We start from the raw sequence: 110,535 nt of genomic DNA, 5'->3' as shown, positions 1-110,535 counted from the left end.
AACAATGAAGTACAAGTTTAAGAAAACACCAAATTTTGTTTTAATTATAAAATTTTAAAATTTAGATGCTCAAAATTCAACCAACCAAACATATATATGAGATCTAACTTTCCACATCATATATCACATAATAAGCGCCCGGGCGGGTTATTCATGAAAATATGAAAAACTATACATTATTAAGAAAAAAAAATTAACGAATAAAATCTATATTTAATTAAATAAAATGAGATTATAATGTTTTAAGACCTCACTACACTATTATACTTCTTTTAGTTTTTTTCCTTGTCCTAAGTTTAAATTTTTTTACTTTTATCCATTTAAAAAATTTGTGGATGAAAAGAGCCCGATGCATCTATCCGCATAGAAATGTCAACTGGGTGGAGATTCATCAGGGGATATATTTCTCGGCTCCGGTCTCGAAAATTATACTCTCATCCCCAAATCCGACACAAAACTTGAATACGGGGATTTTTTTCCGTTCTCATCTCCGCGGAGATTTTTTAGGTTTCGAGGATTCCCGGGCCCCAATTAATAAATTAAAATATTATTATTATTTAATATAAAATTTATAAAATATTTGATAAAAATACCATAAAAATTTTTAAAATTTGAAAAACTCATTTACAAATATGACCTAACACAAAATACCAACATACACAATTACTAATAAATTATTTGTAAAATTTAAAAAAAAAATTAAAAAATACAATATAGTTAATATAAGTTTAGAATTTTATTTAATTTTTAGACTAATGCTCGATTTAAGTATTAATAATTTGCTAATTAAATAAATAAATAAATTGGTTTTTTCAATTTTTATTTAGATATTTATAACATAAAATATATATATATATATATATAATATTTAAATTAAATATTTAATATTTCGACCAGGGCCCGGTCCCGACTGTAGAAAAAATTCCCCTACCCCAGGCCTGACGAGGCTGGGAATTGGATTCCCCACTGGGGTTAAGGCCATTGATATCACTACATCTTCTTCGATCCATCCCAAACCTTAACCAAATGCCCTCCCTCCCTCCCCTCCTCCCCACCCACCCACCCAAAGGCCCCTTCCATCACCGCCGCCCACCAGAACCCCGTGCCCGACCCCGCCATACCATCTTCTGCCGACCATGCTATGACTACCGTTGTCCACTAACAGAGATGCAAGGATTTCACCGAGAAGGTTGGGTTGATCCTCAATCAGAGGGTTCGGAACAAACATGGTGACTAGTAGGACTTCAATAAATACGATGGGCATAGATATTGCTTTCGTTTTTGTTCTCAATTTTGTGATCGATTTCTTCTTTGTTGTTTCGTCACACCTGGTGTGTGTTTGGATGATGTAGGTTTTTGGTGGCTTATCTCTCTATTCCGCTGCTCAATTAGGGGCGATAGCTGCACCGATTTAGTTTGAGCAAACTTCGGTGTGATGCTCTTCTCCAACAACCAAAACCCAATCACAAAGAAACAAACACCACAACTGCAGGCTTATAGATCCAGTGTCACACCCACCCCTTCTACCGAGGTAAATGTGGCACCCATCAGTTAAAAACTCATTTTAACTGGAAAACTAACACACCTGAAATACCAAATCAGACTTACAAGACACGATTTATAACTTTACACAACTATAGGTTCAAACACATGAACACAACAAACATAATTAATCTAACTTGCGTGGTACAACTGCTACAAGATCATGACACCATCACATAGAAAGAAAAGGAATCCACTGTAACCCTGCACTCAACCCTGACTGGCTCTATACTCGCACTATGCAATCTAGTGGGGTCCTGCTCCTGCAACTGTAACACATTTTCGTTAGTCGATAGTGACTCAGTAATTTCAAATAAGTAAATATAGCGTGTATCAAGTATATAAAGATCAATTTCTCAAATAATTTCCAAACTTTCCCAAATACTAGAATTTTTGGCAAAATACAACTCTAAAGAACTTTTCAAAACATAAATTCATCATCAAATCAATTTTCCTAGAAAATACAAATTTTGTGAGAGATTGCCCTCCTTAGAGCGACAGTTGGGCTTCACCCCCTCATCACAATCTAAAATAACATGTTAACACAACTGAACTGTAAAACCAATCTCAAATCACTAGCTTAAAAACACTCACCGATTTAGTCGTCATCACGACTAGGTTGAGAACCATCAACGTATTCATAACCATGACGTTGGCCATTGAGATCCCCGTGTGGTGACCCCGGGTTTCTTACATAAAAGAACCCCCTGTTAATGGCTCCGTGCGCCTCTTAACAAGGGTAAACTCAGGGTTAACCACTCCGCCTCCCATCAGGCCGGACCATGGAACCCCATAATGCAGTGTCGGACTAAAGTCCGTAGACACCATAAAAATCCAATGCAACAATGGAATTCTTTCCAATTTCCAACTCGAGGAAATCATCACACACATGTCCAAATCCAAGACACCATAGTTATACCAGGAATGCAAGCCAAATCCACAAGCATTGACAGTAAGAACATTTTAATATGCACACATGATTTCACAAATCATCTCAAAATCAAGGTACACATAACCATTAAAATAAATACCTGAAAATAATAATTAAAACATATACATGTGCTTTTCACAGTTGAAACAACATATAATTGTACGAAACCCGATGTAACAATATGATCGTCATGACACAACAACGACAAATAAATATAAGTACATAAATTATCATACATAATATGATGAAATAATTAAACAATTATTTCCAAAATGCTTGTTGTTAAATAATTATTCCAAAATAGTAACAATTAACCAATTATCTAAAATAATAGCCACTGCCAACTCACCTGGTCTCCCCTGGGTTTCTTGCTAGACCTAGAACTCTCTCTCAAGCCTAAACAACACCTAATAGGAGAATGAAAAATAAATAAACAAAATGCAAGTTGGCGAATAAAATTGAACCCAAAAGAAAATACAAGAAACAAATAATTGACTCTTTAATTGGGCCAACTCCCTCCAATCGGTTCAAACCCGATGTTGCATAATCAAACTATTCTCCAATTACACTTAAACCAACTCAATTTGGGCTAAACCCTCCTGAACCAACCTGAACCAACCTCAATTTCACTGAACCAAGTTTAATTGTTATACAAAATCTCTTAAACCAGCTTGGTTCAATTGAACCCAATTCTCTTTGAATTGGTTCACCAAGAAATCATTATCCCAAAATCTGAACCAAGCCCTAAATCAACCTCAACCAACTTAACCTAGCCAAAACAGTTTAAGCCCAACCACAACTCATCTTGATTTGATCAAACCTAGACCAAATCAATTCAATTGAACCCAACCACAACAACTCTCATTCAAACCCAACTCCATTAAATAAACTTGACTAATTCAAATCAAGCCCACTTCACTTGAGTTGATTAAGCTCATCTCAACCAAATCAATTAAACTCAACCAACTCACTCTTACTTGCTTTGATCTAACCAAACATCTCATCTCAATTAGGCTAAACTCAACCAACTCTATTTCAACTATCATCATCATCACCATCTTAACCATCATCATCAACTTAATCATCATCAAAACAAACCCTAATCCCAGTTGCTACAGTAATCTGCATTAAACCCGAAAATTCATCCTACATTCCAAGCAAAAGCCACTCAAATACAAAGATTTTTCCACACAAAATCATCTCATAACAACCCATTCATCCTCTCCATCAACAAGTCTTCAAATCTCATCTTCTTCTTCATCAAACCAACCACACATACACACACATACATCCAAGTATATGAATACATAAACCACCAAAATCATTACTAAAGAAAGCTTCATCTCATCCTCCCCTCCATCAAGCATCAAGCTTCTTCTTCTCTCAAAACCTCTAAATTTCTTCTTCTTTCTTCTTTTTTTTATCTTCTCTTTCTTTTCTTTTTTTTCACCGGTTAGAAGCCCTTGATGAAGATAAAGAAGAAATCTTATCCAAAACTTTCTTATCTCTTTAACTTAAATTTTTGCCAAAATTCACTGTCGGTCCAAAAAAAAAAATTCCTTACAAAAGGTCTATGAAAAGTCACCAATGGTCCCTGAATCATGAAATTAAATAGTATTTCTAAAAGGCCCCTACAAACTTACCTTTCAGTCCTTGGTTTCTGAAAACACTTCAAATCAGACCTTTTTATTGCTTATAAACCCAAAATCTTTTAGAAACTTTCACACTTAAGTCTTTGTTCTTTCCACGGTTTCTCAACAAAATTGCTTTGTAGGAAAATCTTACTGCAACTTTAATAATACCATGAATATAATTTCTTACAAGTATCCAAAGGTTCAGAGTATTACATCTAGACCCCCGACGGGTAACCCCATTCGCTGTTTCGACCGATCGGGGATAAAATATAATTTGGGAAACAGTGCTGGGGAATCCCGGCCCCATCTAGTCCCAAAATATATAATTTTAATATTATATACATATATAACATTAGACAATTATTTACATTAAATAAAAATATGTATTACTAAAGGTAATATATTTGATATATTTATAATAGATGTCAAAAAATCAGGAATAGGGAATCCTCGAACCCGAGTTTGGGGAGGGGGTTAGGGATGGGTTTGGCAAATCAAGGTCGGGGCGGGGAATAAATTCCCGGTGAATCCCCACCCCGATGACATCCCTATTCAGGTTGGACTTAATCAAGTTTTGTCTATGTAGCTCAAGATTGAGTTGATATATAGATTGAGCCACTCAAGCTCACTTGATTAAGGTTAATAAATACTAATAAACTTGATTTAACCCTAGATACTTTTATGTTTGAGCTCAACTTGACCCCAATTGAGTCAAAGTAGTATTTTTCTTCATTTTCATCAATATATAAAAATATTAAATATATATATATATAACTACAACTACACTATTAATTAGGGTTTATGAGCACTCAAGTCAAATATTAAGATATTTCGACTTAGCTCACTCAACTAATCTAGCTACTTCCCACTCGGCTTGACAAGTTCCCGAGGTTAAGGCAAGCTTACACTTGGCTCATTAAGACCAATGGTGAGCTCACCCTGACTGAAAAAGCTCGTGTGAGGCTGAGGTAAAGTCGTGTGGGCAAGTGAATTCATCTTACCATGCACGCATGAGATCACCATGCACAGAGCTAGAAATCGCAAATAAAGGGTCAAATAAAACTCAGTAAAATATATCCAAAATTATATATTAACACAACCAGTTTTTAAAAAAAGTGTTTTACATAAACAAGTAGTATAAAAAATCAATAAAAACAAATTCATAATCAATCTCTACAAGTTTTCATATGTTAAAAGCAACGAATAATTGTTAGTTCCGGAGGTGTAGATGTGTGATAATTTTTCCCCCAAGTAATATTTACACACAATCAATCATCCAAGAGAAAGGAGACACACAACCTTGCCTACATCTGGTGGGGGGGACCCAGAGAAAACAATCCACTAAAAGAGGAAAAAAAAAAAAGTTACAACACTCACTCTCTCTCACACACAATAAAGAATAACCATCTCTAGATTGCCCGATGCCCACTCTCCTTAACCCACGCACATGGGTTTCTCATTCGTGGCTCATCCTAAATCTCAAAAGCATGGTATCTTATATGGGACGTCCCCTACACCCTAACAAAGCTCTCTCTTTTAGATCTCCGCGGCTTCCTAACTTAGATACCTTCCAAAGTTAGACATTGCAACTCTTGTTATAACCGAGCTTGCAACTCGGGCCACCTACTGATCTTGACTGAGTTCCAGCTCCGGTTGCAACACGACCTATGACACATCCAACCATCCCGGTTAATCTAGTTCACGTTGATGCAGCCCACTTCTCCAGAGCTCTTGCCACCAACAACTAGTCTCCTTCCTTACGTCATATTAGCAAGTCCCTCTCCCGAGGGTCGCACCCACCAAGGCGCAAATCCAACTCACCAAAGATGGTCTCTAAAGATCTCCCTGATATTTTTTCCAAACTTGGTCCAAGTTTGGTCTTCATAAAATCATCAAAATTGTTCTTCATTCATCCAAGTTAATTTGGTCTTTAATATATTGTTACTAAACTTGATCTCCTCTCATCCAAGTTTAGCTCCTCAATATCTTCCAAGCACGATCTTCATTTATCCAAGTTTGGCTTTTCAATCTTCTTCCAAACCTATGCACTTGGCAAAGATGTCTTGTGTCCTTAAATAGATTATGTCTTCAAAATAGCCCACCTCATGATTAGCTTTGGATTTTTCCTTCAAATTGCTTTGCTAGTTATGGTCTTGAGAATCATGTTGGCTTGTCGTCGCCTTAGTTTGTGCCTTCAAATAGCTTCACACCAAACTAAACTCCATGCAATCCTTGATGATTTTTTATACTTGCCAACAATAGATCATTCCTTTTAGAAATAAACCTCTCATGTGAAAAGAGTTTACTAATGATAGATTTTATCATCTTGGATCTTACCGAAGATATATAGATTAAATCATATCTAAGATAAACTTGCTTTTCAAGAGAGATTCTTTCACCTTGATGCTCTTTTCAAAAATAGATTTTCTCCATATTGAGAGAAAGCCTTCAACATAAGCTCCTAGCATGATCTTAATTTATTGTCTCTTCATATATGCCACATCATCATTCTTGTCACTTTGTTTACCAAGTCTTTTCATTTGCCATGTCACCATTGCTTGTGTCATGTCATCTCTTTACTTATCATATAATGTCAACTTAAACTTCCAACCCTAACAATAATTATTTCATTATGTACACAATCAAATATATCTTTTTTAACATTTGTTATTAAACAATCAGCTAAGAATGAATCACCAATTCTATTGCATAGTTGCCTCTTCACAATCTACATGGTAAAAAACCCTCTCTAGAGTTGCAACTGAAATTTATAAAATTAAAGCTCATGATATAAGCTTATACACCAACAAGTACAAAATATTTCTTATTGTTCTTTTTCAAAAAAGTGAATTTTGTATAAATAACATTTTGATCCTTTAATTTTTTTACCATTATGAGTAATAGTCAATGAAAGAAATGCCTTCTCTCCATTATGAAAAGATGGCATAATTATATTTATCACAATTACTATTTGACATCGATCTGGCTTTTGATATTTTTATTTTTAAATTATTGAATATCTATAGAAATTTCACTCAACATATATAATGCATGTTACAATCTGTGGCACTCCCTAAAATTTCTGTGGTCTTCAGAATTTCTCAAGGAAAAAATATGAGTTATAAATGAGAAAAATTATAGACAAATATTGGAAACTCATGAAAAAATTTAATTTCATTATCATTGCAGTGCTTAAAACCATTATTAGCCTCTAAAATTTTTATCATTGTCGTCCGTTTGGATATATATATATATATATATGATTTTAATTTGTTTTTGCCCCTGAATTATATATATAAATATATTTATTTTGATTTTTTTGATTATACCAGTCTATTCGTTTTAGATTATTTATCCAACATAACAAGCGATGTTACATGACCGGCAAGATAAACAAAATTATGTAATTCAAAAATTAAAATAAATTATTTTTATTCTCAATCATCCAATTATATAATTAGAAAAGGACAAGGACTTGGAGGCCCTTTGGAAAATTAAAAAAAAACTCCGAGTCCTTGAAAATATTTTAATATCTCATGAGTCCTTTTTTTTAAAGAAAATATACCCCAAGCACATCTAGGTCAAACTCTCTAATGTATACAAAATTATCATTTTGACCATTTTTATTTTATGTTCATTTTTCTTTCATTTTTCATGATGAGCTCACTAGAACTTGCTTAGCAATTGCATCCAAGTTAAAACAAGCTTGCCCGGTGTTGTAAGCTCTTCGAGAGATAAAGTGAGCTCACATTTAGCTCACCCTACTTGAAGAACTATGGTGGGGTCAAGGTGAGTTAGCATGTCATGTAGCCAATTAGTGAATTCATCCCATGAAGTTGGGGTGAGTTAGCATGTCAATTGGGGTGAGTTAGCATGTCATGCGAGTCATGCGACCAAGTGAATTCATCTCGTGGGGTCGGGATGAGTTAGCATATCATGTGTTTGAGTGTTTCTTGTTCCTAGTCAAAGATGAGTTTGGTAGTGAGAGAGAAGGCATGGAAGAGAAGAGTAAAAGCACGGAAAAAATAATACATTTATAATAACATAAATTAAATTTAAATAAATTGAATGAAAAAGAAACTTATTAAAAAAAAAGAAATAATATAGAATATATATATATCAGCGAGAAACTTCAAGGTTCCAAGTTTCCAACCATCATCAATTGATTTTCTAGAATTAGGCTTGTCTTCAAACTTGGTGGGTGCCGTGTTCCAAATGGCGGCCATATAGTCTAGCAACATCCTTTTCCTTCACTACATATATATATATATATATATATATATATATAAGACAAGGGAGCAAATGGTGAATGACCAAAAAGCAAACGAAATAATAGAGATCTCATAAGATCATGAGCAACGAAAAGCATGAACAATGCAAACCACCTTCTTCTCCTCCTAATTCTCTTTGTTCTAACCCTTATTTCCCAAGGCCATGCACAGCACCACTGGGGCAAAGAGAAGGTCACAAACCTCCACTTCTACTACCAAGAAAAACTCACCGGAGACAACGCTACTATAGTTCTGTCTGGCAGGCCTAATGACAACGCCTCTGCTAATTTTTTAACATTTGGAGCAGTGTCTGTCATTGATGCACACCTCACTGAAGGAGAAGACCCAAACTCACCGCTTATAGGACATGCACAAGGACTTTCAGTGTCTGCAGGGCAGGAGCAGCTCATGCTTGTCTTTGTAGCGGACTTTGGGTTCACTGCCGGTGAGTTCAATGGTAGTTCTATCAGTATATTATCAAGAAACCCTTTATTGGAAACAGATAGAGAACTTGCTGTTGTTGGTGGCCGTGGAATGTTTAGGATGGCTCGTGGGTTTGCTTTTCTACATGCAGTGAATGTAACTGCTGATATTACTAAAATTGAGTATAATGTTACTGTGTTTCATTATGAGTAAATATTAATCATGAGTGTGATGATCATGATGTATACCTACCTATAAATAAGTTTCATGATGATGTATTTCTTGTTACCTTGAATAATTTCAATGCTTTTAAGCTAGATGATGATATGTTGCTTGTTACCTTGAATAAATTCAATGCTTTAATGTCATTTGTCTTTCATTATGATCAACTCGTTGTTTGATTTATGCTTCTTCTTCTTCTTCGTCTTCCGACTACTTCTACTATAATAATAATAATAATAATAATAAAATTTATAATTAAAAAATATAATCGCCAATAGTCCTTTTTTGACGGTATTAATCTCACTATAAAAAAAATATGATTTACGAGATGCTTATTATTTAGGTGCAAAATGAGCCAGATACAATAGTACCAAGAGTTCCTAGTTATACATAAAGTGCTAGTCTATATAACTCATTCCTTATGTCGGTCGGACGAGGACACAAGGGTCTCATTGTGCACATACACCCCTCATTATATATGTGCTTATTGCATTTCGGAAAAAAAACTACAATTTTGAGTTTAACTATAAAAAAATTTATATATATATATATATATATTATATCTTAATTACATGTTTGGTAGAGTTGCTTGGGAATTAAGTAGGATGGGAAGATTGAAAAGTAAACTTATTGGATGATTAAAGCAGGTTTGGTGTTGCAGTACATAAAAGTCTTTGGTTATATTAAAAGTTGTAAATATTCTACCGTTTAAGTTCATGAGTCAAGTCAACAATAGCCACAAAAATAGAAAATGCATGGCAGAAGAAAGGGTCATTTTGGAATTACATGTGTGATAATTCTATGTCTTAAAGCTCATCTCATTTAATTAAATATTAATTTATTTATGTTTTTTTTATAGTGTGTTGTTCCTCTAAATAAATAATTGGTAACTGATTAATAAACTATCGTAAATAATACATTTTTTAAAAGACCGATGCTTGCTATTTTTGTTAGAGGGTCAAATGTCATCAAAACTTTCACAGTATATTATAAAAAAAACTATAATTCATCTTAAATTTCAAATTGGTTTATTGTTAATCAATTGTATGTTGATTTGGCCCTATAAGTTTAAAAACTTTTTTTATCATGTAATGTTTTTAAGATTCTTTAGCTAGATGGAACCAAACTAGGATTTTTTTTTATTATTATTTTTTTTATTTTTGGAGAAAGAACTGCATCAAATTTCATGACATAAGTGTGTCAAAGATTCACTATATATCCTTAAAAGATACAGTCATTTATGTCAAAAAAATAACTCTCAATCAAATCAATGAATGAAAAATCTTTTGAATAATACTACAAATATGTCAAAAAAGCATTCAAATCAAACCTTTCCATAATACTCAAACAAATTAAACAACCTCAAAATTCCAACAATATAAAAAGAATTCACACCCAATAAACATCAGCAATTGACAACCAAAATGGATTCAAAATCAAACCTCCTTTTTGCTCTCACATTCATCTTCATATCATCACACATTTCAACCACCCAAGTTGATGCACAAAGCCTCCTCCTAGGCAAAGAAAAGGTCACATATCTCCATTTTTTCCTTCATGACATCATAAGCGGGTCTAACCCAACCGCAGTGTTAGTAGCCAAACCCTAACAATACAAATGTCGGTTCCGGCAATCCTACTCCCTTCGGTTCGGTGTTTGCCATCGATGATCCTTTAACCGATGGACCAGAACTTAGCTCCTCTAATGTGATTGGAAATGCTCAAGGGCTTTATGTATCTTCTGGCCAAGACAAGCTCACACTGGTGTTGGCCGTAGATTTTGAATTTATAACTAGAGAATTTAATGGTAGTTCAATTAGCGTATTTTCAAGAAATCCAGTGTTAGAAAATGATCGAGAGCTCGCAATTGTTGGTGGCCGAGGAAAGTTTAGACTTGCTCGTGGCTTTGCTAAGCTTCACACTTATTCGTTGAATGGTACCAATGGTGATGCTATTATTGAGTATAATGTTACTGTTTTTCATTATGAGTGAGTTGTAATATGGTTTTAATTAATAATTCAATGTTTTTATTATGTTATGTATGTTTGTGTTTATGTTATTTGGTTCTTGTGGCATGGTTTTAATCAGTAATTTTTATATAAATCGAAAATACACATATTCATAGACATGGCAAGATAAATATGTTTATTGTTCTAATTAAAAAACTTCAGAATATAGCAAAAGTAAGATTAATTCCTAACGTGGGTCTTACTTTGTCTAATATATGTATATATATATATATTTTTTAAATCTAATATCTTATGTACTTATACCTTTATTTTGATATGAGATTTATGTAGGTGTTTATTATTTTGTTATCATTATATATATATATATATATAGAGTAGAGAGAGTGAGGGGACGTTCACAAATAGATTGATGAACAGTGCTTATAACAGTGAAAATTACTGTTTTTTTTGCCGAACGGATTGGTATATTATTCCGTCGGTTGGGTCTTGGTTTAATTTGATCTTCCACTGTAGGTCTAGTAGAAACGAGTTAAACAAGATAAATGTTTAAATTTCTAAATATACAGCCAATCATAAGGTGACACTTGATAGGAATATTTGAATTTTTTTCATCTCCAATAATTATTTATATTCTTAAAATTTGTTCATAATATTAAAAATAATTAAAAATTTTCAGTTTGATAATTTTTTATTTAGAAAAAAAAGGCTATAAAAATTCAAAATGAAGCCACCAAAAAAAATCCCAAAGAAAAAAAAAAGAAAAAGAAAAAGAAAAAGAAAAAAGGGCCATTTTATTCACATTTGGGCAATTGCCTTGAAGCCATCGCTGGCGATGAATCCAGTTCATGACAACCGTCCGATCCTCTGACTGGTACGATCTCGTCCGTCCATTAGCACGCTATCCTCGACTTATTATAGAGTTCAAGTCCTATTCAAGAAAAAGGATTTGAAGATTGAGAAAGAGAGAGAGAGAGAGAGAGACAGAGATCCGCGAAGAGATTTAGGGTTTTCGATCGCTGGTGAGTTGAATCCTTTCTTTTTTATTTCAATTTCAACATTCTATATTTGTAGTCTTTTTAATCATAGCATGAAGTTTTTCTAGATCGATTTTGAAGTATTTTTTTGGTCTTTTTTTGTTGTAATTTTGGAAATATTAGATGTTTGTTGGGGAATAGGGTTTTGGGATTGTGATTTAGGGCTGTGGTTCTGAATCCATTGATTCTTGATGGAGAAAAAGGTGGATGGGGAGCATATGGTTGGGGAGATGGAGAAGAGAGTGGAAGATGTGAGTTTAGGGTTGGAAGTGAAGGATGATTTGAAGTGTTGTGAGGAAAATGAAGTTTTTGAGGAGGCGATGGATGGTGAGAATTCCTGTGTGCTGAATAATCAGGATTCGGTGAACGGAGATGGAAATGGAGAGGCTGAGGTTGAAGCTTCTGAAGGATTAGCTGATGATGCGTATGGTGGTGGTCGGGATGCTGAAGATGGTGTTCAGATAGATGATGAACTAGGAGATGTTTCTGGACAGAAGATGCAAGGTGTTAATGAGTCTGAGTCTGTTCTTGAAGATGGTGATGATGAAGGAGTTCTGTTTAGTGACTCTAATGGTTATGAGGAAAAGATAGAAACTCTGAAGGAGTCTGTGTATCTTACTGAAGGAGATGAGAAAGATGTTGAGACAAGAAAACTGAACAGTGATCAAAGCGCAGAAAAGCAAGACGTTCATTTTGGGGAGAAGATAGACAGTTTGCATGAATCTGAAGCTAATCACAGTGACAGGGATAGCAAAGAGGCCTCTTTAGCCAAAGGGGATGATGGAAAAGCAGAGGATGCTGTTGGAGAGGTGGTCGAGGCAGCTGTTGTAGATGATGAGAAGGATGATAATGAGATCTCTGAGTCGAAGTCAGTAAATGAGGGCTCTGATGAAAAGGGATGCAGTTGTAAGCCTCAGAATGTTGAGAATGGAGAAGCTCCTGGGTTGAATTCCAATGGGATTGGCCTGGTACATGAGACTGAGTCTAAAAAGCAGAACTCCCATGAGACTGAGGCTGTGCTCCAGCAGATTCAGGATGCTCCAGTTAGCCTCAACCAGCATGCCACCAACATGAAGAGTGCAGATCTTGCTCAAATCGATGGTGAAATTGAAGCCATTTCTCCTCCCTCTGTTGCAGTGGAAGATTTAGATAATTCAGGCTTCAGTGATGATGAAGATAGCAGGATTACCAGTGGGCCTGCACCCAATGTGACTTCAAGCCATCACAGTACGGGTGGCCCTTCATTGCCGTCTCGTCCTGCTGGACTTGGAACTTCTGCTCCTTTGCCAGAACATACTGCTCGTGCTCTTCAGCATCCACGGGTTAATGGCGCTACTCACCAAAATCAACCTCTACCATCTGAAGAAGCCAGTGTGGATGATGTAGAAGAAAGTAAAGAGACTCAAGAAAAGCTCCAGATGATCCGAGTGAAGTTTCTTCGCCTCGCCCATAGGCTTGGGCAGACTCCTCATAATGTAGTTGTTGCACAAGTTCTTTACAGGCTTGGATTAGCCGAACAATTGTGGAGGAACACAAATAGGACTGGTGTATTCAGCTTTGACCAGGCCAGTGTAATGGCTGAACAGCTTGAAGCTGCTGGACAGGAGCCTCTTGATTTTTCTTGCACGATTATGGTTATCGGGAAAAGTGGAGTTGGTAAGAGTGCTACCATTAATTCAATATTTGATGAGGTGAAGTTCTCTACAGATGCCTTCCAGTTGGGAACAAAAAAAGTGCAGGATGTTGTTGGTACTGTTCAGGGAATCAAGGTTAGGGTAATTGATACACCTGGGCTCTCATCCTCTTCTTCCGACCAGCATCAGAATGAGAAAATTCTCCATTCAGTGAAGAGGTTTATTAGTAAAAGTCCACCTGATATTGTTCTTTACTTTGACCGCTTGGATATGCAAAGTAGAGATCATGGGGATGTGCCTCTGCTCCGCTCCATCACCAATATATTTGGGCCTTCCATTTGGTTCAATGCAATTGTTGTTCTAACCCATGCTGCATCTGCTCCACCTGATGGCCCGAACGGTGCTCCTTTGAGTTATGAGATGTTTGTGACTCAGCGGTCCCACGTTGTTCAGCAAGCAATTCGCCAAGCTGCTGGTGATCTGCGGCTTATGAACCCAGTCTCTCTGGTAGAGAACCACACTGCATGCAGAATGAATAGGGCTGGTCAGAGAGTGTTGCCTAATGGCCTGGTTTGGAAAGCCACAGTTGTTATTACTTTCATTCGCTTCAAAAATTTTGGCAGAGGCTAATCTTCTTCTTAAGCTGCAGGATAACCCACCTGGTAAGCCCTTTGGATCTCGTGCAAGAGTTCCTCCTTTACCTTTTCTCTTGTCCTCCCTGCTTCAATCAAGACCCCAACTAAAATTGCCAGAAGAGCAATTTGGTGAGGAGGACTCCCTGGATGATGATTTAGATGATGCATCTGACTCTGGGGATGAGGCAGATTATGATGAATTGCCACCATTCAAGCGGTTGACGAAGGCTCAACTGGCAAACTTGAGTAAAGCACAGAGGAAGGCTTATTTTGAGGAGCTGGAATACAGGGAGAAACTCTTTTTCAAGAAGCAGCTGAAAGAGGAAAGAATGCGCCGTAAACTATTGAAAAAGACAGCAGAGGCTGCTAAAGATATGCCTAGTGAACATAATAATGAGAACTTAGAAGAAGAAAGCAGTGGTCCGGCTTCTGTTCCGGTTCCCATGCCGGATCTTGTGCTACCTACTTCATTTGATTCTGACAACCCTACTCATCGGTATCGTTTTCTGGATTCTTCCAATCCGTGGCTTGTCAGACCTGTTTTGGAGACCCATGGTTGGGATCATGATGTTGGTTATGAGGGTCTAAATGTTGAACGCCTGTTTGTGTTGAAAGACAAGATCCCCATATCTGTTTCTGGTCAGTTTACAAAAGATAAAAAGGAGAGCACAGTTCAGATGGAGCTGAGCACTTCACTGAAGCATGGTGAAAAGAAGGCCACTTCATATGGTCTGGATGTTCAAACTGTGGGCAAAGACATGATGTATACATTACGTACAGAGATGAGATTTAACAATATCAGGCGAAATGATATGGTGGCAGGTCTTACAGTTACTCAACTTGGGGATACTGTGTCAGCTGGTTTGAAGGTGGAAGACAAACTGATTGTTAACAAGAGATTCAAAGTGCTCATGAGTGGAGGTGCTATGACTGGCCGAGGGGATGTAGCTTATGGAGGCAGGTTAGAGGCAACTCTAAAAGATCAGGATTATCCTATTGGGCGGGCGTTGTCTACTCTTGCTCTCTCTGTTGTGGACTGGCATGGGGACCTTGCTGTTGGCTGCAATCTTCAGTCTCAGATTCCAATAGGAAGAGGAACTAATTTGATTGGTCATGCAAACATAAGCAACAGGGGCAGTGGGCAATTGGGCATTCGTTTTAATAGTTCAGAACAACTTCAAATAGCTTTGCTTGCCCTAATTCCTATTTTCAGAAATGTGAAGAAAATGTTGTCTGGCTCTTCCCAATCAATGTAGCACTGTAGCAGGTCAGTTAGTTTGAGTAACAGGGCAAGCTGCCAAAGTATACATGTATGAGACAGCTTATTTTGCAGTCGTACTTTTGGTACCATCTGTGAGTAAAGCTAAGCTCTGAGTATAACTCCTCTAGGTTTCTAAGCATGTGCGTTTCCATTTGAAATTCCATTGTTTGCTAGCATCTTGATTGATGTGGTATGAAATTTTAAGAAGGAATATCTTGATTTTCAACAAATCTGGATGAGAGTTAATTTCTGATTCTGAAAACAGTTTCACTCCCGGGTGAATTAGTAAGTCTTTCTGAGATATACTATCATGAAGATTAGAATTTACTTTAATTTAGGAGGTTTCTGAAATTTGGAACTTTGATTGGCTTGTTATATACTATCTAGGGTTCACTTTATGATGATACATGACACTAGTAGTCCAACACCAAAGGGTCGCTGGTTTGTACAGTACTAACCCATATATGCATGTGATTGGCATCTTAGAGCGGTCTTGCATAAGTAGCAATTTCTGGGTTTGGTGCTCGACTTGTTGATTTCTTTATTGCTTGATGATTTCCTGTCTTCTGATTTTACCTGGGTGTTTTGACTAAATAGAATGCTGTTGTATTGATCAGTAAAAGAATTTAAAGCTTCTTCCTACCCAAATGCTTTTCCCCATCCTTTCTTTCACTGTGAAATTCAATTTATCCTGTGATAGCTGAACAGAAACATGATTATGTTCCATTTAATGGTCCACGGAATCCATTAATTTTGAAGGGAGCCATACTTGTGCTTAGTTCTATGATAACAAAGTAGCGGATTACTGCATGAAAGGAGGACACTACTCATTATGATTTCTCATGGCATGTGTAAATGCAAGATTGTAAGTATTTATCATCTAGATTTAGTTTCTGATGTTTTATCACGGAAGTAACTATAGGGTCTTGTTTTGTTGGAGGGAATGCAATGAAATAACATGGGCATTCTAATGTAAAACACCCATTCCCATGTTTGGTGCCAATTTATAAACATTAGAATGGGAATGGGCATTCTGTTTTATTCCTATCATTCAATTCCTTCTCACCTCATTTCATTCCCTCCTATCAAAGGACACCTAAGAAGAATGGAGGTACCCCCTGAGGGAATGGAATGTATACAGAGAAATTTTAATTGTAAATATCATTCATAGGAATTTGGCTGGCTGAAAGTAGAACATGCCATGCACTTGAAAAATATTTTGTTGGCATTGAAAAGGATGCATGAGTGGTGGTTTTGTAATGAAATGGTGCTAATGGAATTTAAGCAATTGCTGCATTGATGATGGATCTTATTTCCGTATACTGATATCCACTTGTTAACTTCTATAATATTGGGGATTGCCTTAATGTTGCAAGTGTTTAATTTTGCACTAATTGCTTGTAAGAGTAGTCTGTCACATTGATGCTTGTCTTGATTTACCCATATAATATTTGATTTTAAGAGCCCCATATGATGGTTTTGCTCCATAATGGCATACATTTTGATAGTCAATTACTTTGTTGATTTTATTATGCATTTTGACTGTTCATATTGTTGTAATTTAGAAGAATGTTGTGCAGGTTATTACAATGCAAACCAACTTATGACTAGCACTTATATATTTATATGCTAATAATTCAGGGGAATAACATTTTAGGCTTTCAGTCCTTATACATGCACTTGTTTTGTCGCTCATTGGTACACTACCGATTAAGGAATTCTCTATTTGCTTTCTTAAATTTTACATACTGTTTGAACTATTGGCCTTTCATTTGATCTTATTATGAACTGCAAATGTTGCAGGTTCCATCCTGCTTGTTTTTTTTTTTTTAAAGTAATTCTCCTTGCATTTGTTTAATTCATTTATTAGCTCTATATTTATATATGTATAGTGTGATATGTTGAAACACTCAGTTGTAGCTAGCGTTTCACTTTTAATTTCATCTGCTGACATTTTTTTCAGTCATGTTTAGTCCTTGTTTGCATTCAGGATTAAGTTTAGAATTGAAGTGTTGGAATATAATTGTTATTTTTCAACAAAGAATTAGATTAAAACTTGATATTATTGTTTCTATTGCATGTTCTCACAATTAGTTCATTGATAAAAGATTTCTTATGTGATACTTATTTACTAAGTTTTTAATTATTACCCTTGAAAATACCAGTTTTTTTTTTTTATTGGGTAACCCTTTTTTTCAGGTGGTTGCTGGTGAAATTTTAAGGGGAGTGGTAATGTGTCTTCCTAAAAGTAATAATATTGAAATTAATGTACCTTCTTTTTCTCACATTAAAGGATCATAAGTTCTTTGGATATCTTCAATTTTAAATTGATTTATTTTTTTATCTATTTTTTTTAAATAATTCTAATTTTTAAAATTACTACCTGGCTCTATCAATCTATTCAATCCACCTTCACTTTTGAGGGGGGTGGGTTTTGGGCATGTTGAACTTAATAAGTTTTTTTAAAGTGTCTCAAGAACCTTCAAATTATTTTTTTCTTATTAAAAATAATGATAAATATGCTGGCATTCAGATGGTCGTATTAAGAAATCATAGATTTACATCTATATCAAGTTCGGTCACATTTTAATTTGTAGTATTAAACTTGGCTTAATTCAATTTATCAAGGAGAAATTCAAATTCTCAATCTCTTATGTTTTATAGGAGCATTTTTTTACATAATTTCTGTATTTTTTAAATTAAATATATATTATTTATTTTTATAACAAAAAAAATTTTATTCTGATTGATTTTATTTTAAATATGGGTGAATAATTTAACTAATTTATTTGATAAAAAAAAATCTCTCACCTATTTATTATCATTTATTCAAATAATATAATTTTTTTTTCAAATTTTAGTAGAAAATAAAAAAATTACCAATATAATGCATACATTTGTAAATAAATTTCAAAATAATAAATGATAAATATTAATTAAAAAGTAATAATTCGCTAGTAACAACTGACAACTGTTGTAAGATAAAAAACAGGAAGACAGGTGCAATTAAAAATTACCAATTTCTTTGACTCTTTGAGAGATGATGGGAAGTGTTACATAGTATGATCAAATAAATATCATTTAACTCTTAAGTTCAGCTCTTTCAAAGTCACTGTACTTACACCCATGAAACATAAAGCTACCAACAAATTATTTATTACGTCTATATTTTTATTTACTTTGCCGACGGAAACAATTGTTTTGTGAATTGGTTGACAGAAACAATTGTTTTGTGAATTGGTTGTCCGCCGACAGAAACAATGATTTTATAATTGGTTGTAAGACAAAAATATGGCCTGAGAGATAGAAGGAAAATTTTAATTTAATTTGGTCAAATTTTTACTTAATTGATACTATAAAAATTAAACATTCTTAAGATTAAAAATTATTTTTTTATAATAATAATGTTTATTGATATTAAAAATGTTTTAAAAAATAATTATAAAATAATTTTTCTAAAATAATCAACTATTTATATACTCACTTGTTATCCCTAACTAAGCAAAGTGTTAAAGTTGAGATGTTTTATCAAAATAAAAAATTAAGTAAAAGATAAACAGGTGAACAAGATTAGAGAATTAAATAGTTAAATTGGGATATTCTAGAACAACTATCAAACATAGTCTAGATTTTTTTTTTAATCTTTTCCCGTACCAGTGAAAACTCTCATGTAGTCATAAACTTAGTTTAAAATCCTCGAAATTAAGAATTGTCAAAAACAACCACGGATAAATGATCCATTTTAGTAAAAATAAATAATTTTTACTATTTTGTTTTACATATCTTTAAAGTTTAGTCCCATTTTTTTGTGCTTTATTTGCTATCTTTATAATATATTTACTTTGTTGATCCATTTTTCCAAAAGAATAAAAATAAAAATGAAGATAAAAAAAAAGGGTTTATGAGATATGAAAATTACTTTAAAAAAAAAAAAGCCAGAAAATTGATTTTTAATCTCTTCATCTAATCAAGAAATATTTTGTAAGTTTGTTTTTAATGCCGTTCTTTTTCCGTTGAGTTGTGAGTTTGTTGCAAAGAATTAATTAGAAATGGTCACTATCAATCTTGAAGCTCATCTAAAATGAAGAAGTGCAGGTTGATGAGCTGGAGATATTAAAGAACAATTTGGATACTAGTTCTACATTGCATTCTTTCCATTCCCAACCATCTCTCTAATTTTGGTCCATGCCATGAATAACAGCTAATTCAATGTCTATTTATTTTTATCTTATTAAAAAAAAAAAGAATTGATAATTCATAAACTCCATATTTTTATCTCACAATGTAACTATAAATTATATTTTTAAAACAATAAATGCATGTACAATGTTGATTTTCTTTTTTTTTTGCCATACTTTTTACTGATCCTCTGCTTTCTGAACTACCTAAATAAGTCATTTTGATCAGTGAATTTAAAAAGGTCCCATGATTAATTGTTTTTTTTACTTCATGCATTAATATTACAGTTGTTTACTAATTTAGTTTGAAATTGAAATGCAAGACATATAATAATACAGAATTTATGTTAATAAAATACATCAAACATCATCTATCAATCATATAAATGTGGACTCTTTCATGTTAATAAATAGATTGACATATTGAAAACCTCTCTATAATCTGACAGTTTTTATCTGTCAATAAACAAATCACTCTGTTCCTCACACTAAATATTTTATCTGTCATGTTATTTATACAATTTCAAGCATAATTTTTATAGTTTTCAATAAACAAATTAATCAATCCATTTACTATCTAAATCCACCTAAGAACAAGCATGCATAACTATGACTTCAAAAAGAGTAGGATTGGCACCACCAAAAAAGCAGTAATTGGACAGCATTCTGAAATTCTAATTTGAACCTTATCTGTACCAAATGCAGACAGACAATTGGTTTCAGTAATTAAAAAGATCACTACTCACATGAAGAAAGCAAGTTTCTGTGTTTGAAATGGTTGTATTTGGTTATTTGTATCAATCAATGACAAAACTGCAAAACCGGTGGGAAATTGATGCTTGTTTCAGCAATGGGACCTCAGCTCATGTGATCTTCTTCAATGCAGTGTCGGCTGAGAAACAAATCTCTATTTATTCACATATTAGAAACACTCCCTAGCTCACAAGCAAAGCACTTCTTTTTTCTCCGGCTGCTTGTTCGGGTTCCATAATGGGGACTCTTCCCCGCAATGCAGCCCGGCTTTTGTTTATTTGCACGGTATTGATCTGCTTCTTTTCTGCTAATTCTTTCGCTTCGGTGCAATCTCAAGTTTCCGGAGTGATTGAATGCTCGGATTGCAAATTGAAGAAAATCAAGAACGAGCACGCATTTGCAGGTGCATCGGTTTGTTTCTTTTTTTAGTTTAAGCTTTTGAGTTGAATCGAGCTCTGATAAATCTTTAATTCAGGACTTCACGTAGTGATAAAATGCAAGGCAACCGAAGGAAAAGACTACGAAACAAAAACAAGCATCAAACTCGACAAAGAAGGGAAATTCCAAACAAAACTCGAAGAACAAGAACTGCTCAAAGAATGCATTGCACAAATTCATTCAGCAAATAATGTCCCTTGCAATGATCCTTCAAAGATAATCTCAAATGGAAAACACTCAATGACAACTGCCACAAAGCTTCAATTCTCATCAACAACATGTGTTTCAGCCTTCTTTTGGCATCCTATTCCAAGCTGGCCACCTTTACCTCCTCATCCTTGGCATAAACCATTCCCTTTCCCTCCCAAACCTTATCCCCACCCTCCATACTACAGTCCACCTGTCTATCAACCACCTCCAACTCCTGAACCAGTTTACAAACCTCCTCCTTCTCCTACACCAGAATACAAACCTCCCCCGACTCCGGTCCCTGTCTACAAGCCACCACCAACTCCGGTCCCTGTCTATAAGCCACCACCAACTCCGGTCCCTGTCTATAAGCCACCACCAACTCCGGTCCCCGTCTACAAGCCACCACCGGTGCCAGTATACAAACCACCACCAGTGAAGAAACCATGCCCACCACCAGTTCCAGTATACAAACCACCACCAGTGAAGAAGCCATGCCCACCACCAGTTCCAGTTTACAAACCACCTCCAGTTGAGAAGCCATGTCCTCCAGTTTATAACAAACCATTACCTCCTCCAGTGCCAAAGTACCCTCCTGTTTACAACAAACCATTGCCTCCTCCAGTGCCAAAGTACCCTCCTGTTTACAAGAAGCCATTGCCTCCTCCATTTCCAAAGTACCCACCTATTTACAAGAAACCATTGCCACCATTGCCAAAGTACCCTCCCATTTACAAGAAGCCATTGCCTCCATTGCCAAAAGTACCCTCCCATTTACAAGAAGCCATTGCCTCCATTGCCACCATTGCCAAAGTACCCTCCCATTTACAAGAAGCCATTGCCACCATTGCCCAAGTTCCCTCCACATCCCAAGCATAAGAAGTATCCTCCTTCTTATGGTTGGCCTCCATTGCCACCTTTCTCTTATCATCACCCACTGCCTCCACACTCTGGCAACTGAAACTGATGATTCTATAAGACTAGCTACTGCTGGTTTACTGCCTTGGTTAATTATGTCTTCTTTATTATCTTTTAAAGCTTTTTTTTTATATTTTTATGTTTATGGTGCAATAAGGACGTTAATTGTTTAATGTCAGCTGTGTGGAGTGGATCAGGTTTGGCTTGCTTTTGCTGTCATTTGGATATATATTTGTATTCTGAGATTATGATCCATGTAAAGTACTCACAAGTGCTTCTTCAATGGCCTTTACAATAATTCAAGTTTTATTATTTGCTATTCCTTGCAATGTTGCTTTCATTTATGCGTTGTGTTTTTTCTTAAAAAATTACCTTCATGTTGAAGACACATGAAATGGAAGGGTACATACAATGCATGTATAAATTAAAGCCAATGAGTTTTTAGTCTATTAACACCAGATTTTTTAAACAGAGTGTTTGTGTTTTTATAGAAAAGATGAGTTTGAATCTAAATTAACTTAAAGATGAAAATACAGATGCATTGAGGTATTAATTTTATATTTTTGCACGTTATTAACATGGCTTGTACACTTAATTTATATTAAAAAAACTTTCGCTAAAAAACAAAACAACACTTTTGTTTAATTGTTTGATGTATCATGTATATAAGAGATGTTGTTTAATGATAAAACTAATTGAAAAGAGAAGGTGGTATTACAACCACTTATTATAATAAATCTCGAAAACATAAAAATATATTAAATAAATAAACTTAAATATTATAATATTCATGCAATGTTAGCCTCATATTTAAACATATCAAAAATTTTATTAGAAAATTATTTTTAGTTAATAATAAGATCAAATATTGAGTTTTCTAATATACTCAGATACCAACCAAATTTTAATACTAATATAATTTTTTTTTTGGATATATTAAAATATCAAACATAAGGACATGGTAACTGATAACGAGTCTCTGGACACGTAACAAAATGCTTTAGCAAGTTCATTAATGATATTTCATGAAATGTAGTTATATTTCTCTTCTCAATTAATTCATTTGTTGAAATCCACCTTCCCTCAATCAACCTTTTCAAGTCATGGAAATCCCACATTAATAATTCAAAGTAAGTAGTCCAGAAACCTTGTGAAAGCACTTTGTGAACCAACTTTTTAATCTTAATTAATCAACATGAATGCATGCATACTTAGATATTTCTATCTTCTCAGATAAATGTGATTTCATACTCCTATGTAATGAACTGCCTTCTATTTTATAAAATGACTCACTTGAAATATTAAATATAGAAAATAAAATATAGAAGACAAATTTTAAGAAGAAAATGACAAAAAAAAAATTATCCAAGTACATGAACAAGTTAAAAAACTTGGTAGCAAAATCAATTATGTAAAAAAGACTTGAAATAAAAAATAAAAAAAAATCTCATGGTGATATTACATCATTCAACATTTTTAATTTCTCAAATCAGATCATGTATTAAATTGAATTAGGTGTTGACCTGATTTAAATTTGAGATAAATATAACAATTAATCATGCCATTGATGAAGGAGAGAGACATGAGCATAGAATTCTCAAAGGTACATGTCATGACATTGATATTTAGATTAATGTGACTAAATGTGGGCACATAAGAAGTAATTGAGCCGAATAAGTAGACTTCAGGGTATGTTTATACACTTGCAATTGGTTCTTGATTTTTCTGTTTTTTTGGACTTCAAAGAACCAGATAATGTGTACAATAATTAGCTGAAATAGGATATGTGGAAGTTGTATAAGGTAAAAATACCCTTCTAGAATTTTGAATGTAAATAGAAGGTTTCAAGTAAAAATTAAACAAAGTTTCTATTAGACTCTCACTTCTCCTTTCATATTTAATAAGAACCATTTGTGTGGCACTGATGATCTACATTAGACGTTATTAGGATTAAAGCTCTTTTTTTTTTGGCATAAATAGAGATTTAATTCGTTTTGTTGATGGAGTAGAAGATGGTATAAAATATAAATTAGTGCTCGCTTTATTTTTTTTTATGCAAAAATGGATTGCAAATGCTTTAATATATTAAAAAAAATCAATTTTCTAAATTTAAATTTGTTTTTAATTTTTTTAGAATTTAAAACTAATTAGTAACGGAATTAAATTTGTTTCTGAACTTTATAACGGAATTAATTCCGTTGCAAATATTAGAAATAGATGCAATTCCGTTATTAATCCAATTCTGAATTTTGAAATGGTTGAAATAGAAAATTTTTGTTTCTAATTTATTTTTAAAATGAATTAGTAACGGATTAGAAATAAAAAATGTTGTTTGTAAATTATAATTTTTTTTTATAATGAAAATCTTATATAATTAGAATTAAATGTTTAATCCCAAGTCAAATTTAGAGGCCATAGAATATGTTTTTATTATACAAAGATCATATTATATATTTTTATAATAAAAAATAAAATGACAATTCGAAAGGTACAAATAGTACACCCGTTGACATTGACTATATATATACTTTGAAGAGTTGAATGTTTCACTGGGCCTTGGAGAAGTTGTAATGCAAAATAATTTAGAAGACTTTGGGAGCATTAATTGACTTTGTATCTTCTGTGTTAGCTAGATGGGCAATATGCTAGTGAATCACTTAATTTCGAGTTTTAGGAGCAAGCGCGCGCGCACACACACACACACATATATATATATATATATATATATATGTTTTTAAAGTCAATGCATGATTCTTAATTACATCCTTTCTTTGTGGAATAATTTTTTTTATATATATAATCAATAAATCACAATTCATTAAAAAAAATGAAAAACAAAATAGAGAAAAACGAGAAACAACAAATATATAAAAAAAAATTAAAAAAAGATAAAACCCACAAAGTGGTTCGAGGGACAAAAAAACCAAAACTAAAAATAAAAATACACCGTCATTGGAAGTGAAAGAATGAGTAAATAAATACCGGATGACCCCTAAAAGTAGAAGACCACCTAAAAAACAAGAGGTCAATTACAGACGCAAACCACCTTGTGGAATAAATTATTGGCAAACATATAACTTATTAAAAACAATGTTTTGATTATATCAATTTTCATACATACATAAGGAATTCTAGTTTTTCTTTTCGTATTAACTTATCTATGTATGTCTATATATATATTGTTTCATTGTTTATAGTTGATGATAGATAATCATTGAGCGGATTAACTATATATATACCAATTCAAATAAGAGAAATTAACTCTATTGGCAATGTTATTGCTATTAATTTGGTCATCTTCATTAATCTTCTTTTCATTATCATGTGATTGAAACTTTTTAATTTCTAATCATTATAATCTAGGATATTATCATGAACTCATCTCCCTAGTTTTTGGAATCAAGGAATACCTTGGTTCCAGCCTATTAAAACCTGACACGTGTCCCCAATCACAATAGAATATATTGATAATAAAATCATATAATTAACTTATAATTTTAAAAAATTATTAATTGAGATAATGAGCGCATGCATTATCCATGCATGCAAGCAGGACTTCACGTAGCCTGAATCAACAACTGAGACAATTATGAAAATTAAGTAAAATATATATACTTCACATTCCTAATTAACTAATGATAAATTAACCTCATCATCAACCAACTTGATCATGATCTAAATGATGCATCAAAGACTAACAAATCTCTCAAACATCAACGTTCAACATTAACATTAAGCAACATTAATACATATATAAACATACATATGGAAGGAGATCAGTTCCCTTATTATTGATTAAACCACTCACAAACACACACACACACACACACACACACATATATATATATATATATATATATTCACTGAAATAATACCATTTAATTTTATCATTCTGTAGAAGTTTGAGGCAATGCACCCATCCAAGTTGGAGGTATCATCCCTGTCTGTTCATGCACAGTCTTGAACAATGGCGGCAACATTCGATAAACTCCGGCGAGCTCCTGCATTGCTCCTCCCTCACTTTTATTATCACCACCACTATTGGTCCAAACACTAATCTTTGGCTGAAGTCCTTGAATGGCATTGGCATTGATCTTAGCTATGTCTTGGTACATTCCCTGGTTTATCATTAAGTAATCTCTCAAAGCAGTATAGTTTCCACCTAATGCTCCTAGTAATGTACTTAAGTAAGCACCCTGAGCTTCTGCCAATGCTACCAATCCTTCAGCTTCTTTTTTCTTTGCATAAAGTTCACCGTCAGCCGCTTGCCGGCGAGAGAAGAACGCCGCCTCCGCCACCGCTTTCTGGCCGTCAGCCACCTTTTGTTGTTCATAGAGCAATGCTTCCGCTTCCTTTTGCTTCTTGTACAGCTCCCAGTTTGCTTCTTGCACCTGTTCAAATTTGTGTATCAAAGTCAATATTGCATCCTCATTAGTAAATTTTAATTATTTTATTTTATGCTACAACTATATATTATGCCTTTATTTTCTATTTTTTTTTTTTTAAATTCAACTGAGACTAGGACTAAAGTAAATATACATACAACATTCAATTTTCCCCTTCTATTCATATTTATTCAATATATATAAATAGTTTATTTTAAATAAAGACTATAAATAGACAAAATATCTTCTAGAAACTTCCATAAACAAAAAATCTATAGACGTTAACGGCCGACATTAATAAATAATAGCACTATTTCTACTATATATTATCTTGTTTGGATTGGCTTTTGAAAAACTCAGAAGTATTTTTTTATAAGTTAAACATTTCTGCTCAAAAAGTTGTTTAGTATTGAGCTTTGTCAAAGTAGTTCTGTAAAAAAAGCTTTTTTTCATGTGTAATTACGACTGGGCTTATAAAAAAACTTTTTTTAAGTCTTTATTTTTTTACGAACTTTCTACTCGAAAAGTTTATTCCAAAATACTAAAATAAAAAAAGTCTTAACTTACTCGAATCGAAGACTTTACTAAATCGAAAAATATATATATATTTTTTGAGAAGTCTATCCAAATAAAAATAAGCTTCTATTAATTATTGTTTATCAATGTTCGTTGTTGCATCAAAATCCACCCATTAATAATGGACGGTTATAGATGAATCATAAATATATAATTTGTTTACCTTCATCTCATAATCAACAAGGGCTTTACTAAGACACTCGGCCTTGAACTTCTCCGTTTGTGTCAAAGCATTCCTTCGCTCCACCTCCATCTGCAACTCCGCCTCTCTCAGCTTCACCGCCTTCTCCGCCTCCACTTGCGCCACCTCCGCCTTCCTCGCCCACCCAGCCTTCTTCATCGCCAACTCCGCATTCGCCTCCGCTACCTCCGCCTCCCTCTTATTCTCATACACCTTCACCTCCGCCTTCACTTTGATCTCCTCCTTCTTCCCTTCCCCTTGTCTATTCGTCGAATATATCTTCGTCTCCGCATCGATCTTCGCCGCATTCTGCAACGTTTGCCCGTCCCTCGTCTTTGCCCCAATTTCCCCCTTCATCTTCGCCTCCGCCACATCCACCTTCGCCTGATTCGCCGCCTCTTGCTGTGTCTTTTGCCCTAAATAAGAGAAATACTCATGGCCACGAACATCCACAAGCTGCTTCACATTGGCGTTGTAGATCAAAAGCCCGAATTGATTGAGTTCTAATTGAACCTTCTCGAAAACCTCCTCTTTGAAAGATTTGGTACCTTTGAAGATCTCCTCCATAGTCATGGAAGCAGCGAGCACCCGAGTTTCACCTTCGATGACGCCTTGGACGAGTTCTTTGACATGGTTTGAGAGTTTATCGTGGGGGGAGATGAGGCGGGCGTATCTGAGAAGACTGTCCTCGCCGTCGACACGAGGGCCGATGGTGAAGACGGCGGGGAGGACGAAGGGGAGTTTCTCGGCGCTCATGGCTTGAACTTCGAAGGTGTAGTTCACTGGGGAGATGTCGAACACTGTGCATGATTGCCCTGGGAATATCCATGCTTTTTTCGCTAGTTTTATGTCTTTTATTTGGAACCCGGTTATGGCTAAATACTCTGATGCTCTTGCTACTCTGTAAAAGAAAACCATTTTTTTTTTAGTGCTATTTGGTTTGTTGTGGAGGGATGATGAAGGGGATGAAGAGTGTGCGATTGCAGTGTGTACGGTGTGTTTATAGTTGGGGTAAGAGGAGACTTTTTGAAGGACTTGGTGGTTGGTTGAGGAATTGCTTGGGAACCGCCAGAGAAGGTGATGCATGATTTTCATATGAGGACCTGTTCTTCATGATTCCAATGCACCAACAAGGCACACGCCAAGTTCAAGAGTTAAACAAACATGAAAATCTATAAGTAATGATCTTATGCCTCAGCTAGATTAGTATGGGATGTGGCTTTGAGATAATAATGTAAACCTTCGTTTGAAGGGGTCGTTCGGAATGAAAATTATTTATTTGAACAGATAGATAGAGATCATGAATTGAGGAGAAAGTATGCTGCTGGTCAACAAGATGATATTTAGTCGCCTGGCCAAGAAATTATGGAGTAATTGTACATAGGTTACATGTTGAAATTGCAGAAACATAACTTGTGGTATGAAACAAAGTACCAGCCTGATTGCCGGACTTGCCATCATAGCTGCTCTGCTTATTGGAGATGGTCCAAAAAAGCGGGAAATCTGAACATTTGAGAACAAAGCTCACAATCCTATTGCTCAGTCAGCCACAGGTAAGATCAAACACCTAATGACATGTATGTATCATGATATAATCAATGATAAGTTATCGGACCAAAAGTAAGTCACCCGCGCACAATGCCGCCCTCATTCATAATTTTAAGGCCTTTGTTTCTTTCAACTGCTTGGCAAATGTTGCAGCAACCAGCAAAGGAAATGCAATGGTTGCATCACAATGAATCTGAACAAACATAGAAAATGCTCAGAGACAAAATAAATAAATATAAATAAGAGGGGCAAAATGGTAAGCAAAAAAGAAGACAATAAACAATTAGCTGGACTCCTGAACATGAAGAACATCAAGGATTTAACAAACGACTATGCACAAAGAGTGCATTCTAACATAGATTCATATTTATCAAAGTAGTAGTGGTTTTACTTGTGCTTAGTCTTCAGTGAATGTTATCAATAATAGTTTGCTTGTACATAGTCTCTAATAGTAAATTTGATCAATTATTATTGTATACATATATTTCTCTTCAAATATTTTGTAGATCCAACAACCTCAAGCCATGGGGCATCATATCACTTGATTAAACCACATATCAAACTTATTTTTTCATGGAGAAATTACTAATCGTTAATGGAGAAATAAAATAACATAAAGCCTGACGATCTGAAAAAGGATCAAGATGCATACCTTTACAGGTTTAGCAGAACCTCTTATTTTTCCCCAGGAAACAGCCTCATCAGGCTGTGCACCTGAATCACTTCCATCAAATTCTTGAGCTGTGTTGATGTAAACAGCATAGTCCGCACCATTGCGCATCATGTTGGCATTACAGATGTGGTGCTTCGGGAGTCCTCCACCAAGAATTATGACACCTGTTTTTCTAGGGCTTGCATGTACAGCTTCCCCATTAATCGCCCTTATATCTGTGTGATAAAATAGATTCCAATATCAATTAATATACTGAATGCAATTACAAAGATACCATGACTGCAAATGATAAAAATTTACCTTGGACAATATCAATAACTAAACCAGGACCCCGGTATGAATGGAAGTACAGCATGTCCCCAAGCGACCCATCAGTTAATGCTGGGCAGAAGACAGGAATGCCATTCTAACAAAAATTGATCAGTAAAGTATTGAAGTACAAAAACACTAAACAATGAGAAATATTAGTGTTCTTTTAAAATTTCTTCATAAAAAAAGCTAGCAAATGCACCAAAAATAAGGTTCAAAGGCACAAGTATAGATTGTCATTCATCTGCCCAAACATTTAGAAAGGAAAAAGGTAAAATTTAATAAAAGTAATAGAGTATGTGAATCAGTTGAAACTCATGGTCTCTAGTTATTCAGTTACTCTTCCCTGCTTTCCCATATTTTCTTCTTCTAAGCATTGAATGAATCCATAATAAGAATATAAGACAGCCGCAAAACTGCTCTTATCCATGCTCCCTAAAGCAAATTAAAAAAACTTATGGCATCATAAATTAATAGCAAAATATGATTAAATTAACCTTTTGTGCCCAATAAAGGTAAGAGCTTTCATCATTTATTTCCTTCCCAAGACGGGCAATAACTTTTGATGGTGTCCAAATCACATTCTGCAAGAAAAGGACAATTAACTCAGTTAATTAATCAAATTGAAAAAACAACATAATCATGCTATACCAGTTCTTCACAGAAACACAGTTGGGTTAATCATTTGCTCCAAACATCATATTAACCATTTGGTCTTCAACCAAAAAACCTAAAGTTGGCAATAATTCAAAGATAAGCCACATGGCAAGCTGAGCAGGTCCAGTTTAGTGAACAACCTATTGACATTAGGCGGCGAGTAGACTATAGTCACTATGAACTTGCATCAAGCATGTAACAATTAAAATTTATAAAAGCATATACATACCACAAATATATATATATATATATGTGTGTGTGTGTGTGTGTGTGTATAGTACATCTCAGAGTCAGAACCAGTCATCTAAAAACAGAATGCCTATTTAAACTCAGCAATCAGCCAGGGGACGGTTAAGATGAGTGTGAGCAGCCTGCAGGAGTAAATTTTTTAAATAAGAACTTTTCCCAAGGAAGAGCCTACTGTCAACTTGGCCACGATGGCATTATCATAGCATAGAACTCCTATAAAATGACAGTGAAGGTTACCTCAGTTTGCTGTTCTTGTAACATCTTATCGAAAATTGGAATTATCCAATCCTCAAATTTGCAATAATTCTCATTAGGCACCAATAGATTTCCAATTCGATTCAATCCTTTGGATCGCAAAGTAGCACCGGGCAGAGAAAAATCACCTCTGTATGTTGGAGCTAGGCATTTAATAATGTCTTCTTCAATGCCACCAGCAGTTGTCACTAAAACATCAACCTATACGTCAGAAATGTATCCATCACATACCATGTTGCACCAAAGATGACAATATATAAAAGTTATGAGAAGAAAAATCTGAAGGATCTGAGTTTCACAATACAACATGTACAGAACTCATTAAATAATTGAAGACTTGCAGAACTAACTTCTCTAGTTAGTAATATTATTAAAGGAAATTAAATAACATCATCTAAATAACTGAAGTCAGTTTAGCACTAGATATTCTTTTTATTTCATGTCAATCAAGAATTATGTTCACATATGAAGCTAAAGATCCAAAGAAAATTTGATCTTATAAAGGAAAAATGAAGTGAATTTCCAAAAATAATTAATGACACTGTAAAATATCTGTTATGTTAGGAGAAAAAAATACTATAGCGTATGCCCTATCGGTTGAGGAGAAAAAGGTTATTAATCACTGATTTTCAGGAAATATTGATCTGGAATATGGAGCGTTTGATTAAAGTTTTAGCATAATGAACTGATTATAGTCAGAAAGCAAGATGTTTAATCAACAGCTTCAGAATTTCTAGGCGTACAACCTCCAAGTCCAAGAACAACAGGAGAGGACCATTTTAACACATTTCCTAGTTGCTGTTCAAGAGATAACCAAATGACTGTTATCAAAGTTGTCAAAAAGAAGCTGTGACTGTGATAAGTCATAAGAGATACACATTATGCACAAATGTCCATAGCTATAAATAGATGTAATTGCAAAATATATTAGCACTACTTGATAAATCCATATATAATCTAATCAAGTAACTGCATGCATCAAAAGAGAAGGAAACCAAGATTATTGTTTGCTCTAACTAATCTAACAACTGCATAAATCCTCCATCATTTACATTAATATCATCTATATCAATGAAATCTTCAAATTAACACAGCATCTAAGAAATGAAAACCAATATAAAAAATCATAACCATCTACCACCAAGTTTGTGTGCCATTGACATCACCATCATCATTAGTAAAACCATTTCAGAGCAACATAAGATAGAGGATGGTCATTGTTCTAAATTGAAAAGGCTCAAAGAACATAATTTCAACTGAAAATGCCAAGTGAGAAACCAAGCTAATTTGGATCACTGACCATTTTATGCTGAACAAGAAACCGGATTACATCCCTAATGCCAGATGATACCAGGTTCGAAGTGAACCCTAAAAAGATTTTGCATCTTATAGACTCTCTATACGCAGGATCCCGCTCCTCTTCACTGCAATCTTCAGCTATCGCCTCATGAGACAATCTCCAATTTAACTTCATTCAAAAGCAAAAAAAATGATGCAAATCTAAACACATATTCAATTCACAAAAAGACTGTTTTTAATCTAATTAGCGAGCTCACCATCTGGTTCACAACATCGATGGCATCGCCGAGATTGGATGCCTGGAATCCAGTGGACGCCATCGATCCAAGAATTCCCATGAAGTCGACTCCATGATTGAAATCATAACCTTGAATCTTCTGAAACTTCTGCTCATCAAGGACCTCAGATTGCTTGAACACCACCGACCTTAATGTCTGGAGAATCTCGCCATCTCCTTTACCATCAGCATCTCCCATACTGAAGATATCTCTCTGCCTGAAGGACTTCTGATCTCACTATCACCACCACTACTACGACCACCAAAACCCTCAGCACCACCGCGGCTCCGATCAAAGATGTGAGGGATGGAGGAGCTCACCTGAATTCCGAGACAAGCGAGGATATCGGAGAGGCTAGGCTGCCGGAGACTCGATCCGATCAAGCGGTGGTCTCCCACGCCGGAGAGAACTCTAGGGCATTGTGAGAGAAGAGGTGAGAGAGCGCGCCTTTTTCTTTTTTTTTTTTTTTCTTTTTCCGGTTATTAATCGGGCCTGGCCCATTAATCCCTACTGGTGGGCCAAGTCCGCTAGCCAGCTTGCGTGCCAATTTTTTAAAAAAAAGATTCAAATGTGTTTTTTTAAAAAAAATTTTATTATAAACGTAGATAAATCAAAATTTATTAGAAATAAAAACAGTACAAAAGAATAGAAACAGCATAACTATCAACTAAAGAAACAAAAACACAAACAAATTTAGAAACAAAATGAAAAGTACAAAAAAAAGAAAATTCACATGGGTGGATGAGAAAGACTACAAAAATGTATATGTAGGAGAATAAAAGTTAAAACAGGTGGTCAAGGGGGATTACTCTAGGTTCTCGGTAAGACTACAAAGATATATATGTAGAAAAATAAAAATTAAAACAAGTTGAGTTAGAGGATTATTCCAATGATAGGTTCTTCAAGTGTTGTAGTCCATAATCTATGAAAATAAGATTTTGCTTGGTTGTCTATAGAAATTTATTTAATGTGGTTTTTTTAGAGCTGTATTTATTCAAATAATAAGCATATAATTACAATAATGGTAGAATAAAAGGTTAAAGTTTTTTTAAAAAATTTACTTTGGCACAATATTTGTTCTCATTATTTTCATATCAGATTCCAAGAACAATTTGAAGATATATGATGAAAATTGGATACCAAAAAACATATATGAACGTTTATAAAATATTTTAAATAATAAAGAAATATAACGCCATGGACAAAAATGGCCTTACTCTAAATAATAAGCAACAATTTTTTTTATTTTTATTTTTATTTTTATTTTTTTGTAAATTAGCTGATCGATCCCTTTCCATCTAAAAGGGCAATTAAAGATAAGCCATGAAAGCTTTCTCCTTTAAAAAATCATAACTTTTAATTATTTTAAAATATTATGTAAATTCAAATAAAACAATGGAAAGAAAGTAAAATAACATTTGCTCGAAGATTTTTTTTTTTCATGTGACTAGTAGACCAATTTTTATTTGGTAAAAAACTACTTCAAATCTATGATGTCTATCTATATCCATTTTTAATCTTATGCTTTCAAACGCCATTTAGTTTTTTTCATTCATACTTCATAAAATGAAAAGGACATATATACTATATATATATATATAAATATAAATGTGCCTCTATCAACCAGGTATGATTATGCATTAGTTACGGTGAGCTTACGAATCTCTCTGCAATACTAGAAAATAAAACAATTATTTTTTTCTTTTTCAAATAATATTAATAAATAGTATTGAATTTGATAATACATTAATATAAACAGTAAAATATAGCACAACCGAGGAAAGATTCAAATCATTACTCTCCCTTCTAACATTTTTATGTGATACCATTAAGTTATATAATAATTGATTATTAAATATTTTGAAAACATAAAAAAAAATAAAATATAAAGAAAAAATAAAAATAAAAACTCCCCATTTTATTTCCACCGAGACGAACATCAGAAAAAAAAAAAATTCTTCTGTTTTTTTTCCGGGGGTTAATACATAAAATTAAATATGTGAAATTAAGAGGTTTTGTAAGGGTGTAAAAGCAAAAGAGCGGAAGAGGATGAGCAGGAGAATTGTCTGATTAGACCTCCGCGGGGGTCGTTTCTCTTTTTTTCGTCCTTTTTTCAGGAAAGTACACTTAGGATTGAGAACGACGCCTCTTCTTTCTCCACGCCCTCCTCCTCCTCCTACTCCCCCAATCCCTCCTCCGCCTCTTCGATCTTTGCCGACACTGCTTTTTATTCTCTGCTGGTCAGATCTCTTCTTCTTTTTCTTCGTTTTGTTGTTGTTGTTGTTGATGTTGTTGATGTTGTTGTTGTTGTTGATGATGATGATGATGATGTTGAACTATGGTGTGTCGCTACTGTTTGTTTGGTGGAAGGATATCGTACGTGTCCTTGTTTTTCTTAGGGTTACTGTTTAGGTTCTAATTTGGTGGGCGATTCGGAGCACGTCTCTTGGTGTTTGAAGTTTTGGGGAGGATTTTTTTTCCTTTTTTTCTATGTGGTCAGAGTGGAGACTTTGGTGGTTGTTTATTGGGGAGGGTGGGATTTGGGTGTTTGACGATAAGGAGGAGAAAAAAAGGTGGTTTTTGGGGGGGGCTCTTTTTTTATGTACTTATTTTTTTTAAATTTGTTGGTGTGTTTGCCGTTTCTTTGATTTGGATTTTGTATCGGTTTGGTTTGTCAAAGGTGCTTCCTTTGAACTTCTTTGTGTTGTTAGATTGGTTGTTTGTGGGTGGCGTGTCTTAATCTCTTTGGTAATTGTGCTCATGCTACTTTGTATTCTTCTTCGCTTGTTTGGGTTTTTGGTTTTCCTTTTTAATGCTACGGTCCTGCTTTTGGTTGAACGCCTTGGTTTGAGAAAATTTTCATATAGGTAAATTGGGGTCTGTTTGTTGTGGGAATTTCCTGTGTGTTGTGGAATGCATGATTGATTAATCCTATCCTTGAATTGATGAGCTGTTTTGCTTGATTGCAGGGAATTTTTGTGTTTATTTATTTATTTATTTTGGTATTTTTTGTTGAATTTTATTTTATTTGTTAGGTTTGTTTATGTATATCTGAGTTTTTTTCCTTTCTAATGAAAGTTTGAGTTATAGGAGTGCTAAGCACTGGTTTAATTATTTATTGCTTTTAAGCAATCATGGGTCGTTTTGCAACACATCTGATGTAGTTGGAACATTGAATCTATTGCTCTGCAAATTTGGAAATTTGTTGTCCTCTTAAGTCTCATGCAGTCGTTTTGGTAATCTTGTTTAGTTGGTATTTCCATGTTTCTGGAATTGAAATTTTTTTCATTCTGGTTTTTGATGAATGTTGTTCTTTCTCTTTCAGCTTAGGCTTGTTTCAGCACTCTTATTAGTTTTGGGATAATGAGAGGAAAGGGAGTAGCATCTCCAAACTACTTTGTGTTGAATACAGGCGCTAAGATTCCTGCAATAGGACTTGGAACATGGCAAAGTGGGGGAGATATTTGCGTTGAAGCTGTGAGTATGGCTCTTAAAGTTGGATACCGTCATATAGACTGTGCCCATCTTTATGGGAATGAGGCTGAAGTAGGAAAAGCCTTGGGTGAAGCTTTTGATGGTGGACTTAAGAGGGAAGATGTGTTCTTGACTTCAAAACTATACTTTGCTACTAATTCGCACACAAGGGTTGAGAACTCGGTGAGAGATTCCTTGAAGAACCTTGGAGTGTCCTACCTGGATTTATATCTGGTGCACTGTCCTGAAATTTCAGCATTTGGGGATGCGACTGATCCTCCATGGAAATCAGGGACTGAATACCGTCAATTCCTGCAACGGCTAAAACCTACATGGAAGGCCATGGAAGATCTTGTCCAAATGGGTCTTGTTCGGGCAATTGGTGTTAGCAATTTTAATGTCCATCAGATTAGTGAGTTGCTTCAGTTTGCTAACATTGTTCCTGCAGTCAATCAGGTAAAATTTGACTTTGCCATTCTTGTGTTATTTATGATGTTGTTTCTAGGAAGAGAGTTTCTAATTTGTCCTCTATATGTGCCTTGAGGTACAATAAAGAACTTTTTTTCAAAGAAAATGGTTTTTCTTAACTAACACTAATTAGCTATTAACTTTTCTAATTTTCTTTAAATTGACCAGTTTTATAAATTCGATCCATCAAGCATTTTTCTCATTCTTTGTTGCTTGGTGGAGGCATAAAATGCTTGCTAGTACTAGTTGTAAGCTTAACATTTAAATTTTAGCATGTTATTCGTGCTACTTAGGTTTTCAAGCAGCCTCTTCCTGATTGGCAACATTTTGAGGCTAGAACTTTAGTTAAGAATATGAGGGCTGAAGCATTGTAGATCAAGGAGGGTGTCTGTCCTATAGTGCTTTGTTATTGTTTTAATTGAGTCACTTTGATGTTGATAAACTGAATTTGTATCATATGGTCACAAGAGGCTATATCTTTGTTGCCCTCTATTGAGCTATCTGGGTGAATTGAATCTGTTTTCATTTTAGTTTAAAATGATGTTATGGTGTGTATTCCAGGCTTCCATTTTTTCTGTGTGGTTAGTTGGGCATATAGTGAAATTTTGCCTAGCTCTTGGTGATAGATTTCATGGCAAATTAAATTTTGTTTTTTTTGTTGTTGTTGTTGTTGTTGTTGATATTACTATTGTTATTGATATTTTTGCTAGAGTTATTTTTACATATATGACCATATTACATTGACATTCTGTAAACAATTTTATTGTGAAAAAAGGGGATCCATGTGGAAGATATAATAAAATCTTCATATGTTGCTCTTTATTAATGTAAATGGAATAGACAATAAAAATTAGTTTTCATTGTGGTTGCATAAGCATTGCCTACTGGAAGCCTTTTGACCAAAAACTTCCTGTTTTATTGGTTCTGGAATTGTCTCAAATCAAAGAAACTTATTTCTTTTGGTTTAAATCTATGCCTAGTTGCATGTGTTACAGGTTTATATTATAGTATAGATTACTATTAGATTTCACATGAAAGATACAGCTTTCCAGCTGTGCTGGCAGAATCTGCATCATATACTTCTCTAATTTTGCTTAAAAGAACCTCATGTTAGACCAATAATTTCAAAATGTTGTATTTCTATCATGATTTCCAAAAGGAAATCATATGAATGGTATTATTCTATATTCTGAATCTTCAACAATACATTTTTAGTAAAAAGTGTTTGAATTCTGCTAAATGATATGATGTTGAATAGATTTGTTATGGCTGAAAATTCAAGTTCAAGTAGCAATCATGATACTACATTAGAATAAGTATGATCTATAACTGCAGGTTTTTATAGTGTAAAATCATATTTCTTTTGTCAGCATTGCTCAAGCAGACATTAAATTTACTTAAAAATGGCCTAAATAGTTTAGTGATTGTCTGAATGCCAAGTGAAACCTGTGCCGCTGGGTGTCCAGCTAAGCCACCGCCAAGGGGTAAAGACACCATGTAGCTACTTACTGCCCTGCTGATTAGGCTGTCACTGGTAAGTGGTCAATCCTGTTTAGGTGGAGTTGACAACATTAAAGCAAATTGCATTTCTATCTACGTTGCTGTATTGGACAACATTATTTTACTTAAGATCCATGCTCAGTTTGAGGTTTGAATATATCCATATGTGTATATATATACTTGATCTATCACTTGGACACTACTTAAATGCTTTGATATGTGGTGCAAATGTGGACTTTGAAATTGGAAATACTAAAAGTTTTCTAGTTACGATGAAACTCTTGATGCTAATTGATCTGTTACATCAAACATGCAGAGTTAAGCTTCTTTAAATGGGAGTAAACTTTTATATTACTCGAGCATCTTGCAAAAATCCATTATCACTGTTCAGATCATGATATTCTTCAATGATACAGGGGGTATATGTAATGAGCCTGCATTAAGTATTGTCAAATTGTTAATTACTGTATATGATCTATTATTTAGGTGGAGTTGCATCCCTTTTGGAGGCAGGATGAACTTGTAAAGTTTTGCCAAGTGAAAGGCATTCATGTTTCTGCTCATACACCTCTAGGAGTTCCAACTACCAGTATCAGTATGTCAAATAGCAGCCCTGCTTTGTCTGACAGTGGATCAGAGGATGAACCAGGAACTCCTAGGATGTCCTTCAGAAGGTCAAGATCAGTGCATGGGACCACTACTAAAGCTTTCAGTGGTTGGAGATATTGCAGAACATCATGATAAAACACCAGAACAGGTACTTTGTCCAAACATTTTTTATGATGCCAAAATTTGTTTTTCCATGTTTTTCACCATTGTTGTTTTCATCTATTAGCTAATTATCTTAGAAAAGGATAATTAAGCTAGAAAATCAAAGATGTCTGATTTATCATTAAAACCGACCATTCTGCCATGATTGATACCAATCTAATACCCCAACATTGAGAATCTAAATTTACCTGCTTCAAAGGACATTTGGACTACTGGATATGTTTAAGTTATATTTGCCTTATTCACTCCATTGAGAATCTAAACGTGTACTTCTTATGTGTATTGGTCCTCTGATGGTTAAATTTGTATTTGTGCCTATGCCTTTCATTCTTGGACAAGTACTGGGACATGCTACCTAATTTATTTTCACTGTTTCTGTATGTCCTGAGTTATATGTCATCTTCAGGATTCAGTGAATGAAGCGTGAATGTATTGTTAATCTGATGCTTTATTATAATTATTTTTCCTGCAATGACTATTACCAAAGTGGAAAAAATACCATCATTTCAATGATATTTCTGCCATTTTTTAGTTGCTTGGCCACATCTTTCTTTGCACCACCTTATTCATTCAGAGCATCAACTTTTTCCGTCTTGTCTGTTGCTATTGACCTCTGTCTACGTGTCCTGCACATAAAAAATGGTCAATATACAAAATCATCATCCATAAATTTTAAGCTAGAATTATTGTTTCAGGTCATTCTGAGATGGGGACTGCAGAGAGGAACTAGTGTGTTGCCGTGCAGTCTGAGGCCAGAAAGAATCAAGAAGAATTTTGATATTTTCAATTGGTCACTGTCGGATGAAGAGTTGGACAAGCTGAACAAGATTGAACCTCAAGTTTGTCTCTTCGTAAATGGACCCGCACCTTCATCTGAAAGCGGCTTCCTCTCTGGAAGCGGTCCTCTTCAAGCTGTGAATGAAATGGAAGACGACACTGAATGCGATACCTGACCCTTGTTCTTTTCTGTTGAACATTGCATCAATCAAAACATTGTTTTCCACTTTGGCCATATAGTGCACTGCAAATCTAGTTAAGTTGCCTTGGTTTGTCAATAGGGTTTGGTTTTGTTCCAGGATTTCTGCAAATTTGTACATTATGATATAATAGTTTTCAGGAAAAAAAAAAAATCATTCCCATGTGTTTGTTCATTATCTTGCCTTTGTCAATGTTTTTCTGTGTGGAAATGAAAAACCATCAACTTATTGTTTGTGATTGGTGAGATTCAGCTTGATTTGTCAGGGGAATTATCAAAGCTAAATTCATCCAACACCTAAGTTCTTTGGTTTCATTTTTACTTTTTGACAAATGAACATATGAATTACTGGGAATAATATCACTTCTCTCACTTTAGAAAAGTGGCACTTCTTCATTTTCGCCCAGTTCCTCTGAAATCAACGCAACCTCAATGTGACATACAATAAATTGGTGGGACGGATTGCAACTGAAGTTCCCAAATGTGATGATTTTGAAGGCAACGGCGGTCTTTGTGGGGAGTTATTGTGAGAATAGCTCTTGGCTATAATAATATACATATTGTCATTTTGAGGATTCAATATAGGTGACCGGTGGATTGTGTGGAGTTTGGCGATGAAGATGAACACTCGAATTAGCTGAGCATGGATCTCTGCTTGTATTTCAGAACAAGGACACCAACATCAATGCTATTGGATAAAAGGAGCCCAAAGGCTTTTATTGAAAAACTGGGAAATTACAAGCTAACAGGAAACAGGGAAAACCTGAAGGAAACTAAACTGAACAAAATAAACTAAAAACTAGAAAACAAATCCAACTTCATAAAAAGATTTCATGAGTCAATGCGGAAGATCATGCCCAGAATGAAAAAAGAGATAACTGATGAAGACATGAGCCATGTGAAGCAAGCTTAGTTACAACTTTCAACCAAATACGAGGAACAATACATAGATGTGGAGATCCCGCAACAATCAGAAGTCTGTTACATTCATCGATCATAGAACGAAAATGCCAAGAGCAAGCATTGATGGAATTCCTTAACAAGCTCAAAATTTTGGGCTCAGCAATGAAGATTATTTGCATTCTGAGTTGGTGTTGAATAGCTAGCCATAAAGCAGTGACCAAATTACTTAATTCAGCAGTAGTCGGGTTATCAGCAGTGTAAACATGGCTGCCTGCAAAAGAAACAACAAAGTTAGAGGACGGTAAGAAGAAGCCACCCTTGCAAACCTGGTTAGAACAATTCCAAACTGAAGCAGTAAAGAGGAAAGGCCCATCAAGATTGCAAAAGTTGCTAATAATCATCTTCCTGCTCGAGACATTGCCAGCACAATGCATATTATTAGCATAGGAAATAGCTTTGTGAGCAATGAAATGATAATTTGGTTTGACGTCTCTGAAAATGGCATCGCACCTGGCTTTCCAAAGGAACCAGACAGTTAAAGCAATAACATATTTAATTTTAAAGGAGAAATTGGCCTGCACCAGCCAGTTGCCCATGACAAAGCCATTGGGAAAATGAATCTGTTTATGTAGCAAGTTGGAGATAAAGGCCCAAAGACCCTGTGTTTTACAGCAAGTATGAAAAAGATGTTCTGAATTCTCAAATTCAAGATTGCAAAGGATACACATCCTCGGCCCTGGGCACGACCACGCCGGCGGGAGACTAACATCCAAGAACCAAATTCAGAATCCGGTGTGGAATCAACAGAGTTAACAGCGCCTTGAAGATTATTGGCAATAGAATCCATCTCCATTCCCTCGGTCCGAACCGAACTTACCGCCGATCCCCGTGGAAAACGGGGAGGTGGAGAAGTCCGATTCTCCCCGGTTGTTGTTGAATGAGAGCAAGAGTTGGTTCCATGACCAATGATCCCACAAATATAACAGAACATAGGCAGTCTTTCATAGAGAACCACAACGAATACCCGATGAGTATCGTCGCTAAGGGTGTAAATGAGCCAAGCTACTCGTGAGCTACTCGAGATCGGCTCGGTCAATACTCGAATTCGATTCGATTTTTCACGAGCCGAGCCGAGCTCGAGCTTCTCGTTTACGTTATCGAGTCAAGCTCGAGCCCAAACATACTCAGCTCGTGAGGCTCGCGAGCCTAAACGAGCTTATATATATAATATTAAATTATTTATATATTAATTATAAATATATATAATTATATAACTATATTAAATTGCTTACATTATACATATATTATCCTAACTCGAGCTTAAACGAGCCGAGCTCGAGCTACTTGAAATTTTTAGTGAGCCGAGCTCGAGCACAAAAAAAATGGCTCGAACGAGCTCGAGCCGAGCTCGAGCCTTCGAATAATGTATTCGAGCCGAGCTCGAGTCTGGTAATACTCGGCTCGGCTTGGCTCATTTACAGCCCTAATCGTCGCCAACCCAAAAACCACGGCAAAGGGGTTTTGATAGGTCAATATCGATGCAAACCCTAGCAAATTTGGATCTAGTTAATTTCAGAGTAAATTCATCAACTTTCAAAAGATTACCCAAATGAGAAGTAATGTTGTCGAGAGATTAGCCATCCCACAGCTCAACAGGGAGGTTATGTAGCTGAACCCAGACCGCGGCGGTGGAAAGTTTTGCGAAAGTCGGCTCAAAGAATGGCCTCCAGGGAGCAAGCTGTAATGTTAATCCATTGAGAGTCCATGGCCCTTCAGTGAGAAGTTTTTGCATGTCTTCGAAAACGGCACAGCGGATAAGCAAAAACCCATTAGGAAGGTCAGATATTTGAAGATCACGAACCATCACCCATTTGGCCATCAGAAATTTCCTCACTTGGTCAAATGAGGGTGGTTTCTCAAAGAACTTTCCATAAAAAGCATGCTGAAACTTTTGATGAGCTCGGGAAAGAGAGTCGGCATCAAGCTTAACAAAGGAAGTAGAGGAGTTCTTAAGCTTATCAAGCAACTGAGGATTATAAAGAAGTGAAGATTCATAGGATCTGGTCCCAGAGGAAACTACTTGAGCCAAGGATGAAGGTGGAGGGTGAGTGGTAGGGGGGTGGGGAGTTTGTCCCCCACTCGCCATAGCAAGGGGGGAAGAAAGATGAGAAAGCAGCAGAAACGACACTGTAGAAGAGAGAAGAGCTCAATATATCAATACCTCCCTTGGATTGTTGGAAACTTTTTTTTTGGGAAAGAGGAGCGGGGCGAACCCACTAAAGACCCAGGGACGTCGCATGCCTCGTGGAATAAATGGGGATGGGAGCCACGCTCACGTGGGCACTGAACCACCCATACACAACCACTATTCACAACTCCCCAGAAATGTGCCTCAGTAGAATCGAACTCTCACCACTCGGTGAGAGCTCTATCGGCGACCCGTGTACCAATAGACCCAAAGGTCGTTGGTTGGATTGTTGGAAACTTTGAATTGCTATTTTGAAGTCTATTAACAATCTTCAATGAAGCTAATATTATCGGTTTGAGTGGATATGACCTAGTAGCCTTCCGTCTCGTAAGGCAACATTGCGATCAATGTACATTATTCTGAAGTAGGTCAGCTTGAAAGGGAGTTTCATGCCATTCAAGAGCTCAGCACCAGAACATTGTATCACTTTAGGGATATTGCAAGTTTGAGAATGATCAGTTATTGAATTATTCCAACATGGACAACAGGAGCTTTAACAATTGGCTCCATGGAAATCTCAGTGAGTTCTCATCACTGGGACTAGAATACTAGACTTCGAAATATCACAAGGAGCTTGAATTCAAAGTCATTGACATACTTGCATGAATCCTGCCAACCTCTAATGGTTCACTGAAGTATCAAGTCAAGCAACATTCTGCTAGACGAGAATTTCATGCCGCATTTGGCGTATTTCGGACAGATGAAACACACTCATGTGACAGCTAATTTGGTATGAACTTGTGGCGACATTCCCTGGAATACGGCAAGCCTGTATTGCTACATTCAAAGGTTATATATATATGCAATTTCAGAGTAGTTCTTTTGGAGTTGCTTACCCGTCAGAAGCCTGTAGACATCTACAATGATGGCTATTGGCACTGTGTTTATATAAGTTCTGCACATCAAAAACAGTCAATAGGAAAAACCATCATGCTTAACTTCAAAATTAGACTTTATTGTTTCAGGTGATTCTAAGGTGGGGAACTGCAGGAAGGAACTAGTGTGTCGTTCCTCGACATTGTTGTTAAGAACATTGACAGTTGATATAAACTCTTGTCATAGATCTATGGAAATGAAAAACAGATACTAATTTCCTTTACAAAAGCTATAAAAAGCAAGTTCGAAGAAATTAAAAACAGAGCATCACTCATAATTGTCTTTCTATTATGCTTCTTTTGTTCCTTTGGTTCTGGAGTTTTATCGCTTTAACTGTAACAGAGAAAGGGTCATCATCATCATCTTCTCTCAGGTTACCAGGTTGGTATCCAAACCAATGCTGTCAAGCCATATAACTAGTTGCTGAATTGGAGGTCTGAGCTTCGGAGATTCATTTAAGCACAGGCAAGCAATGTCAAGCATCTGCATCAATTGTCTGTATTGGCTTTTGTTGTCACTGATGAAAGGATCGAAGACCTCGGCCTCCCTGTTCTCTTTCTTCATTACAAGCACCCAAGAAACCAAGTTTCTGCATCCTCTTGGCTTACAGATGTCTACAGGTCGCCGACTGGTGAGCAACTCCAAAAGAACTACTCCGAAAACTATATATATCACCTTTGAAAGTAGCAATCGAGGCTTGCCCGTATTCCGGGGGAATATAGCCAAGAGTTCCCACCAGATCAGTGGTCACATGAGTGTCATACGGGCGGAGAACAAGCCTCGCCAGTCCAAAATCGGCCAAATGCGCCTCAAAATTCTCATCGAGCAGAATGTTGCTCGACTTGATGTCTCGATGAAGTATATGAGGCTGGCAGGATAGATGCAGATATGCCAATCCTTTCGCTGCTCCTTGTGCTATTCGAAGTCTTGTATTCCAGTCTAATGATGAGGACCCTTCGAGCTTTTCATGGAGCCAATAATCCAAACTCCCGTTCTCCATGTAAGAGTAGATCAATAGCCGATCATTCTCAAGTCTGCAATACCCTTGAAGCAATACAAGATGTCGGTGTTGAGCTCTTGAGAGTGCTTCTACTTCTGCTTGAAACTCCCTGTCTATCTGACCAATCTCACCGGAAAGCCTTTTGATCGCAACCTTCCGTCCATCCGGCAATGTTGCCTTATAGACGAGGCCAAATCCACCACAACCGATGATATTAGCTTGATCAAAGTTGTTGGTAGACTTCAAAATGGCATTGATGCTCATGTCCTTGAAGTCCTTATTCTGAAATAGAAGCACCAGTCCATGCTCAGCTGATTCCGAGTGTCCATTGTCATCGGCAACCTCCGTCACGCAATCCACCGGTCGGCTGTATCGAGTCCTCGAGACAGCAATATAAATTATAGCGAGAACGATGATCGTCCCGAGACCAATTCCAAGAGCCATTCCCACAATAACTCCCTTGTTTTTCCGGCTTTTCGCAATAGCTTGTGGAGGATCTCTGGATAGGCAAGATGGTATGTTATACCCACAGAGATCAACATTGCCTTCAAAACTAGAGTTGGGGAACGTCGAGAATTGACCTCCAACCGGGATCTGTCCTACTAATTTATTGTATGCCACATTGAAATTTGACAGGAAATTCAGCTTGGTGAGAGATGAAGGAATGATTCCTGAAAGATTGTTGTGCGACAAATCCAAAGTTTCCAAGCTTGACATCTCTGATAAATCCCCAGGGATCGATCCGGACAGTTCGTTCTTGCCCAAATCCAAAACATGGAGGTTCTTAAGCTTCCGGAATCCCAGCAAGACAGGCCCGACGAGCAAATTATTACATAGAATCAAAGATGGAGGAAAATTGCCAATCTGATTATACTGCAACCCCTTCCCAGCTTTATTTTTCTTGACAAAGAAAGGAAAGTCCTGAATTCCCGACCTTTCCACCGATGCATTGCGAGAAATCAAGGCCTTCATGTGGGTCAAGCTTGTCGGAATCTCTCCTCCAATTGAATTGTTTGAAAGATCCATGTAGAACATTGAATCGAAATTCCCAAGCCATGAAGGAATAGTTCCCCCCAATCGATTCCATGACAAATCTAACACCTTCAAACTGCTACAACCAGCCAACCATGCCGGTACAACACCGAAAAGATCACAATTTGCAATCACAAGAACTTCGAGTTTCTTGAAACCATTAATCCCGGACAATGGCAGAGTTTCACCACCAAGGAAATTCATGGTAAGAACCAAAGCAGTAAGGTTTGGGCAATCCTGCAAAACCTCCAATGCCGAAAATACATCCACGAAACTATTGTTCGAAAGCGATACATAAGACAGTGAAACAAGATTTCTAAAACTAGCAGGAATGCTGCCACTGAGATTATTTCTGGCAAGATTCAAGTTCTTGAGTTGTTTGCACAATGAGATATTGTTAGGAATGACACCACTGAACTCATTAGAGCCAAGATCAAGAGTGCTGAGTTTCAGCATCTTTGTGAAATCAAGGTTAATCTCACCAACAAAAGAATTGTTTTTCAAGCTCAACACTTGAACAGAACTTAAATCAGAGAGAGAAGCAGGCAAAGCACCTCCAAAACCATTAGAATGAGCTAAAAAAGACTCTAGTTTGCCAAGTTTATCAAACACATTGGGAATGCTACCAAAGAAACCATTGAAGGAGATATCAAAAAGCACAAGTTGAGAAAGATTACTGATCTTGGGACTAAGCAAGCCAGAGAACTGGTTCTCCTGAAGCTGCAAAACCTTCAAAGATTTCATCTTGAACAAGTCCTCAGGCAAGTTCCCAGACAAAGAGTTCATGTCCAGTGCCAACTCTTCAAGCCGAGAACAGTTGCTAAATCCAACAGGAAACTCACCAGAGAAGAGATTCATTGTAAAATGGAGGACTCTGAGATTAACATTATCACTGCTATTATGACCAGAGCAAACACTGGAGTTAATCCTTCCAGAGAAGAAATTATATCCCACATCAAAAACTTGCAAGTTTGGTGAGGAGGTGAGAACAGGATGAGAACCATTGAAAAGGTTGCCAGAGATGTTGAAGACTGTGAGCAAAGGGAGAGAGATATCCAGTGGGACATGACCAGAGAGAAAGTTCACACTGAGGTTGAGAGAAAGAAGAGAAGGGAGATGAAAAAGAGAAGGAGGAACAGGGCCAGTGAAGGAGTTAGAGGAGAGGTCAAGGGAAGCAAGGTGATGAAGGCCAGCAAAGGAGTCAGTGATGGAGGACTTGAGAGACATGTTGGAGAGGTTGATGGAGGAGACTCTGAACATGGAATTGCAGGAGATGCCAGGCCATGAACAGCAGTGGGAGGTGGAGTTCCACCTTGGGATTTGGGAAAGACAGAGGTTGGAAGAAGGGAAGGAGGGAGTGGTAGTCATCAAGGTGGCAGTGTTGTGCATGGCTGTGGATGGAGATGACAAGGTGGATAGCCAAATGCAGAATAACACTGGATATGGAAACCATCTATATTTTTTTTTATATATATATATATATATATATATTTGGGTTCTTGGATGGGAAAACAGGGGAGATGGGAAAACAGGAAAAACAGGGGAGATGGGAAAACAGGAAAACAGGGGAGAATGGGACCTGGTTCTATCTATCCATCTAATGCCATGGTTCTTGAAAGAGGTTTTAAAGGTTTTATTTATTTTTTTAATTTTTTTTTTTAAAAAAATTGTTTGGGAGTTGAAAATGATTTGGGTTGAAGAAAGGATTGGGATGGATGTGCGTTGAAAAAAACATCATGTGGTCAAAAGTTGGTGACACGTGGATGTTGTATTTGTTTGTTTTTTTTGGTTAAGTAGACTTTTTTGGCATGTTTCAATTCAAAAGATAGTTTGAAACTTTGAATATGTTTTTTTTATTATTATTAATAAAAGGGAAAATTAAATAATAAATGAAATAATAAATGGCTAAAATTGATCAGCTGATCGGAAAGGAAAGATGAGAGTGTTGAAAAAGCAGCACTCCCGGTTCTATCCTTGATAGCACCACTTTGATGGATATAGTCAATGGCCTTTAAATTGTGCTAGTGACATTTTATAATTAAATTTAAAGTAAATAAGTTATAATTTTATTTAATAAAAAAATAGTTTTAAATAGAGAGAACATTACAGAAGACTAACATAATAACAAAGTGAATTTTTAAAAATCCATCTATAATAAATGTTAAAATAAAAAAAATCAAGACCGTAATAGTAATTATGATATCTACTAATATTGGACTAGCTTAACGGTTAAAATATTTCATTTTTATGCAAGATTGTGTATTTAAATTTCACCTATATATAGTAAGCAAAAATTCGTTATGTATAAATGATAAGGATTCCGATTCTCTAGTGTGCAAAATGCATAGGGTCTGACTATTACATTTGCTATATTTATTAATTAATGATATCTCAAAAAATTATTTATTTTAAATAATATATTAAAAACATAATTAGAGATTGAGACAATGGATGGTATTTTACTATAACAAAATAAGTGATTAAAAAACCAAAGTAAAAAAACTTACTTTTTAAGTAAACTAGATAAATCATAATTTTATTAAAAAAACAGTACAAATACGAGCAAAAAAAGAATAACAGAGGCAATAAGACACATAAAGAGTGAAGAGACTCTCACCAAAGATGAGATATTCAAAACTAAAAAAAGTCCAAAAAAAAAAGAAAAGAAAAATAATAGCTAGACTAATAAAGACTACCGTCTGAAATCGTAGACATGCCATCTGTTTTTAGGTGCAAGTGTGATACATACACTATGCAATGGTTATTAAAACATATTATATATAAATAAAATGTATAAATTTAATTTGAATTTTTTTAAATAAAAAAATAAATGAGAAAGGGAGAAAGAGATTATTAATTTTTTGACTTGAGAGTGAGGTGAAAGGGACAGTGGTCAGTGGGAAGATGAAGACACAGAGCAAGTAATTAGTGGGAGAAGGTTTTGCCTCATTTATATCATCACATCTCACATGTCAACCTTTTTAATTATGGCTTCACCCTCTGCCAACTTTGCATGCGTGCCTTCTCAATCAATTCAACTTCCACCTTCTATTTATTTTTTTATTTTTTTTATTTTTTTTTAATAAATTTAATTTTAGGATAAGTACATTATTTATGATGTCAAATCATGTCCTTTCAAAATGTAAAGGTTTGCTATTTTTCACTTGTTCGCTGCCTTGAAAATAGAGAAATAAATATTCATATTTCTTTATATAATTGGGTATTATTAGATTTCATATCTCTATATTTAGTTTATCTATAAAGTGAAAAAACTTTTGTTTATTTTTGCTACTATGGTATGTGCTAAAAATTTATTTATAGATTTTTAACTTATAATGATATGCTAAGGATTAAGATGTTGCATTATAAATAGAGTTTTTTATGAAATTTTAATTTTAGGATTAAATTTTGTTAATTTTATTAGATATGATCATAAAAATGAGGAAAGTGGTAGTTGGGTGTGGACAAAGGCTATAAAAAAAAAACAAGTAGAAAGATTCCTGACTTGGTGGCCTTGAGAATCTGATTCTGTTGTCTGCTTGTCAAATGGTCAATCCAATTCTTTTAAGTGGGTTTGGAAAGTTAAAGTTTTGTGTTTCCATCTTTAAAATTATTTCTTTTTAACCTTCCTTTTCTTGTACCTTTTGTATGGATGATGTTTCCATTGTTTATAATGATTAATTATAATGTAAACTATACCTAGAATTGGAAGTTTTTACAAAAGTTTTTTCATGGTTTTTCAATATATATATATATATATATATATATATATATTAGAGAATGAATATGATGAGGATAAAATATATTCAAAATTGAGCATGATTCATTTTAAAGTGACTCAAACTGAAAAATAAGAATAATTTGATAATTAATAAAATGTATGAAAAAAATTAACTAATGCTTACCTTGGACAATCTGCCTCACTACAACATGTGTCTTGGCTTCAGAGACAACTAATCACTTGATCCTACAGTGTATATCTACAACTCAAATCTGAAACCACTTTTATCATATACTTTACCTCATTAAGTACCCAACCTCAATAGTTGAGGACAAACTACTTGTTCACCCCTTTCAATTGTTTTAAAAATTGATCATAACTTTTATCTCAACCTAGGACTCAAAGAGACTTAAGTTGGAGAAATATGTTATAAGTTATAACAATCAACTGCAACTTTGACTTTCTGTTCACATCTTCTAGTGTTTGTGAGAGCTTTGCCCCCATTGAGAAAATGATCAAGCACCCTTAATTAACTTTTTATTTCAACATAGATGTTGTAAATAAATAATCTCCTTATGTAATTATTTCTTGAAAACTCTGTCTTACTTTCACATCTCCTATTTTATTTTTATATGGTGATCTAACCAACTTTATAGTTCACATGTATTTAGCTGACTTTTTATGATTATAATGATTTATGTTTTTTATATTTAAACATATACTCTAACTTCTTGTGTATATATCCTACATGATTTACATTACATCTATAGCTGCTTCCTTCTATCTAATATATTTTAGATGATTCATTCAATTTTAAAAAAAAATACGGGGATTATAATCAATTTACTCTAAATTTTTTAAAAAATGATAAAACAAAATATACCAGGTCATTTGGCAGATTTGGCTTGCTAGAAATAACTGTGTCTTTAATTCAGTTTATATTTCTGTGTATGTCTTATGTCTGAAAATTTGTTCCATGTTCCTTTCGTGGATTCCAGCGGCTCCGGCTAGAGACTTACACAAGCTGGAGGACTCCATTTCCGCGGTCAGGTGCTTTATTCAGTTCTCAGGTCCATCTTCCAATGAGGAGCTTGTTCCTGACGTGCACGATGATTTCTATGGCTAGTTGCTGCTCCTGATGTTTCTGCCTAGTCTAGGAGGAGTCCCTCTCTCCTTCTAGCTGTCTTGTTTTGTGGCTTTTCCGTCCCACTTCTAGTGGTTCTGTCTCGGTGTCTGTTTCTCAGTTGTGTTTCGGTTCTGGGTGGAGCCCTCTTTTGTACTGGATCTTTGTTTTGTTCTTCTTTTAATGCATTTGTGGTTTATCCACTTTATCAATATATATATACCAAATAATAGTGAATTCAAAAACTAGTCCATAAAAACATTGTTTCTCCTGAATTGAATTCGAAACAAAAACCACGGTTTTTTCTTTAAAAAAATCATAGTTTTAAAAAAGTGAATAACCCACATGCATTAAAATTTTTAAAAATACCACTAAATGTGGGAATAAGGAGAGTACAACAATACAAAAGACAAAAAACTGCAAATAACATAAAAAGATGACCACAACCGAAAACCAGATGACAGAGGTCCAGGAGAAAAGGAGAAACTAAGTGGGCATGTCCTTGCCTGGGTCTAGCTGTGGTAAAAAAGAAAGTTCAAGCTGCCATTGACCGAAAGTAGTTAGGTCTTCCAGTCTTGCTTTTTTGGAGTCTGACACTGCGTTTATCCAAAGAATGAATATATGAATACATTTGTAAATCACATAAGTGTATGCAAAATAAAAATTTCTAAACATGCGAGCATTCCTTTCCAACCAAATGTTCTAAAATAAAAATCTAGCTAGAAGGTCCTCTGTTAATCTGGTTCTTTCAGGGAGATAAGATCTTCAAAACCCTCATAGATAAAAAATCGAACTAGGAGATTGAATGAAGGCCAAAGTGAAGCGAAAGAAAATCCCAAAGCTTTCTAAAAAAGACACGACAAAAAACAGATAACCCACAATCTCAATTTCAAAATGACAAAGGAGGCATGTGGCTGTGGAGAGAGAGTTGTAGTGTCTTAATGCTAGGTTGCCGAGAGTTAGGATGCTATGAATTCCAATTCTATTCATGCTTATAGTTAAAAAAATAAATAAATAATCTCCATATATAAATAAATTTAAATTGCTTATTTTCTTTGTGACAAAAAAAGGTTTAGAATAATAATAAAAACAAAAGAGTGGAAGATGAGTGAGATCCCTATTGAAGAAGCAATTCATGGTTTCTTTTTTTAATTTCTCGTGAATCCACGCAAGTCCCACTTACACACACATCTTCAGCTCCAACCAGTTAAAAATAATAAATAAATAAATAAAGAGTGGAAGATAACTTCTTAGCCAACTTTTTCCAAAGTTAAAAATTAAGTGACATCACAGGAATCTCTCCCTCCATCAAGTTGATTATTTATTATTTTGACAATGCCAAGTTGATTAATTTTCACTAGTCTTTTTTAGAGAATGTCTTTTACCATTTTGTGAGGACCTTAACATCCATCTTCCTTTATTTCTTTTCTCTTTATACCGACATCTTTGATTTCTTCTCTCCCCACTATAACTACTCTTTTTCTTTTTTTTTTTAAATCAAATCATGTGCATGGTTCCATTTCATTCATTCATCTTCATTTCAATTTTTTATTTACTTTTCATTGTTTATTGTTTTGTGATTACCATATATTAATCTTGTTTCAAAGATAATATTATATATATATATACTATCATATGTACATTGATATGATCGCCACTAATTAATTTTGTTTGGCAAACAAAAGTTCATACAATAAAAAAAAAACATAATCTCAAACAAATAATGAATGTATGTATGTGTTTTTATGTGACACTGTTCAAATGCATTGCCAAATTTCTTTGCACTAAAAAAACTTAGCAACACATGGTCTTGGTCTTCACTTTAAGAGGAAAAAATTAATGGAAATATCAATCAAACATTATGCAACCACAAACACTTGTCTGCCATTTAATTCACCTTATTTTTCTTCTTTGATTTTTCATTGTCTTTCAATAATAACAATGTTGTTTTTTTCCAAAAATAAATAAATTTAAATAAATGAAAGAATGAAAAATAAAAATTACACTTGCGAAACATCAAACATATATATATATATATATATATATATATATATATATATATATATATATATATATATATATATATATATATTACATCAATTTAGTTCATATTAAAACTATTTTTTCTTTAATTTTAATTTCTAATTGAGTGTGTGCATATAATATATATATCTTGATTTGGGCCGGATCATTGATGAAGTTGGGCTTATCAAATTTAAGCCACGCTCAACACATAACAAAATTTTCACCGGAAACAAGTTACATAAGTTACATTGATCATGCAACAAGAATTATTAGTAACAAAATTGAGAAGCATTGTTTCATGCTTCATTTAAGTGTTTGTCAATCTTATTTAATTCATCCATCAACAATCTATCCACTCATATTTTATTTTATTTTATTATTTTATGCGACCCAAATAGTTCAAGTTATATGTCTTGGCCCAATCACTTAGTTACTACTGATTCCGTTAGAAAGGAGGGCTCCATCTAAGGGTGGTTATTCGTGTAAACGTGTATAATCGTGTTGTGTCAAAATAGAAATATAACATCAAAATATTTAACACAGACACGACATGATTATTACGTGTCTGACTTCCTAAATACATACATGGCTCATATATAAAGCGTGTAACCCGATATGATTCACTTAACCCATTTAATTTGTAATTGGGTCATGTAACACGACACAATTCATTTAACCAGCTTTTACACAAAATCCATGAATCATGACAACAAACTTGAATTAAATCCAAAATATATTAGTTCAAAATCCAATAAACATATATCAATACTTAAATATGTAAGTCCAATAAACATAAATACTTAAATATCTAAAATCCAACATATATATATATATATATATAGGTTATAATTATTTATACCGGTTGATAATATTATGACACGAAACTGGTTAATTTAAGAGTACCTTAATTGTGCTGCCTGTTTACAACACGAACGCATTTATACTAAACCCATAAACACTTTAAACTGTGTCGTGTGTCAATACTCATTTTGCCACTCCAAGCTCCATTCAAAGCATTAAGGCATTTAGAAAATTTAAACAATTAGTGGATACCTATGGGATAGCATAGTTAGGTAACCACATAGACTGAATGCAGATCAATTTGATTTGGAATTGACTCATGGTTTTGTTTTATTTATTAAGGTTCATTGTTCCATGATTGAAGCAACATGCTGTAAATTATCAATCTTATAATAAGATTGGTATAATAAATGCATTAATAAAGCATCACATTTTTTTATCTAGTTTGTGAAAAAGAAATGTGTGTTTTGCATGGAGATGAAAAAGAAATGCTTTCAGTTCTTAGCCTTTTTTCTAGGGTTTTTTTTTTCTTTTTGTTTTTTTTTATAGAAAAATGTGTGTTTTGTACCAATATGCAATGACAGCTGATTAGTAATTTAAGATAATAGAAAGTATGCTCTGCAAAATGGGCAAAAAGTAGTCCAGGGGCCTATTTGTGACTTTATAAAAGTCAGGGTGTTTTTTTTTTTTTGTGGGGGGCGAAACAGCCCATTTTGTAATATTAGAAAAGTGCATGGTGTTTTCTGCAACATATGCAAAAACCAGTACAGGGACTGACCTGTGATTTTAGTAAGTCAGGTGTGTCATTTTGGGAAAGTAGATGGTATTCATGTAAAATATGCAAAATAACCAGGGAATTGGTTTGCAATTTAACAACAGTCAGGGTGTTTTTCTGCAAAACTGTGCAAAAGTAGACTATAATTTAAAAAAAAAAAAATCATGAATCCCATTTTAAAAAAATAGAAAAAAATTAACAAAAGATTAAAAATATTAAAATAAAAAATAAAATATTAGTTTGCGTTGAAATATTAACTCTACGTCTATATAAATTTGTAATTAAAAAAAAAATCTATCCACAGACAATCAATAGTAGATAAGTCATTTCTCTTTACATCTATTAATTAGCTAATTTTTTATTTTGATTACAGTAATGAAATAAATGTTTCTTAACGTCTTGTGATCACCAATTATGTTAATTGTTAAACTATATCCAAATATTAATTTTAATCTCAAAACATTAAAAAAATTATTAATCTTTTAACTACTTAAAAAATATTTACTTCAATTTTCTTTGTTTTGTTATATTATCAAATAGCAATATAACATAGCAAATAAGTTATTTAAAGCTTCATACCAAATATATATATATATATATATAATTTAAAAAATAAAGGCAATATATTTGCATAATTTTTTCAACACAACAAAATCAATATTTATGTAAGAGGAATCAAGCAATTAAATGTTAAAGAGAGATAATTAAAAATATGTTATCATTAAAAAAAATTAAAATATGTGGTCAAACATGCAGGTATCTTGGCATGCTATCTTCATGCATGTCTGTTGGAATAATATATCAACCACTATTCTTTTTCAAGTTTATAAATATATCCTTGCATTCATTTCTCTTCCAATGGATTCAAATTCTTATTAAAATTACTCAAACATATATATATATATATATATATATATATATATATATATATAAAGCAATGGAGGTTGTATATGAGAACCATAGGAAATCAAACCAATGAAAAAACTTTTGGTTTGATTTCCTCTGGTATCTCATGTATAAGTATTCACCATTTTTTATTTTTCTTTTTTTTTGGCTTGATGGATATTACTTTCTTGATTTTTTTAACAGTATTTTTCCTAATTTTCTAAGTTATTTTCGGTCCATAAAATGCCATTTTTCTAAATATACATGTATACATATAACCAAAAAAATGGTACATTTATCTACACACACCCTCTTTCTAATATATATATATATATATATATATAGACTTAAAAAGAAGAAATATTAGAAAAAAATCAAATAAAAAAAGATACATGAGAGCTAAAAATGAAAAAATTAAAAACGTGCGCCACAAATTGTCACGTGAAAAAAATAATAATAATAAAAATAAATTAAAAATCAAAAATTTTAAAAATGAGTGAGAATAAAAAAAAGAAATAAAAAGAAATGGATAAGAAGGGATTTTGAATAAAATTTGAAATTTAAAAAAAAAGGGATAAAAAAAAAATCTCTCGGAGGTTGAGGATTTTTAGGGGAAGTTGAAGATTTGTGGAGAAAAGAAAAAGAAAAAAACGGGAGAACAGAAAGAGGGAGAGAGACAGAGAAAAGAAAAAGGAGAAGAATGAGAGATTGAGAAGGAAGAGAATAAAAAGAAAAAGAAGAGAAAAAGAGAAAAAGACGAAGAGAATTAACGAGGGTGATGCCCGTGGGCGCGCTCGAGACCTTGCTCCTCCTCGCTCTTTATCTCTTTTCTCCGATTCCAGGTTTCGATTTTCATTCCAAGGCGTTGAGGAGATCAATAACCGGTTCTTGTGAAGAGGAACTTGAGAATCCAAAGATCGCTTTGAGATCGACTAAATGGTCCTCTGCCTCATGTAGTTTCTCTCCCACTCTCTTTCTTTTCTCCAAACACTACCACGAAGACGAGAGCATGTACTTTAGTGGTGGTGGTGACGATGTATGTAGCTTCGCCACGTCATAACCCTAGCACAAATCTCGAGGCATGCTTGAGAAGCTCGTCAAGTGCTTATAGCTTGAAAGAGGTAGATGCTCTTATAGAGTTCCATCCAAAATATATATGTTTATACATGTTCTGGTTGCATCTATGCTATAAAGAAAAAATGTTTGGATTTTATTTTACAAAACAAAAAATCTTCATTCACTCCCATGTCAATCCATGCCATGGTAGGATCCGTAACTTTGATTGCTTTTACTAACCATGCACTCCTTGATTAAGTGAGCAATGAATTGTATATGTGGCAACATGCTTTTATGTATCCATGGTGGCATGTTTTCTCAATCAAAATCTTCATCTCATGCCTTGGCTTGTAGATTTTTCTCTAGTTAGCTTTTTTGAACTTTTAACATGCTGAGTTCAAACATGCTTAGAAATGTAATTATTCGTTATTTGAAAAAAAGAGAGAAGGAAAAAAAAGAGGGCTCTGTCATGGTAAAAAAATACATTTGTAGAAAGTTGGGCTTTTATGCAAAATCCATGGAAAAAAAAATGATGAAACAATTGAGGACATATATGCAAAAAATGTGAAAATGTGTGAAAATACGAAAGCTCGAGGGTTTAACTGCAAAAAAAATAATAAATATGGAAAAATATGAAAATGTGAAAGTTTGGGGGTTTATTTGCAAAATTTGATAAAACGTGAAAAAAATGAAAAGTTAGAGGATCTAAATGCAAAAAAAAGAGAAAAAAAGAAAAGAAGAAAAAAAGAATTTTTAGCGAAGATGAGGGATATTTTTGGTAATTTCACAAGACCCCTTAAGCTTACACGCGATGTCTAATGCATGTCGATCGCTTCTCTTTTTGGAGGGCCTCTTCATCGCTTCTTAATCATCACTAAGCGGATTGGGCTATCAAGATCCTTTTAAAACTCTCTTTGAGCTCTTGGACCCGGTTTGAGGGTCATGACTCTCTTTGGAGTGATGACAAATCTCTTTGAGTCGATGGGACCCTCGTTTGAGGCCATTAACTCTCTTAGAAGTGATAGAAAATTCCAAAACCCCTTAAAACTCTCTTTGAGTCGATGGACCCTTTTTGAGGTCATTGACTCTCTTTCGAGTGACGAAAAATTTCAAAACCATTAAAACTCTTTTCGACCTGATGGACCATGTTTGATGCCATTGACTCTCTTTAGAGTGACAAAGAAATTTCAAGACCTTCAAAACCGAAGCATTCTAAAAACAAAAGATCAAATCAAAATCAAGGCATTAAAAAAAAATAATGAATCAACAAATGAGCTCAACAACCTCATTGTTAAAGCGTTGAAGAGTTCAAAAGTTGCAAAAAGCCTCACAAGCCTGAAGGCCGAAGCTTATAAAAAATTAAATCAAGTTCCAAATCAAATCCAAGATGCAGGTTTAAATGTCCAAGTTTCAAGTTTCAAATAAATCAACAAATGAGCTCGACAACCTCGAGACTACAGCGTTGAAGAGTTCACAAGTTACAAAAGTTTTACAAGCCCAAAAGCCGAAGCTTATGAAAAGTCAAATCAAATTCCAAATCAAATCAAAGTTGCAAATTCCAATATCCAAGTTCCAAGTTTCAACCAAATCAACAAATGAACTCAACAATATCAAGACTAAAGCGTTGAAGAGTTTACAAGTTGCAAAAAGCTTCACAAGCTTGAAGGCCAAAACTTATAAAGAAATCAAATCAAGTTTCAAATCAAATTGAAGATGCAAACTAAAAAGTCCAAGTTTCAAGTTTCAAGTTTCAAATAAATCAACAAATGAGCTCGACAACCTCGAGACTACAGCGTTGAAGAGTTCACAAGTTACAAAAGTTTCACAAGCCCAAAAGCCGAAACTTATGAAAAGTCAAATCAAACTCCAAATCAAATCAAAGTTGCAAATTCCAATATCCAAGTTCCAAGTTTCAACCAAATCAACAAATGAGCTCAACAATATCAAGACTAAAGCATCGAAGAGTTCACAAGTTGCAAAAAGTTTCACAAACCTAAAGGCCGAAGCTAATGAAAAGTCAAATCAAGTTCAAAATCAAATCAAAGAAAGCAAATTTAACAAATGAACCCAACAACCTCAAGGATGAAAAGTTGAAGAGTTCACAAGTTATAAAAAGCTTTACAAGCATGACAGCCGAAGCTTATGGAAGGTCAAACCAAGTTTGTGATTCATCGACATAGGGAATCCACAGCTTGAAATCCAAATTAAATCTAAAATGCAAAATCAAAGATCCAAGTTTCAAATAAATTAACAAATGAGCTCAACAACCCTCAAGGATAAAAGCGTCGGAGAGTTCACAAGTTGTAAATAACTACAAGCATGAAAAGTCAAGCTTTTATGAAAAAAATCAAATCAAGTTCCAAATCAAAAATCTAAGATGCAAAAAGTCAAATGTCAAAGATCTAAGTTTCAAGTTTCAAATGAATCAACAAATGAGCTCAACAACCCTCAAAAGTTAAAGTGTTGAAGAGTTCATAAGTCTGAAAAAGCCCTCACAAGTCCAAGGTCGAAAAATTATAAAAAAATCAAATCGGGTTCCAAATCAAATTCAAGATGCAAACTAAAAAGTCCAAGTTCCAAGTTTCAAACAATTCAACAAATGAGTTCAACAACCCTCAAAGCTAAGGCGCTAAGAGTTCACAAGTTGCAAAAAAAGCTTCACAAGCATGATAGTCAAAGCTCATGAAAAGTCAAACCAAGTTTGTGATTCATCAACATAGAGAATCCACAGCTTGAAATCCAAATCAAGATCTAAGATGCAAAAAGATCAAATGTCCAAGTTTCAAGTTTCAAATAAATCAACAAATGAGCTCAACAACATTAAGGATAAAGCGCTGGAGAGTTCACAAGTTACGAAAAAAATTTCATAAGCCTCGAAAGTCAAGCTTATGAAGAATTAAATCAAGTTCCAAATCAAGTCCAAGATGCAAATTCAAATATCCAAAAACACAACTTCACCCGGGCTTTCTAAGTCATGTTCAAGATGCATATTTCGACTCGCTGACGAAGACCAAAAAGTCAAAAAAAGCGTGATTTTCGAGAAAAAATAGCTCGAAGGAGATAAAATGCTACAATTATTGTTGCGTCACTATGATTAAATTCCAAACTTCTTGTATTTTCAACGAAGTCTATGAATTCATGAATAAAATTTATTTGTTGGAATATGTTTCTTTCTTCACACTTATTTTCTTAATCGGAGGTTCATTTGACAATGTCCAGAGTAATTAACATTAGGGGCTTGCCCCTAATGGAAGTCATGAACCCACAATCCTTTGAAGTCTACAAAATATTAAAATTTGATTTGTGATCTATGCTTTTTATCCGGTCAATCCTAATTAAAAGCCGGGTGGAAAGAAAGGAGGCCACAATATATATTTTATAAATATAACTATAATATTTATACAAATAGATATATTTTAAAGTAAAAATTTATTTGGTAAATGTTTATAACTCAATTATAAAGAAAAAAATATAGATAGTTAATTCAAATTAAGGGAAGAATTTCAATGTTTTCAAGTAGATATATATATACACACACATGTACGTAATTTTGAGTTTTTGCACAGGTATATTTGTGAAAAACAAAACCCTAGTTTTTTCAGTGAAATCAGGTTGGTTTTCAAACCCATTGGCTGAAAATTAATAACTAGGGTCACCTTTTATAATTTCAATATATAAAGAAAGCCTAACCATCCATATATCATCATCATTACATTTTTTTCCCAGTAATTTCATATGAATACCACCATAGCATGAAATGAAACTGAAAAAATAAAAATAAAAATCCTTTTACATATATTTTTAAGAACAATGGCATGAACAACCACTAGTTAGTTTAATTGAATGTTATGAAAAATAGTGAATGGATAAACCCAAAATCGAATCCCTAGGGTCGACAGTATTATTATAGTAATGTGCATAATAACACTATTTATTCATGTTTCTGTTGGAAGATATCATTTAACTTCCATCCAGAGTTGCATGGTTAGAGGAATTTATTAATTTAGTTTAATTTTTAAAATATTTTCTCGACGTGCACATGGTACTCTGATCGCCCGATGTGATGTCTGATGTCTGACCGAATCAATAAATCCCTAAAAGATCATTAAGTCACCGTAACTGACCCTTAACATCTTTTTGTGGAGTGGTATTTATCGCCTTTTGTAAAAACAATGGCCTATTAAAATAATGGAAAACAATAAATAAAGAAAAAAAAACAATCCTTTACATTGAAAGTTGATGTAACGCATGATACACAATTGAAAAAAAAAAACAATGAAAGCATTTTCAAGAAGAATATGTTTTTCTAAAAGTTCATAATAATGCAATGCAACTTGTTCATAATCCAAACATCACATCATGATCCACATAAGAAAAAAAAGTTTCTGTTATTTAATAATATAATTCTTTGCCACCCCATTTGGTATCACAGCTCCAATTCTTGACTAACAGGAAAAAAAAAATCCATTCATATATTTTCAAGATCAAAAGGTCACATGACCTGTTAAAACAATGAAAAATAATAAACAAATGCAATCCTTTGCATTCAGAGTTGATATAGTACATGACATACTTGAAAAAATTAATGAAACCATTTTCCAGAAGAAGACATTTTCTGAAAGTTCACAACTAGTCATGAGAAAAAACATGAAAGCATTTTCAAGCAGAACACTGTTTTTTTTTCTTTTCTAAAAGTTCATAATGATGCAATGCAAGTTGTTTAAAATCCCCAAATATCACAAGTTGATCCAGATAAGAAACAAATATAATTCAGTATCACAGCTCCAATTCTTGACCTAGAGGGAAAAACAACAAAAATTGAAAACTTTATTCCTAGGATCATGATCTTCAAAGTTTAAAAAACAAGTCTAGCTTTGAATTGCAAAATAAAATAAGACTTTTGATTAAAAGATATCACAAAGAGTGAAACTTTCCTCCTATTGGATTGTTCTGAATCTTTAGAGAGTTTCTTTCTAAATTTTGACCTGCCAATTCTAATGAGGTTCCTCAAAAAATAAAGAAATAGTTTTGATAGTGATGTGTTCAAATGTCAAGATAGGACAATAGAGTTAGATATGGAAGAAATCATTTGCGCTACCTTTACTGAAACTATCTGATGTGCACCGAATTTAAATGAATTACATCACATCAAGTATCTATGCTCACAGACTAAAAAAATCACACAACCATTAACAAAATGAAGCATGGATATGAACAAATGAAAGAAACAAAAAACTTCAGGCAGGAGTATGAATAAATTGTCATGTCACTTTCACATCAGTGCAGTTAATAGAACAATCCTGATATCAGTCCTAGTTCAAAGAAAAGTATAGAATGCACTAGAATTGGTTCAAGGCAACAATCTGTGAAGTTATTTTTGAGATAAGCATGAATGAAATCTAAAGCACAGTGTTCAAAAAACTTCTTATCCTTCCCTGTGTTTAGGATTGACTTCATGATCACAATCCACCTAAGATCACTTGATCTAAAGCATATGCAAGGAGACAATGCTCATGCAATCAATCAACTTCTCACATGCCTCATCATTCAGTGATGAATAACATAACATTAGATGCCTAACTTCTGAAGACCAAAAGAACCGCTCATATCTTATAAAAACCTTAATAGCAGAGGGGGCTAGCCACACATCTACTTGACAATATTTATTGATCAACCACATGAAGGAAACATCACATGTTCTACCAAATGGGCATGTTTCCAGCAGTTCTGATACAGTAATGAACTAGTCAAATATAAAATGATCCAAACTTTGTGAAGTCTAATACTGACAGTCAACAAAAAAGAAATTTACAGAAGAATTAGCATATGTTGGTCCATACCAGTCCCATTTAATAACATTTACATTGGAAGATGCATACCTTAAATGTCAATGCCATGCCCTCCGGTATAATTATCCAATGCAATTTTCTTTCAAATTCATCTTACGTTCAGACTTCCGTTTTAAGATCTGCAGGCTGCAATGTGAGCAGAAAGTATTTTAAGCTGCATAGCCCAGGAATTGCCGAATCTTAATCAGAATTATTCAGAAAAGTAATGGTTCATAGAGGGCTCACCACATGCTACCTACTACATTATCATTCCCAATGCTGCACCGAAGTCAAGGTGATTGACTTTGATTACATATAAGCATATAATCAACCAAGATAAGCCACTAAGTTGGAGCAACCTTCACTGGTTCAAGTCATGACAAGAAGAAGATCATTTCAAGGAAAGATCACTGAAATACTAATTTGGTGTTCAACAATCAGTCGTTTGTTATCTAAAAGCACATATGGGAATCAACATTGGGAATCAACATTGTGGACTAGAACGGAGTAAACCAGAATAATTTAAGACCAGGGTCTTCAAAGAGTCCAAAAGGTTGAAAAAAAACCATTGCATTACACCATGTGCGTGGAAATGGTCACCCCAGGCAAGTTTCAGCAGAATGCTCCCGTTCCACCAAAAGTTGCAATCTAGCGTTCAGCCATGTTAGCTTTAAATGTGATAATTGTATATATTCATTTTATCCACTTAGACACAAACTCTAAGACCAGCCATGTGACAGAATATAAGCACCAATAGGCATCCAACAAAATCTGCACCAACATTCTCCATTCACCACTCATCTTTCAATGCCAAGAGCAGACATGCTTAGCTACAATAATATCTGTGACCCTCCTTTTGACAGCCAATATAAAGCATTCTTTTATGATCTAAACAAAGTCCAGCAACATCTAAACAACCAAGATCATGAAGTTAAAGAGGAATGTGAACTCCCATTAATAGACCTACGCAGTTTGAAAAGCAACGACAAAGACGAGAGGCACACTTGTATGCAAGTGATGGCGAAGGCCTCTTCTGAGTGGGGCTTCTTCCAAGTGCTGAACCATGAGATTAGCCCGAAGCTCTTGGGTGAGATCAGAAATGAACAGATAAAAATGTTCAAAATGCCCTTTGAAAAGAAGGCCACTGGCCTCTTGAGTGACTCTTATAGGTGGGGGACTCCAACAGCAACTTCTGTCACACAATTCTCATGGTCTGAAGCCTTTCATGTTCCACTCAATAGGATTTTCGACGAAAATTTTTGGAATGAAGAAGTCAGTTCCCTAAGGTATTTTTCATAACTTTACCTTCTATTTGTGTTTCAAAGTTTTCTTTGAAATCTGTTGAAATGTGTCCAGAAAGCCCAACGTTGCAAATGAGTTTATTGTTCACGCTCCCCCTCAACTAATGGTTCAATGAATGTGGCTACTGTAACCAAACCGAATGCTTTACATGCTAGGGATGTGATGGAGAAGCTAGCAGGAGCAATGTCGGAACTTGCCTGTCTGATTGCTGGAGTTCTAGCTGAGAATATGGGTTACTCTGGTCATTCTTTCCTGGAAAATTGCAACAAAAACACATGCTTCATACGTCTGAATCGATATCCCCCATGCCCATTCTCACCAGAAACCTTTGGATTGACACCTCACACTGACAGCGACTTCCTAACTATCCTATACCAGGATCAGGTAGGAGGACTGCAGCTGATGAAGGACTCCAAATGGGTCGCTGTCAAACCAAATCCACATGCTCTAATTGTGAACATTGGCGACCTATTTCAGGTAAAATATTTCAGAACTTCACATTAAAAAAATCAAATATTTTGATATGCATAGGAAAAATATACACAATTCCTTGATTTGAAAGATAAACAAGTGAAGGCATTCTTTTTTGAATTCAGTTTATTCCAGAAGAGAATCTAGCTTACTGGAATTATTTTGAGCAGCTTCTCATGAGCAAGAGTCATAGTAATATAAATGGCTAAAACAATTTTACCTGATGAGTGGTTCATTGTACAGGCATGGAGCAATGACATTTACAAGAGTGTGGAGCACAAGGTGATGGTCAACAGAAAGGTGGACAGGTACTCCGTTGCCTACTTTCTATGCCCATCATATGAGTCCACCATAGGAAGCTGCAAGAAGTCCTCCCCTTACAAGAGTTTCACCTTCGGGGAGTTCAGGCAGCAGGTACAAGAGGATGTAAAGAGGAATGGACACAAAGTAGGTCTGTCAAGATTTCTCCAGTACAACAACCAGCAAATACAAAAAGAAATGGCCCCGCATTAACACCAATAAGAATCAGCAGAAAAAGATGAAACTCTTAGTTTTACACATATTTACATATTGATGAATTACATGATATGTCAATGACCAATCCAACAATCTTGTTGCTGCCTCAAAATGGACCAGGAAGCATGGAGAAATTTCAATTTTCAAGATAAATAATGAACATTAACAAATTATTTACTAAAGACTTGACATCATAATCATGCTTAAAAGAGTCAATATTTTGACGTTGTAAGAATTTGCAAATTTGTGCGCTCACTATAAGTAATTCAATATACAACAATAATAAGCTTTAATCTTAAACCATTTAAGTTCGATCACACAAAATGTCTTTCTCCACACTTTTCTAGAAACACAGTCTCCTCTTCTACATCTCTGCACTCACCATTTCTTAACCCTTCCATCTATTTACTTCTTTTGTCTTTCCTTTTATCCTTTTGGCTGACAGAACATGAATTACCCCTTCTCTAAGAAGATGTACTAACATGCCTATAATGCACATGTCCAAACAAGTTTATGTTGCTGTATATCACTATAAATTTATTAGTTCTCACTCTGAAACCCACTGAAAATTGTTAATACACCAAGAAATAAAATAAAATACACTATTCCTCTCCTCTTCTTAGTGTTAATATTAGATCCAATGGTCTTCAATGTAACATATGTAAACTGATAAAAAATCTGTTCAATCTTATCAAGCTAATCAACAATCCAATAAACCATTAACTCAGTACTTGAATTTGAAATTCAAATTAAATGACAGCTACGAATCTTTGAGTAGGACTACTAAAAGAACAATTCCCAATTTGAAAAAAAAATAAAACAAAGCATGTTAAAAAAGTTGTTACTTGCATAAAATTTTGGTTTATTATTATTATAAAAGAAAAAGGCCAGAATCAGTTTATAAGAGGTGTTACACATCATTAACATCCAACTCTGCTTCAAAAACAACTGACAAATTTTTCATACCAAAAGAGGTAGATTAGATTGCAAGAACTTTCACTTTAAACATCTCATTTTGGATGTATATTATTGCCTCAGAATACCACCATATAATTCAATCCAGATGTGGCCCAACTGCTGCTTTCTCCTCAAAATACATGCATAGAAGGCTTGTTGGCAACAAAATTAAGAATAAATTGATCTACATGTGCAAATATATAACTCTAATAGTATAAAGATGAAAAATAGTAGAATACATGGTATTCACAATACATGAAAGAACGATTACCTCATCAATTCTCAATTAGCAGCAAATATCACATTCCAAATTCTAGCACCTGCTCAGAGAAGAAACATGGCCACCTTCTCTTTGAGACTGCCCTTCTTTTTCTCCACAGTTGCCTTTTCTGTCAACACTGCTTGGCTGTGGGCTTCATTAGATTCATCCACAAAGATCATGCCCTCTGTTTTACTAATCCCAATATCTTGCTGTTTATGTGCCTCCTTTAAGCAAGGGACCTAGAAAAAGTTCCAACATATCTTGGGCAGCATCTCCTGTTCTTGCAATGTTACAACTGAAATTTTCAACCGCAGGAGAATCTTTATCCTTCACCTCATTCCCGATTATTTGTGAACTGGACCTGGTACATTTAGTTAACGTTTTGTTGAATGCAGTAGCTGTTGTGAGATATGCTCCAGAATCAAACTTAGAGTCAAGTGAGCTTGATAGATCCAATCCTGAGACAGTTTTTCTCAAAGCTAGCCTCACATGTTGACTCTCAGTATTTGCACAGGCATACTGTGATCAAATGCCAAAGTTAGGATGTTAAAAAGGCAGCCATAGAGAGCTAGGTTTAAATACTTAACTTTGGACACTAGCTAGAAAACAACCAAAATTCGGGACCTTTTGAATGTCCCACACGGGCCACACCAACACCTTTCACAATGGGGACAATGCCGCTGGGCTATTAATTATAGCATAAAGTGTACTACCATTACCATGTCACCAATGGACTAGCAGAACTCAACTAACTAAATTTAAGTGCTTTGTATCAATTTTTCCTACAATCCAATACTGAAAGTGCCAATTCACAGACAGAAAGAAGTGATTATTTGACATTAAAATTAATTTTAAATAAAGCTCACAGAAAGATTCTAATAAAATTGATAAAAGACTGATAAGATGCAGCAATAATATTCAAGAAATAGAATAAAAACAAATCTACCTCTTTAGCAATGCTCTTAAGATCTTCAACTGATAGGTCTATTTCATCATCACTGCTTCCTTTCAATGAGGCTTTTATCTCAGTAACTTCACACCTGCCGCTCTTCTGGTCCTGTTTCCCGGGAACAGCTCTTTCAAATTGTGTTTTCTCACATTCACCAAATTTTTTCTTGCCTTTCTTCTTCCTATTCTTCAGTAAATCAGATTTACCACAACTACTGAAAGAATTGTTTGGCCCTTCATTTCTGCTATTTGATTCCTTGTTTTCCCCTTTTAAATCAAAATTTTTTGCAGTTTCGAACACCACCAGATCACCTCTCTCCTGTCTTAATATTTCTCTATCCCGCTTTCTCGTTGTGGACTTAGCCTTAGATTGACTGATTTGCACTGATGATCTCTCTTCAGACTCGGAAACTTTTGTATTATCATTTTCAGATTTCTTTTGATCTTTATCAGTGCTCATCCATGCAGGTAAACGCCTTTTTCGTTCAATATTAGCTTGACTAACTACTTCAGTCATGTTTTCTTTGCGTTTTCTTTTCTTTTCTTTGTCAAAATGCCACTGATATTTCTTAAATTGCCTCAGACTCAAGAAGGGAAACAATCATAATTTTCTTAGCAAGTAAGCCAGCCATATGACAGTACCTGCAGGTATCAAACAAAATCATGAATATTCTCTCCTCAATGCAGTTAATATTTATTTAGAATCATCAAAACTAATAGTCAATATGAAACTGAGAAATTCCCAGATATTATAATGATCACTATATCAAAATCTTATCCTCATCCAGTGACCATCAACATTAACTTTGTTGGTCCTTGTCATAGTGGAATTAGTGATAGCTAGTTCTACTATGAAGTGTATACACGGCTCTATACAAAAGAAAAACACAGTGCATAGTTTGAAAAACTAAAAGAAGTCACTGAAAAGGAGAAAACCAGATTAAAAAAAATGAAAAATCACAGACAGGATTTCAAGGTCTAAAAAACAAACAACGCATCAGCGCAATCCAGCCGATAAACCATAAAATTAAGCCAAGAACTTGAAACAGAAAAATTCCATCTAAGTAACATGAAAAAAGGACAACCAACAACAAGTAATCAGCAAAATTTAGAACAGAAAAGAATCACAAACAAACCCTAAAATCCTTATATTTCCGAATTTCGATCAAAGATGCGACTTTTGACCATGAATTTGTTCAGAATTAAAAATATTCACCGTAAAAACACTAGTTCAATTGCAACCCTCCAAACACAAACCCTAATTCTCGATTCCTGCAAACAAATTTCAACAAGATCGGAAACAAACAACAAGAAAACTTTATAATCTTACCTAAAATCACATCCAAGATGGAGAAGGGATGAAAGCCAAGGCCAGAACACCGCGCGCGAGAAGGATCAACAAAAGCTCACATCACATCGTAGTTAAAAACAAAGATCCAAAGAGAAAAATATTAAATAACGGTCGAAAATATAAATAGTTGAGATCTTTTAATAATTAGAATCTAATTTTAGTTTATAACATTTTTATAAAAAAATTGCCTATGTAACATTGTAACTGAATAAAAATTTAAAATATAATATATATATTTAAATGTCATCGCATGAGTCTATTATTGATGTCCGTTAATAACAATTCTATGGGTATTTCTATATCAGCTATTGGATTTTAATCAAATGACTACAGATCATTTATTAAAGTAAAATATTATATCAATACCATTTATCATATAGTATAATCAAATAACTACAGATCATCCATTGGTGTAACAAGTTATATCCATTAGTTTATAATATAATATGAAAAACTTACATTTGCACATGTGGACTGGTAAGTAAAAGAGACTTAATTACTTAAATAAATGATTTTGAGTTAAAATCTTTGGGTATTTAAAGAACTTCTATGGTGAGAGATTTATCTACACGTAAAACTCTTATTACTTAGATTCAGACTAGAGTATCTGCTTATAAATATATACGGACAATTATTTTTTATTTATATACCATCATGCTGAAAGTTAATTAGGGAATTTTATTGGTTTACAATTTGATCAAATTTGAAAGTCAAAATAAATATAATTTCCTTAAGGGGCAAAACAAACAAGACCAAATTACCCCATTTATTTCTCTTCATCCATCATACAACTATACAAGCAAATTTTTTACAGGGGCATATTAGTAATTATCCAAATTTTCAGGTACATATAAACACTTTTTTTTACTCTCTCTATATTTATACAAGCATGCTTATGCCATGCTACTAAACTTAATTACAATGGAAAATAGAAACTCTATCACTTATAAGATTAAACCTGTAATTATCAAGTGATAATTTGTAATGAAGTATGTATCTTAGAACTATCTAAGAATAATCTTCACATTGTTTTCTTTTTTGGTGATAATTGATTAAAGTTTACATCTTTAGAGAGTTTTATTCCAATGGGTCTCTTATTTTGTACCTTACTTCCATTCAAAGGCAAGACATTTCCAAGTTCTACTTTGCCAATTGTACCACTTTCTGGCAGCATTGAGGCCTAAACAGCTCATCCTTTCAATGTTTGATGGTCTTTGATTGGACCATTTGTTCTTTTTCTCATGTTATTAATTTGTTGTTAATGAACTTCATTCAAATCACTGTTGAATATTTCTGGTGTTCTTGTTTGCAATGGACAGCATGAAATCAAAGGGAAGCTTATGTCGAATCAGAAAATGCGTGTTCGATCTACTGTCAATGGAGGAGGAATTAGTCGATGAGAATGACGATAATTTTGAGTTTATCAGAAAAGATCTCCGGCTGAAATCGACTTTCCTGTACTTTGATCTCAGCCAAATTATATCAATTGCCGGTGATGAACACAAGAAGGCTTCACTTACTCATCTTGCCAATACATTGTTCTCTTGTATCGAAAAGGTAATCTAATCTAATCGGTTTTTTTCCGATGAAGCAGAATATTTTCATGCTAATTGAATCGATTAATGTGATTGCAGCTCGGCAATGCATTGAAGAGCAGGAGAGTGTCTTTGATTCAGATACATTACCATGATGCAGCTTTAGCTCTTCAGGAAGTGATGACTGCTCTTCAATTACTGCATGGAAGAAATGAACGAAAATGATCAATAGTTATTTTTGTAATCTAAGTTCTAAACAACCTTAAGGAATTACTGCATTTTATATTTTAAGTGTTATTTTTTGTAATCTAATTTCTAAATCATCTTAAGGAATTACTGCATTTTAATTTAAGAGTTTGCAAGATATCTTTGTCTACAACTCCATGCCATACCTTATCCAGTCTAATATGTGGATGAGGATAGACAAGCAGAACCATTCAAAGATATATTCAAGAAAACAAATGTTATCTCCAATGGCATTGATTTCCAGCTCCTCAGGCTTCTTTGTTTTCCCTGCAAACTCTAAACCATTCAAAGCTCCTCATGAGTTTCAGATAAGATTTAGCAGAAGAACAGCAACTACTGCAACAGTTCTCCTGGTAAACGAAGCATTCTCGTATTCGAACAAAGCTTTGTCATTTGAGCTCCAGTTTACAGTTCCGGACCAAACACCAGAGGAGGCGTATGCTGGGATACGGAGTCATGCACAAGACCTGCTGCAGATTAAGGTTCTGATTGATTTGCAGTCATGGAAGGAAGCGCAGAAGGAGCTCCGCCGGAGTTCAGCCTACCTGAAACAAGATCTTTATACAGTAATTCAATCAAGACCAGGAAGTGAGAGGCCACTTCTAAGAAAACTTTATTCCAATCTCTTCAACAATGTGTCCAGGGTAACAAGCTATGGCATACATAGTTCACTGTAATATTTGCACAACATTTGATACAGATATTTCTGCTGATTCTGAACATACAGCTAGATTACGCGGCGAGAAGCAAGGATGCAGCTGTAGTACAAGAATGCTACGACAACATCGTCACCGCTATTGATGAGATTTTCGCAAGGATATAGCAGATACAATGTTTCACATTCATTTAAAGGCACACCACCATTGCAAAGATCCTGCCATTTCAATTCATTGAGCAACTCAGAATGATTGATATTTGATGGTAAGTAATACTAAGGTCCATTGTAGACTTAGAAACAATTTTGTACCTTGCTTTCAGTTTGACGAATTCCATCTGTCGATATTTGGGATGATTTCTTCTCTAGTTACATTTACAATAAAAAATAGTACATCGTATTGAGATTCATCGGCCCTAGGAGGAATAGTAGTGCGTATTGATATTTATGATTTTGCTAGAGAGGAAAGGACAACGAAAACTAAGTAAAAGAATTGATTATGTTCAAGAACCTAAAAAATAATTTTGTTCCAGGGTTCCCTCTCTCATGAAGTTACATAGACGTAGTTGTCGACTAAATACCGGGTGTATCTGAAGATACTCGAGTACAGGGGAAGAGGGCTTTATTATCTGGCGCTTGGATAAATAGCTCAGTATTGCTTCAAATTCCAGCATGGGATTCTTTACAAGTTCCTCGTGGCGGGCATTTGTACATGAGGGTGCAAGCACCACCATTTTTCCCAGCATTTACAGAAGAATTCACCTAATTACACAACCGATCACGACCCGCCGATGGTAAGTAGCCAGCATGCTGGCTCTTGCTTTAAGAGGATGCACTGCGAGTTCTGAAAAAATATGCCTGCATATATACGAAAACCCGCAAGTGATAGACATATATGGTGTTAGAACTCTTGCTAGAGTAAAAATCTTGTCATAAACAATAGCTCTAGAGATTTTAAAGTTAGCATCAGAACACACAGAAAAAGAGTTATATATAGACCATGCTTTCATGCCTTGATTTTTCTTTGAGCATTAGATATCTATTTTCTAATCGATATACTTCTTGGAGCAGACCATGTAAATATCTAATACATATTGTTTCTTCGTATTATAATGAAACAAAAGTACTCAAAATTTTTAAAGCATTATTTCTCATTATTAGTTCTTTTATTTAGAAAATGAAAGTGAAAATGATGCAACATGCAAAATTCTCTAACGATCAAAATAGAAAGTAAAAATTACCTGATTTGCACCAGGTATAATGACGTTGACAAGGTCGTCATTTATTGAAACCGGCAATGGAGGCATCTGGCTCATTATTCCAGGCATCTTACTCATGCTGTTCAAAATAATTAAGTCTTTACAAACATCGATGAGATTTATATTAACATGATTGACATGTAATTCCCATACAATAACAACTAGATGTATGCATGCTTTGCACCAACGGTATACCAGTTAAATTATTGGAAATGGACATGTACGTAGGCTAGCATGTGGACATATACAATAGGAAATGCAAAGACACAGTAAATAAAATTAGCAAGTTACATTGTACCTTGTGAGGATTGTTGCAACATTGTTTCTCATGCGATAGAAAAGATTTATATTATCCTGTAACTGCAAACAAAACAGAGATATTTCAAAATAGAAACACAGGCAACACAAGTCTTTCAAATAGATACCTATCAGAATGACAATAATGGAGGTCAAACCATAGATGTCAACAGAAAAAAAATGCAATTAGTAAGGAAAATTTAAATGGCATCTAGATAATTCAAACAGTAATGAGGGTGTGTTGCTCTATCTTAAAGAAAAGGGTAATGGCCATTTATGGATGAACTGATCAAGCAATTATCATGAAACCAACCTATTTATTAAGGTTTCAGCTAGTAAAATGTTAAATGTTTTCAGTGTGTGACAGTGCCAGGGAAGCTTTTGACCATGTTCATTGTTCATTGCAGAACTAAGCTCAATGCACAGTAAACATTGGCCAATGACTGCAAATTTCATTCCTTGTTAAATAAGCAGAAATTTCCTAAAAGGCCAGACCAAACCATTTCAGCAAAATGAACCATATGGCTTGAAATAGAATGAGACGATGTTACACCAAAGAGAACCTCTGTCCATGACAGTAACAACCTAATTTTTAAGGAATCAGCCCGGTTCAAGAATAAGCTGTTAACCTAACCAAGTCCCTCAATAAATTATTCAACACGCCTACCTTCAACCATTTTGGGGGAAAGAGAGCTCAAGGTGGTGAAGGTTGTGATAGGGAAAAAATGGCAAGAAACATAAAACTATCAATCAAGAGGCACATAAATATATAATGTGAACCTATAAGAATTGTTTTAAATTTTTTTTTAAATCACAAGTGAAACGAAACATCTTTCCAATTGAGGTTAGCAGTGATGCTTCATGGTTGAAAACCAAGTTTTCCTAACAGAATGAAATAGCAAATAATCTCTCAAATCAGTAAAAGGAAAAAGATGCCACCACCAACCAACAGAAACAATTTTTACCCACATACCTTGAATGTCTCCAGATTAGATGAAATTTGGCTTAGGACTCGAGAATTTTCATCCAAAAGATTCTTAGTTGCACCATCAATTGCTGGGCCTATTAAACAATTACTTTGGATAAGTTTAACATCAGCAAACAATGAACAAACAGAAGAGACTTATAAGATAATTAAGTCTCTCAGCTAAGTAATGCTGGACAAAGCATCAGATTGGATCAAGTAAATTGCACAAACATAAAATATACATATATCAATGTATTTCTCAACATCAAAACCTCACATAATAGTTTCTATAGGAAAATTAACATGTGATAAAAATTAGCATGAGACCTGTGATAGGCACAAACTTTTCTGGTTAAGGGAGTATTAACAAGTAAACAATGACTATGTGATACAGAATGTTATGAGCAAGGTGGTCTATGCAGAACTAAAGCAAACAATTCAGATACCTTCACGCAAGAACCTATTATGAGTCATACGTTGCATCAAATGAGCATAGCCGAGCATGTTGCCTGATGGAATTGAACTGATATTCACCTTTGGGAAAGAATCCACCATTTTTTCCTGAAGAGTAGCTCATCATTAATACACCAGACTCAAACTACATCCTCTAATATTGCTCACAGAATAATCTCAAAGAAAAACCACTTCAAGTTTGGGTATGATGATAGTTTTACAGAAGGAAATTAAATTATTTTTACATTTTTTTAATTAAAAAACTCTAATTGACTTTCCTGAATTATCTGGAATTAATTGCTCAGAGACCAATCCAAGAAGTGAAAAATTTTGCTAGCATGAAAAAAGAGAGTTCAGAAAAAATAAAAGCTAAAGGTTAACTATAATGATTAATAATAGCATAACTATACCTTCCTATCTTTGATCTTCTTCCCCATATAACATTCTTCTGGCTTCCGCCGTTTACCATTTTCTTTCTTCTACAAATCAATAAGAAAACATTATAAAGATATCTCAGCAATTTGAAACAAGCAAACATTTAAAGAACTCAAATAGAGTAACTTAAAAAAAAACAGACCCAATTCATTTGTTGATTAAAAATCTGAAAATGTATTAACAATAAGAAAAAAAAATCATAATATTAAAAGTTAGTTTGTTTTTCTGATCTACATGAGAGGTATACATTTATTTATTACCATGTTATTAGCATCTGAGAATAACAGAAGGAACAGAGCCAACAACTTCACTGTTATTAATGCCTCTGATAGTTTATAAGAAATGAATCCAACAGTTTAAGAAAACAAGTCGAAACATATAAACCTTCTCACACCATTAGTGACTGCTAACACATCCAAATTCAACTTCTAATACCAAATTCAACCTAATTGGCTTGAAACAGCAGTAACACAAGGCCTTTTAAAATTCAAAGGCGCCATGGAAACAGTGCCTCTATATTTTGCTATACTGACTTGTCAAAAAGGAGTTGCAGATAAAACTAATACAAGAGTCAAGACTAGTTCAGCATTTTTTTATAGTGAGATGAATTTAAAAAATTATCCTAAAAACTTTTTAATAAAGAAGTAACCATTGACTTGGATAAGATTAAGATTTACCACACCTTAGAACTGACAATTCAAAAAATAATTCAATGACTAAATGTGATTGTTTCCTCATGCAGCCTATATATAATTATATTATGATTGGGCTTTTTAGTCAGGGAAACTGGAATATTATCAAAGCCAATTTCAAAAAGATGATATAGACGAAGGTTCACCCTTGATTAGGTCTCATTCCCCAACGTATATAGTCCAGCATGGGATGCCCATATGCCAATTTTGAACTTTCACTATTTGCTGGCTGTCAATAATTGACAACAATGAATTTGATATTACTTATTTAGAACAAATCTGGAATTACTCTGGTCCATATATCAAAATTCAAATTGTTTGCATGAATGAGATTTGGTGTCCTTACATCCTGAAGAAATACATCAACACATTTGACAATGCTCAATATCTAGTCAAGCAAAGCGTCCATGGCAAGATCAATAATTTTTTCCAGAGTGTTCTCAACATGGTTAGAATACTCTCACACTAAGGGCACAAGTTGCTTAAGTCTGGTAATCTATTCAAGGAAAAGCTTGTTGTGCCCTGTGGTAGAAGTGAATGTGCTTATTTCATTAACCAAAGACTGAAGCAGAATTGTAAGCAAAATGGGCAAAGAAAGGTAATGGACACAACTTGTTTAACATTTGTATGCACAATTAAATTTCAAAGAATTTTGAAATAGGCAGAATCAATGTTCTTTTTAATTTGTTAATGTATGTATAAGCAATTAATATTTTACAATAAAATGTCATGCTGGTTGGGAAAAAAGACAATAATGAGAACTACTGCATTTCAGTGCTGTAATATATTAATTACTCACCGTCATCCATCGACACCTCAATGCAACATCTCTCACAGTTTTTTCACGCAGCATGGCTGCTATCTTGATGTACTTCATGATATTAGGTTCATTAGCATATCTGAATAAACCAAAAAACAAATTAACAAGGATAAACTACATATTAACATACAAAAATAAAGAGTGTTCAATTGCATATATGATATTAAAATTCAACCAATCAGAAAAGGATTGATCATACAACCCAAAGGTTTGAGTTCACTAAACGTAAAAATGCTGCTATGACACAGAATTGCCAACATGGTGCAGCTCAGTTTTGCCAAATCTCATGGCATCATTGGAGCAAAGAAGGATAAGTGCCTACGGCATTAGTTTTTGGAATATATGTTTTGAGTCAAGAACAGAACAAGCATACTAATACTCAAAGCAGCAGAATATATGCTAAAGGAAAAGAAACATGACCGCAGCCATCAACATTCACTATAAAAAATAAAATCAAAAAATCAAAAATCAAAGCCATATCACTGAACTACCTACTTGTCAAGACCCTCCCTCAATATGGCCTGTTCCTCCAAGGACCAATCAACAGCCAATCCTGTATCATGCTTGAGACCTGGTAGTGGATCAAAAAGGATATTATTGCCAGAAGCGGTCCTGGGAAGAATCACTGAGGATCCATTTCCCATCATGGTTGGATTACCGGACAGGAGCATTCCAGTGCTACTGCTGATGGCTCCGGAACTGTTCATCCCTCCCGGAACCATCCCTGTACTACTGTTCACAGTTCCCGACTGAAAAGACACCAAATGGCTATTGTAGAAAGAAGAAGGAATCAATCCTTGGTGAAAATTCATGTTTGAATCCGCAGCCATTTCCAAGGAAAAGATCCAACAAACACTAACTCATCACAAAACCTTGCTGCAGGATCAAAATGGAGTTTCTGCGAAACTCATCATTTTGAACTCATGCTCCAGCTCACGAACAAAGATTTTCAAAGCAAAAAAAATCTCTCCTTTCCAGCTCTAATTCACTCCCACACCACCACCCAAACCTTCAAAATTTAAAAACAACAAAAATTCAAGGAGAATCCAACTCCAAGCTCCCACCAGACAAAACCTGAAAAACAAAACCAGCAACAACCAATCAGATTTCACAACCCTCCAAACCCCAAAAAAACCCTAGAGACAAAACCAAACCAAAACCAATCAGCCACGCAGAACCCCTACAAAAAACAAGCCCATCGCCACACCACCCCGCTCCAACCCAACCCTCTAAAAATCCAATCTTTCCATAAAAAAACCCAAAGAGAACACCACCCAAAACCAAATGCACGGATCCCTCCCAAGAAAAACACCACCACAACTAACCTATAAAAAGAGAGAAACAAATTCAACTCCAGAGCTAAAAAATAAAATAAAATAAAACAGCAACCTTCAAAAGCGTCAAAATAAATCAAAACAATATCTTGGAACTCGTCGAGGGTGGTGGGAATCCCGAGAGCTGCATTCGTTGCCAATTATTGCATGGATCTCTCCACCAAACAACCCAACCTTTTCCTCGATTTCTTAAACCATCCAGACTAAAAATTTCCCTTTTTTCTCTCTCTTTCTCTCTCTCTCTCCCTCTCCCTCGATCTCGCTTGGCTTCGCTTAATTAGGGTTTGGCTTCTTGCTTCCCTTTTCTGCAACTGGGTTTCAGTGCCCATCCCCAACTCCACTACGCCTCCAAAACCCCTGCTTTTGTAGCCTCGTTTCAGAAACCGCCCTTCGAGTTGCTACTAACTACGATAATGCCACTGAGAGGACTAGGTGGGGCCCGCCTTTTCTGGTGGCGCGAACGAATCTGGACGGTGCGGCAACGGACGGTTGAAGATTGCGAAGAAGCTTGATCGGACGGTTGGGGGTGGCCCAGTGGTTTTCGGATAGCTTAGCATGGGCAAAAGAAAGACATTGGAATGTAGAATCTTTGATTTATGGTTACCATTCACCAGTTAACAACTGGTTTCTATAAATAAATTTGGGTTCGGATTATTTATTTATTTATTTTATATTTTTATTTTATTTATTGATAAAACCGAATTTATACCACATCTCATAATTATAGTTTTGTTTTGTATGATATGTGGTTTTATTCCAAAATAAGTGATTGATGATGTAAGGAATAAAAAATACATATATTCTGTTGATAATTCTGGTGTTAGATTAGACTTAAAAATTATAAAAATTAATATTGACCAAAAATGATATGAGATGTTATTTGAAAAATAATATCGCTTGATTTTTGTGGGATTTAGGATCTCCGATCTAGCCCTGCAAGCGAGTCAGATGACTCTCTCTCATGGTGCCCAGCACCCTGTACTTCATCTATTTTTTGGATGATGCTTTTTTTATTTTTTTCTTGTTTTTTTGTATTCTCCTGACAGGTTTTTTTACTTTTTTTATCTGTGTCGTATATTTGTACTCTTTTTTTATCAATAATGAATTCGTGATTTATACAATTTTTTTAAAATAATAATAATACTAAACATAATAAAAAAAAATCTTGATATAATATGTTATAGAAGTGAATTTGTTGCTTTGAATTTGTATGATTTGAGTGCATATTTGCTATTTTGTATGAAAAGGAAACCAGCTCATTTACAGTATACCAATACACATATTGACTCTTGTTTAAATTAAAATTATAATAATAGTAATAAAAGTGTACCCAAAAAAAAATGAATTATTTATTTTATCTTCTGAAAACGGAAACAGTACCTCCAAATACAAATAGAAAAAGAAAACCTGTTTAAGCTTTAATAATTAAAAAAAAAAATTCAGAGAACCATGACATCAGCAATATTGTCGTCTATAGCCCAACTTCTTCCCAATCAAATATTGACACCTGGCGAAACATGATTGGAAAGGCGTGACGGCATAAACTCCACCGGAAAAGATGCACGTGGATAGTGCGTTCCCCAAAGAAAGATATGGAACCCACACCAGCAATAAATCAGAAATTTCTTTTTTTTTTTTCTTTTTTCTTATTTAAAAAAATTCCTATAATTATATTATAATATAAAACTCTAATATTATTTCATGTGTAAATAATAATGATAATAAACAATATATGCACTGACCGAGTTGGTTTTTGGTGTTCCAGTCCAATAATTGGATTAAGACTTTTGAGTTTGGTTGTCAAAGTTCAGAGGGTTTTTTTTTTATTATTCTTTAATATAAAATGAACCATCAACTTTTTTTATATTAAAGTCAAATAAAATATTGTGACGGTGACCACATTATTATCTCAAATTTATTTTGTTATAAATAAAGTTAATTACTTTGAACCAATATTTTAGATTTGATAAACAAATGAAACGAACTTGAATATTTTACTTTTAAGCTGATAATTTTATTTTATTAAAGATTTGAATAGAAAAAATAAAAAATAATGGTAAGAATTAAATTTAAAATTTAAAGTTTATAAAAAAAATTAATGTTAAATTCTAAAACCCTTGTTATCCCTTCTCTGATCCTCAATCTTTACATCACCTTGTTTGTCTCCAATCATGCTACTTATTACTGAGGCACATGAGCTCAACTCATTAAAATTTGGCTTGAGCTCGAGCTCAATTACAGGCCCTAACTTGGCTTAAGCTCGAGCTCGAGACGAGTGTAGTTGAGCTTTAGCTAGACTAGGCTCACTCAAGCTCATTTCATTTACACACTTAGCTCCACTCACACCCCTCAAAATATTTAAACCATTAAAAACTATTAATAATATTCATCCCTATCTATAGTTTAGTTTATCTTTATTCCATTAAAGTTAACATTAAGCCTCTTGTGCAATCGTACGAATTACTTGTATTTTTCACCTATTATTTATTAATTTCTTAAGTATAAAACAAAGTTTAAATAACTTCTTGTGAGCATAAAATTATAGATCAAATTTTTGTTAAGGGATGCATAAAACAACTGACTATATCACCTTAACATACAATCTGTGACATTGTATCTTGAGATGGAAAATAATTCATCACAACAAAGACAATCAAATATTGTAAAAAATATATTTTCCTACTTTTTTTTTTATGGCCCATTTTGGTGACAAAATACTAATAAAAAAATAATATTTATATATTTATTTTGAATTTTGTTCACTTATTTTTTTTCCTATATTTTTATCTATAAATTAAATTTTTATAATTTTTGAAAATTTTTTGCAAGAACCAAGATAGCAATTCATCATTCGGTCAATGGCTTTGAATTTTGCGCATTTGCCTAACAAAAGTAATCACACGTGTCATAGCCAGCGCTTCTAACTTGGACGGGACCACAACGGTTGTATATATATATTTTTTAATTTTTGAAAATAGGACACCTAACTGACTCTTTTGTTGAGCACTTTTGAGGATTCATATTTAATATTTGAATAATATTATTTTCAGTAAAAACTCAGATCTCACTATCAAATGATATTCCTTCCTCTTGTTGGTATTTACCATATATAAGTGGATTGGTTGCAAAATAAAGCTTGAAAATGATGTGTACTTAGTTTGTTCTGCACAATATTTTAATGCAAATCAAACAAAGACCTTAGAAATAATTTTTTTAAAAAAATAATGCTGACTCACGACATTCATACATGAATCAAATCTGGTATCAATTTGACCTCCAAAAACCAAATAGTCCCAAAATTAGTAATAACCAAGGCAATCACCTAATTCAATTTACCTGAATCCAAGTTGATCATCTGCCTATATTCACTGATGTCAATCAGATATTTCAAGTATTCTACATTTCAAATTCAAAACATAAGAAATTTTTTAACTAGAGTAATTTTATACTAAAACTTACAGTTTTAAGTTGTCATGCAATTCCCTAGTTGTTCTTTTTATTTAGTTTAAATATTTTATTTGTTAAAATCGAAAGAAAAAAAAAACACACTTAGATGTTCTTATTAAGTCTACCATCAATGAATAAAACATTATTTATTAAAAATCAAACCGAACCGAACCCGAACCCAAACCCAACCACAAACACTAGTTAGACCATAAAGGAAGAAGATAATGGCCACGTCCAGAAGAATGGCTAAGGGCAGAAAAAAACCCTAAACAGGACCATCACAAATCAACAAACCTAAAAAAATAAATAAATAAATAAATAAATAAAGGAAAAGCACAAGAGTCCTCAAACATTGGGGGTAAGAAAGTTCCTCACCACCAGCCACACAAGTTACCTTTCCTCTTTTTTTTTCCATTGGTGGGGGACCATTGCACTTGCCTCAAGACACATCCACATCCAATGGAATTGAATCTGTCCAAGTTCCCCCTAGATTCTCTCCAACACCACCCAAGATTCTCTCCAACCCACACCAATCCATACCCTGCCAACTACTCATCTCATAAGCAAAAGTATGAGAGATAATGTATTTAAAAATTAGGATCCTTGGTTTGGCTAGCTCAGTACTAATTCTAAGTTGATCATAAAGTACTCAAAACAAAAGATCTGGTTATTTACTTAGAAGAATCTAACATGAAAGGTGATGCCTATGTTTTCATTGTTTCAAGAATGACTTGTTTCCCACTAAGGTGATCCCCCACATGGTTTGCTTTGCCACTCTGCTGCCTTGTTGTTAGGCATGGGCATCTCCTCTTCCCCTCTGCAACCTCCCCAACTTTGATTGATGCATGCATGGGTCCTCCTTGAGCTGTGTTTAACAACTTCATTCATTCTATTTATTCATCATGCAGATGATGCTTTCTCATAATTTCTATACTAGCCAGTGCAATATGGACCCCCATGTCACATCTGACATGCACAATAACTACATTATACTAAACTTTAATTAGTGTTCGGTTGATGGGATTCAATATAAATCCAACATGATAAAAGCAACACCCTAAATACCAAATATCACTACCTTAGTACCATCTTCACAGAATGAGCACAAACATGGGGGTTTGGTGATGAATTATTAACATGCAGTTTGAGATGATAGTGGTATGGATTGCCATTAAAAACAGCCATATATAAAAAGTGGAAGAGGCACAAGCTTTGGCCCCAACCATTTGAACAAGCACAAAGAAAAGAGAGAAGTTTGGCTAAGTGGTTACCTTTTAATGAAAAGGGAGGGAAAGTAATAGCATTTAAAGTAGGAAGACAGCATTAATAAATATCACAGACAGGAGCAGAGTCATCTTTGCGCTTAGGAGAGAAAATTAATAGTACTACTTTCTTCATGTCAAACAAAAATTTGGTTAGGGCACTAACCTGAATAGAAATGACTCCAGGTCAGCAACAAAAAATAAACTCATTGCACCCACCAAACCTGAAAACAAAAATGCACAATGGTAGGTTAGTGACGACATCATTGAATTTAACTTGTGATGGAAAAACCTACTAATGTTCATGGAATCATGTAACAAAGGACCACGACCATTCAAAAAAAAAAAGGGAATCAATTGACCTTTTGGCCAAGGCTGCTGGAATGAATCTCTTTAAAGAAGGGCAAGAAAAAAACAAGGAACACAAGAACAGTAGGGTGTGTTCAATCAATCATCACAAAAGGCTGTGAGCATATTCTGTCATTTGAACAGGAGGGCCTGCCTATTTCCCCACTTGCACAAAAGCAGACAATAGAATGCGCCATTGAAAAAGTATACAAATGCAGTGACTGTTCAAAAAGAAAATTATTCCAGAGAAGAATTCGGTCATTTCAAAATCTGGAAACTGGACTTGCTCCATGGGATGCTTTTAGTGTATGTATGCCTATTCATACCTAGTGGTATTTGAATTGCATTAAGAAAGCATGTTGATCTTCACAAGGACTTGCCGTAGAAAAGGGAAAAAAATAGTAAAGTTCTTTCACATAAAAAAAGTGACCCTAACTGAGAGAGAATAACTTTTACCTTATAACAGTGAGGGGCGAAACACGACCACCAAGTGCAAATTCATCATATGTAAACTTTAAAAAGCAAAGATTTTGATAAAAACCAGTTGTCTAATCATGACAAAATGTATCAAACAGTACAAACTCAGGTTACAAAAGTTCAACAGCCTAAACAGCAGGAGAAATGTAATGCAGTAATAAAATTGCCCTGCCATCAGCTTGAAAGAAGCTTTAAATGATACCGATCTTGTTTGCCACATCAAGAGCATCATAATCAGGAGTCAATCTGACATAAGCCTTCTTGGTCCCATCAGGGCCTATTGAAGAAAAAGAATGGTGTATATGATGATGATCATCAAAGATAAGAAAATATCAAATGGTTACTAGCCGATAGTAAACAGATATAAGAATTTTAATGCAACTGACCTAATAAGGGTGTTTACTTTCTTTGCCTGAATGTCATACATTTTCTTGACAGCGCCTTTGATCTTCTTCTTATCCGCCCGGATATCCACAATGAACACCAGGGTGTTGTTATCTTCAATTTTCTTCATAGCAGATTCAGTGGTCAGCGGATACTTGAGAATCTGATAATGGTCCAGCTTGTTCCTTGGAGCGGCGCTAATTCTGGGGTATTTTGGGTTTCTTTCTTTCTTCAGTGTCTTTGGGCGATGGAAGGTTACAGAAGTACGTATCTTCTTAGATTTTTTTTTTAGAGTAGAGGCTCCAGATTTCACAGCCTTGGCAACCTTCAATGCCTGTGTTTTGCCATCAGGTTTTTTGGAGGTAGCTGATTCAAGATAATTGGCATAGCATCAGTGTGTGAAACATCACACAGCCATAGATATTCTGAAAATAACTTGTGGAAAATATATAACATAGCATGACAATTAGTTACAATGATCATAGAGACTCAATATCATCATAGCTAATGATTGCTCTAGAACATACTGGTGTCAATTCTACAGATAATTTCAAGAAGTGCAATGAAATCACAGAGTGGCTTCAGTAAAATAGACACATTAGCAAATAATAAATTTGTATTTGCAAAAAAATTGCAAAGACAAGAAAAGTCGCATATTAGTGCAGGCAGGAATACAAGTGATTGCTCCAAGAAATGGGAGTGATAACATCCAAGCACACCAAACTAGTTCACATACAGTAAACAAATGGTTGAGATCTCACACCTCAACTATAGTTATTCTTCATTTTACACAAAAAAAAGAAGGTTATTTGCAATAATTACATATGATAAGAAGTGATTTATAGGCTAAGTTAACCAAAAAAAAAAAAGAGAACATTACATGCCAAAAGTCAGAAACACAAACTCAATGCTGTGAAAACTTTCCAGACCACAATCACTTAGTCTAAGTTCCGATCATTGCGACAAATATCACATATTCTACAAAATTAAGTTTCACATTCTAATTCAAATAGTTTATTAACTCAAAAAAAAAAAATTGCTATGAAATTAGTAAGCCTTGTTTTGCTCAAAACCACAGTAAATTAGTGTAACTTACCGACTAACAATAATGTATAAAGCAGTTATGTCATTATGAATAATGAAAGGAACATATGCATTCACTAAAAGAAAACAAGATTTGGAATCCAGAATTGCAAATGAAGAAACATTAAAATATTGAGAAAATATTTGGATAAACCTATTGTTTACACTTATGAGAAAAGCAACCTATAGGGCATTAAGACATTAAAGGAAGTCCAAACCTTTAGCTGGTGGAGCCATCTGGTAGTTGCAAGATATCTATCTCAGGTAAGTACCTAAACTGCAACAAATGTAGCAAGTTAGGATCATTACATAATGAACAGAAACACTAAACTTGCTCTAACAGTTGACATCAAGCAAAGAACACACAAAACCAATATAAAAAAGCATAATGTTTTCATACCTAATTATATCAATTAGTTTATGAATTCCACTGCCTACATCAACCATACAGTAAACCACACTAAGTATGAATAAATATTTTACCAGATTTTTCCTATGAATAGTGCCATCAACTGTCCACTCAATAGTATCAGCACTCAAATAATAAAAATATACCTTTCAATTGGAGGTCAATTTCCTCAATGAGGTGGTCCCAATATCAATAGTAGAATTCACACAAAGGGGACTTTACTGTGGCATAAATACATATGCGCATGCGTACACAGATATACACATACAGACAAGGGGATATGTCAGAGATGTGTAAGATTATATGAATGGATGATTAGCTTTTGGTCTACAATCTGAAAATCTCACTCTGTTCAACCATACCCATTACTGACAACATTCTACCCGACAATAACAAAATGAAGATCATTTAACTATAAAGCTTACAGTAACAGAAAAAAGCAATTTGATGAAAGAAGAAACAGGGAACAATATTCACATGAAGAATGAAGTGCATTTGGAGCAAACTTTCAATTTTCCCTACTTATCAAACCAGAATGTCAGAAAATTTCTTCAACGTAAAGGACAGAAAAAAAGAGTCAAACCTAATAAAGATATTAACTGCCACATCATTATCACTATCTGCAAACTTCAGATAGCAAATACCATTATCCAATATTACACCCAAAGATAGAAAAACCTAAAACTAACACATTATAGATATCTCATGCTAGTCATAAAAAACACAGTTTTGCCTCTTTCCTCTAATTCTAAATACCACACTGCATAAATGTTTACTTGAAAAGGGGAATATCCTATAGGAAGCATTTTATTCAGTAAATAACACATAATTAGGGGTTGATGAAAAGAAGATGAAAAACAAACAATGAAAAGAAAAATTATATTCTTGTCTTTAGTTAAATCAAGAAAATTGAAAGGATATGCAAATGAAGTAAAAAACACATAAGGAAAATCTCTCTTCTTTTATCATTTTCTATTTATCATATTCAATTCTTTTATTTTCTTCCTCCCTGTTTTACATCAATCCAAAAACAGGCTCAATGTCCAACCTAACATCACTGTCATAAAAAGAAATTATGATAACACAAATTAATTACGACAACCAGACTTACAGCTACTCAATGATGTTGGAAAAATAACAAAAGCTCCCCAAAAGAAAAAAAGGGTAATAGATCTCCCTCCTTGCATTTGTATGATAAAAATTAGCCAAAAGGAGATGCTCAGAAAATCTAATTCATTAACTTTAAGTTGAGAATTCAATTAAAAAAACATAAGAAAAAAATGATAATAAAAACACTACATAAATATATCAATAAAATGTTTCTCTGTAAGCATGATAGTGACAGACATGGACAACGTTACAATTTCTGCAGGTGATTAACAACTTTAGCCCAAATAAGACATGAATTTTTAATGCATGGTTTCCTTTAGTCTTCTTTTAAGCATTTGAAGGCAAATAGTTGCATTATGATAATTGAATAAAGTCCACTTTCTGGCAGAGAACGCTTTACTCTGGATATACTAAATAAAACCCCCACTAGTTTGACCCAAAGCTCCAATAACAACTACTGTGATTTCTCAAGAGATGTTACCAAAAAAATTTAACCTTTTTTTTAACGTGTTACATATACATCACAAGTGGCTAACTTACCAAAAGCACATGTACTACAAACATTAACCAACAAATCTGCATTCAGCTAAGAAATTTCTGTCATCATAAAACTCGGACTCAACGAGACTAAGGCAAAGAACACGTGCAAAGAAAACACTGGTTGAACTAACCGACTCAAACTATATGATTATTTTAAAAAAAAAAAAAAATCAAATGTTAAGCATAACAAAAGCTGAAATACTACAGGAAATTGCAGAACATATAAAACAGCAACATAATGCTCTTGAATTTTGAAAAGCACGAGAAACAAATCCACTTTCTATGCCCAAAAAACATCAGTTATACAAAATCTAGGTTTCCCAAGACATAAGGAATGACAATTCCTAGAAGCACTTCTCGTTCAAACCCTAATTCTAAGAACCCCAACCGTGCATGTCCAATGACTCCCAATACCACACACACCACATCACCCGCAACAATGGCTAATCCACTCTCGCCACCGGCATTAAGCCGCACGAATCCAATGCCACAAACGTCAATTTTCAAGAATTCAAGCATCATTTAGTTGAAAAAAAGAAAAAAAAATACAAAACTCCATATGCACTGAAAAATCCAGGGATCAAAAGTGAAACATCAAAATGCGTCCTAAAAGATCAGGCATTGCATTGAACAAGCACACATATAGCATCCTAAAAACTCCGAAACACTAATAGATCGAATCTAGGGTTTCTAACGTCGAAGAACGAGTTTACCTGATGAGAATGCAAGCACTGCTCCCGCCGCTCGACCGGAGAAACCCTAGCTCTTGATCAGAGAGGGAAAACTACGAGTTTGTTTTGTTATATAGTACCTCCAAACCAATCCTGAGCGTCAGATCTCATACAGATGAACGGCTGAAAAGAAGCTATGGTTAGGGCTAAATGTTATTGGGCCTAAGGCCCGATCCACATGTTTTGTTGGGTCTGGCCCAATATTTATTTAAGAGAAAAAAATAGTGGAGATAAAAATAAGTCTTAAAAAATAGAATTATTTAAAAATATTTAAATTACTAAAAAATAATATATTATTTAACATTTTTATTTTAATAAATATTTATTTATTTAACTATATTTCAAAAAAAAAAAATGGACTCTTTTCTTTGTTTTCAATATTTTTATGACATCAGTAAATGATAAAAATGATAAAATGTTAAGTGAATATTTATTTAATTAAGACATAATAAACCTTATGCTTTGAAAAAAAGGAGTTTTGAGGTTTTTTTTAAACAAAATCATCTTATTACAAACTAAATGCTCTATAATTAAAATATTTATTTATATTAAATAATTATTTTATATAAATATATCATATTATCATGGTTACTTTTAGACTTCCAAATTTCTATTCCAAGCCCATATAAGATTATTCCAATTATTCACAATGTAGTCACTTCTTGTATTAATTTTCAATCTAATAAAAGTTGGGAGTCTCTTTCAATATATATTTATGTCTTAATCATGGATTTAATGAGTTAAATTTTTGCTTAATTTTTCTTAATGATGTCATTGCGTGCAACGTCTTTTTTAATCAATATATATATATACTTAGGATCAATCTATTTTCATCACTAGAATCTATCCATTGAATTTTTCTTTGTCATTTAAATGACGCATTTTGATTATTAATTAATCTCACTTGATTAAATTATCATTATTAATTTAAGATTGGATTAGTTCTTAATTAGCATCTCTTGTACCCATACAAGTAGCACAAAAGAAAACAATGTTTGTCTAAAGTGAAAAGGATAAGCTTGATTTAAACTAATTGATTTAATGAGCCATTTTCTAGAAATATTTGATGCTGCCTATCATCTATTGAATTTTTTTTTAACCTTTAATTAACTTCTTCTTAACTTCAAGAAAAAAACTATCAACAGTAATTTAGATGAGACATGACAAATTTCAATTCTTTAATAAGATCTGCATGATCTCATGACCAACCATGAGAGTTATCTTAAGTTTTAATTTTGTACTTGTTCTTACTTATCATAATAAATAAATAAAACCTATTGTATTTTGAGTTGGTCTTGAATTATAATTCAATATATACCAACTTTTCATGCCATTCATTTTTATTTAAATGATTCAAAATAAATTCTACCTTACATGCATCTTTCAATATATATATATAATCTAGAAATATGTGATGAGCCATTTTCTAGAAACATTTGATGTTATCAATTATTGAATTTTTATCCTTAATTAATTGAGATATTAATTTTGGAAAAAAAAATATTAACAACAAATTATATGAGACATGATAAATATATCATTTCTTTAATAATATTTGCATGATCTCATGACAAAACATAATTTTTCTTAATTGAGATCTTAATTTTTGAAAAAAAAATAAAATATTAACAATAAATTATATAAGACATGACAAATTTCAATTCTTTTAAACGATCTGCATGATCTCATGACAAAACATATGAGAATTACCTTACATTTGTTCTTACGTATTATAATAATTAAATAAAACGGATTGTGTTTTGGTCTGTATTAATTAGAGCTTGAATTTGGTTCAAGAAATGCAGACTTTTTAATCGGCTTTTTGTCCTTTTTGAAACAAAAACGACAAATAAAAAATTCAACCACTTCCTTGCTTCCAATTTGATTTCATCAACTTCATTTGAATAATCTTCATTTAATCTTTGCATGCTTTCATGACAATTTAGTATAAAAATTAGTACCACATGAGATCTTGCCATATTGAAAGGTACTTACTAACACAAACTTCATAGATTCACTGTAGAAAAGTCATAACAACAGCAAAATAATAATAAAAAAAAAAAGAAACAAAAAGAAATACACATTTCCACTCAATGTAAATTAAATTAAAATGATAATTAAGAAACATTAATTAGCATTAATTGAACCAATGCAAAAACACCAAATGGGAAACCTAACTCATGTTGAAATGTCTCAAAGTGTTTGAAGTTTCAACAAGTGATAATTTCCTTTATTTCCAAAGTCTTAACTTCAAAAGCAAACATCATGAAATCTCATCAACACAATAAATAAATAAATAAGTTTGAGCATCTTATATGAAAAAATCAACATGGATATCATCCAAGATCTCAAACACATCTTTGTTTCTTTTTCTCAGTGATGTACTGAAACATTAAAATGAGAGATGAGTCATGATATTCTGACTATACAACACCCCACTTTTTTGTTCAAGTGATACAGTTGATATATATATTTTTTTAAATTTTTAATTTTCTTTTCATTTCTTTTTTCATAATTCAATCTTTCTTGACCTTTGTGATTGATTCCATGGAGTTGAACATATCTTTCTGACAATGTCCCACCAAACAGAAGAGGGTGTGGTAACATGCATGTATTCTGAGTTGAATGCATGACAAGTAGAAGTGCAAGATTTTGTTGTACATATATGTGACATATTTGATCCTCAATGAAAAAAGAGTTGAGAAAAAAAGAAGAAAGACAGAAAGAAAGAAAGAAGATTATAACAACTCCTTATCAACTTATGATGTGTATATTTATAAGAAACTATGAATTTGAGTTTTGGGTATTAATTTTTCATAATATTTAGTTTTGAAGTTTATGCACTGACCACTGGATTAGAGAGTACTAGTTTTAGGTTTATTGATTAGAGTTTAGTGTCTCGGTTTTTAATTAGTCAGAATTTAGTTTTGAAGTTTGTGTATTGATATATCATGCACCGGTTAATTAGTTAGAGATTTTTATTCTTATAATGCTTATTTTCTAAGGTTTACAGTTTATTTTTGAGATTTAGGTTTTAATCTATCATGATCTAATTAACCTTCAAGTTTAATTATGTACTGACCAATTAATTAGAGATTTTTAATTATAATGTTTCTAGGGGTTATCTTTAGGGATTTGAGTTTATGGTTTTAAGTTTTAATTAGTCATAATATAGTCAAAAAAATTATGCACTAACAGATTAATTAGAAATTCTTATTAATGTTTTATGGGCATAGTAAACTTCAGCTAACAAATGAAATTTTATCATTAATGTATATTTTTAATATTTATTATCGGTTACAATTAATTCAGCTTTATTAGGTTAGTTTGGCAAGTTTGTTTAAAGTCAACTCTATTAATTCTCTAGTTAACTAATAAAGTTTATCCTTGATTAATCAAAATGCTTAAGATATGTGTGTAACTAGTTAATTAATTTAGAGACTCATATAATTATCAAACAAGTATAAATTTATGATATATCAAGAAAGAGGCTAGGTTCATATAATTATTATTTTTCTTTCATAAGATGAAAACTCATGATCATAAAAGTACTCTTATAACCATTTTGGAAGTACTAGAGTTGAACGATCACTATCTAGTACTAATCTTCATACATTCAATAGTCAATATATATATCTTCATGAAATAAGACTCCAACCAACCAAAGCAAAGAGTTTGACAAATTATAACATGCATGATATCTTTGCATGCATGCGTGTAAGGATCAAATTAGATGACATTAATTGGTAGGTATTGAAAATTATGAATCACAATAACAAGGAGATGATGATGATGATATATGATGATGAAGATGACGATATATATATATATATATATATGATCCTTGTAGTTGTAAGAAAGTCATTGTCCAAATTATTTTGACTTGCAACAACCTTGGAAGAACTAACACACAAATCATGTTAAGTAATCTAACTTAATGAAACATCACTGTTTATGCAAGCATAAATATCCATTTGGGGTCCATTTCAAGATCTTATAATCTTCACTTCTTACCTAGCTACTCATGCAATAAGGATTGATAACTTAGTTTAAGGAACATCATCACATGGTCATGTCTTTTGATTTGTATATAAATATTCTTGTAACTCAAATCTTATCCATAGAAACATGTTGTTTAGAAATATATATTGAATGCATGGATCATGCATGCACGTAGCTTTTTGTGCATGTCTGTTAACTATTTTCATGCAAACAATTGTGTGTGCACTTTGGCTTATCTTATAATCAAATATTGAATGATTAATGTTAAAAACAATGAATATGAAAGGACCCTACATATTAAATTTAGATGGAGATTATGAATGCAAGATGATGAACAAAGTGGGAGAAGTGTCCAAAGAGAGAGATAAGGAAAAGATAGAGGCAATCTATAGACAACAAGGCTTGATAGAAGACATCACAAAAGCATAGGAATAAAACCAAACCCTAGCTACAAGGATGGATAGGTGCAAGTGATCATCAAGTGTTTCATTTTGAAATGTATTCTATGTGCAAGTTGATTAAGCAAAGCATGGAGTGTTTCACATGCATGTTGACCAAATACTTTCAATAATGTGATCATTATTAATTCATATACTTTTGATATAGAAAGAAAGATCCGGATTTCTTTCTTAGCTACTGTATAATTGTAGAATTATAAGTTTAGATTCCATTCTATTCATTACGATTTTTTTGAATGAGATTTTAGTGAAAGAAAAATATGAATTATCGCTTAGTATTTAGGTTTTTTGGGTGGATTAAGTTTATGATTTTTTTAATATTATTTCATTGTACTTGAGATCGCTTTCTTGTGACCACAAAATATGATGTATTAATTTAAGTGATTTGTTTAGATTTAGGTCCCATCGATAAAGATTTGAAATCTAATCTAATTAGGTATGTAGAAAACTTGCACCAATTACTCCAAATTAAAGACTAGATATGAACCTTAAAATCATAGATTGATATTTTAAATAGAAAAAAACTTGTCCTCGATCGGGACCATAGTTGTAAATTTGATTTCCACAAATAATTGTGCATCGAGCTGAAGAAGTCAACAAATTTTGAATAATTTATAATCTACATAAATAAATTACAAACTAGTTATTAATTTTTAAACTCTCTATATATATTTTAGATAATATTATTTATTTCTTCTTGTTGTAACTTGCTATTTGTTATAAACCCCCAAATAGTATATGGATTCAGAAATCATTTGTATTGTTTATTATTATTATTATTATTATTATTATTATTATTATTATTATTATTATTATATATATGTCTCATTGGATGCCAAAATTAAATGGCCCCTTTGTCTGAATTCAATTAAATTATTCTCCTATTCATTCATTCATTCAATCAATCAATGTCAAATGGGACATGGTTCATTTGAATGTCTTGTTATTGTTTAGAAACATAAGGTTGCAAGTGTGTCATCAATTGAATTCATGCCCTGCCCATTTATTTGGATCATGTTCATCATATTATATAAAAAGACTGCTGAGACATAGGACCATTAAAAATTAAAGTGTTTATTTTTTTCATTAAATTTTCAACCTCCTAAGGGCCCCCCAATTTTTTTATTTCCATATTTTTTGTCATTAAAATTTTGACATATATTATACACACATATATTAAGATGTCATCTTTGTTTGTTTTTTTTTTGGACAAATTTTCCCCCTATTTGACAGGAGTTTTTGATTGGTGATAGGTTCACAGTTTTGTTAATATGGGTGTTCTCACTTTGTAATCTATATTTGTAATATTTTTAAATTTATATATTTATTGCTTAGCTTTTTTTTTCTCTATCTTGATCATTATAATAAAGTGTTTTAGTCTAAAAAATTGGTGAATATTCCTTAAAAAGTTGATTATGTCCTTCTCAGTTAATGTCTTTAGCCAACAACTTTATCTTTATAATTTGTTACTTCAACTTGAAATAAAAAAAGAAGGAAAAAAAGCAATTCATTTGTTAATTTGATTAAGAACATAAAGTGAAAAGGCATATTTAATATAGAGAAAATAAAGAGCTTAAACATTAAACATAAAAAATTAGTGATTAATCCTATCATGTTCTCAAGACTTGTCAATCATGGAGTGCTAATCTTAATCTATAAACATTCTTTTTTTTATTAATTAAGAAAAAAAGTAGATTTTGTGTTCCAAATCCAACATCTTTGTTTGTCCTTTGCAAGTGGGGACCATAAACATAAACATAAGAAATAAAAACTATATTTTAATTGGTTCACTTTTTTTTATTTGGAATATATATCATCATTTTGTTTGCTTGCTACATTGCTTTTTAAAAAAAAAAAAATTATGGTCAAACTAAGTCAAATACAAAACAAATTAATAAATATAGAAATATAGAAATATATAACTAGTCCATCCTTATTATTTAAAATATATAGTATTATGAATATAGCAATATTTTATATAATAAAATTGTAGTGCATTGCTTATGGAGTTTGAACATTGATAAATATAATAAAATAAAACATCTTGTTTTGGTAATTTGGCAACCAATTTTTTTTTTTCTAAACTTTGAATAACATTGAAGAGTCATTTGAGGGTATTTTTCATCCCTCATGTTGTAAACTTTTGACATGCATTGTATTGAAATAAGTTGTTGATGGAAAGCATCAATGTAAACATGAACAACTTGGTTTTCTTTCTTTGGTGTTTTTGGTTGCTTAAAAACATTAAACGTTGCCTTCTTTAAAGTTTGAAGTTATTTAAATGGAAAAACATGTGGTCAAAGAGAGGGATTTCCTTCAAAGGTTTAATTGATTTTGGGGACCTTAATTGGAACTTTGTGACTTCTTTATTTAACATAGTTTTATTTGACATGGTTTAGATTTGCCCTAAAATTTATTGTGTGTGTGTATATATATATATATATAAGGGCATGGATCCAGAGATTTCGCTAGATTTGAAATCTAGGGACGTCCAGACGTCCCATAGTAGCTAATTCATATACAGTACCAAATAGTGTTAAATAGAGACAAATAATAATAATTAGATAACAATAACTTTGAATATATCGTGTACAAGTAATAACCATTAGATATTGATCTAACGGCTATATATATATATATATATATTAATAAGCTACCCACTTGGTGAGTTGATAACAATAACACAATAGAGCTTATCCATAGGATTAAACAATTGTTTTCAAGTGGTTTGATAATTTATTTCTTTGTTTATTTTTAATGTTATAAAATCCAATCAAGTTGTCTGCCTTGAATTATTTGAATTGATTTTTCATTTTTTGAGGAAGTCTTACAAGGAAAAGTATATATATATATATATATATATATATATATAAGTGTATAATTATAAATTAAATAAAAAAATAAGAAAAGTATAGGTCAAATATGACCGCACGCTCAATGACAGAGTAAGATCATAAGAAGATTCTGCTTGATATGATAAAAATGATTAACTCTAAACTTTGTTTTGATCTTGATTATTATATTCAATTAGGGATGATTAAATATTAAAATAAGTACTTTGCTATTTTAATTGTCATTTTATGTAGCTTACCAATACAAGATTTCACTACAGAGTCATGGACCCCACAATTAAAAATAATAATAAATAAAAGGAAATATTTAGTTATGCAATATTATTGACCACACAACCCATCATTTATAGTTTTTTTCTTATGGATGAGATGTTTACACATTTAAATAAAAAATAAATAAAACAAATTATATATCTAAATTTTTAATTATTTTGTTAAAATTTTATAAAAATTTAAAACATGTTTTCTTGAATGACCACCATCAATGTTTCAGTTTCAAAACCTGTGTGCTTGCTTTGATTCTGTAATGAGATTTTTCCAAGAATCAAAATCTTCTGATAAACAACCAAATCTAGGAAGAAAAAGCATTCAAGTTTGTCACACCTGCTCTGCTCTGCTCTGCTCTGCTCTGATACATTAAACAATATCATAAATATAAAATCAAATAAATTAACCCAAATTAATTAATTAATTAATTAAAAATAATAAGATGAGTTAAAGAGTTTTGCTGTACTAAAAGGTTTCACATATTCCAACAAAAATCTTTGTGCATCCTCTTGGATGGTTGGTGCCCAATGATCATCCCCTGAGTCAGGGACCCCTTGTACAGTAGTACCACTTCCACCCTCCCTCTCCAAAAGATTTCCTCCCTAAATTTTATTCTCATTCTCATTAAATCATATATATATATATATATGAATAAATAAATATATAAATAATAATAAAAAAAGAAAGAAATGGAAACAGAGAGGAGGAGGAGGAGGAGTGGTAGTAGTGTGTGATGATGATGATGAGGTTCACATGCAAATGCAACACCTTTTAAGTGTCTGGATTTGGGGTCCCATGAGATTCTAAAAGTAGGACATGAACCACCCTTCTCTCTCACATCACACACACACACACACACACACACACACAATACACAAATAACACCACCACCAACACCAAGACCAGACCCCCACCCTTCTATAAATGCAAAACATACTCTCCTGAATCACTGCACTGAGATCTATCTATCTATTTATCTTTCTATTTACATGCTCAGTTCCCATTCTTGGTATTGTTATATATCTCTTCTTCATCTGTTTTTTTCTGTCACAAAATAGATAGATTTGGATTTGCTCTGCCACATCTCAGACCACCATTAAAAAAAGTTTTCATCCAAATCTTAAAGGCAATGTCTTGATTTGTGTGTGTTTGAAGTTTAAATACTAGTGAACAAGTCTGGTGTTTTTGAGAGGACAATGGAGTTTGCTCTGTTTTGCACCAGAGTGAATGTGGTTATACTTCTTCTGGCACTCTGTTCTCCATGCAAGTTCATACAGAGTCCTATGGAGTTTGGTCCCTTGAACAACTTCCTGCAAACAAGTAGCACAGCATCAGTGGACTTTGGGAGGATTAATTTCAACTTCCCTGCAGCTGTGCTCAGACCTGAGTCACCTAAAGATATCTCACTGCTTCTCAGCTTCCTCTCTGCTTCATCTTCCAGTAAAGTCTCTGTTGCTGCAAGAGGAGCAGGGCATTCTATTCATGGCCAAGCTCAAGCTCAAGATGGTATTGTTATTGAGATGGAGTCTCTTCCATCAGCCATAGAGATACACAAGAAAAAAGAAGAAGAAGATGAAGATGATGGGGTCTCTTATGCAGATGTTAGTGGTGGTGTTCTCTGGATAGAGCTTTTGGAGGAAACCTTGAAGCAAGGGTTGGCCCCCAGGTCTTGGACTGACTACCTCTATCTCAGCATTGGTGGGACTCTCTCCAATGCTGGTATCAGTGGCCAGACCTTCAAACATGGCCCTCAGATCAGCAATGTCCTACAGCTTGATGTGGTCACAGGTATACAAAGAAACAAACAAACAAACAAACAAAGGAAAAAACTTTTTTTGGCAAAGATATGCATAAGATTTATGAGCTTACTTTCTTTCTTTCTTTTGGTTGACAGGAAAAGGAGAGTTAGTGACATGCTCACCAACAAAGAACAGTGAACTCTTCAATGCTGTCCTTGGAGGACTTGGCCAATTTGGGATCATAACAAGAGCAAGGATCTTGCTGCAAGATGCTCCACAGAAGGTGAAATGGGTGAGAGCTTTCTATAATGATTTCCAGACATTTATGGAAGACCAAGAGCTACTTGTCTCAATGGCAGACAAGGTAGACTATGTTGAAGGCTTCTTGGTCTTGAATGAGAAGTCACTTCATAGTTCCTCCATTGCCTTCTCTGCCAACCTTGACAACCTCCTCCCTCACCTCCAACCATCAAAAATACACTACTGCATAGAGTTTGCCATCCATGACTCCTCCTCTTCATCCTCCACTGTAGAACAGGTATGCTTCACTGCTCATGAATGAATCTTTAAACTCCTCTGTTCAGAGTTAATGAAAAATAAAAAGCACTCTGTTTGGTGATTTCAGGTTGTTGAAGAGATTTCCAGGATGTTGAGATACATGCCAACACAAGTGTACAGTGTTGAGGTCTCTTACTTTGATTTCCTCAACAGAGTGAGGCTGGAGGAGCTGAGTCTCAGGAAGAGGAACATGTGGGATGTCCCACATCCATGGATGAACATGTTTGTACCCAAACAAGGGATCAATGACTTCAAAGACTTGCTCATGGAGAGCATCTCAGCTCAGAATTTTGAAGGTCTTATCCTCATATACCCACTCCTCAGAGACAAGTAAGCAACAACAATCAACCAAGCATTTCATCAAACACCTTACCTGCACTTTTACATCCACTAATCAAAATCACATCTTTTTTCCTCCAGGTGGGACACGAACACATCAGCGTTGCTGCCGGAGTCCGGCGGGTCGGAGAAGATGGTGTATGTCGTAGGAGTGCTCCGCTCGGCCAACCCAACAACGTGTTCGACGAAATGCCTAAACGAGATTCTCCGCAGTCACAACCACATCGCCCAAATAGCCGGCGAGGAACGCATCGGAGCTCGGCAGTACTTGCCTCACCACCCTTCTCCGGCGCACTGGCGCCGCCACTTCGGACGGCGCTGGGACCGTTTCGCCGCGCGCAAGGCCCGGTTCGACCCACTGTGCCTGTTGTCTCCCGGCCAAGGCATCTTCCCCAGAGCATTACCATCATTGAAATTTAGTTAAGTTAGTTAAAAAAAGAAATCATCATTAAGGGTCTATAATTACACTTAGAGATGAAAACTATATATATTATATATATATATATATGTATTTTTTTTTTTAATATTTTCTTTTAGTTCTGAGATATATTTAAGAAGAAGAAGAAGAAGAAGAAGAAAACCCATATTTGGGATTTTGGCTTTTTGATGTACAGGGAAGAGTATAGATCTCTGTAAGCAGGTCATGTTTTCTTTTCCCATATGTGAATTAAACAATATTCCAAATTCTCATATATATATATATATATATATATTTAAGAGTTTAAAAGCTTTTTATTTTTTATTAATTTATTTTTCTAAGAGCATGTTTGTAAATTTGGACTAGATACAGAAAGTCTGAACTTTTCAGTTTCTAATTAGTGGTTTTTTATATACATAAAAATTTAAACTCAAAATTATTTATTTAAACAGTAAATTGATGAAAATTTTATTTAGTTAATTTTAAAAATAATTATGTAAAATGATATACATGTATATATATATATATGAAAAGGAGACCATGGTTGGATGGATCCCACAAGATCCTTGAAAGATCTTATTACAATGACTCAAAATTGGAAGCAAGTGCTGCACCACTTTGTAAGTGCTTGCCCAGAGGAATCTTTGCTCTTTTCCAACTTACCAGTGGACCAGAACATCCCCTTTTTTAACAATGTGTACTTTATATATTTACATTTATATATGGACATGTTTTCCATTGAGCATCCAAATCATGTTTTAATCTTTCCTAATCAAAACAACACTCAAGTGGTTCTTTGACAAAAATAACAGCTTGAAATCACTTGAGATTTCACCTTTTCTTTCTTCTTTCCTTGACTAAAAAAATATAGTTGCCATAAATAGTTATATACATATTTCTTAAAATATATATAGGGTTGTTCAGTTTTTACAATAAGTTAATTTAAGTAATATAAATGTAGATCGATGAAACATATAGCTTCAAATTCGAATCTTATGTACGTAAAAAACACTAGTGAAAGAATGTCTATTTTTTTACAAAGCTCTCATTGTCCCCCTGAGCTGGTTTAACAGCCTGTGGTTTAAATAAACTCGTGAAGAAAAAAAATAATGATTTTTATCTTATATATTTTTTTAAATGTTATTTTTATATATATATATATAAGTGAAAATTTAAGTAGCGTTTGAGTGATGTCACAACAAACCTTTTACCAAGCTTAGAAAGGGGAAAAAAAGGGAGAAGAGTTAGGGCATCTACTCATGAAAAATCAAAGCAATAAGCAATAGGGAATGGTTTTATTCAAATTGTACAATGTCTCCAATGATGCCAACATATCACATTATTTTTGGTGTTTCAAGGGACAACATTGAGTCAGTGACTCAATAGTTTCAAGCAACATATTCATTCTTTCTTTCCTTTGCTTGTTTGTAATCAGCTTTGCACTCACAAGCTGTCTTTTCATTGCACACCCCTTTTTTAGGTCCAAAAGTGCAATGGATTGAAATTTTTCCTTGTTTTTTTTATTCCCATTATGATCATTTTTTTACTATTTTTATTTTTATAGTAACTGTTTGTATGAATAGATGACTCTAATATGAAATGTATTACTTGAGTCTTTGAATGATGGTGCTTTATTGAGTAGTTTGCAAATTATTTTTTATTATTTAAAAAAATGATCAATATGAGTTTTATTGATTATGAAATAAATAAAAAATATTACTCATCATATATAGAAGATTTTAGCATTAATTAATTGTGAGTGTGTTGCATATAGCGGGAAGTCAAGGCTCACAATCCTAAAAGATCGATTTGAAAATATGAGGTTATCTTTCACATATATGTTTATGAACTCTTCCTCAATTAAATGATATGAGACTAAACCGGGTTTATAATATGTTGTGCTTCAAATGTAAAAATGGGGTTGATGCTGGCACGGAGGAAGGATTCCATGAGATACAAGATGTGATACCTGTGGTTAATGTCATACATGCAAGTAGCTCTGAGTGGCACCCTTTGATTGACATAATTGGTGATATGAAAGCTTGTTACAATGGGACAGGAAATGTGAAGTGGAAAACTTTGCAACTAGTGATGTGATGAGATACTTGTGGTTGATGTCATACATACTATTTTTATTTTTATAGTAAGCATCATATTAATTGATGACTAGAATATATGAAATGGGTTATTTGGGCCTTTGAATGGTAGTACTTTAATGAGTAGTTTGCAAATCAATTTTTTTTTATTGTTTTAAAAAATTATTAATATAAGTTCCTTTGATTATGAAATTAAACTAAAAAAATTATTTAGATAAGAAAATTTTAGTATAATTAATTGTGACTGAACTTCAAGCATAAGAATGCCGTTGATACTTGCATGCGTGAAGTATTATTATTAGTAATACTTCAGAGAAAAAATTGATGAATATGAGTTTCTTTGATTATTACTACTATTATTAGTATTTTAAATTCAGGAAAAAAACTATAGTTTTAACAATATAAGTGAATTTTAACAAATAATCAATAATTAATTAACATGTTGAGCCCTACATGGTCAAATACTTTTTATCAAGAACTTTGAAAACATCTTAAGGTCTTTACAAAGTATGACCACTTATTTCTCATTAATGACTATTTGTATCACACTTGCACTATATCAAATTATTAACCAACAACTATTTGACTTATTTCCCATCAACCATTAATATGTTGCCTATCATTCAAAGTCTATAAGAGAAACTAATCTTTATCATTGCAATTAAGAGAGTATTATGATAGTTTAGGTGAACACACACATATGTTATGAAGTAGTAAGTACTGTATATGAGGTTAGTTAACTACTTTAATAAAATTAAATTTATTAGACACAACTGAATTAGTGCTATTTTGTTTGAAAGACGCACAAATGTGGAATTTCATCAATTGAACATCAACCGTATTTTAAAAGAAGAATTGGGTTAAGTAGACCGTGTAGGACATTTGACTTATATTATAAGTTTTGTTAGCGAAAATGATAAGACATTATTTTATTGTCATATTTACACTCAATTATATGATTCAATATATTATACTTCAAATGTTTTTTATTATTTTATTTATTGAAATAATTTTTTAATTATTTTATTAATTGCATTAATAGTTGATCACTTTATATTGTAAACATATTAAATACAATTTAGCTAATAGCATTGCATTATATATGTATTTTGTCTTCATTTTTTTAAAGCATTTTTATCTTGGGCTAAGCCCATGGATAAGCCCGCAATGGGCTTTTCCTTAGCCTTAGAATAGCTTATCAACATACTATTCAAATTCACAATGAATTCTATTTTAAAAAGAAACCTTTAAAATTTTAAACCATTTCTTTGTATATAAATAAATAAATAAATAAGGCACATTATGATAAAATTTCCTTTTATTTTCCTACAGAAAATTCGTTAAAAAATAGTAAATTTTAAATTAGTGAACATTTTTAAGAATAATCATCATCTAATGCCATAATGAGTTTGTTTTTAAGTTTTTTTAAAGTCACAGAAAAATTGAAACAAACTCGAGATTATTTAAAATTCAAAAAACAAAAAGATCTTATCCTTCTCTTTTACAAAAAAAAAAAAAAAACCCAAACTTTTTCTTAGAATTTTTACCATCTCTGATTCTTTTGTTAGGATGTTTTTCATTATTTTTTATCTCACAAACAAAAATGAGAACTTCCAAGTCTTATAATTTCCTAGATAATTTTCTATACAATACATTTTTTATAAAATTAAAAATAAAAATAAAATTACAGTTTCAAAAAAAAAAAATTATATATATATATATATATATATATATTTTTAGAAGCGACAAGATCGGTGAGCGAGGCCAATCGTCGACCCACGTCGCCTCACTGCAGTAGGGACATGAGGGTTCTTCCGAAAAACGAATCGCATACATGAAAACGCCACGATAAAGAATTGACCTGAGCCGTTGGTATATATATATATTTATTTATTTATTTTTCCCCATAAATTTATATAAATAATAAATCTTTCCAAATTTAATATGAAAATAAAAATAAAAATTAGTTTCAACGTCAAAACATAATAAAGAGTGTCTATTTCTTCGCCATTGGACCATTTTCATTCGATCAATCCTCTTCTCTTCTTCATCGCCGGAGACCACGCCGTCGCCGCCGCCGTTGACGCCGCCGTGACCATGGCCTCCATCTCGATCCTCTCCCTTCTCCTTCCCCTCCTCCTCCTCCTCTCCGCTGCTGACGCTCGCCCTTGCAAGACCCTCTTCATCTCCTCCTTCTACTACTCTTTCCCCACCACCGATCGTCCCTCCCTCCAGATCCGCGCCTCCTCCTTCACCGTATACCGTGTCTCCCGCTCCGATCTACAGCCAACTCTGTCCCGCACCATCTCCTTCCACCGCCCTCTCGTCTCCCATGCCGCCGTCGCCGACGAAGGCTTCCCTTTCGGATCCCTTCGCGAACGCGCCCGCGACATCATGGCCGTCGTCGTTGGCCTCCTCTTTGGCGTCGGCTGTGGCGCCCTCACCGCCGCCATCATCTACTGCGTCTGGTCCGTCGTCACCAACCGCTTCGACTTCTGCTTCTCAGCCAGCGATGATCTCGAGGAGGACGAGGTGCCGAGTCCCAAGAAGATGGGGTACGTTACGATCTCTGCTGTTGAGCCGGTCGCTCCAATCAAAGAAGGGTATGAGGGAAAATATTAGGTTTAGGGTTCTTATTGATTCACAAATTTATCGCCTTTCCGATGTGGTTTCTGAATAACATGACATCTCTATATATTATCTGCGACATATGACTTGCTTGGTTGCTTGCTTTGTGAGATAGCATGCAATTGTGGATTTCTATCTATATGTATGTGTGGGTATGTGATGTTCGTGCTTTTAAAGAAGTGTTGGTTCTTGCATTTCATTATTTATGTAATTGTTTGCATATGTGAATCAGTGTTCTTGTTTGTTCATGATGAATCTTGTATGTTCGACATAGTTTGCATATGCTTTTCTTGAATGTTGAACTTGACTTCTATAAGTGTTGAGTTGTTTGTGAATAAATGTTTGGTGTTGCTTGCTTAGTTCATAAATTTTAAGTCTCGTATCACTATAGATGGTTTTTATTGCGGGTTTGCGGCATGTAAGCATTATCCATTAACACTGTTGTTTACACATCATAAGTTCTGATTCTTCTACCTTTGCATTATTGAAAATTGTCAAATGTCCTAGATTGGATGTAGTTTGAAGTTTATTGATGATCTCTGGCTGTCCAGTGAGCTAATTGGTTATATTCTATTCTTGTCAGTTGCTATGCTTGAAGTAGAATTCATACCAAGTTTGTTTTCTGATTGTCCAAATGTTATCATTGATATGTATGAGATTGATATTTATGCTTGTTCATAGGGCTTGAAAGTAGTTGCTGTTCTCAGTATTTGAAGCTTGTATATATTTCGACCAAAGGTTAAACATGTTATATTAGGTTTCTAACCATATCTACAGAATGTTTGAATACTTTATATAGCCTTTTCTATTGTATGCTATATTCTTTGTTGATTCTTGACAATATATCACTGAGAACTGTGTTCATTTCTAATTGATAAATTTCATGCGCCCTCAGAATTTCCAGTTCATTGTGTTTGGTCTCTTGCTCCTTCCTAAACCTAAAAGGGGAAAAAACCCTGGGCACTTTTTCATAGGAATAGGTGTGTTAAAGTTTTGGAAAATCTAGGAACAATAAAATGAGGAACTCCTTGTCTTGAGATAAAATGTGCAAGTCATGTCAAATAAAGACCAATTTTTGAGAAGGTAAGCAGTTGAGTGTATAGTGTGTGAAATGTCTATTGGGTTTTTATCTCCATTAAGGAGAAAAAAAAACTCTTTATAGTGTTTAAGGACTTGGAAAGATTATTGAGGGTACTAACAGATGTCGGGAATAAGGGATGTCAAAAAGCTGCCATATAAATTGATGTGGCATTTCAGATTTGATAGAAAATAGCTTGATTATGTATAATGCTTTTGGTTCATACAGCTACGTTATGTATATATTTTTTGGTTTGCAATTTTTAATACCACTATGTGCTTGCAATCAATACTCACTGTCAATTAACCATTTCATTATCCTTTAGTCATCAATCTTATTTGGGCGGGTTTAAAGGTTACATTAATCAAAGAATATTCATTTTTGTGTTTGTTCTCTGAGGTTTTTTGCCTTTTCATTTTAAATGTATTCATGGTGCTCAGATTTGTTCTTAAGAAAAAAGGGCAATTGTAAATGGATTTCCAGTGATGTCAGTATTTCAGAATACATGTGCATATGCAAGTGAACTAGGTATCACATAGCACATAAGTTTTATTCAATCACATATTCAATTCTGATTTTAAAAATAAAATTTAATTATAAAATATTGGGAAATGAGTTTAATTTATGAACTTGAAGACAATTGAAAGGGTAGGAGAAAAATTAAGCTATCATTAGTACCATGTGAGTATCTGAATTCTAATCTTTTGAATTGTATATGAAAAAAAGTATTTGTTGCAACTTGTTAGTCAAATATTATAAAGCACTAAGCCATTTGTCAAAGGTGTAAGACACATGATAAATGCCCGGACTTGATAGCTAAGCCTAACTAGTATCGTGCTGATGGGCTTCTAATCTACTTGAGTACGTACCCTACCAATTTGGATTGGTTTTCATTATATCCCATTCTGATTGCATATGTTATTTGGTTGGATGACCACCTCCCAGATGGGGTTCATTTGGTTGTATTTGGAAACAATGCCATATTATATGTTTGCTAGACATTGTTTTTGAGTTTTTTTTGAACTTCAGGTACTCAATTGCTCAAGTGTGTGGTTCTGGGGGAAGAAAATTTTATCCTGTCTTTTTCTGTGACCTGTGACAATTTAGTTACTGCTTTGGATTATGTGTGAATCCCCTCGTTCACAATTTTGTACAGCAATAGTTCTGACTTATTTTGAGCATTCCATGCCACTAAATATCCTGATTATGTTTTATCATTTGAAGTTACACAAATTGCTCTTCATGTCTTGTGTGTATTTTGGAACCTAGATGGCCCCTTTTGTCAAATTGCTAATAGTTAACAAGGTACATTTCAATATCATCTCTTACCATTGTCTTTCTTGTGCCCAGAATTGTCCATTTTGTTCCCTTTATCTCATGAATTGATCTAGTGGTGCTATTATCAGGTTCTTATTGATATTGTTTTAACAGCAGAAAATTCAGTTGGTGTTTGTTTGGCTCCCCAGATTTTTTTAATGCCTTTTCTTTTAATTTGCCTAACTATAAGAGTTTGGTGCTGTTACCATTCTACAAACTTGATGAAGTTAGTAGGCATAGAACTCCATGGATTATCTTCGATCATCAAAATCCAGATCAGGTTCATGGCATTAGATTAACACTATTAGAATAATGACACATTCACTAGAATCCTGGCGTTAGATATCTTCGACCTTTTATAATGTTGAATCCCTCCTTATTTGGCTTTAATTGCGCTAAAACATTATTCTACATGAATGCCTGTTGAATCTTCACAAGTTGTTTATCATGCTATTAGCTGATTTGAACCCCCTTAATCAAACCCCATCACCCATGCTTCTAGTTTATCACACATCATTGACCAAAACATTGTGTTGCTTGGTACATGATTTTTTTGTATCGTCAAGAAATATTCGTTGAGGTTGGAGTTTCTCTTAGAGGAATCTCCTTATTTGATTTTGTGCACTATGTACTTTTGTTATTGGGAATGTTTCTTTTCCTTCTACTGCAATTGGATTCCACACAGTTATTTGTTAATGACTAATGTTATGTTTTCACATATTTACTTCACTTTGAATCATTTAATAAGAAAGTATGGTTCACTGCTTATTGTCCTTGCAAATATCAGTTTCTGGTTGTCATCTAATTTCCAGTATTTGTTGAACCTCTTGAGTATTAAGTTGTTGGTGGAGTTCCAAGGATCTGGGTGCATGTGTGCTATTTATTGAGTTCAAGGCAATGTCTTTGGTATTATAATTCTAAAATGAAATCAGATACTCCAAAGTCACATCACATGATATTGCAAAGGTTACTCTGAATACTGTTTGCTCTCTGTCCTTTAATATAAACAGGCAGGTAAATTTTTGTAGCTTCATCTTATTTTTTTTGTTTCATGTGTTTACCAGCATGGCAGCATCATTTTAAGTAATATTTGATTTATTATTATCTTATATTTGTCCAGTTTATTGAGGATATTTCAAGTGATTAATTGAAAGTTAAGTATTTATATATGAAGCTCCTGACAGAGATTAAATTCTTACCCAACATTAATTTGTATATATATATATATATATATATTCATGAATTACATAGGCCTTTCACCCACTCTTGTGTTAAACAGGTTGTATAGAATCAGAATTTTGCCTTTTATAGCAAGGGCTGCCTACCACAACTGCTTCAATAAATAGTCCAGCTCATTTCGAACTTCAACATAATCGATGTGATCCAATTAAACTTTTTTTTTTTTGTATTTTTTTTATCCAAATAAACTTTTTTTTTTGTTGTATTTTTTTATCCAAATAAACTTTTTTTTTGTATTTTTTTTTAACAAATGTGGTAGTCATGTGTCAGGGCATTGAGTTTTATAATATTTATGTTCTCATCAGTTTTATAATTTCGCTTTCACTTTCCGAGAGCTATTGTTTGAATTCGAAATGATAGAATGCGATTTTTTTTTGTCCATATATAATTGAAAATGTCTAATTTTTTTTTTATTAATATATTCTAGTTGTCCTTAGCATATGGAAAATCCCCAATTGTTGTTATATATTTTTTTCCCGAATGATATTTTATTATAAAATTTATAAAAAATAAATACTATGAAAATAAATTTCTATAATAACAGAGATATGACATTAATTAAATGTTACATTAGTTTCTTATAGGTCTGTTTTTTTTTTGTTGGGAGTTTTGATGAATGTACATGCAAAGACAATTTCTAGTGATATTTCCAAGGGCATATAAATAAATAATAAAAAAATAGTTTTATGTTACTTTGGAATGAAACAATAAAAAAGATTTTTTCCATACTTATGTTAGAGCTTTGACTTGGGTTGTATAACATAAATATATTATCAAACTTTGCCGCCCATGATTAATCAAATCTAAGGAAAAATTTTTTCTCTTAAAAATTTCTTTCTTTTTAAATGAATGGTAATCAATCCTTTTCATTAAAATTCTTATTTCTCAATAATATGATAAAGAATATGAAAAAGCAAAATAAAATAAATATAAAAAAAAACGACTTGCTTTCCATAAAACTAATCCATCTTATTTTTTTTATAATATGATTCCCAAACTTATTTCATTAATATATAATCATCATCATCATCATCATCATCATCAAAAATGTCAACCTATTAATACTCTCACCTGACATTGCACATGATAATCCCCAAACTTAGAGAATTCATTTAGAGATCCCAGATCTGATTTTATTTATTATTTTAATTATAAGCCAAACAATTAATGTTGATTCAACTATATATTTTATTGTGAATTTATGGGGGAATTTGACCTTTACTTCAAAATATTATTTATTTCCCTAACTTATTTTAATATATAGGACTGAAATCTTAATTATGTGTCCTTGTTCAATGGATGTCATTTGCTGACACTCTTCAAGAATATCTTCTCTAATAAATCAAATAGATTTATGTTCTTTCCTTAATCTTTGACTTTGGAATTTCGAATAAATAGATACTTGAACTAATTTGGTTCAATCGTTTACCTTCACACTTTTTATTTAATCTTCATTGCAAATAAATTCTGTATTCTTGTTTTATCAAGAAATAATAAAAAAAATTTCATATATTCAAGATTATATGACGAGTAGTACTTATTAGCTCTGTATGGCTAATTTTGGCTATCACAAATCTTCAAATATGCTTTAGAGATTCGATAAGTTACTATAATAGGTACACCTCTATACTTATTTGTTCTCTGATAAAATCTTTAAGTGGAGGATGTTTGTTGTCTATGGAGTATTATTTTTTTGATAAAATGGGTAAGCTATGAAGTCAAGGTCATGCATAGGGCTAAAAAATAAACATTCAACCTTGCACCTTTACATGAGACACAAGGTTTAGGTGCAAGCTCGAGCTCACGTTAGGAACCGATTACTACCATTTTGCTGCTGAGAAGATTTAAACTCGGGACAATGAAAGTCTCCTATCTCAACCTTAAGCAAATGAGGGTCGTCTATTGTCAAAATAATAATAGTAATAATAATACAAGGAAAAAAAAAATACAAGTTGAGAGAGTGATAACGGATAATAATGATGGGAATTAAGCAACAATCTCAATAGATTGTAAACAAATAAACAATCTCCAAGCTTGCTAGATGAAGGAGAGCAACCTAACAAGACCAAAATTACAATCACACAAGACACCAAATTTTACGTGGAAAACCCTTAAATCAAGGGTGAAAAACCACGGGTCAATCTTGATCAATCCAAGCTCCACTATGATCAAATTCAGGGTACAAAAGAGTCTCAAGAATGAGCATAAATCAGGAAAAAAATACAACTTGACCAAAACAATAGCTAAAACAAGCTATATTGGAAACAAAAGCAATATTCTGTAGATTCTGTTCTGACCCTCATATCTCGAGCTAGGAGAAGCCAAATCATAAACCGTCTAGTGTAAATCAAGCTCTGCAAGTCCCGAACGTGCTCACCAAATTTCAGCTCAATCGGACATCGTTTGACCCTCCAAACACCAGACTTTTGAATTTGCTCTGCTCAAATCCGAACCGCGAAAAATCTGCCATTTTTTTATCTTTACTACTGCTATCTCCCCAGATTTTTTTCACTCTCTTAACCCTAATATGATGGAAAACACTTAATAAAGTGAACCCTAATGGGCTTGGACCATTTGGGCTTTTCTCCACATAGGACGGGAGCCCAATACCCAACAAATAAAAGGTCAAAATATCAAAAGGGTCTAGATATTTTGTGTTTTCCGTCATTTTAGTCCCTCTAATATACAATCCACTTTTTTGTCTTTGTATTTAGACATTTCCATCATTTTTTGTTCCTCCAATTGACGGATATGTTCTTTTGGTCCCTCAAACCGATGAAATTAGAGAGACCAAAAATGATGAAAATATGTAAATACTAGGGCCAAAAGAGTGAATCCATCAGCTAAAGAATGAAAAAAATGTGCAAATATGATGAAAAAGAATGGATTTTATATTAAAGATATTAAAAGAGCCGGAAATATAAAATTGAGAGGCCATTTTAATATTTACACCGATAATAAAATTACAAAAATATTTTGAAAGAAAAAAAAAGAAGAATGATGACGTGGCGTGTACGGTAACAAAAAATCCAGACAATTAGATATACATCACATCACATTCCTATAATAAATTATTATACTACTTTGTCTATCTCCTTCATCCTTAACGGATCTCCTTAATTCGGATCCGGACCCCTTATTTAATACCCTCAAACAAGCCCTCGTGCATCGAAGCCAACCAAATCCCGATCTCGGATCCGACCCGTTACTGTTCCATATCGGAAACTGGATCCTTTTCCACCCTTTTCCGGCCGTGGTACCCGATAACGCCAGCAAGATCCGAATCCGAACCCGGACTCCGGCCCGAGATCTCGTCACCGCTCCCCTTATTTAAACTCATCTTCTCCAGTTCTCCCCCACCCTCTCCTTATTCACCCTTCCCAATGTCTTCGCTCACCGACGGTGACCGTATGCACGTTCTCGCCGTCGATGATAGCTCCGTTGACCGCGCCGTTATCTCCACTCTTCTCCGCAGCTCCAAACACCGAGGTCTTTTTCCTTTTTTACCCTTTTTGGTTCATACCCTTTTCTCAGTTTCACCCTCCTAAAAACCTTAATTTATTTTTTCCGATCTTTTGTCTTGTAGTTACTGCTGTTGATAGCGGCAAACGAGCTTTGGAGCTGTTGGATTTGGTTAGTTAGTTTATTTATTTATTTATTAAATATATAAAATTGTTGAATTTTGTGGTTTATTTTGAAAAAATTATAATAATTTTTTTTTTGGGGTTTTTTTTTAGGAACCAAATGTGAATATGATAATCACTGACTATTGGATGCCGGATATGACCGGTTTCGAACTCCTGAAGAAAGTCAAGGTTTTTATTTTTTTATTTTTTATTTTTATTTCAGAAAATAATATTTATGCATATATATATATTTTATCAAAAGTTAATGGGTTTAGAGTTGGAGAAATTTACAAGATTGCCACTCATGCAGGGATCAACGGAGTACAGACAGATCCCGGTGGTGATCATGTCCTCTGAGAACATCCCGACAAGGATCACCAAGTATGGCAATTCACACTGAAATCTAAGGGCATTTTCGTCATTTTATTTTATTTTTTAAAAAAATTAAATTAACTAATTATTTATTTATTTATTTATTTGGGAAGGTGTTTGGAGGAGGGAGCGGAGGATTTCTTACTGAAGCCAGTGCGTTCATCAGACGTTCAGAGGGTGTGTAGCCGTATGATGACGAGATGATGGCCGTTGGATCAAATGCCAACGGCTCTGATTGATTTCACTAATATTATTAGAGAGAGAGAGAGAGAAAGGGAGGTGGCTAGAGAGAGAAAAGGTGGCATTATTGTACTGCATGTGTTTGCTACACTGAGTTTAATTGGAAGAATATTTTGATTATTATGTTACTTTTGGATGTCTTTCTGAATCGTACTTAATTGAGAGTGATTTTTATTTTATTTTATTTAATTTTATTTTTTGAATGAGACAATTCAAAAGGAAACAGGGAGTTTCTTTTGACTGAAACTCTCTTTCTCTTGATGTTGAAGACCTTCCAGAAGATTAGAATTCATGTGAAAAACATTACATTTGGATAATAGCTTTTATTATGCTTTTTTTTCAAAGAAAAGTAGGTAACAAATCATGTTAAATTAGTTTTAATTAATAAAATTATAAATTTGATATTTTTATAATTAAAAATAGGAATAAAATATATTATTATTATTATTTTTGAAAAAAATTTGATAAACCTCAACTTTATTTAATAAAACATGAAACATGGTAGTATAACAAAAGAGAAAAACAAATAGAAAAAAAACATAGGAGAGAGTTGAAGAAAATCCATTAGAGGTTGAAAAAAAAAGAAAAAAATAATGACAGAGTAAAACAAAGTATGTATTACAGACGGTAATAGGTTTTCTAGTGAAGATGGAGTGAAATCTTCCACTAGATAGGGCTACGAAATAAAAGCACATAATCAGCTGAACCCCTCCCAAGAATGATGCTCTCATGGAACCTTAAGAATTACATTCCATTTATGGAAGCCAAACATGCTAACTTGATTTGTTTTGAACTTGGAATTGTAGAAACTCATGATAAGAATATGTGATTAATTCTAAGGACAATCAAAGAAATAAAAAATGAGAAGCTGCCGATTGTTCCAATTTAACTATATATCTCAAATAATGGATTTAAACAGTAATTCCTAGGTTTCTTTACTATAGAAATTAAGTCTCTAAGATCCCCAAAGATTGCTAAAATACGATGGCAGTTAAGGAAAAAAATATTTAGAAGTTAATACATGTTATAAAATTGCATTATAACTATAGCAATATAGGGTCCCTTTTAAAATTTTGGTGGAGGCCATGTTTTTGGGGAATCTTTTTTTTT

General features: G+C 33.6%; 16 protein-coding genes and 1 long non-coding RNA gene across 23 annotated transcripts; 10 read left to right on the top strand and 7 right to left on the bottom strand.

Moving 5' to 3' along the window:
* Positions 1-8,410: 8,410 nt before the first annotated feature.
* Positions 8,411-9,190, top strand: LOC120275973 (dirigent protein 4-like). The gene has a single exon (XM_039282710.1). The coding sequence runs from the start codon at positions 8,475-8,477 to the stop codon at positions 9,012-9,014; it is 540 nt and encodes a 179-aa protein (XP_039138644.1). The 5' UTR covers positions 8,411-8,474; the 3' UTR covers positions 9,015-9,190.
* A 2,721-nt stretch (positions 9,191-11,911) lies between these two features.
* LOC120275429 (translocase of chloroplast 120, chloroplastic-like) lies at positions 11,912-15,787 on the top strand. Its single transcript, XM_039281998.1, is given in 3 exon segments — positions 11,912-12,012; positions 12,151-14,237; positions 14,239-15,787. Coding segments are annotated over 2 exon segments (3,333 nt in total). The 5' UTR covers positions 11,912-12,012; positions 12,151-12,218; the 3' UTR covers positions 15,553-15,787.
* A 4,880-nt stretch (positions 15,788-20,667) lies between these two features.
* On the top strand, positions 20,668-22,355 carry LOC120275667 (repetitive proline-rich cell wall protein-like). The gene is made up of 2 exons (XM_039282326.1): positions 20,668-20,891; positions 20,964-22,355. The coding sequence occupies exons 1-2, from the start codon at positions 20,726-20,728 to the stop codon at positions 21,992-21,994; spliced, it is 1,197 nt and encodes a 398-aa protein (XP_039138260.1). The 5' UTR covers positions 20,668-20,725; the 3' UTR covers positions 21,995-22,355.
* Positions 22,356-25,735: 3,380 nt separating this feature from the next.
* On the bottom strand, positions 25,736-28,181 carry LOC120275666 (flotillin-like protein 3). Its single transcript, XM_039282325.1, has 3 exons — positions 27,158-28,181; positions 25,886-26,424; positions 25,736-25,855 (listed from the first exon to the last, which is right to left on the bottom strand). The coding sequence occupies exons 1-2, from the start codon at positions 28,091-28,093 to the stop codon at positions 25,921-25,923; spliced, it is 1,440 nt and encodes a 479-aa protein (XP_039138259.1). The 5' UTR covers positions 28,094-28,181; the 3' UTR covers positions 25,736-25,855; positions 25,886-25,920.
* Positions 28,182-28,480: 299 nt separating this feature from the next.
* On the bottom strand, positions 28,481-32,907 carry LOC120275803 (deoxyhypusine synthase). Of its 2 annotated transcripts, XM_039282511.1 has the most exons (8): positions 32,764-32,907; positions 32,423-32,692; positions 32,167-32,334; positions 30,849-31,067; positions 30,203-30,289; positions 29,697-29,802; positions 29,376-29,611; positions 28,481-28,916 (listed from the first exon to the last, which is right to left on the bottom strand). In XM_039282511.1, exons 2-8 carry the CDS (start codon positions 32,639-32,641, stop codon positions 28,827-28,829), a joined length of 1,125 nt encoding a protein of 374 aa, XP_039138445.1. In that variant the 5' UTR covers positions 32,642-32,692; positions 32,764-32,907; the 3' UTR covers positions 28,481-28,826. The 2 variants fall into 2 exon arrangements, with proteins under 2 accessions (XP_039138445.1, XP_039138444.1); XM_039282510.1 differs by having other exon boundaries at positions 32,423-32,907.
* A 1,587-nt stretch (positions 32,908-34,494) lies between these two features.
* LOC120275629 (aldo-keto reductase family 4 member C10-like) lies at positions 34,495-39,807 on the top strand. The gene is made up of 5 exons (XM_039282256.1): positions 34,495-34,683; positions 35,769-36,373; positions 38,372-38,531; positions 38,596-38,642; positions 39,352-39,807. The coding sequence occupies exons 2-5, from the start codon at positions 35,807-35,809 to the stop codon at positions 39,607-39,609; spliced, it is 1,032 nt and encodes a 343-aa protein (XP_039138190.1). The 5' UTR covers positions 34,495-34,683; positions 35,769-35,806; the 3' UTR covers positions 39,610-39,807.
* Positions 39,808-43,236: 3,429 nt separating this feature from the next.
* Positions 43,237-47,178, bottom strand: LOC120275909 (phytosulfokine receptor 1-like). Its single transcript, XM_039282641.1, is given in 2 exon segments — positions 43,237-44,319; positions 44,321-47,178. Coding segments are annotated over 2 exon segments (3,051 nt in total). The 5' UTR covers positions 47,081-47,178; the 3' UTR covers positions 43,237-44,028.
* Positions 47,179-61,725: 14,547 nt separating this feature from the next.
* LOC120275371 lies at positions 61,726-63,323 on the bottom strand. The gene is made up of 2 exons (XR_005541096.1): positions 62,152-63,323; positions 61,726-62,052 (listed from the first exon to the last, which is right to left on the bottom strand). It is a non-coding gene; the product is annotated as an uncharacterized LOC120275371 (long non-coding RNA).
* A 67-nt stretch (positions 63,324-63,390) lies between these two features.
* On the top strand, positions 63,391-64,191 carry LOC120276230 (gibberellin 2-beta-dioxygenase 8-like). The gene is made up of 2 exons (XM_039282952.1): positions 63,391-63,684; positions 63,922-64,191. Exons 1-2 carry the CDS (start codon positions 63,391-63,393, stop codon positions 64,189-64,191), a joined length of 564 nt encoding a protein of 187 aa, XP_039138886.1.
* LOC120275370 lies at positions 63,544-67,845 on the bottom strand. Of its 3 annotated transcripts, none has more exons than XM_039281918.1 (5): positions 67,692-67,845; positions 66,360-67,003; positions 65,423-65,932; positions 63,899-64,131; positions 63,544-63,675 (listed from the first exon to the last, which is right to left on the bottom strand). In XM_039281918.1, the coding sequence occupies exons 2-3, from the start codon at positions 66,876-66,878 to the stop codon at positions 65,627-65,629; spliced, it is 825 nt and encodes a 274-aa protein (XP_039137852.1). In that variant the 5' UTR covers positions 66,879-67,003; positions 67,692-67,845; the 3' UTR covers positions 63,544-63,675; positions 63,899-64,131; positions 65,423-65,626. The 3 variants fall into 3 exon arrangements, with proteins under 3 accessions (XP_039137852.1, XP_039137853.1, XP_039137851.1); XM_039281919.1 differs by having other exon boundaries at positions 63,899-64,070; XM_039281917.1 differs by having other exon boundaries at positions 63,899-65,932.
* Positions 67,846-68,710: 865 nt separating this feature from the next.
* On the top strand, positions 68,711-69,615 carry LOC120275449 (photosynthetic NDH subunit of lumenal location 3, chloroplastic-like). 2 transcript variants are annotated; one of them, XM_039282023.1, is made up of 3 exons: positions 68,711-68,914; positions 69,032-69,269; positions 69,347-69,614. In XM_039282023.1, exons 2-3 carry the CDS (start codon positions 69,033-69,035, stop codon positions 69,470-69,472), a joined length of 363 nt encoding a protein of 120 aa, XP_039137957.1. In that variant the 5' UTR covers positions 68,711-68,914; position 69,032; the 3' UTR covers positions 69,473-69,614. The 2 variants fall into 2 exon arrangements, with proteins under 2 accessions (XP_039137957.1, XP_039137956.1); XM_039282022.1 differs by lacking the exon at positions 68,711-68,914 and having other exon boundaries at positions 68,931-69,269; positions 69,347-69,615.
* A 30-nt stretch (positions 69,616-69,645) lies between these two features.
* LOC120275448 (psbQ-like protein 3, chloroplastic) lies at positions 69,646-71,223 on the top strand. Its single transcript, XM_039282021.1, has 3 exons — positions 69,646-70,137; positions 70,221-70,414; positions 70,682-71,223. The coding sequence occupies exons 1-2, from the start codon at positions 69,655-69,657 to the stop codon at positions 70,314-70,316; spliced, it is 579 nt and encodes a 192-aa protein (XP_039137955.1). The 5' UTR covers positions 69,646-69,654; the 3' UTR covers positions 70,317-70,414; positions 70,682-71,223.
* On the bottom strand, positions 70,094-76,757 carry LOC120275446. Of its 2 annotated transcripts, none has more exons than XM_039282020.1 (10): positions 76,461-76,757; positions 75,567-76,145; positions 75,051-75,150; positions 73,535-73,600; positions 73,118-73,232; positions 72,678-72,766; positions 71,706-71,767; positions 71,390-71,486; positions 70,461-71,006; positions 70,094-70,367 (listed from the first exon to the last, which is right to left on the bottom strand). In XM_039282020.1, exons 2-9 carry the CDS (start codon positions 75,899-75,901, stop codon positions 70,971-70,973), a joined length of 900 nt encoding a protein of 299 aa, XP_039137954.1. In that variant the 5' UTR covers positions 75,902-76,145; positions 76,461-76,757; the 3' UTR covers positions 70,094-70,367; positions 70,461-70,970. The 2 variants fall into 2 exon arrangements, with proteins under 2 accessions (XP_039137954.1, XP_039137953.1); XM_039282019.1 differs by having other exon boundaries at positions 73,535-73,603; positions 76,461-76,756.
* Positions 76,758-81,966: 5,209 nt separating this feature from the next.
* LOC120276510 (60S ribosomal protein L23A-like) lies at positions 81,967-86,253 on the bottom strand. Of its 2 annotated transcripts, none has more exons than XM_039283268.1 (4): positions 86,179-86,253; positions 83,625-83,683; positions 82,325-82,689; positions 81,967-82,214 (listed from the first exon to the last, which is right to left on the bottom strand). In XM_039283268.1, exons 2-4 carry the CDS (start codon positions 83,641-83,643, stop codon positions 82,131-82,133), a joined length of 468 nt encoding a protein of 155 aa, XP_039139202.1. In that variant the 5' UTR covers positions 83,644-83,683; positions 86,179-86,253; the 3' UTR covers positions 81,967-82,130. The 2 variants fall into 2 exon arrangements, with proteins under 2 accessions (XP_039139202.1, XP_039139203.1); XM_039283269.1 differs by having other exon boundaries at positions 83,625-83,678; positions 86,179-86,243.
* An 8,243-nt stretch (positions 86,254-94,496) lies between these two features.
* Positions 94,497-97,046, top strand: LOC120275090 (cytokinin dehydrogenase 3-like). The gene is made up of 4 exons (XM_039281583.1): positions 94,497-95,563; positions 95,670-96,052; positions 96,140-96,402; positions 96,493-97,046. Exons 1-4 carry the CDS (start codon positions 94,972-94,974, stop codon positions 96,833-96,835), a joined length of 1,581 nt encoding a protein of 526 aa, XP_039137517.1. The 5' UTR covers positions 94,497-94,971; the 3' UTR covers positions 96,836-97,046.
* Positions 97,047-100,916: 3,870 nt separating this feature from the next.
* LOC120275252 lies at positions 100,917-101,824 on the top strand. The gene has a single exon (XM_039281774.1). The coding sequence runs from the start codon at positions 101,023-101,025 to the stop codon at positions 101,545-101,547; it is 525 nt and encodes a 174-aa protein (XP_039137708.1). The 5' UTR covers positions 100,917-101,022; the 3' UTR covers positions 101,548-101,824.
* Positions 101,825-108,343: 6,519 nt separating this feature from the next.
* LOC120275980 (two-component response regulator ORR5-like) lies at positions 108,344-109,556 on the top strand. Its single transcript, XM_039282719.1, has 5 exons — positions 108,344-108,676; positions 108,774-108,820; positions 108,925-109,002; positions 109,124-109,194; positions 109,299-109,556. Exons 1-5 carry the CDS (start codon positions 108,571-108,573, stop codon positions 109,387-109,389), a joined length of 393 nt encoding a protein of 130 aa, XP_039138653.1. The 5' UTR covers positions 108,344-108,570; the 3' UTR covers positions 109,390-109,556.
* The last annotated feature ends 979 nt before the right edge of the window (positions 109,557-110,535 follow it).

This window comes from Dioscorea cayenensis, chromosome 14 (assembly GCF_009730915.1).
Source record: "Dioscorea cayenensis subsp. rotundata cultivar TDr96_F1 chromosome 14, TDr96_F1_v2_PseudoChromosome.rev07_lg8_w22 25.fasta, whole genome shotgun sequence".
Taxonomy (NCBI): Eukaryota; Viridiplantae; Streptophyta; class Magnoliopsida; order Dioscoreales; family Dioscoreaceae; genus Dioscorea; species Dioscorea cayenensis.
Note: the sequence above shows the minus strand (reverse complement) of the source record. Positions and strands in the feature narration are given on the sequence as shown.

Bases quoted from the DNA above. Each gene is read 5' to 3' on its own strand.
- LOC120275667 (XM_039282326.1), top strand. From the start codon at position 20,726: ATGGGGACTCTTCCCCGCAATGCAGCCCGGCTTTTGTTTATTTGCACG. The intron at 20,892-20,963 runs GTGCATCGGTTT...TCTTTAATTCAG, and splicing joins GAACGAGCACGCATTTGCAG to GACTTCACGTAGTGATAAAA.
- LOC120275449 (XM_039282022.1), top strand. From the start codon at position 69,024: ATGGACAGCATGAAATCAAAGGGAAGCTTATGTCGAATCAGAAAATGC. The intron at 69,270-69,346 runs GTAATCTAATCT...ATGTGATTGCAG, and splicing joins TGTTCTCTTGTATCGAAAAG to CTCGGCAATGCATTGAAGAG.
- LOC120275803 (XM_039282510.1), bottom strand. From the start codon at position 32,641: ATGGGAGATGCTGATGGTAAAGGAGATGGCGAGATTCTCCAGACATTA. The intron at 30,290-30,848 runs GTAACCTTCACT...CTTTTCTTGCAG, and splicing joins TACAAGAACAGCAAACTGAG to AATGTGATTTGGACACCATC. The intron at 29,803-30,202 runs GTTAATTTAATC...AATTTTTGTTAG, and splicing joins ACCTTTATTGGGCACAAAAG to AATGGCATTCCTGTCTTCTG.
- LOC120275973 (XM_039282710.1), top strand. From the start codon at position 8,475: ATGAACAATGCAAACCACCTTCTTCTCCTCCTAATTCTCTTTGTTCTA.
- LOC120276230 (XM_039282952.1), top strand. From the start codon at position 63,391: ATGTCGGAACTTGCCTGTCTGATTGCTGGAGTTCTAGCTGAGAATATG. The intron at 63,685-63,921 runs GTAAAATATTTC...TTCATTGTACAG, and splicing joins ACATTGGCGACCTATTTCAG to GCATGGAGCAATGACATTTA.
- LOC120275252 (XM_039281774.1), top strand. From the start codon at position 101,023: ATGGCCTCCATCTCGATCCTCTCCCTTCTCCTTCCCCTCCTCCTCCTC.
- LOC120275666 (XM_039282325.1), bottom strand. From the start codon at position 28,093: ATGGTTTTCTTTTACAGAGTAGCAAGAGCATCAGAGTATTTAGCCATA. The intron at 26,425-27,157 runs GTAAACAAATTA...AAATTTGAACAG, and splicing joins TTGTTGATTATGAGATGAAG to GTGCAAGAAGCAAACTGGGA.
- LOC120275446 (XM_039282019.1), bottom strand. From the start codon at position 75,901: ATGGCTGCGGATTCAAACATGAATTTTCACCAAGGATTGATTCCTTCT. The intron at 73,233-73,534 runs GTATAGTTATGC...GCTACTCTTCAG, and splicing joins AGAAGATCAAAGATAGGAAG to GAAAAAATGGTGGATTCTTT. The intron at 71,007-71,389 runs GTAATTTTTACT...GTATATATGCAG, and splicing joins TTATACCTGGTGCAAATCAG to GCATATTTTTTCAGAACTCG.
- LOC120275980 (XM_039282719.1), top strand. From the start codon at position 108,571: ATGTCTTCGCTCACCGACGGTGACCGTATGCACGTTCTCGCCGTCGAT. The intron at 109,003-109,123 runs GTTTTTATTTTT...CCACTCATGCAG, and splicing joins AACTCCTGAAGAAAGTCAAG to GGATCAACGGAGTACAGACA. The intron at 109,195-109,298 runs GTATGGCAATTC...TTATTTGGGAAG, and splicing joins ATCCCGACAAGGATCACCAA to GTGTTTGGAGGAGGGAGCGG.
- LOC120275448 (XM_039282021.1), top strand. From the start codon at position 69,655: ATGTGGATGAGGATAGACAAGCAGAACCATTCAAAGATATATTCAAGA. The intron at 70,138-70,220 runs GTAACAAGCTAT...CTGAACATACAG, and splicing joins TCTTCAACAATGTGTCCAGG to CTAGATTACGCGGCGAGAAG.
- LOC120276510 (XM_039283268.1), bottom strand. The intron at 82,215-82,324 runs TCAGTTGCATTA...TCTTCAATAGGC, and splicing joins AAGTAAACACCCTTATTAGG to CCTGATGGGACCAAGAAGGC.
- LOC120275629 (XM_039282256.1), top strand. From the start codon at position 35,807: ATGAGAGGAAAGGGAGTAGCATCTCCAAACTACTTTGTGTTGAATACA. The intron at 36,374-38,371 runs GTAAAATTTGAC...TCTATTATTTAG, and splicing joins TTGTTCCTGCAGTCAATCAG to GTGGAGTTGCATCCCTTTTG. The intron at 38,532-38,595 runs CAGGAACTCCTA...TACTAAAGCTTT, and splicing joins CAGTGGATCAGAGGATGAAC to CAGTGGTTGGAGATATTGCA.
- LOC120275090 (XM_039281583.1), top strand. From the start codon at position 94,972: ATGGAGTTTGCTCTGTTTTGCACCAGAGTGAATGTGGTTATACTTCTT. The intron at 95,564-95,669 runs GTATACAAAGAA...TTTGGTTGACAG, and splicing joins ACAGCTTGATGTGGTCACAG to GAAAAGGAGAGTTAGTGACA. The intron at 96,053-96,139 runs GTATGCTTCACT...TGGTGATTTCAG, and splicing joins CATCCTCCACTGTAGAACAG to GTTGTTGAAGAGATTTCCAG.
- LOC120275370 (XM_039281917.1), bottom strand. From the start codon at position 66,878: ATGACTGAAGTAGTTAGTCAAGCTAATATTGAACGAAAAAGGCGTTTA. The intron at 65,933-66,359 runs GTAGATTTGTTT...ATTTGATCACAG, and splicing joins TTAAGAGCATTGCTAAAGAG to TATGCCTGTGCAAATACTGA.